General features: G+C 42.4%; 4 protein-coding genes across 4 annotated transcripts; 2 read left to right on the forward strand and 2 right to left on the reverse strand.

The window, feature by feature from the left end:
- The first annotated feature begins 786 nt into the window (after positions 1-786).
- On the forward strand, positions 787-25,197 carry LOC139288958 (rho guanine nucleotide exchange factor 10-like protein). The gene is made up of 27 exons (XM_070910429.1): positions 787-835; positions 3,095-3,358; positions 3,460-3,487; positions 4,216-4,289; positions 5,541-5,780; positions 5,913-6,046; positions 9,615-9,728; positions 10,040-10,148; positions 10,342-10,445; positions 10,969-11,046; positions 11,324-11,503; positions 11,933-12,049; positions 13,338-13,430; positions 14,487-14,657; positions 15,151-15,296; positions 15,570-15,736; positions 16,469-16,584; positions 17,023-17,150; positions 17,276-17,376; positions 18,319-18,440; positions 19,661-19,747; positions 20,233-20,453; positions 20,653-20,810; positions 20,938-21,080; positions 23,160-23,331; positions 23,723-23,839; positions 24,611-25,197. The coding sequence occupies exons 1-27, from the start codon at positions 799-801 to the stop codon at positions 25,195-25,197; spliced, it is 4,008 nt and encodes a 1,335-aa protein (XP_070766530.1). The 5' UTR covers positions 787-798.
- Positions 25,198-28,422: 3,225 nt separating this feature from the next.
- On the forward strand, positions 28,423-43,907 carry LOC139289369 (immunoglobulin superfamily member 21-like). Its single transcript, XM_070910955.1, has 10 exons — positions 28,423-28,486; positions 35,150-35,262; positions 35,908-36,029; positions 36,260-36,378; positions 37,310-37,425; positions 38,453-38,969; positions 40,456-40,556; positions 42,151-42,343; positions 42,425-42,463; positions 43,825-43,907. The coding sequence occupies exons 1-10, from the start codon at positions 28,423-28,425 to the stop codon at positions 43,905-43,907; spliced, it is 1,467 nt and encodes a 488-aa protein (XP_070767056.1).
- A 2,275-nt stretch (positions 43,908-46,182) lies between these two features.
- vps13d (vacuolar protein sorting 13 homolog D) lies at positions 46,183-91,051 on the reverse strand. The gene is made up of 71 exons (XM_070911102.1): positions 90,911-91,051; positions 89,999-90,176; positions 89,156-89,233; positions 87,781-87,971; positions 87,386-87,466; positions 86,698-86,814; positions 86,288-86,392; positions 85,686-85,856; positions 84,548-84,648; positions 84,217-84,385; positions 83,916-84,017; positions 83,514-83,703; positions 83,127-83,306; positions 82,336-82,466; positions 82,151-82,205; positions 81,378-81,557; positions 80,485-80,615; positions 80,269-80,401; positions 79,691-80,155; positions 77,888-79,657; positions 77,605-77,756; positions 75,482-76,537; positions 74,767-74,857; positions 74,533-74,659; positions 74,244-74,424; positions 73,728-73,910; positions 71,160-71,316; positions 70,613-70,829; positions 69,747-69,918; positions 69,303-69,403; positions 68,781-69,005; positions 68,398-68,693; positions 67,844-67,977; positions 67,328-67,483; positions 66,689-66,875; positions 66,364-66,438; positions 66,082-66,282; positions 65,658-65,747; positions 65,241-65,381; positions 65,032-65,157; positions 63,807-63,881; positions 61,904-62,009; positions 60,763-60,915; positions 60,335-60,470; positions 59,429-59,476; positions 58,848-58,998; positions 58,235-58,451; positions 57,900-58,147; positions 57,614-57,805; positions 57,387-57,513; positions 57,103-57,245; positions 56,332-56,462; positions 55,854-56,029; positions 55,460-55,583; positions 55,013-55,258; positions 54,804-54,896; positions 54,083-54,240; positions 53,842-53,950; positions 53,517-53,687; positions 52,806-52,910; positions 52,507-52,656; positions 51,935-52,087; positions 51,629-51,725; positions 51,380-51,528; positions 50,234-50,368; positions 48,895-49,062; positions 48,673-48,805; positions 48,128-48,323; positions 47,664-47,795; positions 47,326-47,566; positions 46,183-47,150 (listed from the first exon to the last, which is right to left on the reverse strand). The coding sequence occupies exons 2-71, from the start codon at positions 90,093-90,095 to the stop codon at positions 47,019-47,021; spliced, it is 13,110 nt and encodes a 4,369-aa protein (XP_070767203.1). The 5' UTR covers positions 90,096-90,176; positions 90,911-91,051; the 3' UTR covers positions 46,183-47,018.
- A 9,808-nt stretch (positions 91,052-100,859) lies between these two features.
- Positions 100,860-105,483, reverse strand: lrrc38a (leucine rich repeat containing 38a). The gene is made up of 2 exons (XM_070911109.1): positions 104,856-105,483; positions 100,860-101,107 (listed from the first exon to the last, which is right to left on the reverse strand). The coding sequence occupies exons 1-2, from the start codon at positions 105,481-105,483 to the stop codon at positions 100,860-100,862; spliced, it is 876 nt and encodes a 291-aa protein (XP_070767210.1).
- Between the last annotated feature and the right edge of the window lie 10,100 nt (positions 105,484-115,583).

The raw sequence follows: 115,583 nt of genomic DNA on the forward strand, positions 1-115,583 counted from the left end.
TATTATTAAAAGGCATGGACTCATGTTTCAGTGGTTTGTCATCTGGCTGAGCAACAGTTTAAGAAAGGACACGTCTGGATTCGCTGTAGAGGAATGTAAAATGCTCATGTTGCCTCTGGCAAAACGCAGCAAAACACGACTATAGCCGCTCGTCCACATGGATAAACACTGCTTTCCCAAACCTCTGCTCTTCATCATACCTGTGTGTCACCATGTGTATGGACAGTATGTGAGTGACTAATGTGACTCCTCCAAAGTTCAGAAATCCTTTGTGATTCTGTTTTGGATACATTACATTATTTGTGTTTTATCATATTAGTGCTTTCTGTGTACATTTCTGTGTGTGTTTATTTAGGTATGCATCTTGGGTATGTTGGTGATGATGTACATGCTGTAACACATGCTGAGGTGTAAAATCTGTTTCAGAGTTTCTATTTAAATCAGTATTTTAGTTGGTTTCGGAATAATTCACTTTTTGCTCTTCTATAGAGCAGAAAGCCATCTGATCATGTGTGTTGTGATGTTTGGTTTGAGGAGGTCAGCTCAGTGTGTATACAGTACAAAGCCTGTGCATTGTTAGCTAGTTAGTGTGCGGTGACTGCAGTGTGCTGTTTACTGTAGAAAATAATGCTGGCTCACATGGATTGACATGTGTCTTCTGTTTTCAGGGGACAGGTCTTGACAGCCAATAATGATAAAATGAATCCTATGAAAACAGGACTGATTTTCTGTTGATCATCTCTGAATAATGAAACATGCGTTCACAGGAGCTGATGTGACCATTGAGAAGGACCCAGCATGACCTCTCCACATCCACTTCTCTGTCACCCTATGGGTGAGTCATTCAGCCTTCATATTGATGATATCATTTAGGTTTATATGTTTGAATTCCTCTCGACATAGCTTCAGTACAGGTCCTGGCCTGTGCTGAAGCCTTGATTAGACCTTGAGCTTCTGGAATATCCTTTACTTCCATTTAACCATCATGACAGATGTTTGATTGACTGCTTACCAGTAGGTCTGCCATTAAGCCAGGTCACAGTCACAGCCAGCTCCTCTACTACTATGAATTGAAGGATTATTCCAACAATTTAGTATTTCACTTCCACAAAGTTGAGAGACTTGTGAAGAGACAGATGTTGGAAGCAGCAGAGGCAGAGATATCCTGACTTTTAGCCTGCCTGCTAAATGCCCACGTTATTCGAAATTCACGGCCACAATTTTTAATGCAGGCTTTCTGTTTTGTAATTGATGGTGATGATGATGATTATGATGATGTGATCAGGCTTATTGTCTCAGAAAACTCCAGAGCCACAGGCTGAGTGGTGCTCAACATGAAAACTGGTTTCATGTGAAATCCCCTTTAATATTAGAAAATGCAGATTCTCAGTTGACGTTTTTAACCTCTTATTGTTTCATAATAGCAGTTCCTCTGCCGTGACATCCTGCAACAAGGGAAGCAAAAAAGGACAGAAAAAGTCCAGTCCAACCTGAACGCATGCAGTCTGTCTCAGGGCCTGTAGGTGAAGCCTGACTCATTAATCCCCTGCTGTTCTCTGGAAAGGACCTACTAGCCTAGCTACCATATGTTGTGTAAGAAGGAGCAAGCCTCTGCAGGCCATATGCTTCTGAGACAACCTTGACACAGATCTACCTGTGAGGCAGAGATGCAGCAGCAGGAGGAGGAGGAGGAGGAGGAGGAGGATTGGCACAGTGAACTCTGGATGCCTCCCAACAGGGCAAAGTGCCGTAAATATACTGCAGTCTAGGAAACTGAAGGTATTCAAGTCCTGTGAGCACTATACTGATGATCAAGAGGAGGTTTCTTCATGACTGATCAGAATATCCACAAGTCCATTTATTGTTGGTGATCCAGTACCATGTTGTGAGGGAGCTGTAGTTTGTTTGTCAGCAGATGTTCTTTAAAAAATTCTACCAATTAGATGTTTAGTGCAGCCTGTATTTAAGGCTGAGAGGTGAAGAAGTCACACAGTGAACCTGGGGCTTTTGGAGGCCCTTGGGGGGTCTGGAGCCATTTGCCCAGTTGGTATTTCAGCCTTGTTGTTGTTTGGGTGTGTAAGTTGTGTTGCAAATGAGGAGTGACAGGTGAAGGGTTAGTGCTTAAAAGCCATATGTTGAGAGTGTAATCTCTCCTACCAACAGCGACTAATCCTCTGTGTCCAGTGGCCGCCGTTTCCCATGATGCTCTGCTCACTGGTCAACAGTCTGGTGGTCTGGCCTCTTACCTCCTAGGTTTTTACTGAGAGGAGTCCAGATACACTGATAAGTTTCAGATCCAATAACAACAAGTCGCACCTTGTAACCACCTGCAGCGTCAGTTTGTTGGAGTGGGAACACCTGCTCAGGCAGGCTAACTGGAAATCTGTGGCAAAGTACAATGCATTTTGTGTTATTACAAGCTGTGATGAATCCATATGTTATGTAAATGCATATTTATTGTATATTCACATATTAATTTGCTGTTTCATTAGCTAAATAAAAAGACCACACATCTCATCTTTATCTTATCTGGATTAGTGGATATTTGTAACCAGTTCTTAGTTCAATTAGCTAGTTCAATTTCTATTGTACCAGCATCACAATCAGCATGTTGACCCAAAGCTTCACATTCTTCCTAAAGGGGGAATTAAACACCACATATCAATTAGTATACCACAGATTTTGCATTGCAAAGTCAGTTTCTTTGTTCTTGTATGCGTTCTTGATGAAGCCAATTAACTTAACGTCCATTAGCGTCCACTCTGAGGTCTGTTTTATGACCCGGATGTCATCTGAAGACAGGGTGTTTGGGGAAAGTTCATTTTCAACAGAGTCTGTTGTCATGACCCTGAGAGGCCATACGGACCTCATCCATTCCTTTCTCAATGAAAAAGGTAAAATTGGAGTCAGTTCTTTTGTGGCATTATTCATCATAGTCCTTATCACGCTAAAATTCTCTGTAAAGCTCATAATGTTCAGGTTTATATGACACTGTAGGGAGAAACTGAAAATGTTGTTTAAAAAAGTACTGTAACTACAGTGAAACAGTAGTATTAGTTGTATTTAGTACTGAATCACTTGCTTCTTTCCTCAGTGTCTATATCTAATGGGGCGCCACACGTAGAGGAAGATGACGATGAAGATGAGCAGGGGGAGAAATTTGAGTTTGATGACGGGGATGACATCAGACCCCCAGACATGAGTTGTGGCTCTTTGATGAAGAGTGAGTGGTCCGCAGACACGGCAGTGTCAAACCTTTACGCCCAGATAAACGCAGCCCAAGAGACAGCAGGGCAGGACATGACCAGTACAGGACAGACGGACCAGAACCCCTCACTGTTCCACCAGGACTGCTCAGGTGAATGTAGCATGTAAAACAATAGGTATGGATGTCTTTAAATTAGGGTTTGTATGCCTGTAGATTGCGGTATAATATTCTTTTTCTTTCTTTTTCACCAGATATGGAGGTCAGGGAGTCACCAGAGGGGTAAGTTATGGTGGTAATGGTTATAGAGGGTCCAACATTTAACAGAGCTCAATAGATTTCATCACAACAAAAGACCAATCTGACAACAGGGCAAAAATCATATGAAGTCTGTCAACATGTGCAATATCTCTGATGTTGTGGATTTAACCACCAGCTTTTACGATCCAATAAACACACGACAGTATTTACACACAGAGTAAAAACTTGAAATAGAAATGATCAGACCTCATACTTCCTCGTAACGTGATAAGATATTTACTGCCTCAGAGGTTGTGAGTGACAAAGGTCCCCGTCTACCCTCTTTTATTGTCAGCAGTCTCTGATTGGTCCCACTGTGTATGTGGGACTGGACAGGCTTCAGCTGAGCATAAAGGTCCATTCTGGCTCCTTGGAAATAATAGTTTGACAAAAAAACAGACAAAGAAGTTCCCTCACAGTCCATTTACTAGCTTTATTCCAGAGCTTTAAACAACGTTGCATGGTCATAAGTGGACCTTCAGCTGAGTCTTTGTTTGTTAACCAGGCTTCAGCCTTTTACCTGTTTAGAAGTTCTGGAGTGTAAATTATCTCCAAAACCACCGCATAGATAAAACATGTCTTGTTAACAGTTTTAAGACTATAGAAGAACCTTTGCCGCTAAGAATCAGCTGACTGCCACTGTCCACATTTGAAACTGATAAATATGAAAAGTTCTTTGAATGACCTTCAGATTGAAATGCTTGTTGCAGATGTTCTACCTCCTCTGATCAGGGAGTGACTGAAGAGGCAGGGAGTTGCTGGAAAGAGAGCAGTATAAATAAAGGTAAGAAATAAGAGGCATGGCAGTATCTGATATGATGCTCTGAACCAGACCCCCGGCTCTGAACCAGGCCTCCGACTTTGAACCAGACCCACGGCTCTGAAGCAGAACTGGTCTGTGTCCATACGCTCACCAAAGTGTGGATGTTTTTCTGTTTGCTTGCATGCGGACAGCCCAGACATCACACCGAGCCAAGGAGTGGCTCAGTGTGGTTTCAGAGCTCACACTGCGATTACACAAAGGTACACAGCCTGCCTGTAGTGGTAGCTTTGGTGGTAGCTAGCTTGTAGCAAAGGTAAGATGCTGCGTTTCAGTGAGTTTCCATCTTTTTATTTGAAAACTGTAAATGAGTTCTCCGTCGAGTTGGAACAGGGAGCCAAAGTCCTGTTTAGACAGTAATGAAAAGCAGCCAGTGTCACCTAGCTGTTAGCATTAGGAGGCGCTAGCTGTCCTCCATGTTACCATCTGAGTGGTAGTTTACAGTGAATCCAGTCATTAGATTGTACATGTACTGTAGTACCTGTGGGACTGCTGAAGTAGTGAGCCTGTGTTCGTGCAGTAAGTCAGGTTTAATTCTATGTGTGCTAGTCTTGACAGGTCACAGTAATGTATGTGTTAAACCTGTTCTTCAGTGACTTCCTGTGAAATTAGTAATCTTCCCTGAAGGCAGTGAACCTTTTATTTGAGAATAAATCAAGTCTGTATAGAAATCACATGCAAGACAGGTACGCTTCCTCTGAGTGAACTGGATGCTCTGCTAAAGACAACCACGCTTGAACTTTTATTGTGGATCTCCAGAAACGCACTCGTACACATTCCTCATATGGGTAAAAGAAAGTGACATGACTCACTGGTCCTTGATCAACATCAGCCACAAGGAACTTAATCTTGTAATATGTTACATATGTTACAATGTTTTGTTTCTTTTTTCTCAAAATAATTCGACTGTATTCACCAAATCTCTGAAATGTTTTTTGATTTTCCATCATAAAACATGATCAGATGAAGATCTGTCACATGGGTCCCCCGCAAACAAACAAATACACCTTCTCCTTCACTTAGCATTTAAAGCACAAGAGCATCTTTCACTGTATTTACTACTATTGAAATCAATGATTGCCAGTGACAGGTGAATGTAAAATACCAGAGCGTGTTTTAGACAACAATCAGCTTGATGTGTATGTGTTTGTTACAATCACTAATATGATCCTTTAACACTGTGGTACCTAAATCCATGGTTTCATTGTTTTGTAGGAAAACCTTGTGTAATGCCAGAGGGCGGCCAGGATGAGTCCGGCGGTGCAGTAACACCGCAGCACTCTGCTGAAGACGAGGTTCCCTCTTCAGTCAGTCCACAGACTGAACATGACTCAGCTGCCGTAGACAGACCAACCAATCAGAGTACGGAGAACTGCAGCCCAGACAGCGTGGTCAGAGACCCAGAGGTGGTCTATGATGATGTACCAGCTGAGAACCTACAGCACCCAGTGGAAGGTGAGTCTCCTTATTAGTTTTCACATTATAGAAAAGTGTCCTGCAGTATCACTGTGGGCTGCACAGACAGAATTAAGTATTAACTGTATTATATGAAACTGCACACTGTGTTTTGTTGGCTTCTATGTGCAGATGTTGACGACATCTATGAGGACATCCAGAGACCTGATCACCGCGGCTCCAACGGCTGGAGCTCTAGTGAGTTTGAGAGTTATGATGAGCTGTCTGACAGTGAGACTGTCCCTCCAGCCCGCAGCAGCAGCAAGGTAACTATATATAATAAATACATTTATATGATTTTATTTTAAATGTGAATAACCTTTAGTATTGGGGACACTGTGTGTGTGCTGCAGCTACATTTTCCTGCCCTCTGTTAGAGGGTGCAGGTGACTGACTATGATGAAGAAACACTGTCCAGGACTTCCAGTTTCAGCAGAACATGTGCAAAGAACATGTGTGATGGGATCTGGAAAAACACAATAACAATAATACAAGAATATTATGTAATAGGATGGGGCGAGCGGTGGAGAAATTGTAAAATACAGATACAATAATCACTACTTGGTGCAAAAGGCAACCTTGAACAAATAATAACCTGGAAATGAACAAAAAATACTGCATATTTATAACACAAGTTGATCCTGAGTGCAGTGTCAGTTCAACACTGTGATCCTGCTCATACAGACCAGGTGCTGATGTGGAATAGTCCAAGTCACGGCAGAAACGGGGGGTTTATACATTTAGATGAATAATTCTTCACAATATTTCTTTGAGCAATGCTTCCTTTCACTCATATTTTCCATTTAGTAGAGTTGGATTTGTGTGTAATTGTTGACTGAACGTTACCATTTACATTACATGTTTGTATCATGTGAGTACGTCAGTCACGTGTTGAGAGATTGATGCCTGTTGTGAAACATGTTGAAGAGGTTTGCGTCATTCCGCACTGGAGAGGATGTGATATTTTTGTCCACATGCAGGACGTCTGCTCTTCCAAGTTATTTTAGTTCCACTTTTTCCACTTAGTTTTACTTTCTGTCGAATTTCAGGATGTTGTAGTTTTATTTCCCTTGGCTCACTGCTTCTCTCTTATTCCTTTGTTGTTCCTGATTTATTTCTATGGGTTGATATTTTAGAAATGTTTGAAGTTTAGTTTTGGTTGAGTTAGTTCAGTTAATACTCACTGGGTATAAATCTGATGATTGAAGCTTAACTGATGCTAAGCTAACTGCCACTAGCTTTGCTAGCTCTGTTGTTGTAAGCGTCAGACAGCCCTCACTGTGAGAACTGTGGGGTTACAGTTCGTGTCGGGGTTCTGTCTTGTGAACCTAATATGCACATTCAGCCTGTTGAATAAGATAACATTACTGTACATTTGCAGAAAACATGGATTAGACTGATATGTGATATGTATGTATGTATGTATGCATATATATAATGAGGTCAGAACAGTTTTTTCAGGTCATTATAATTCATTACAATTCATACATTGTGTTATAGAACAAATGATAAAAATGATGGCAAAAAAATACAAATTAAAAACCAATTTACGAAAAAAAAGTATAAATAAAGAAAAAGATATAAAATAAAGATTTAGAACTAGCTGTGAACACATTTACATATTATCACCTCATTATTATTGTTAGAAAACAGTTTCTTATTTCCAGCAGTTACCAAGCAACGTGATCATTCATGTGGAGTGGTGTTTGTGTCACCTGATGAACGTAAGTCCAATATTCTCTCTCTTTCAGCTCTGTTTTTGGTCTCTACCAACTCTTGAGGGAAATATCTGGCTCTTTAGCTGCTAAATGCTCCACTGTGTTCACCAGCTAGTCTCTAACTGTGTCTGTCTGCTGTTTGCTGCTGAGCAGGTAGTGTACAGTGGCTTTTTACAGCTTTGTCTCTGAAAACGACGCTATGAGAGGGCTGAGAGTGAACCAGAACAGTAGAAATGCAGTCTGTAAAACCAAAACAACAAGCTGAAAGAGGCTAAAAGACTGTGTGTGGCTGAGGGGAGCTACAGAGTTGGTGATAATTTGTCACTATAAGCGACTCCTTTCTTGTTGATATGAGATGTATTAGTGCAGCTTTAGGATCAGTGGACGGCTGATCCAGAACTAATTTTTTAACATTTACACTGTTGAATTTAAAGGTCCTGAATGTTGTGACAAAAACATTTGTCAGTCTGTGGGTATCCACTTCAAAAAGTCCAGAATGGTCCAACCCAGAAATCTTGTTGGTGGGGAAATGCCACAGGTAGTCTATAGTTAATGTACTATGTGAATGAAACCTGGTTTGATGAAAAGAGGAAGTGAATTATTTTTAGCAGTCTCTCGCTCTGTCAGCACTTCTGTCTTCTGTGTCTGTCACCATGTGTTACTCCTGCTGGAGGACTTCCCCCACTCAGCTCATATGTTAGTGTTTTGAAAAGGACACGGTGTAACTGGAGGAATCTTTCAGAAGTTAATCACAAGGAATAATAAGGAGTTGATCGGCTGCTTTTAAATGCAGAGGATGTCTCTCTGAATGTAAGAGAGTCACTGATATTTGAGGTAGGTGTCTTGTCTTCTAAGGCTATAAGTAAATAATGAGTAAATCATAGCAATAACTACAGCTGAGTTATTGAATCACATCAAACTTTGAGTACTGCTGGAATCTGACGTCTGGAAAACTGTTGGAGTCGTGATGAATATATATTTCATTAAATTTGACGTATTTTGATACGTTTTTACTAAGTTCATGTGTGGCTGTGAATTCTTAAGAATAAATACCAACCGCTAGTAGACACATGAAGAGTTCAAAGAGGGGATGCTGCTTTCTTTTCTAAGCTCTTTGTGTGTTTATATTTGATTAGTTTTAATGGGTTTTAACTTGTTTTATTAGTTCAGTTTTAATGGATATGAGTGAGTTTCAGTTTGAGCTAGAATACATACATGGTAGAATTTGGTATCAGCTTCAATTAATTTTGGACCTTGAGGTGTTTATTGCTTATTAAATACAATAAACACATGTTCATTTCAGCCAGGTTTGGTATTGTATTTATAGACTCACTTGCAGCACAGATCCCTTGTATGTTGTACATGGTAATAGTTTACATCTCTGCAGAAGGTTCACTGCTGGTCAACAGCAGATTAGGCGCCAGTATACTTCATCAGAACTGCTTGACCTTTCTGAGGTCGGATAAGGAGGATCTGTGTTCAAACATGTCTGTAACTTTCTCAAACCAACTTCTCCGACAGAATCTGTTCCAGGTCGAGTTGCAAACTGTGTTTGATGGATGTCCAGTTCTTTTTCTGTACAGTTCTTGGTAGGATTTGTGTTCTTGCTGGATTTCGGTGGTTGCCTAGCAGCGTGACTCTAATCATAGACATCCAGTGTTTTAATCCTCAGCTGTTAATGATGCTTCTTTCTGAAAGGACTAAAAGGACTAAAAATCTGTGTATGTTGGTGGGAACAGGTGCCGTGTTTGGGATGTATGTTCTTTGTCACTAATGTGAAGTTCCGTTCCCAGCTTAAAGTCGATTTATCGATCTGTTAACAGGCAACAGCACTGTACTGCATACAGCAGCGAGATCTTTGAAGCATCTGATTGTCATTGAAGTCTCCCGTGATATAAACAATTCAATCATATTTAATATTCCAATATATTGCCACTTCTCCTGTAATTTCACCTCAGGCAAATGTTTGTATTTTCAACAGCTGAGTCCTGAACTGCTTGAAAGTTTAGTGTGAAAGGTTCATGTTCAAACACAGTGATATTTGACTGAACTCCTGGCCTCAGTACATGATGTTGCGTTTGTGTTTCTGCTCTGCTGCCTGCTGTTGGACGGCCAGCTGCCTGCAGATGTGCTGAGGCTGAAGGAGCGTTGTGCCGTCACCAGGAGGGAGTTGGCGGTGCGCCTCAGTACGCCTCATGTTGCCAACATCAGACAGAGCTGTGACACAAAGGTAGGACTGAACTGAATCACTCCTCATATTTCTCTCATGTCCTCCTCCTCCTCCTCCTCCTCCACCTCCTCATTTTCATGGATACAGCTCCTTAAGGGAGGAGGGACTTGTTCTGCTGGCCCTTTAAAGGTGTCGGATCTGAGGAACCGAAATTATCTCAATGGATCAACCAACAGAGTATTGTCATGCAAATGAGGATCGAGTCCCTTAATTAGTTTTTAAAAAGTTTCAAATAGAATTATTAAACGTTTTAACAAATGGTATTCCATCCATATTTCTTTTTCAGATGTTATTATCTTTGTGTTTTCCAGGTGCAGCAGTTGATGAAAGCAGCGAGGAACGGCACCAAGGACGGTTTAGAAAAGACAAAGTTAGCTATGATTCGCAAAGTGTCATTCCTGCAGAGAAAAGACTCCACAGGTACAAAAACTGGAACTGGGATTAACAAGTTCACCGAATATGTTCAGTGTATGGAAAATCAGATTCTTTTTCTCTTTTAGCACCAAGGTGACAGTGAACGCTGTCCCGAGAAAGTGTGTACCAAAGCCACCAGAACACTTTCCTGTGTGTTTCTTTCTCTGTGTGAAGAAAGTGGTTGTGTTTGATGTTGCAGGTGAAGGGAAGGATGATGCAGGTTACCTGGACGTGTCTGTGTGTGAGTTAAAACACCCTCCACCACAACTCTGCCCCATGCCAGAGGGGCTCAGCAGCCAGCAGGTGTGTGTGTGTGTGTGTGTGTGTGTGTGTGTGTGTGTGTGTGTACACTCACGGCCAGGTGCACGTGGCTGTGTATCATAATGACCAGATGATCTTGGACAACCTTTACAGCTTCTCTGCTTCTGTGACATTGATGTATTTTACTTTAAATATGCAATCAGCGTAAATACCATCAGTTCTCCCTCAGTGAGCGGGGCTCTTCCCAACACTTCCTGCAGATGTTTCACATTAAAAGCCTTCCAGCTGCTCAAAGCAGCATAATTCTCCTGTTTACTTTGTAAAACATCTGCAGGAAGTGTTGAATTTCCTAGATGGAAGCTTAACATTGATCAAAACAATGTAAGGCAAAGTAGACGGCACTTTAATTAATTAGTGAATGAAAGCATTATATACTTATCTGAGACACTGTCATTATTTTAATATCAGCTTTTATTTGACATTTTATCGGATGTACAGTGTGTACAGTATCTTGGTATAACCACTATAACTTGGTATAATAAATGTTTCTCTGCGCCTCCTTCAGGTGGTCAGACGTCTCATCCTCAGCTCCATAGTGCAGAGTGAGAGCAGCTACCTGGACTCTCTCAAGAGGATCCTCCAGGTGAGTCTCCTCTCTCCTCAGGTAACTCACTGCATGTCTCTGTGGAAAGATCTTAAGCCAGTGACCAAAGCATCACCAGACAGCATCAGTGATGATGGAGATTTTCTGTGGTTCCTCACGTTGTAACATTTGATATCAGTATTTAGCTGTTAAGAAATGATTACGGACGTCAAAGTGCACAATTTGATCTCTTCATGCACTTCACTGCTCCACCCTGCTGAAAACAACATGAGCACAGATCAGCAGGAGGCCACGCTGACCTCTCTTTGTCTGTCAGGAGTACCAGCAGCCTCTGCTGGAGACACAGAGCTGTATCCTGAATCCCAAGAAGGTGCGTCAGGTCTTTTACCGCCTGCAGGAGATCCATCAGTGCCACTCGATGTTCCAGATCGCCCTGGCGTCCCGCGTGGCCGAGTGGGACCACAGTGAGAAGATCGGAGACCTGTTTGTGGCCTCGGTCAGTCGCACAGACCTTTCCTTCTCAGAAGTATCAGAAGTACAGCAGATAGACATTTTCATTATCCTTGTGATGAGTCATAAAGTCTTTGTTTAACCCAGTGTTCCTCTTTTCTGTCTCACTCTTCATTGAAGGGTTATGAAGTTTAATATATCATGGCTGCAACGTTTCATCAGATCAAAAGATTCTGGATGTCTTGTGCATCATTTTATACACATATTTGTTATCTTTGGACATTTTGGGATCTCCACTAGAGTTGTTAGTCTTTGCTGAGCCTCCAGCAGGTCAGTGGGGTGGAAGAGAAATCACTGTTAAATCAGTGTGCTTAAGAAAAGAATAAACAGTTGACTGTTTTACTGGTGGCTGTGAAAATTATTATACAAATGATTTATCAACCACAGTCCTGATGTCACTCTCCTTCCTCCACAGTTTTCAAAGTCCATGGTGCTGAACGTGTACAGTGACTACATCAACAACTTCACCAACGCCATGACACTCATCAAGAAGGCCTGCATGTCTAAACCTGCTTTCCTGGACTTTCTCAAGGTGCTCACACTTTGTTTTAAAACATGTAGTCCAGCGTTGTCGACACACTGATAAACTAGACGGCTTTCAGTCGAGTTTTTTCAGTCGTCTGTCTGACAGAACTGAAACACACCTCTGTTTTATCCGATGCTTTTATTTTGACTGTTACGCCAGCTGTTTATTACAGTCTGCACTAAACAAACTCTGAATACATTTTAAAAATATAGCCCTCATTTTTGCATTTGATGACCTCAATTTTCTGATCACTGAGTGTAAGATAGTATTAATGTTTACATCAACACTGAAGCTATTAAAGCAATAAAAGCGTCAACAGTGCTTAAGAATATATACAGAGAGTGGACACAACACAAAGTGCCTGCATGACACAAACACACACATAAAGTCAGTCTGATACAGTTTCCACAGATTAAATGAATGTTAGACCTTCTTTCACAGTTCTTGATTAACTGTAATATTAGACAAACTTAAAGCCAAATATACAGTAAAGGAGAGACGTGTGGTGATATTTCAGAATGAAAACACTGGCAGCACAGACTGTAAATGAAATACACTCTACAGAATATCACAGGCAACAATCAGGAAAGCTGTGATAAAGGTTGTTTTTTCTTAATGTAAGATATTCACCTGCTAAACCCACCAAAATAATAATAATATAATAATAAACTTTATTTAGGACCTTTCATACACAAAGTGCCTTATAAATAAAAAAGAGTATACAAGTTAAACAACTATTAAAATAATAACAGTTAAAAAAAAATGAATGATTATATTACAGTGATAATAATTATCATTATCATAAGCACTTTCACCATCATCATCTTAATAAGATTGAGCAGCGGTGAACACAATGAATACTAACAACAGGTTGTAGGTAAATGTTGTTAACAGGAACTGATGTTCTGAGATTCAGAGGCATAGAACTACAGAGATGACTAAATGCTTTAGATGATTAAATATAGACCTACTGTGAACTACGTGTGCACTGTGAGCTGCATTATGTGGACAAAACTAAACAAGGAAGAGTGAAAATTAGTAAAATAAGTCATTTATGAACCACAGTCAGTACAGAAATGACTGAATAAAGTTAGAAACCTGGCTAAGCCAAACTCTCGCTGCTCGTGACAATTAAAAGATAAACGAAACACTGAGATACTGCAGTGGTTACATTTGACTAAAAAGAGCACACGTGCACATCCACGTTAGATCTGAAAATATAATCGAACACACGACATGGTTCCTATCTTAAATGTTACAACACTGACGAGATCTACTGTCCGTGTGATTTCAGAAGAAGCAGGCGTCCAGTCCGGACAGGATCACTCTATACGGCCTGATGGTCAAACCCATCCAACGCTTCCCTCAGTTCATTCTGCTGCTGCAGGTGAGTGACAGACACACCTGTGCGTTCACACTGATTCACATATTATGTTGTAATTCAGCTTCAGGTGGACCTGAGATTGGTGGGACGTCGTCTGTAGTAGCTGTTTGTTGCTTCTCTGGGTTGAACATGAATCATTCTTTTAAGTATAAATGACATATAACCACAGTGTTTCCGTCTTTTAATGACTGAAACATCCCGCAGGTCCTTCATTAAACCAGCCACACATTACATGTATAGACTTATTCATAAACACAGTCCTACATGTGTGTTTCCCTGTAACCCTGAGGCTATTTTGGCGTTGACATTAGCATATTATGGAAATTAAGTCTTTCAGGAAGGTGCTGCGTGGTGTGCGGTCAAGTAGAATATTTGGTTTCATTTCAAGTCCTGAAACTTTGTGTTGGAGTTTCTGACAAGAGGAAGTAAGAGGCAGACAGGAGGTCCACTGCAGTGCATTGTGGGTCCTGGATGGTAAAAATAGCTCTAAATATTCCCCCTCAACACCTGATAATACAAAACAAAGACAAACAGGTGATATATATATATATTACTGCATGTGATTGTTCTCTTATCCTGACACCCTCAAATGGCAGATGTTCATCAGAAACTGTTCTCCAACAAGCAAACAGAGCGTTGATGTGTGATGTCCACATTAGGGACCAGAGGAGCCAGCTGATAACAATGAGTGATCATTTCTAACAGCGAGATGTCGACTACTGGGAGCCTCAATGTGCATCAAAAACATGTGGCACAACTCTTCTCCTTTATTCCACTCTGCTTTATTCAGCATTTGTTTTAGGTTATCTGTCTGAGACTGTTTCTGGTTACTATCCACCGATAACTCTCCATAGATACCATTTAAACAACATTAACGTCATCCTTTTCTTTAAAAGTATTCCTAGTTGATTCAAGACTTTCAACCTTTTTTCAGGGGTTAACACTTGTATCCCAGTGTGCAGGGATGTGAAAGAGACTGACCCTCCATTCTTTGCACTCTCTGTACATTATTATGTTCCCTGTCAGGTGAGTTCACACTCTCTGTTGTTGTTGTATCAGGACATGTTGAAGAACACTCCAAAGTCCCACACTGACCGGCTGCCCCTGCAGCTGGCCCTCACTGAGCTGGAAACGCTGGCCGAGAAACTCAATGAACAGAAGCGTCTGGCTGATCAGGAGGCCGAGATCCAGCAGTTAGCGCACAGCGTGGGGGACCGCAACTTCAACAAGGTGACACATGATGCGTTATAGTGTGCATGCATGAGCTGAGATTGGGATAGTAATTTGATTAAATCACAAGGCGGCTCTTACTAGTCACCATTTCCTCTGGTCATGGAGTTCAGCAGGGTTCATCCTCTGGGGAGCATGAATCTGTCCAGTAAATTTCATCACAATGTGTCAATTAAGTTAACATATTTCTTGTGTTCAGTTGAACTGTTTTGTCTTGATGGTGGCAGAGGCGACCATGAATATCCTGAATTTCATATCAGTCATTAGTCATTGAGATACTTTGTGGTCGAAAGCCTCACATCCAAACTAATCAATGCCTGGGCATCTACATTCATCAGCTCATCTTTGTCTTCATGTTAACTTGTCTGCAGACATTTGTAGATCATCAAGCAGCACTTGTAGTTTGATAAAAACAGCACTGCCATTCAGCAAGAAATCTGCCAGTTTTCCTTGAAGGATTTGCTGTAATCAGTGAACTGCTTTGTGTTTCCAGCTGCTGAACTCGGACCAGAGGAAGCTGATTCAGTGTGAACTGCTGACTGAAATAGTGTATGGTGATAAAGGTCAAGTTCTCAAGTCAAAGCAGCGAAAGGTCTTCCTCCTCAACGACACCCTGATCTGTGCAAATGTCAACCTGAAGTGAGTCTCTGTTGGACCCTGAAGCTCTGTTATTGTTTGGTTTGCCTATCTTAGCCCAAAGACTGGAAACGGGGGGGAACTGCGAGCCCTGCTCCGTCAAAAGTCAAACTCCAAAGCTGTAAAATTACATGTTAAGTATTTTGATTAAAATATAAGAATAAGAAATGAGCTGATGCTGTTTCTGAGAGTTGGATGCTGCCTCTGTGGTTTACCCTGATGAGACAGCTGGAGACAGAGGAACTGCCATGTACTACAGATGTGTTTGTCCACCAGGGGTCCCCCTGACATCAGCAGCCTGGTTCCTGTTGGTCCGAAGTACTCTGTGAAGTGGTGCTGCTCTCTGCTGCAGACTCAGGTGGTGGAGGTGGGACAGGACAGCCTGCAGAGCCGGGACAATGTCATCACAACCCGACGCCACAGCTCCACCTCCAGCACCTCAGGTACATCCACAGCTCGAAATCTCACCTGTCAGCACGCACACACACACACACACACTGTCACGCACACTGACACTCACAGTCGTGTTTCCATCACTTCAGAGGACATTACATTAACTTACATTCATTCCCTGGAGACTTACCCTAACCTTAAACAAAGTCTTCTCCCCACAGCGTGAGTAATACACACACACACACACACACACACATGCACATACACACTCTCACACACAATAAATACAAAGCATACACAATAACTCACAGAGCTCATGCAACAATCATATGTCGGTATGTCTGTGTGTGTATATATATATATAATTCTGTTATGACTAAAAAAAAAAAAGACTGATTGAAAGAATGATTAATAGATTTAAACAGTATTTAATTATAACCAATTAAGCAATTAATACATTTAAAAAGGTAATTATTCATTGGTTAATTAAATTAGCAAGTCAATGATACAATGTACTGTGATTGAATCATGAAATTAATTGTAAAAAGCCATTTCAACTGGTTTACTTGACAAATAGCAAATCATCAGAATTGATATTGACACAGTTTCCTGTCTCTAATAGTGTCCGGACGAATGTTAACTTGTAACACAGTGGAGGACATCAGCGGTCCATCAATGAACAGATTCAGTCAGATTAGATTTGTGTGGTGGTAAATAAAGAACCACTGCTGCAGTGAGCAGATGATGCTGAGGTGTAACGCTGAACGCTCCCTGTGTTCCAGGTAAAGTGTTTCTGGGTCCTCCCAGACTCTACCAGGAGCTGGAGGAGCTGCAGCACGACCTGGCTGTGGTGGAGGAGGTGTCTCTGCTGGTGGGCACGCTCCATGGAACCTACCAGGTAACAACACTTCCTGTTCTCAGTTCACTTCTGCTCCAATCAGAATGCAGCGACTCGTTCACATGACGTGGGACTAACACAGTGTCAGTCAAATCAGTGCTCATCTTAGAACACTTTATTTATTACATTTATTATTATTTTAACTATAGTTTGTGGTTATTCTCTTGTTTGTTCCACTTTTCTCTTTTCTTTCTGCTGTAAAGCATTTTGTAACTTCAGTTTTTAAATTAAAGGTCCCCTCCACACACGTTTTAAGACATAGAAATACTCTACTTTGAAATTTGTGTCCGATTGGTTTTCCATAAAAATGTTTAATCACCTCAATAAAAATCCTTCAAACTTCTGGCTGCTGTACTGCTCAAGACGGGCTGAAAGTTGATGTTAATAAAGCTGAAGACAGTCTAACTGCACCGTCCTTCCTCTCCCCTCTTGTGCCAGAATCTGAACACCACAGTGTCTCAGGACTGGTGTCTGGCTCTGCAGAGGCTCATCCGTCTGAAGGAGGAGGAGATCCAGAACGCCAACAAGTGTCGCCTGCGTCTGTCCGTACCAGGAAAACCTGACAAGTGAGTGTCAGGAGGTTCATAAAGCACAGGTTCAGTCTCAGCTGTAGTCAGGTGTTTCCAGGCATTTGTGTGCAGCCTTGGATTGCAAAGTAGATTTTCATGTCCACTCTATTTTCTGCTCCCAGGTCTGGTCGTCCAGTGAGCATCATGGTGGTCTTCAACACTCCCACCCCCATCAGTAAGATCTCCTGGGTGAACCGGCTCCACCTCGCCAAGATAGCTCAGAGTAAGTTCAGCCCTCACACTTAGATAACATCCAACACTCACTGTTGTTCACATAGAGTGAGACGGAAAATAATCCACTCTTCTTCTTCTTATAAATCCTCCAATTATTCTGTTCACCACCAGACTTTTATTGTGAAAAGTCGCTGTCGCTCCATTTAGACCATAGGACTCTAAAACTATCTCACGTATTCTGTGAGACAGATTTAGTGGCGACAAGATGAACACTGAAGCTGACCAATTTGCATAAAATATAAAATGAAATTGAAGTATGCAGCTCATTTGTGCTGAGCCTCATGTTTGAAGTCAATAAACCACCTGGCTGCTTTCTGTTTCCCTTTTAGTTTTAATAGTCAGTTATATTAGAAAGCGTCTGTGATTCCTGGACCATAAATCAAGATTTTGATGTTAATGCTGTGGTGGGCATTCACATACTGTATGTTCTGTCACCATATTTATAGCACAGCTAAACTCTGGATAACTTCAGCAGTCAATCCATAAAATATATATAAATGCTGTGTACAAAATGTTACTGAGATATGATCTTGTTTTGGGAGGGAAACTGAAAAACAGGGAAATAAACACAGGTAGAATTGAAAACCTGATTAGGTATGTGAAATTTGTCTAATTTACTCGTATACTGATATTATAGTTTAGGAGTTACTGCAATAAACACATTTAAGTGTTCCTCATTATGTGTTTATGTTAAGTAATGAATATCAGCTGATGTATTGTTACCTGAAAACTCACAAATGATAAATGTCAGGACCTGCAACACCTGGCCCTGAGCCCACGGAGCCTTTTCAGTGATCAAACCGTGGTCCAGCTCAGGGTCCAATAAGAGAAGTTATTAAGTTCCTCACATGTAGGACATTAGTTTTGGTAAAACAGAGTGCACTCTTCAAACTAAAAGATGTGAGTGTGCGTGTGTGTTTTGTGTGTTCAGGACAGGAAAACACACCAGGGTGGGAAAGTGCTGAAGAAGATGGGAAGACAAAAGCTCCATTTAGCTGTCCGCTGTTGACCTGCAGACTTCCTGTCTTCTCCTCCAAAACACGCACACTGAAGGTGAGAGCTGCTGGTTATTGATATAAATATATGTATAAATATGAGGCCCAGTCATTAGTTTGCTCAGTGTGTCTGTGGTTTGAATGTGTGGGTTCTGCGGGAACTGATAACAGACATTAGTTTGCAGGTCACAGAGCAGCAGCCATATGTTCTGGTTGTCTATCAGCCAAACATGTCTGTGAAAAACTGATGTTTACATCAGACTGAGGCTGAAGGCAGAGGAGGTTCCAGCATTTCAACATAAAAATAAATTTTAGGGAAACAAACCGTGAAAAAGCATTAGAGGATGATGAAATTGAGGTCATCACAAATGTTGGAAACCCATTTTTATAAATTTTGTTTTCTGACTCTCCAGGACCGGATCATAGTGATGCTGCGAGCTGTGCCCATGTTTTGGAATGGTTCATCAATATATTATTCATCAATAAACAAACAAATGTCTAAATAAATGTTACAATAAATACACAGATACAGTAATTAATATAGAAATACAGAAATAAATAATGAAATGCATACTTGGGCAAATAAATGAACACAGGTATAAACTGTATGTTAGCAGTTTGTATGAATTTTTCCTATAATTCTACAGTGATGTTATTACTGCCTAGAAATAGATACTTAGTTCCTGATTAACTAACACTTTTTACTTATTCATTTAATAATCATTTATTTATTTATTTCAGCTTGTATCTATATTTTATTATATGTTTATTCTTGTATTTATCATTTTGAATATTTATTTATTCATCCATTTATTTCCGCCTTTATCTATGTATTTATTAGTTTATTTATTCATTAAAATATTGATTCATTCCTTTCAGCTATTTTATATTGGTTTTGGTTCTTTTATTTATTAATTCTATTATTCATTTCGACAAGTCATTTTTTTGTCCTCATCATCATTCATTACAGCAGTAGTATATTCAGTATCCTCTGTAACCACATGCTTCTACAATGCCTCTATGGGGGTGTCCTCAGAACATCCCGGATTTGAATCCTTCCTGGGATCACTGTTGCATGTCCTTCTCGTCTCTTTGTCCTGTTTTCCTGGAAACTGTTCTATAATCTGTGCACTCATTTTCACAATGAAAGTAGTGATTGATGGAAAAAGTCTCCCTCTGGTCTCACATGTGAAGCCTCTGACTGTACATGTGTGTAAACGAACTTGTATTTGTGGAAGTCGTGCAGTAAATGAAACACGTGTGTTTCTGTTTGTGTAGCTGGAGGCAGCTCTTCACAGTCCGTCTCAGTCCAGCCTGCTTGGTTTCTGCACAGCCAGTATGTCTTTACCTCAGGGTTACCTCTGGGTGAGTACAGTTAGTGTCAGTATGGTACAGTATGATGATTACCATCAGTTTAGCACAGCTTGCTAGTTTCCTCCCTTTTGTGTTAACAAAGAACAACTATTTTATTGTAAGTAGTACAAGGTATGGCCTCACAGTTTGAGTGAGAATTCTTTTTTTCTTTTTCTTTTTTTTTTTTTACATTTGACCTGTAGTTTGAATTTTGAATAATCAAACTCAAAAAAAACATTCTTTCAGTATATGATCTAAATATTCATCAGATATGTCATAATCCCAGACAGTTCGGCCATCTGCATCTGGAAAACGAAAGTACAAATCATCAAGAGCTTGCTATCTTTTGAAAGTTTTAAAAGTAAATCACATTTAATTCATGATGTCTAATAAACTCCCTTTCTTTTATATGTGTATTTGTGTGTTTTTACATGATAATTGTTGTTAGAACTGTCTCATTATAATTGATTTGCCCTTTTTGTTGCCATGGTCTTCAGGTGGCTGGTGGAGGAGGCAGCTCCACCCATGGCCAAGTGGAGATCTTCTCCCTGAACCGAGCCACCCCTCGCCTGGTCAAGACCGTCCCACTGAGGGTCCCAGTCCTCTGTCTGGAGTATGTGAAGGAGCCGTGTCCCAGCACAGAAGACAAGGAGGCTGAGAAGTCCCCGACTGCAGCCAAGATGGGGAACATCATCTGTGTTGGCCTGCAGGACGGCAGGTCAGTCAGTGTCTCGGTCTGTAGAATCTTCCCCCTGCTTCCAGTCTTTATACTAAGCTCGCCACATCCTGACTCCAGCTCTGAACACACAGACATGAGACTGAGATCCCTCTGAACATCTGAGGAATCGTTTAATACGTCTTCTCTTTCTTTCTATGTGCAGTATTTGACTGTGTAAAGTGTCTCCTTGTCTTCACAGCATCCACGTGTACAGCAGCGTGGACACAGCTGTTCAGTGCCTGCTGACCTTGGTGAACCCTGACAACTGTCCCATCCTCGTCCTCAAACACTCGCTGTCTTTCCTCTTCGCTGGACTGGCCAATGGCAAAGTAGCCATGTACCACAGAAAGACAGGAGGTGAGCGCTCACTGAGAACCAGCACTGACGAGGTGCTGGTTTACATTCACAGCATTTCACTGCAGCAGTAATGTGGAGCAGAGAGTTTTGAGTTGGTGCTAAACCATGGACCCCCCCCCCCCCTCAGAGAGACTGTGGGACGTGGACTCGTGCAGGCTGGTGTCTTTGGGCTCTGAGCCGGTCTGCAGTCTGCTGACAGTTGAAGACTCTATTTGGGCCAGCTGTGCCAACCAGGTCACTGTCATCCAAGGATCCAGCCTCTACACACAGGTACGCCACTTCACCAGCAGCAGGTGGACAGTTCCGTTCAATATGGACAATTAAAAAGGGTTGGACAGTGTTTGTTAATAATTCAGCAGAGGGACACCCGAGTGCTCCAGGCCAGCTAGCTGGATGACCTCTGATTGGCTCATACAGGCAATGTTAGAGGTGTGTCACCTTTGCTGAACAAACCAGCGTTTCACATGTAATCAGGTGAGACTGCAGTGAAGATCTCGTGTACTGCATTGTGTTGGTTTGGAGTCAAATTAACATGCAACACCATGTTCCAGACACTCGCAGCTGCTGGCTCACTGCGCGACACTGCTGTCCTAGTTTTTCCACACAAGCTGAAAATCAACTCAAATAAATCCTAATCATTTTGTTCAGTGAAATATTTCATATCTTCCTGTCGTGATCAACTCAGTGTGTAGTTTTCTTTTTCCAGTACTTTGTCATCACCATGAATGCCACGTTTTATAGTTGCACACAGTCTGTATTATGTTTCCCCTTCTGCCTCCATCTGAGTCGATCACCAGCTGTCAGTTGTAATTCCTCACAGGTCTGTCACTCCGATGGACCTGTGTCGGGCAGCAGGTGTACATGGGAGGTGTGTGTGTGTGTGTGTGTCCGGGGACTCTGACTCTTGTGTGTGTCTCTGGAGCTAACAGGCTGCCAGCTCCCTCTGTCTCTGTGGGGAGTGTGTCATTTTATTCACTCGCTGGTGTGTGTGTGTGTGTGTGTGTGTGTGTGTGTGTGAGTGTTTGCACTTGTCCTTTTGTTGAGCATGAGACCTCTCTACTACTACTAGGCTTCATGAAACTGATGAAATATGAATATGTCCTTAAACAGAAAAGCTGATGAGTGGATGAGTGAAGAAGAAGCACCTGGTGGACTGAGAGAGAACCTGAAACACAGTGTTAGACTTGCACTGACATGTTTGCTTATATAGCATTATTAGTACAGTGGATATGGTGCAGTTTTGATACATATTTAATTCAGATCAATGGGAATCTGGCTGCTAGTTACAGTTGCACAGACCAAAGTGACTGACAGTGACAGTGCTGACCTTGTCTTTGTTGCATTGGCCATGGAAAACCTATATTTTGTAAAGAAATGATCATGCAAAGAATAACTGGATTTGAGCAATCATCGTGCTCAGTACATGTGTTTGCTAATAATCACTTAACGTGCACAATAAAAACCTTTGTCACTGAGTTTTCACTCATTAGCTCTGTCTGCTCTCAAACCCTTAGACACCCACTATCAGAGTCTCTGTGTCTCTCAACATCTCCGCTCTGCGTGGAGTGTGTTGTTTTTCTGTACCACTGAAAGTGAGGACTGTTCAGGCTGCTGCGCCATATTATTCCCTCATTTAGTCAGTCAGTTAAGAGACTGACTCATCCTTCTCTTATCAAGAATAGAACAGGAAGTGGAGCATCAGCATCGCGCCCTCTCACAATTTCAAACAGGGCACACCATGGTCATGTCATACGGTTTATGGAAACCTTTATGAAATGATCAAAGTGATCATTGTGTGTTTTCTCCAGTCAGTAACATGTTCACACTGCTTCCCTACTTCTCTAATGAGCAGTTATCCTACTAGACCAAAAGTAGCCAATCAGGAATGACCTAGTCCAGTTCTCTGATTGGCTGAAGTTGTGGAACACCATAACACTCATGGATGTGTAAAGAGAGCCGGTCAGAGAGCCTCACTGCTAACTTGTCCTTGTGAATCTCCTGCAGCTCAGAAATCATTTCCGTCATTATGAAGGAGACGTCTGTTAACTGCTGACAGCTCAGTTATTACACTCTTTGTGCTTTGAGTCTTCAGTCTGCAGGTTTAATATTTATAACGTCATCCCAGTGTTAAGTCTCTGGGGCCAAGCAGGTGGGGGCCACAGAGAGAAACACTAATGCACATGTGCAGTGGACGGCACCGTGTACAAGCAAATCAGGAAGCAAGAAAACTTTAAGCTTAGTCGCTGGGTGCAATTTCCCCTGAGTTTGTACTGACAGGTGACCCTCTGTCTCTCTCTCTCCTGTCTCTCTCTCTCTCTCCCTGTCTCTCTCTCTCTCTCTGTGCTGCAGAGTTTCGAGGCCCACCCCGATCCAGGCTTCAGTGTTAGCCACATGGTTCGTTCTGGCGGGGGTGTTTGGATGGCCTTCACCCAGGGCTCCTCCATCCACCTGTTTCACACAGAGACCTTGGAACCACTGCAGGAAGTCAACATCTCCACCCGTACCGCCCATCTGACACCAGGCGAGGCCATACAACATGTAGTAGAGAGTCCTGTATTGGACTTGGACATATTCTTATACCTTTATGAACACCATTTGATATCTCAAGGTGATGAGATAATGAGGAATGATGTATAAAGGAGACAACAGTTCATTCAGTCAATGAGGAAGATGAACAGCACCATCTTTGATGTTCCTGCTCAGTTCAATCTGCTTTTGTAACTCTGCACCCGCTGGACGTCGTTATCTCCACCTCATAAATCTGTAAGAAGATTAACTACCATCTGGGGAGTTTCAACAGACTTCCTGCACTGCTCAGTGGGTTCTATGAGGGTCCTGGATCAGGGCTGTGAAACATAGACTGTGTTGGGTTGGTGGTCATGTTAATGGTTGAATGTCTGTTTGTGTTCCAGGTCAGGTTTGTGTCTCAAGCTTGCTGATCTGCCAGGGCCTGCTGTGGGTGGGGACCAGTACAGGCATCATCCTCACCTTCCCTGTACCAACCCTGGAGGGCATCCCCAAGATCACAGGTCAGTACTGAGTCCGGGACCTCTCTGACTCTCCTCCTGACTGCAGCACGTTCTCATTATTCCCTGAAGGTGGTTCATATAATCTCTGCTGCATGAAATTACGACCACATGATGTGTCTGTGCTGACTGAGGCACTAAGACACCCCCAAACAGGGAAGTGAGCCCCAACAGCAGCCAGTTCAAGACAAAGAATCAAAGCAGGAACTATATTTAGTAATGTTTTTTACACATTGAAGCATTTGTAGTTGGGCTTTGAGAGGATCAAAACGTGACATTTTTACTGAAGAACCTGAAGCCAGTTTTCATCACAACCCATGTATTCCTTCTGCTCGTCATAGTGAGCAGTACCATGTTAACACTGGCCTCTAATGAGCCAGTTAGAGGTCATTTATTGATTTATTTATTATTATCTTGACGCTGTATCAAAGCTCCCAAAATCCTGAATCTGTTATCCTGCACGGGGACCTGAATACAGACATGATGAGCACACAACTAGCTGCTATTTTAAAAGCTGCAGTTGAGAATTGTCAGTGTAAAAAGGTTTAGCATGTAATCTCTGTTCAAACTAATAAGCAAAACCAACCAAAAATAACACAGAAGCTTTTTAATAATTCATTCTCTTCCATCTGGCTGTTGTGGCTCTAATATTAGTTTCAAAGACCTGCTAGTTGATCCAATATATTAGGATTTAGATATTTAGCAGTTATCACTTGGCACAGCAACCCCATCCTGTGTATGCATCCTGCTGATCCTGGCATAATGACCCCTCAGGTAAAGGGATGACGTCTCTGAACGCTCACTGTGGTCCGGTGGACTTCCTGGTGTCGACCTCCAGCACTCTGGCCTCCGACTTGCTGAGACGAGATTCCATCCTCAACGGCAGTGAGGAGGGTGTGAACGGAGGAGGTAAAGGTGATGTGGGAAGAAATGAAGGAGGGCAGAGGTTGGAGCAGAGCAGCTACACCCAGGACTCAGACGCTTCTCCACTGAGGGAGGAGAAGCCCAAGCGTCTCCTGCTGCAGTACCACCTCAACTCCACCTGCCAGCTGCCCGGGAAGCTGCTGACAGCTCAGCCCGAACAGGGGAACCCAAGGGCCCCCCCAGACTCCCTGGAGCACAGCCAAGAGGACGGCTCCATCTATGAAGTGAGCGAGGACCCTGATGTGTGGGTGAGGGGGCGGCCCGTGGAGTGGGGGAAGGAGGGGGAAGCCAGGCGCAGTAAAGTCACCTCAACCGCCGTCTTCTCTGGTGGCAGAGGACACCGCCGGATAGGACCGACAGCCTCATCAGAGACCGCCTCAGACTCCACTGAAAACACTCTGCTGGTGTGGCAGCTCCCTTTAACTCTCAGCCAATGACAGGCGAGCATGTTACCTGACTCACCTGACTGGCTCAGTGACTGTGGTTCTGGTCTGGGGACAAGGACACGTCGCCTCTGACAGCCTCGTGTTTCTCTGGTTTCCTCTTCATGTCAGTGGTTTGGTCCTGACGGGTGAACACCATCATGTGAAGGTAACATGTGAAGCCCACCAGTACTTCAGTCAGTAGCTACCTCCACTAACATCATGGAGACACACATTCTTCAGCTCTTCGTCCAGACATTACACTGTATCAACTTCTCACATAGTTTGCATTTTTGACCATCACACCATACTCTCAGGGCTGGACTTACTGGACTTATTCTGACCCAGAAACATGCCGTGTGTTTATCCAACAGCCTGCACTCGTAGTGAGCGTCTCCTTATTTCACATGCATTTAAAGGAATTCTGCAACATTTTTTTTCCACACTTTTTGTGAGAGTGAGATGAGAATCATCCTCATGTCAGTAAGTGTGTTCAGTACAGATCTCGAGTCAGTTACGTGCTGGAACTATTTCTTGTTGAACAGCAGCTGGCGCAGTGACCGCAGCTTCCTGAGACCAAAACCTGCACTATAACCAGAGGCCAAGTGCTGGACGGATGGATACACTGCCGTTGGTCAGAAAATAGTTCCAGCATGTAACTCCCCCTAAAACATCCAGTAGTTGTTTTCACATTTCAGTTTGTGTCCAAGTTAAACAAACAGATACAGCATGTTATTCTGTCAGCTTTAGAGCATGTTGGCAGGTGTGTTTTGAACTTTAAACAGAGCCAGGCTAGCTGTTCCCCCCTGCTTCCAGTCTTTATGCTAAGCTAGGCTAAATGTAAAACATTAGCTTCCTGTACAAACTGCGTGTGGGGTGACTGGAGGACGAGATGTGTTCCTGCTCTGCTGCCGTCCAGCAGTCAAACTTTTCACCTTGTTGGAGTTGAAACTTTAAAACTTTGATGAACACCTCCTGCAGCACTGACCCGGGGTCTGTGATTCCTAACAACAGTGCTGTGAATTGACCACTCATCACTTTTGCTGCAATGAACAAACACTTCAGTGTTAAACCAGCTAACTCTGTAAAGGTTTACATCACAATAATGGAATGATCTGAATTCATACCAATTATTTAAAGAATCTACGTGAACTCAGTTGTTATAGAACGAATGTTCAGTGTAAATGTTTAATCTATTATAGTGATTAACAGTCATTACAGTATTGATGTGCATGTAAATGTACTTAATTTCCGCACCTTAACTCTTTACATAATCATGTGCTTTGTAATACAAAACAATAATGGTACGTACAGTGATGTTTGAAATGCTTTCTCTTCTGCTGCTGCTGCTGTTTGTCCCACTTTAGGATCATTGTGAACAAATCTGAGACTCCAAAAAAAGTCAAAATATCTTAAATATTAATACAATTAATAAAACGTTCTAAGGTTATCAGAATAAAGTTGTAATTTTAAAGGGAAGTCATGATTAAGTTGAGATTTTAGTCGTTAAAAAACAACTTTATTTTTAAGAACATTATGACTTCATTCTCTTAATGGAAACAGTGACCTTTACGCTCCGTTGTAGAAAACAGACCAAAAGCACCAAATATATCTGTATTTTGAAATTTATTTATTTTCTTATCAAATTACGTAATATTATAATTTTAACAAGAGTTCTCTTACTCTTGTTTGTTTACAAATTGTACTATTACTACATTCTGTAAGTACATGGTACATTTTCTTCACAGGTTTTTGTGTAAATGACTTTGACATTTTGTCAAGTTGTTTTTTTTGTTCTTCTACTGGACAGGTTGTGAACAAATTGCCATATTTAGATAAATTCCTCATTTTCATCTGTGTTGCTTCACCTTCATGGCAGAAATGTGGCAGCCATGTTGGATGCAGCTGGTCTCAGTGTTTACACCAGCACCTTTAAATAAAATAAAATGAAAGCTATTGAAAGGGAGTTTTCTGACAGCATCAGTTTTTTGCGCCACAACATAATGTGTAGTTTTCCGCCTCACAAAAAAACATCTCCTGGAGTTCATGACACCACTGTCAGTAATGTATTCAACATTAAGCGTATGAATTGTGTGCAACCTCAAACTGCAAAGACAGGAAACACATTTGATTGATTGACATTTGTGTTTCAATGGGCCTCAATGGACTGAACGTACAAACATGCACAGTATTCAAAGTAGCGGCCATTTCTGTCTGCCGCAGGTTCTCTGCTGATACGGAAGCATTACATAGCTGTATGTCATTATGTATGGGGCGCCGATTGTAAGGTGGCACGCTGAAGTTAACAGCAACATTTTGCCACATTTAGCTCCAAACGTTTAAAAGAATGTTTTTTTAAAGTCACCAGATTTACAGCAATATTTGTGAACTTTGTCTTATTTGCTTTTCTTGTAAAACAAAATCTAACTGTTAAACATCTGTTGACAGATGAGTGGATGTGATATATTAACGAGGGTTAATCAGTGCAGTAAATTCTTGTCTTTTCAAGTTGGAAAAATGTAAGAATTTACATGGGCGTTGAGGCTGTTAAGATTGATAAAACAGTTGTTTACCCCACATATTGTAGGCAGACCACTGTTGTCTTGCTATTATTTTGTGCTTATTTATAGACTCGACACAGCCTACGTATGACTGTCAATATTGTAGTTGTTGTCAATAATGTTGAAGGACGGGGTTTAATATTAACTATTATTAATTAAGAATTTCAAGTCTTTTTCTATAAATTCTATCTCATGTCAGAAAATAAGTTGATATCCATTTTCTTTCAAATTGAGTGACAAAAAAAACATTTTCATTTTCCGATTTTTGTTTCAGAATAGGAAATTGCTTGAGACAAAGGACGCAGATTTGACCAGAGACTGTATATAGAAATATAATAATATATAATTATATACAGTCTATGGATCTGACTCACACACGGAATGAAACAAACTAAAAGAGAAACAAAGAAGGGAAGAGAGAGAGGAGGAGTGATAAAACAGAGAGAGAAGTAGAGATGGAGAGACAAAGAGACCGAGCTGAAGAGAGAGAGAGAGATAAAAGTACAGTTAGAGAGAGAGAGAGAGAGCGCTGTAATCCTCCCGACTATAACCCAGCAGCAGAGAGAGGCAGCCTCAGTGAAGGATGGGAGATGAAACGTCCTCCACTCTGACGACAGATGGAGCCTCGGTCGGTGTGAACGGTGTGATCGGTCTGAGCGGCAGCGGCAGCAGCAGCAGGATGACTGCTCCTCTCCCCCTCTGCTGCCTTCTCCTCTCTGCTCTCAACCTCAGCCTCACAGCTGGTAAGTCTTCTCCAGGACACTTCTGTGCTGAGCGAACATCACATTACTTTGTCTGTTTGTTTGATATAGTTGATGTCTGCAGAGGGATGATCACTGACTAGGTTTTTATTCACCATTCTAACACTGGTTATAATGGACACCCTGACTGGGTCCCTGTCAGTGCACTGAGAATATTTCTACTATATTAGAAATGTGATTTTGATAGATACTCGTGTTTTAACCTGCTTTATTGTGTCTTGATTCCAGACACAGACACTCTGTATTCTGGCTCTATTCTTAAAACAATTTGAAACTGTCTGTTTGAGACGGGTTGAAATGTTTGTTGTTAGTGGACGGGAAGATTTGTTTCTCTTGTTGTAGAAAGTAATGTTTTATGTTTTTAGACTCTTCCATGTATCTTTTGGAGTGAGGTCTGTAATGTGTTCACTGGTGGTTTATAGCTGGAAGCTGAGCTCATTGTCACCACTGTGATGAACTTAATCACGCTTGACTGAGAGCAACTCATTACTTATACTGGCATTGCATATTTTGTTTGTCACAAATCATCTTGATCATTTCTGACATTTGGAAAAGTAGTTTGACAAAAGAAGTTAATCTTAACTCAAAAGGTACTTTTTCCAGGCCTTTCAAGCACATCTAATGGTCTTCATTAGCAAATGGAGTTTGCTCAGTTGTCATCACCTGACCCAACTATAGGAACTTTGGTCACATGACAAGTGATACGTTGTGGAGGTTGTACAGAAGGTCACGTGACAGCAGCTGACAGACGTTATGCGGTTGACAGATGATTTTTATATATTTGTCCAAACGTCCATTCAGGACCAAAATCACCTCCCCTCACCTGAAAATTTGAGTTGTGTCACAGTGAACATCATGTCTGGTTGTATTGTTGCCATAGTTACTGTATGTCGTAGTTGTGTGGCGGTGGATACCTTTTAAAACTGCATTACTACAAATACAAAAGTGTGACCAGTTGAAACAGACATGGTGCACTCTGATGGATTATGAAGCCAGTCTCCTTAAGTAGATCTTCATATGAGAGTTTAACGCAGGGCTGGATTACTATACCTGCCCTGCGGCCCCGACCTCCAGGGGCCACAACAGCTCCAGGTTCACTTAACACATTTAAAATTTTCCTTGCTTTACGTGCTCACTGGGGTCACATTCCTAAGTAATGAATCAAATGACCTTAAAGTGACTGAAGATGCAGGTTCGACTCAGAACGCCCACCATTTGTTTAACCATGATCATGATCCATAACTCTAACGCCAACCTAACCTTAACTTAAGTCTTATAACACAAAGCACATTTAACCACAGTTTATCTACTATAACTACCATCTCGTGCACCGGTATTATAGAAAGAAATGTTTTTTTAAATGGTGTCATTAGAGGGGTTTTGCAGAATCATTCAATATCCACCTTCTGTTTGGATATAGGGTTGCAGTTAAGTGGGTGGGGGAGGGGGTCAGGACCCTTGATGACGTCAATGGAAACCAGTTGCTACCTGTAAGCTAAGAAAACAGCAAAAAAACTGAAAACATTTGATGTGCTTTGTAAAGTATACATGAACATACATTAATACTGCTGTGTTACTGACAGTCAGCTGTTTAAGACAACAGAGAACTGATCTAAAGCAAAAGAAAAAAATACATTTGGTATGAAAGTGAGTTCAGATGTTTATGCAGCCTCAGAGATCTCATAAGTTACCTAATGCTGTTTGGAGATTGTTCCTCTCGGGGATAAAAAGCCCATTGTCTGACTCTGACCCATATTGCTCAAGGTAATCTGTACTTTAAAATGATTAAATGCTTGTGGCGGTGCAAACCTCAAAGTGCATGGATGTTAATCCCAAAGCAGAATTCACAGATTTTCTGTCTATGATCTTGGGAGCCTCTGTCTAGATTTTGGATTATGAATGAAGCCACAGAGCCGAGGCAGCCTGGAGCTGATAGTCTGATGGTATCACAGTAAACACAGGATCCAGGGGAAGTTCTCAGCATGCAGCCTGTCCAGCCTTTTACAGCTACAATAAACAACAGAAGAGGAAGAAAACAAATAAGAAAAAATATATATTATGAATAGAACTTTGCTGTTGTCATTACAGCGAGGCCTCCAGAGGGCCCTTTTGATTTAATTTCACTAACTGAGGTTTTAACTGATTAATCTTCATTAAGCCACATTATTTGCTCCAGTTCATTTTCAGTTGGGGATGTTTTCCTCCCTTCTAAATACATAATGACTCTTTTGACGTCCCCATGCGTTCTGAATGAAAGTGTTTTGTTTCTGAGCCGTGTTAAAACCTTTCTTTTCACTTAATCTTATGTGTGATGTGTTATGTGTATCAGAACTTTGCTTGTTTCAAAGCTTGTGGGTTGCTCTCCACATTTCATTTTCACTGAATCTTTTCACTAGAAAAAACATTTTGGGAAATTCACTTATTTGCTGTCTTTTTGAAAGTCAGATGTTGAGACGGATATCAACCTGGTTAGCCTAGCTTCACATAAAGACTGGAAGCAGTGGGAAACAGCTAGCCTGCAGAGTAGGAGCCTTGTCATCTCTGTGAGGTTGCCAGGTTTGGTGCCATTATGTCTGTTCGGAGACCAAAACTCAAACCACTACAGCGACAGACACTGTGTCAGAGTGCTGATGTGCTGCTCAGCTGTATGAACTGTTAATAGTTCCAGATCATAAATCCCTCAAAGACCACAAACAGCCACATGAGAGTCGCGGCTCTGTGGAGGGCCATGATCTGTCTGTCTGTCTTTGTGTCTGCCTAACACTTAGACTAAAATATCTCAACAACTATTTGATGGATTGTCATGAATGTGGTTTGGGCCATCATGTTCCCAGAGGATGAGGTGATTCCCTCACTTTTCCTCTGGGCCACATATATGGTTTTGAGTGAAAGTGGATGAATTGCTATGAAATGTGGTTCAGACACACATGTTCCCCTCAGGATGTGATGATCCTCTGACTTTTCATCTAGTGCCATCATCATGTCAAAAATGTAACTTGGTATTTAGGATTAAATACTCAAAACTACATGACATTCCCACCAGCCTCGGCTGTACTTTGTATTTAGTGCTTATTAGCATTTAGCTCAAAGCACTTCACAGAGCCACTAGCCTGCCTGTAGACTCTTAGTCTGGTTAGATTTCTGTCTGTGTGCAGATTAAACTGATACAACATGCTCATCAGTGAGCTTTGGACGTGTTGGTAGAGAGAGAGCCAGGCTAGCTGGTTCCCCCTGCTTCCTGTCTTTATGCTAAGCTAGGCTAACCACGTCCTGACTCCAGTGAAATACATTCAATCATTTTTATAATAATTTGAATATTTTCTTTTCTATTATTACCGAGCTTATTGCTATCTGACTCTATATTTACTTTAGCTAAATATGTCAGCTGCACTGTTTGTCTGGTCAGTGAGGTTTGCAGAATGTTCTGTCTTTTTTTGTTATTTTCTCTGGAAAAGAGTTCCTGATGTTCAGAGGATGAAAGGAGCTCTCTTTTTGGCCTGAAATTGGGCAGCTTGTTAGCCAGATGACAGATGTGGTTGCCCTGAATATAGAACTGAGCTCTGCAATCAAAGACGGGTATTAACATGAGGTGAACCTCCCGTATTTCCCATTCAAAGCAGCTTTTGTTTTGCTCGACGTCCACCATTTCCAATGCACAGTGTGGCAGCACCAGTTGAACTGTTCTTGTAGTCTTTCAACTTGCTGCTGATGTGTTTGAGAGTGGAGTCTTTTATCTGACAGCAGACGCTCTGCCTTCTATACTGGGAGAAATTTACAAAGAGGAGAGCGACTTGGCTGGATGAGCCAGCTTTATCTCCTCCTGCAAAGACAGCACATGGAATATCAAGCACTTTACAGTGCACAGCCTCTGTAGAGGCTAAGCTGTTGAATTGTCCTTTCTGTTTGTCACATTAGGGCAAAAGCAGCCACAGTCCACAGCCAAACACTGGGCTGAGCACTGATATCACTCCCCAATATCTCATCTCACAAAACTTAATCTCATTCTAAAACATGCTTTCCCTCAGTTAAATGATTGGTGTTTACAGAGCACATTATGAATCAGTTATCACGTGTGAGTTCTGATTTTATTTTAACCATTTCAGTTATTCTGATATGTGTTAATCTCTCTGCCACATTGTTTGTGTGTGTGGAGAGACCGGAGCTTGGCGAATGGCTGGCTCTTTGGATGAAAAGCTGGAGGGAGGATTAAGAGGAAAAACATGGGAAAAATAATCTGTAGGCAGGCTGACGTCAGGCAGTACAGGCGGGTGTTGGAGGTGAGGCTGGCTGTGATGACAGAGGGCACCGGAGCTCCTCCCGGCACCGCTAGGCTGCTGCTCTGCAAGGTGCCTTTGGTCCCAGTCCATGTGTCACAAGGCAGCCATCCAGATCCTGGACATCAGTTCTCACACACACACACACACACACACACACACACACACTGTAGACTACATCAGGTCGGGGCTTTGTTTCATTTGTTTCAGTCCCTTACACATGACAGCACATGTGAAATGTGACAGCTTCAATGTCACATGTGAAATGTCCAAAAGACACCTATATGTGAATAAATCACATGTGATTTAATGATACTGTATGTGCCTGTATCACGTGATTATTTTCCACATGTGACTGTATGTCATTTTATCACATTTGAAACCCCTTTGACATCACATGTGTAATTACAATTTAAATTATGTTTTCACAATGTGAACAAACTATCTAACCATTTGCATGTGCCAATAAAATGTGAATTTATCTCAAAAACAAGTAAAATCAAATGTCTCTCTGTAAATGTAAAATTAGTTTTCCACAAAACGCTTCTTCCATGTGATGTGAAATTCATGTCTGTACATGTGTAATAAATCACATGTACCTGTATACTGTGATCTTTATGTAATAAACATGTGAAAAGTGTTTATTACGTCATACATTCATGCAGCTGAAGTTTGCATTAACCCATTTAATCCCAGCGTTCACAGCAACATAAAACTGTCGGCCTGGTGTAAATACTGCTGCCCTGGGGATTAGTGTATAGAAGCAGTGAGCTGTGTGAGATGTGTGACGGGGGTCAGCTTGTAGTTCACTGTGTAGTCCACTCGCAGGGCAGCTGCAGCGATTAACACGTTTTGATGCTGAGCTGCTAATCTAACACACAAGAAGCAGAGTGTCATAAAGAAACGCAGCGGCTGCTGTACATTCATTTAATCCCATCCTCTCCGAGGGATCCAATCCATATTAAATATTCAAGTGTCAGGAAAGAAATCTGGAGCACGGTACCAAAAACTCTGAACCAAAAAGTACTGCTGCTGCAAACACAGCAAACAATGTTTTTATTTGTTGAAAGTTTTGATCAGTTCATCATTGTACGACTACATAGATAAAAGATGACATTGAATTGGACCTTTAAAACTCAGTTTTTCCTCTTTTTTTTGCTTCCCTTTAAGTATCTTTCCGGTTGTCAAAGTGGTCTTATTCCCCCCTGACAGACAGAATCATTTATATTCTGTATCATGTTGCAGCTCTTCCTTGAAACTATGTGAGGTTTACACTGAATTAAACATTCAAGGTTTTACGGCTGCCCCGTTCCATCAAATGGAAATATTCTAAATGTCTTGAGCATCTTTTTTAAACACATCTCACCAAAATTCAGTTTAAAAGATTTGGGAAACTTCATGACATTAACTAAAGAGTTAAAGTGTAGATGAATATGTCCAATCGGGAATATCTGTCCTTCTTTATATACAGTCTATGGTCTGTCACATACAAGTCCTCCAGCAGACGTGTCCTGTGCAGTCTGCTGCTGTAAACCTCTGGATGTTTCCAGCTCATGCAGCTGCTCTCTTTGTAATGCTTCTCCTCTCTGTTCTGCCTCTGACCTTTCTCACTGTCCCCCTTTGCCTCGAGGTTTGTCTCTGTGTCACATATTCAGCATGAAAACTGCTTCTCCTTCGCTTCAGGTCGCAGGAAAGTTGCCATTAGCAACGCTACATATAGCAGTGCCTGTGTAAAGCAGTACAGTCATTCTTGCTTTTTCTATGTCAATATTAAGATGGTACATACATAATATAAGGGGGGTGGACACAATAACATGAACACCTGTACATTCCAGTGTAACAGTCCTTAATGTTGATCAGTTCAACCACCTGTCACCTTTCATGACCTGAACCATAGGAACCTCTTGAGGCTTTCGTACGAGCTTCTTCCTTGTGGTTCCACTGTATTTCACTAACTGGGATGTTTCAGATATACACAATTGAAAAGGTAACAGCAGCACTGACTACACTATGAATTAGAACTACAACTGTGTAGCTGGTAGTGGGACAGACAGTGTCTTTTCGTACACCTTTATGTCGGCTCCAGGTCACCGCCGGCACTTGGTAGTTTTTCAGTTCTCTGTCAAACACACTGTGATCCTTTATTTTTGGATTTAGTATCAGCTCCTAAGCAGAGCCTAAATTTAGTTCCAGGAACTCATCTCCACATGTGGAAACAAAAACACAACATGTGACAATGATATGCTACGTTTGGTTAAGCAGTAACATCTGTATGTATTCTGTGTCAATGCAACATCACAGATCTCTGTAGGAGCCATACAGAGAATTGTAACGTAATTTCCAAACCTCTCCGTTCTTCTCTCTTTGGCAGGTTATTTAACCGTTTCCATTGAGCCTCTTCCTCCTGTTGTCATTGGCGACACAGTCACTCTCAAGTGCAACTTCCAAACAGACGGAAACCTCCGAGAGATTGTGTGGTTTCGGGTGAGCACACAGGTGAACTTAATGCAGCAGTTTGTCTGTCTCAGTGTGTCTGTGTGAAACAATTTGTGTTGAACAAGTTATTTGAAGACATCGACTTTTCTGACATTTTCATAGACCAAAAGATTAATTAACTAATCAAATAAATGATCTGCATGTTAATCGTTGCAGCCATAATTAGCACTTATTAAATGAGCTGTATACAACTGCTGTCTTGCACTTTCAACAGCAGCCAATTACTACTAAGAGCCTAGAGAAGCTATTTTCATGTGCATGACATCATCCCAATGTAAAGCCTATAGGACTGGCAGTAGACATGTTGGGCCACTCAGTGCAGAAACAAACCAGAGAGAGAGAAAACTTTTTACCTACTCCTCGGTAAGGTAATTTTATTTGAATCAATCGATCAGTTTTCATAATAGATCCATACTCTAGACATAAAGTACAGCTGAGTCTGATGTCAGTGCTTTTTTTTTAGGTATTTATTCATTAAGCAAAATATTGAACAAAGTCAAGTTTTGACCTGATGATGGAGCTAGATGAAAAGTCAGAGGATGATTGACTGATGACTGACTGGCTGACAGTCCATCCCTACAGGGCCATGTTGCCAGTGAATAATGAATACATCAATGTACTTTCCCCTTTCAGGTGATTGAAGGAGGCAGTGCCAAGCAGAAGATTTTCACCTATGATGCCATGTACAACACCAGCTACTCCCACATGGAGGACAACCGCAAACGGGAGGACCTGGTCTACCAGTCTACTGTGCGGTAAGACAGGCTACCACTACTGGACAAGTTGTCTAATGTGCTAAGAATTCATATCAAGACAGAGACGTTCGGGGGGACGTTCTCAGCTGTAGTATGCTTTCTTTAGACAGAGGGGGAGTCATGGGTTAGGGTGAATTTAAGGTTCTATTTCTAATCTGAAGAACCTGAGATGTTATGAAAGATATAATTAAAAAACATCCTGTAATCTTCGTAACTGTGTATTTGAACAGGCTTCCTGAGGTCCAGATGGAGGATGACGGTCTATATGAGTGCCATGTGGGGATCTATGACAGGAGCTCCAGGGACAAAGTGATTCTAGCCTCCGGCAGCATCATCCTCACTGTCATAGGTACGTTTTAATTTCTGAGGTTGTCTCATGAATTTTAAAGACTGTGTCTTCAGAGGGAAAGTCAGAGGATCACCAGACTCATTAGGATTTATCCTGTGGGCACTGTGGATATCTGTAACACATTTCATGGCAATCCATTCAAATACTTTTCACTATATATTTCACTATAGCCAAAACATTCAGGAAAAGTCAGGAAAAGTCAGAGGGTCACGAAAGTACGCAGGACGGATCTTCTTAAGTTGCATGAACCACATTTCATGGCAATCCATCCAGTTGTTAAGATAACAACACAGGCATGGCTTAAAACACACCCACCAACACCTCTGAAGCTCACTGATCAACACGTTGTGTCTTGATGGTTTAACCCGTACATGGACAGAAACTTAGAAGTTGAGTGCAGCTTCCTGAAGTCTTGTCTTCACAGTAAGGTTGTCAGGTTTGGTTCCATCGTGTCTGTAAAACCTAAACTCACCAACTGTATCTGGCAACCTGCGCTGTAGCCGGAGTCACTGAACAGAAGTGCTGGATGGATGGATATACAAAATAGTTCCAGCACGTAACTCCGCTAAAACCACAAATTAATGTTTTGCAGATTAAACAAACGAAGATACAGCATGTTAATCAGGGAGTTTTAGACGTGTTGGTATTTTTGAACTTTGGACAGAGCCAGGCTAGCTGTTTCCCCCTGTTTCCAGTCTTTATGCTAAGCTAGGCTAACCACAGCCTGACTTTGGTTCAGGACGTAACACACAAACACGAGACTGAGATCCATCTGAACATCTGACTCTCTGAAAGAAAGCAAGCACACCAGCACGCTGACACAATATACAGATTTTTTCATTACTAGATAAATACCTCATAACTTTTCTTCTATGAATGGAAAGCCCTTCCATGTTTGAGTGCCTTCGTCTTCTTTGTGTTTTCTCTGCAGTACCTCCCAAGTCTATCTCTGTGGTGGCAGCCAATAGCCCGGCTCCTTTCAGCCGCTACGAGGCCCAGAACTTCACTCTGGTTTGCATTGTTACAGGAGCAAAGCCAGCTCCCATGGTGAGATGGAGCCCTTTTTACTCTTGATCTCTCTTCGAGGACTCGGTCTCCATAATCGATTTTGCGTCACTGCTTTGTGTGCTATGAAGGAAAGCTTCATGATTCATCCGTCCATTTATGATTGTGGAAAACAAATCCTGATGGAGTGAAAGAGGATGCTGGTACTTTCACTGCAGAATGAAATTGGGAGCACTGCTGGATTTGAAATGTTTAAAACAATGCCCCCCCACCCGCTCGATGCTGCAGCTACAGCTTTGGTCTGTAGCCTCTGTGACCTCTTTAGAAAATGTATTTGGGGATTGATCTCAGGGGATTAGAAGACAGCTGCATATGTGATAGAGTCAAAGTCCAGTGAAGAGTGGCTTCACATAACATATCAGCGAGACAAAGAGGAGCAGTAATACATGACACCATCACCTTGATAGAACACCACCTTATTTAATTTTCTATTTTCCATTTTCTGTGTTTATCTATTGAACTGGACGTCCTGTTCAACAGCTGTATTTGTTTAGTCAAGGTCACCTCTGCCTCGCACTGGGTTATTATAGTGATGATGGCAGACACCAATCTCTCTGGTCACATGACCATGTACTCTGAGCAATAAACAAGATAAACACAGCAGTTTCCAGCTGTAAGCTTCCCACTGACACACACACACACACACACACACACACACACACACACATATCTATAAATACAGCAGTATGTACAGCAAGAGTACAGCTGTAATATTAGAGATAACATCACTGTTCACAACAACATTTGCTTTCAATTACCTTGAAGTGGGCCAGAGGTTGTGTAGAAACACGCAATGTAATATCCACTTATAATGTAATACTGATGTTATGCACATGATATAGTCACCTTTTACAAATATGGTTGGTGGGAACGGCACCAAGGTTTTGTGTTTGCAACAGTGGCTCCGATCATAACTGATGTTCTGTGGAGAGGAAGAGGGTCAAGGTTATGATTAGAAATGCTCCCCCTGTTCCTGTTCAGCTCACCTGCTTTTTTCCCAACCTCTCAGGTGTACTTCAAGCGGGATGGTGAGCTTATTGATGTGGTGCCAAGTACCCAGTCTTCCCCCTCTGAGGGAGACCAAAGCAAGGGTCCAGGTCAAGACAAGAGCGGGGGCAGGAGCCAGGCGGGGCTCTGGAGCTCCCAGGTTCTCAGCAGTCGAGACCTTGATGACACCAAACTCCAGAAGTCCCTGTCCCTGCTGGAACAAGAGGGGAAGCTTGCTCGGTTGGGCCAAGATGGCCCCGATGACCCCGAACAAGAGCAAGTGTCTAAGTCTGACCCAGAGCTAACCACCGAGGTGATCCCCGAGACGGTGGTGAGCCGAGAGTTTCCCCGCTGGGTCCAGAGCAGCGACCCGCTCTACTACTTCCAGCACCGGCAGCAGGCGGCAGGTGACGGCACCATGGAGGTGAGAGCCATGCTGACCTGGAGCCTCAACCCCCAGCTGGACAACGAGGCCCTTTTCAGCTGTGAGGTCAACCACCCAGCTCTGTCCATGCCCATGCAGGCCGAGGTCACCCTGGGTGAGTCACGCACCAACACACTGTGGCTGAGCTAACAGGCAGGACACCGAGTCCTCTCTGAGTCAAGTCACTCAGATCATCTGGTTATAATTCAATTCAATTAAATAAAATTTACAAGAGCAGGTCTAGACCGTACTCTTTATATTATTATTACAGAGACCCAACAGTTCCCACCATGAGCATCCGATTTAAGGTCCAATTTAAATGAATAGAGAAGAGAACCATTGATACCAGATCCTTTAACTTGCTCATGTGTATGAGTGCAGACCTGGTACTTACTACTTACAACCTGACAAAAGTACTGTGACAAAGCTTACTTTAACGCAGTGGTAGTGACAGGCACATTTTCCCATCATGCCTTGCTGTTGCTCACACACACCCATTGCTCCCCATAAGCTTTACATGCTGGTGATACCTGCTCCCATATGTACTCTCTGCTGTCAACACTTCCTGTACATGCCGAACAGTACGGGAGACCCTTGTCTGCGAGCTTGTACTGTAAGACGATAATCAGTTCAGTTCTCTTAAGCAAAGGGAGAAAGGGGCACTTGTAAATCAATGTGCTTCTTTAGTCTCTCACCTATATTCAGCTTTGGCGAACCAAAACTAAATAAAGACTTGTAGCAAGCCAACCTAGAAGCCAAGTTAGAATTGATTGATTTGAAAACTTAAATCATATCCATTTCTGATAAATGTACAACACAATTACATGTTGGTAGAACGCAATTATCACAGTGAGTAAATTAAAACACTTGTGATTACATAAGTCATCAGATAAATGTAGCCTACAACTGAACATATTAAAAGGATATTGAAACACATCCTGTTAGCGCGCCTTGCACTCCTGCGGCCCAAAAGATGCACTAAACTCTAAACTTATATATAAAAGGTTGGACTGTGGATTTCCCAAAGCGACATAAAAGACTCAACTTCCTGGCATTAATTTCGGGATGTACCACTCCGGGAAGATTGTCTGAGTGTCTGATTGGAGAAGGGAGGGAAAGGGGCGGGGCTTATGTTAGGGTTCACATCAAAAATGACAATAAAGTTGCAGAATATATATGGTAAATACTGAAGTCAGACGCGCCCCCAGGAGTCCTGGCACAGTTAAGAGCTAATGAGATGAATAATGAGAGCCGTTGAGATTCAAACTTCAACACAACCACATTTGTTGGAGGACAAATTCAGCGCTATGAAGAATGAACGGGAACACGTCACTGAATTCATTCATTCAAAGTGAACTGAGAACAATAAACAGAAAGTGGGTCATCCTGAGCCATCAGCACAGTTTGTACTGCTTCACTTCAGCTGGTTTGTTCAGTGAAAAGGAGGCGGACATGTTGTCTGAGCAGGTGGGTACGTCCAATGGGGAGTCTACGTTTAGGTAACATATACTATATGACTTCATTATTATTCAGACATGTGACAGTTGAGTGTTGTCTTACTGTACAACAACAGTCCAACGTGGTATTTTACTTTCTACCAGCTGCTCCCAGAGGACCCAAGCTGTCCATGACTCCCAGTAAGGCCAAGGTGGGGGACACGGTGCGAATCACCGTCCAGGGCTTCCAGCTGGGACCTTCTGCAGTGAGTTTCCAACACAGTGGCTCTTTGAACAAGAAAACAGTGTCACCAGTGGGACATGGACATGGACAGAATAAAATAGGCCACTTTTCAAAGTGTACCACAAGTTTGAATTGAGTTCCTTCCTTCCAGGCAGCAATTGGTTTCAGTTCCTTTCTGTCCACTTTGAACATCAACTTGCAGAGACTTGAGTTTGTCATGTGATACAGCGAAGACGTTGAAATAAGGGACAATGTTAAAACTCTCCTGGCTCTTCAAGGGAAAGGGGATGTGAGGTGTTATTTGGCTTTATAATAAAATGGGTGAGTGCAGTTGTTTTTACGTAATCAAGCATGAGACACTCATCTGTACCTGTCACCTTAGTACATGTCACAGGATAATAACGTGTTTGTTTCTGTGTCACACTGACACCGAACACATCTTAAGGCTCATTCTTCACTTCTATAGTGTTTTTCTATTAACCTTGAGAGGTGAGCAGATGTGATGTTATTCACAGAGAGTAAACAGAGAGAGCAGAGTGGTGCAGCAGCCTGCAGCACAGCTCCTGGAGGAGGAGGAGGAGGAGGAGGAGGAGGAGGAGGAGGGAGTTTGCCCAAGGACACTTTAGATGGATTAACACTGTTATGATAATGATGCTGCTCCACAACACATTTAGATGTAAATACATCTGTTTCCAAAACCTGGAATATTCCTGACATTCCAGTCCTGGTGATGAAAAGCTCTTACTGTCTCTGGTTCCTGGTTTTTCGTGGTCCCTGTTCATAAACATGAGGCAGGCATTTGGTGTGTTACTCCTCTGACAAACCTCGTCACCAGCCTGCTGCTGAATCTCAAATAACATGGATTTTCAGCAATGTGTGCATGATATCAACGCACATTCGATTCCTGTATATTCATGAGGTTAACTTGTCACCCAACTGTCACACTTGCACGTCTTCCTGAGCCCTGACTGAGTCGTATATATCTGAACACACAGACAACACACTGCTGCATTCAGCAGAACTGAACTTTGCAGTGACATCATTATCTCAGCCTCTCAAGAAAAAACTATATGAAAAGACGCTCCACATAACTTCAGATATTGCCTGACAGTAATTCAATTCAGTAGTTTTCCTCATTGTTGAAGTAATCCAGGTGACTGTAGTCTCGTGGTTACAGTGCTAACAGGAACAGCTAGCAGCTAAAGCAGCCTCACTGATGCAGATTTGGCCTGAGTGTAAACAAATATGGGACTGACTTCAGACTTAAGTATTTCCCACATTTTTGATTCCAGACACCGTCTGCCTGTTAGTTTGAGAGTCAGTTTGCAGAGCTCTGCTCCTGCTGAGGGCCCACATGCCTCAGGCTACCAGGCTCCCGCCTGAGAGCCTCAGGCTGCAGTTCATCATTTCTGCTCCTGGCTCCTAAGCGTGCTCTACAGGTGGGGCATCAACCTTTATGCTGATGAAACATAAAAATCATGAGCATCATTTTCTCATTTCATGGATATGCTTCTGGTACAAAATCAGCTGTTTCTCAACTCCAATTCAGTGTTACAGGTCAGGGATGGAGAGGTCAGTGTTTTTACACCTGTGTGTGTGTGTGTGTTTGTCCACAGAGCGAGGTCTTCCCTGAGCCCATTTACACCTGGACCAGGGTCGGCGGGCGTCTGCTGGACGGCAGCGAGGAGCATGATGGAAGGGAGCTCATCCTGGAGAGAGTTCCTGCTGAACTCAACGGGTCCATGTTCCGCTGCACGGCCCAGAATCCTCTGGGCTCCACAGACACCCACACCCGCCTCATCGTGTTCGGTCAGTCGGTTTGTGTGTTGCCTGTCTGTCATTTGTTAAGTGCGCTCACAGTAAATCTCTTTTATTTGTGTGTTTTTACAGACAACCCAAGACTGAAGAAAGGAAAGGAACATTTTATTGGTAGGTCATTCAGGTCCTGTTACAACTGTTACTATGGTAACATCCCATTCATGTAAAAAAACAGTAGTATAAACACACGAGTCTGGTCTCCTGCCACTGTCAACACGTGTTAATAATAATAATAGAAACTTTGTTTGTACACCACTAACAAATGGAGCCCTGAAGTGTTCAAGGCCAGTATCAGCTGCTAGAGACTTCCCCTGCTTCAACTCATATCACTAATCAGTCGACAGACTGGACATGAATCTCTCCTTGAAGCTGGAAAAAATATGCTTCATTGAAGAAATGTCAAGGTCAAAGTCAAAGGTACAGAACCGTGTCCATAGCAACTTATGGTTCTGCAGTAAGAAACATCCAAGAGAGCTTCAAACCATGTTGCCATGCAGCTTGTGATGAACTTTGTAGAACTGGAACTGTAGATTCAGTTCAGCTCTGTGTTTCTAACTGTCTGCAGTCTCCACAGCAGTGAGGCTGATGGCTGCAGCAGTGAAAAGGATGAAAAACATTTCTAACTAACATCCATAACATAAACCACATGTATGGTCGACTTATTCGATCTTTTCCTCTCTAATACAACTTGACAGTAGGGAAATATTACAGCGTCACTCCTCTGCAGGCAGCGATGTGTTTTACATGAAGCAACTATACAAAAGTCAGTTATCAGTCAGTATCTCAGCTGGGATGGAGATTAAAGGAGAGCCTTTTCTCTTTTTGACTGTTACCAACGTGATTGTCAGTCTCAGTGTCTGAACAGTCAAATCCTGACAAAGAAACAGCAGCAGATGCCAGACTTTGGGACTTTGACAAACTTTTAAGCATCAGAAATGATGTTAGGAGTGTGTGTGTGTGTGTGTGTGTGTGTGTGTGTGTGTGTGTCACACCTGTGACATTTCCATTACACCTTAGTGAAAATGTACTGGGCCATCCTAATGGTCACACAAACCCATTGCAGATTGGGCCATCATGTGTCCGGCCTGTTCTTGGAAGAGATTTGATTGGCTGCTCAGAAACACTTAACGTTAACCACTAACTGTAAGAACAATAAAGGTGTTAAAGCTCAGCCTCAAGATGAACAGATTAACAAAGTTTCTGTTTCTTTTCAATGTTTCTTTTGTTTTGAACACACTGAACACAGCATCTTTATAAATTATGATAATTAATTATTTCAATCACGAAATAAATAATTCTATAAAAATCAAACAATCCTGGTAAAAATGTGTTGATAGAAATATAGAATATAGATTTATCCTTTAATGGGAAGTTGTTACAGGAAGCTGAAACAGTTCTGTTAACACGTCACTGTCATGGTGTCATTTGTAATATATGAATGAATGAATGAAAAATGTCTTTTTTGTGTACAGCCATCAGCGCGGCGGTCCGTCAGCACTGCCTCACATTCACCTCCATGTTGGTGCTGCTGAGCTTCACCTGCGAGCTGACGTGACCCGAGGCTCTGCTACTCCTCCACACACCACCATCACCCACGTCTACCTGCTCTTTAATGACCCCCCACCCCCGGCAGAAGCTCAACCTCCACCCAGCTACAACACTCAGTGCTGCTGGAAGATTAAAGGTGCACCCTGGGACAGAGGACAGATACTGATGCAGCACCAGGTCCTGACGCTGGGCCGTCACACTGTGAGCTTTGCTGAAGGGTTCCTCTCCTCGGACTGCTTATGAGGATGTAAGAGGCTCTGACTGCATCATACTGAGGGTCACCTATACATGTCTGCAGGGTTCACACTAGATCCCAGGGAATAATGGCATTAATAGTCCTGATAGGCCAGTGTGCACAGCCAGCTCTCATGCTGACCCCAGACCAGAGAAGATTTAATCCCCTTATGGGACGCTGCAAGGGGCACTGTTACACAGACATAAGGGCATTTCTCGACTTCACTCCAATTGCACAAAAAATGGATGTTATCATGAATCTCTGGAGGGCCGATGGAGCCACATGAAAGTGGTGGAAGGGCCCCGAGACCCCCATAAGGGCTGCTCACACCAAAACCTGCCAGACCCATCAGGCATGGATCCGTCAGGGCCGTTATTCTGTGGGATCTGGTGAAGGAGTTTTCAGGTTATTTGAGTTCTCAGAGATCAATCAACACACCTGGAGAAGAACATTAGGTTTTGTTTCCTTGCAGCTGCTCACCTCCAGAGTGACTGAGCTGGTTTGCTTTGGTTTCATCTTTGCTCCCCTTCCACAGGGTCTCTGCAGACCTCATCAAAAACTATTATTTCTGAAGATGCTTCTTCACTCTGTCCTCAGGGGTCACAATACCGTCTACAGATAGTGAAGCGGGATCAGGATCACCCCCCCCACCCCTCTCTGTCACTGACACAGTGTTTCCTTGTTTAAATGATGGAGCGCTGCTTTGGGAAGCTAAGGATATTTTACTGGAAATGATTAAAAGCTTCTAATTATCTTCAGCTGTTTATTCTGTGTAGAATTTATATAAACTAAGAGTCTACATCCATTAGCAGTCTTTATTTATTATTTTATTTTCCAGATTTGAAAATGGTCATGTTTCTCTACTGAAGACTTTCAGTCCTGTTTCTGTCGAGCTAAATATTCTTTCTTGTAGTGTTAGCTGTGAAAGAAACACAACCTGGTTGTTAGATTAACTCACACTGCCTTTAAACAAACTCATTGAATATAGAAATGAATATTCTACAGTGTTTTTTAGGCTAACAAGGTAACGATATGGTTACTTCATAAACAAAAAATGTTTTGCTGCTTAACGTTTAATGTTAGCATTAAGTTGGATCACACAATTTTCTTCCGAACCTTGCTAATGTCAAAATGCTAATGTTAGCTACAAACATGTTGATAACAGACTGAGGATAATGTTGTATCAGCCCAGTAACACCTGAACATTTCACACTGTGGGTCTTACATTTTTATTTCACTACATCACACTAAAACTAATAATCTAATGTTACCTGAAGGTCCCCAGACGTGGGTGCTGTGATGCCTTGAGCTAAATGCTAACAGTGTGCTAACATGCCCACAGTGACAATCCTAACATGCTGATGTTTAGCTGTTCACCATCTTAGTTTAGTCAAGCATGTTAGCATGTTTGCCCATTAGCATTAAGCACAAAGTACAGCTGGGGCTAATGAGAATGTCTTCATTAGATGAAGATGAAGGGTGCCCCACCAGTTGAGATCTAGCATTATGAGTCGATCGAGGAATGACTGCAGGTCGATCACAAAATGATTGGAAAATGAATGTATCTATGATCACTGATAATTGATGATCTATTGCTGTCAGGGCTAAAAACAATCTTGCAGAAAATATTAAGGATTATGACTTTGACGTTGAGATGAAATAAAAAAATCCCTTTTAACCTTTTTAGATCACATTCCTGTTCATATTGTGCATATATCTAACAATATATGCCCCCCAACCAATTTCAACCAATAATATCATGACATCATCAATCAATCTTTCAGCGGTACAGAGCTAAGATTCATTAGTTAGCTAGCTAGCAACAGCATGGCATGTCAGTTATGTCCCGCCTGCCTATCCTGTTTCACTCAGAAATCTCAAAATGCCGTTTCTTCTCGACTTTAAACATGATTTTGAACCTCAGGATTTATTGTAGTGAAAATCATCATGACCCAAACAAGTGAGTGTCTGCAGTGACAGAATATATGGAATAGTGCATATCTGTGTTGGTTCAGTTTTGAAATAACAGGTCGCACACGGTGAGCGCTGCAGTTGTGGAGCTTTATTTGAAGCAGTGTCCATGTGAAGGTTATTTTACAGGCCTGTCCTGAACTCCACTCCTTCTCTCTAACACACAAATCAAATTCAGCTCATGAAAATCTCATCTGACACCAAACCAAAACCCAAAGCTCTGACAATCCACACAGTTTAGAGTGAAATCTGGTGACAAGGATGTCTACGCGGTCCGTTAGAGGAGGACTCTGGTTAGAAACGACACCGGGCTCATTAAAAAAAGGGTTGATGAATAAAAGTAGAGACACGTCAGACGTGGAGGTGTGTGATTGTAAAAGGCAGAGAGACAGGCAGCTCCAGTGTGTGTGAGGCAGGGGGGCTGCAGGACCCTCCCCTCCCAGTGTCAGTGCAATAACCCCCCCAACTCTAACTAATAGTCTCTTATACACAAAATAGAGTTGTAAAGGCAGTTTGTTACATTTCACATTATATCAGCTTATGTTGTTATTCTCCATACTTCATAATTAATACAGTATGTACACTGTTTATAGTCTTGGTATGTAGCTCTATTTACATTCTGTCTATTCACAAACATAAAGAACTCCTGCTGCCATCAGCAGGCAGATAAACTCAGAGAACCAGTGTGTTCCTACATATACAAACTAACACTGCCTTGCATATGTGTTATACGTCATGTACATGTATGTGCTTTGTCAAACATCAGGTCATGTGACTACACCAAGTGCACAGGTGTCCGACTCTTCCTTTTACCGCACTCTGTCAAACACTTTAAAATATTGAGGCCTACAAAAATTAATAAAAAGGACTGAAGAAAAGTCAGTAATCCTCTGAAAGTGATCAGTGATGTGATCAGGACTCGAGCAGTAGGTAGTCCTCATTCTCACTGGCAGGCAGCATGAGCTGCTGCTCGTAGTACAGACTCTTGGCATAGTTGATTTCTTGAGAGATTTTGATGGCGAGACTCTCACTCTTCACATGGACCTGCAGAGAGGATTCAAACACGATTAACAACAGCGTGGAAACTAATGCTGGGATCAATCAATCAATTGGACAGACAGACTGACGAGGGGCGTTGGGAATAAAAATAAGCATCATTAACGTGTACAATATGCTCCAAGACATCCACAGTTTCACAGGGGTCAGATGAGGGTCTCACCATGGGTTTCTGGTGGGAGGGGCCAGGAATGGCCACACCGCTGCTGGTGCTCTCAGCCTTCTTGGTGAGCTGCACATACACCTTCCCATGATCCTTGGAGACCAGGCAGTGGTAGAGGTCGTCGTACTTGACCTCCAGGAAGATGGCCTCGCGGTCCACATAGTCCCCCGGCTTCAGGAAGTAGACCACTTTGGAGGAGATGAGGACGCAGTAGCTGTCGATGGGCTCCACAGCGATGAAGCTGGTGTGAGAAACACAGTGGAGCGTCAGAGTGATAAAGCTGCAGGTAGTCAGAGTATTAGACACATACACACGCATGGTGTGGAAATGAGACTCACAACTCAGAGTGGATGTTGTCCGTGAGGCGGAAGAGCTGCTCCTGACCGTCAGCCTGAGTGGCCGAGTGTCGAGGCAGCAGACCCTGAGGACCCTTACAGCAGCGAGGCTTCCTGACCCGCTGCACACCGAGCCTGAACACACACACACACACACACACACACACACACACACAGACACAGACACACACACACACACACAGGACACACTTCCTGTTTAAGCACCAGTCAGGACTTCATAGTACATTAAAGTACTACTGACACTTTTATCATTTATAAGCAGTATATAAACACGTAGTAAACGGTTAATAACAGACTATAAGCAGATCTTAGCGTAACTACAACTCCCTGTTTAAACAGATAATGAATGACAATATGGTAAAACACCGCTGCAATAATATAAAATTTCATTTCTCATCATAATTTTTTCAGAAACTCACATAATACAGGTAATAGACTGAACCCACCTGTGGTTACTGAGACTAGCCATGTCACGGACCGTCTGTGCCGTCTCTGAGGCAAAGTCCAGAGCTCCAGCCACCGGTTTGGTCACAGTGCCGACCAGACCTTTACCCAGGCCCGAGAAGAAGCCGCTGACTCCGCCCTTCGTCTTCACCCCCTCCACTGTGGAGGTGATGATGCTCGTCATGCCTCCAATGATGCCTGTGGGGCAGAAAGACTGGGGTCACTGAGGTGTCCAGCTGTTCACTCATAGAAACTGTGGACACACTGTTTGAACTGTGGCAGGCAGATCTGGAGCATCTGATTAATCCCTGAACACTGACACAATCTAATACAATTATTTTTATTAAAATGATTTGACCACTAGATGCTAACAGCTAATTCTGCACTCTGAGCTAACATGGATTACAGTATCAGTTCGTAAAAAACAAGTAGCCGGAACTCCCCCAAAATCAGATTTCCCTTAGTGCTAGTTCAGACCCCCATTAAATGACTCTTCTGCTGACTGCGGTGACTGTAACTGTAACACAGAGGGGTTTCCAGGTGGTACCATGAGCCAGTCCATGGATCCCTGCGACCAGGTGCTCTCCACTGGTGGCTCCGTGGTATCTGATGTACTCGCGCTCACTCTGGTGGCGGTTGTCCATGGTCTTCCCCAGCCCGTCAGAGAGAGTCCCTGCAAACTGACACACAGAGCGCAGGAGGGTGTGTACATTCAGCAGGTGGACACATTAACAGGAACACCTGAACAAGATGATAAACAGGGGTGTACCTTGGCAGCAGAGTTGGACACACCGTGGGTCACATTGCGTATGAGGCCGCCCACGTTGCCGTATTTGATGAGCTCCGACATGCCCTCTGTGACGTCATTCAGGAGGCCCATGGGGTTTCCAAGGAAGTCCACAGAGCCCAGGATCTGAGCTGCCTGGCTCATCAGCTCCTACAGACAGGAAACACCATAGTCATGATCTGACACAAACCACATCACATGACACACCTGCATCTGTCCATGTAGCAGCTCATGGGTGGTGAAGATGAATCATATTTTGCAAAAATATCATTAAAAATATGCAGCCATCATTCCATCTCATAACTGCTGATAAAAAAAGTGCTGTCACTGTTCAGGGCCTGAAATGTTGCCATGGTTAGACCAGAGATAAAATCCACTGTCCACGCTGGATGGAGGACAGAGATGTCTGGCACTGAGGGGGACAGACATAAGGGAAATACATTTAAATGTTTCCTGAATTACTTCCACATTTTTCTACAGGACTTGACTACAATATTATCAGTATGACCAAGAACAGGTTGATGGGGAGGGTGATGTTTTTCTAACTGGAGGTTGTAAAATACAGTATGAAGACAGATCCAATACCATGGTGCACCCAGATTAACTGCTCAGTGATAAGACTGAATATACCACCTAATGATTTAGGACTTGGCAGTAAAACCTTTCGTAATCTATGAATGTGTCCAGCTTGTGAAAGAATGACTTAGGGAATGGTAGAGACTCGCATAATCAGGATAATTTGGGAAGAGAAAACAGAATTCAATAAAAGTGACCAACATGCAAAGTCTGGTTTAATCGCAGCTATTAAAGGAAAAATTAGGAGTAGTTTGTTTCTTAAAGCTGGGTTGTAAACTGTAACATTCATTTTTTCTTAATTTTTTTCTTAATACAGATCAATAAAAATGTCTGCAAAGGACTCAACATTTAAAGAAGTCTGTGCCCCTTACCACCTGCAAAACAAATGGGTTAGTTGAGAGGATGAATTGGACCATACAGAAGTATAATGTCCATTTCCACTTTGTATATGCCTGTCTTTAAGTAATGAACATTGTCTTCAGGGATGTACAGTAACTGGTGTAACTGTTCAGACGTTGTCATGGTGCTTGAATCCTTTTACTCCTGAGCAACCGTGCAGCTCCTCTTGAAGGAGGACTGAAATCATTTTTTCTAATGAGTGTCGTTATTAGTTGTTATCTAAGTTTGAACTGTAAGGCCAGCTAGGCAGTGTGTGTGTGTGTGTGTGTGTGTGTGTGTGTGTGTGTGTGTGTGTGTGTGTGTGTGTGTGTGTGTGTGTGTGTGTGTGTGTGTGTGTCCAGGGTACCTCTCTGAAGTGCTTGAGGATGTCGTTGATGATGATCTCCTGAGTCTCATAGGGGTGCACTCTGGTGAACGGGTACATGTTAATGACAGCGTCCTCAAAGCGAACCAGAGGAAAGCCCAGGGTGCCTTTCAGAGCCTGTTGAGATAAAAACATCCATATGAAGAACAGGCAGAGCCACTGCAGGATTTTTATGTAAGTGACATTGCTAGTGCAAATGCTGAGAGCTTGAACCACCTCCTGACTGTTCTAAATGTTAAATACAGGCGTCAGTTCCAGGTGCATTTGTGTCTTTGGATCTTTATTTTCTGTAAAATTAAAGTTATTCATGTGGAAAATGCCTCACATGACTTCACTGCAGAGGTTTTAAACGCCGCTGACTCCTTGAATCTATTCCAACATCATATGAGTTGTCACATGTCAGCCTAACTTTTAATTATTACTAAAAAATTATTGTAAATTCTGTTCAAAATTAAAATATCTACATATACTTTATATACAGTATATTAAATATTAATCTTATGAATACTTCTGCACTCACAAATTTCGAGTCCTACTAAAGGAAGGACAGTTGTTTTAGGGGAAGTTGCATGCTGGAACTATTTCTTGCCAAACAACAGTTTACCCATCTGCCCAGAACTTCTGTGCAGTGTCTCCCGTCATGGTGCAGGTTGCCAGATACAGTCAGTGAGCACAGGTTTTGGTCTCAGTGCAGGAAACTAAACCAAACCTGACAACCTCACTGTGACGACAAGACTTGACAGGAAGCTGCACTCAGTCACACAACCCAGCTGCTGTTCACCAAGTTTTTTTTTTTTTTTTTACATTACAACTGAGATACAACATGTTAATCAGCGAGCTTTAGAAGTGTTGGTAGGTGTATTTTACAACTTTGGACAGAGCCAGGCTAGCTGTTTCCCCATGCTTCCAGTCTTTATGCTAAGCTAGGCTAACCACGTCCTGACTCAAGCTATGTACTGAACACATAAACATGAGACTGAGATCCATCTGAACATCGCACTCTCAGAAAGAAGATGAAAGTAACCCCCCTCTACTTGTGAAGCCTTTCCTGTCTAATAGGAAAGAAAGGGCGACATATTGCTCTCTATCAAAGGTGACGTTGCTCTGCGTCAGACCCTGTTGTGTTACCTTGAGATCAGGAGGCAGCTTGTGAGAGGTGAAGACGCTCAGTTTGACCTGAGGGAGGCTGATCTTCAGGTTCTCAAAGTAGTAACGTTTGGGAGGTCCTGCGTCCTCGTTGGGCCTCTCATGGATGTTTTCATCCAACTTCTCCAGCTCTGTATTCATCACAATTAGGAGTTATTTTTTGTACTTTTAGGCAAAAACAACGTGTTTCACACAAATATTAAGAATGATGACATTCAACTTAAGACCCACCAGCTTCTGTCTGTCCGTATCCAAAGAAGCTGAGCAGCTTGAGCAGCAGTTTCTCCTCGATAATGACGGTGAAGCGTCGGGCCGTCACCATCAGGTGCTGTGAACACATTGCGGTCACATCATTAATCACTTGACTCTTGCATCACTCTGACGCGCCAGAAACGTCTGGTTTCTGACGGGAACCAGATACCAGGAATTATCTGGTGCTCAACTAAGACTCTCGACTTTGTAACCCTAACTTTTGTTTTCTGCAGCACGGAGTGACTTAATGTAACACGGCAGTGATTCAGTGTGTGTGACTCTCACCTTGAAGAGATCCGTGAGCATGAGGCTGCTGGGAACCTTGACCGAGTTGATCTGCAGGGCCGGGCCACTCTCGTTAACGCTGTCGTCACATACAGAGCTGGGAGTCACACACAGCATCACAGGCTGGGTGGTGCCCAGCAGCTGGTTGTCCACCTGACGACCACAACATGACAGACCAAGGGTTCACACAGCAGTCTCCACTAACACTGGACCTACAGCTCAGTGTTGACTGGATGTAACAGGTAGGTACATTATAAGCATAAAAGAGGTCCACATGAGTATTAAACTGTATATTCACAGTGTACCTGGACTGCAATTATGTGGTATCACTGGCAATAACACTATGTGTCATCTCCACATTGTCATTTCATTTGATCTGAATGAGTAGTAGTTCAGTAAGAAGACATGAGTCGGCATTGTGGTGGATGTGCTGATGAACTGAGAGTCTTTCTGACGCTGTTCTTCAGTGGTTTCAATCTCAGCCATGTCATTTCACTGTCCTCTAATGACTAAGAAATGCAGTGTGTGTGTTTATATGATTTTGTATACAATGGTGTATTTAGAATATTCACCTGGATGTTCTGAATGCTGAGCTCCAGCACCTCGTTGGCAGCAGTGCGGATGAAGTGGACGTCGATACCGGACAGTGTAGTGAACACGAGCTCCTCAGGAACCTTGTTGACCAGAGACACACCTAGACCTTCCTCCAAGTTCACCAACACCTGTGAGTGAACGCAAATATTACTGTGGATCTTCAGCTCTGGGTACCACACACACACATAGACAAGGTTCTATAAACATAACAAATAAAATAAGGAACAGTTTTTGAGTCATGAATGTCAGTGCTTGGATGAAATAAAGTTAGTGGTACCTCCAGCTCCTGCTCAGGCTCTCTCTTCTTCACATCCTCTTTGCTCCTGTCCTGCTCTGTGCTGGGTGAGCTCCGGATCATTCTCCTCTGGTTGAAGTCACTGATCTACAAACAAACAGACAGACACTCTAAGTGATTTGCAGTGTATGAACACAGCAGTAGCAGAGAAAATCCAAAGAAATAAAGTCAAATCAGACTGTGTATTATATAAATGATGGGCTAAGAAATGTGGACACAACTGTAATCATTCTATTATAATCTCTAAATGACATTTTCCGAAATATTCAAAATCACATCATAAAAAGTCAGTTTATTGCCTTGTATACGAAACTAAAATAAAAATATTTAATGGCACAGAAAACTAAACGGGTGTTATTTTGTGCTAGTGTCGTTGCCACCAGCTCTTATAAATGTCATCAGTTGCTGTTAATTGTTTCCATGTTGATTGTTGACTTGAAGATATTTTTATCATCTTTATTTCCTGGTTCAGACACTGAGTTTCATCACAGAGATAAAAACGTCCCAAACACACTGTGGAGCAGCGTGGGTGTCTCTATGAGGTGTGACTGACATTAGGCTAATCAGTGTTGAGAGAAGGATGATGAAGGATGATGAAGGATGTTCAGAGTGCATCTCAGCAGAGCCAGACACAAAACAAACTGGACTTGAAAGATTATTATTCCTTTTGAGTTCTACTGGTTTTGTTCTCACCTGCAGGACACGTGTGGGTCCATCTGGCAGCACCTGGACTGATAGCACCCCAGAACCAGGTCTCATCTTCTGGTTGATGAACTGCTGCTCGGGGCCAGGCTCCAGCAGCCCAGAGTCTGGCCCCAGCACCACCTCTGCCCCATCATACAGACCTGTCACACTGCCTTTCACCTGACGGGTACAAGTCACACATATATAGAAATACAACTGAGGAAAATCAAGAAACTGTGTGGGTTAGGGTCCAGGACTCTGAACTCCACAGCAGTGTACAGAGGAGGTCCTCAAACTCCACATCTATCCGGTCTTAGGTGATAGGTGTACCCACCTGTACTACCAGCCGGGGAAGGCCACAGGTCAGCATGCCTGAGCTGAAGTACCACGTCTGGGTGGTGCTGCGGCGAGAGTCCGGCCTCCTCAGCATCAACGGCTCAAAACTGGAGAGACGAACATGTACAGAGAGAGATCTCTTAATCTTCCAGGACAGATTTTACAGTCCAGCATCCGACTGTAAAGGACTCCTGCTGTGTTGAGCTTACAGACACACGATGGCTGCACACTGTACAAACCTGTTGTCACTGACAGCTGCCAGCCCGGCGATGTCCAGCACCAAAGAAGAGTCCAGCGGACGAGGCTGGGCCGGCTTGCTCTGCGGCGGAGACGAGCCTTCGTGACACAGCATGCCAGTCCCGGTCATCCTCCACAGCTGGGAGCGCTTCCCCGGCTCCTGCACCACAACCACAGAACACGTCACTACGCATTCATTATGGACTGTTAGTTGGACACTGCAACTAACAACTAACGTTTTCATTATTTCATTTTCAGAATCATTTTCTCCATAAGATTATTTCTTCAATAATCACTTCATCTTTTATGAAATGGCAAAAAATGGTGATTCAATTGTCAGTCAGTGTTTCCAAGAGTCCAAGGTGACTTCGTCAGACAGTTTACATATTATATCTTTATATGATTGCAAGCTGAATGGCTGAATACTGTTGGTCAGACAAAGCAACACATGCTCACATTGGAGAAACTTCAACCAGAGAACATTCATGACATTCGAGCTTGACTGAATGAATCAATTATGAAAACTGCTGTCGGTTAATTTTCTGGCAATCGACTGAAAATCAAATGCTCAACTCAGCTCTACCTTTGTCCCTCCTCTCCTCTACAGTCGCACTGGTTATATTAATATTAAAGTTTAAACAGCCCGTGCTTTTTATCTTCTGGCACACACTTGGATCAAAGTCTGTCTATTCATTCAGGGTCATCTTAAACTAAAAGCAGTACCTTCTTTTTCAGGATGACCCTTTGAGTCTTGGTGTCCACATCGAGAACCAGTTCAGCACAGCTCACCAGACGCTTCTTCCCAACAGGTCTCCTCTCAACATTCCTGTGCCGACAGAAAGACACTGCTTACCTTCATGACTGTGACTTTTATATTCCAGAAAGCTTAATGATATCAAATGATTGTCAGTTAGTCGTTAGGGTTAGGTCACTGCTCCGTACTGTGAGAAGGTGTGCGTGGCTGCGATGTAGATGAAGTTCTCGTAGTAGAGCTTGTTGTATTCTCTGAAGAAGTTCATGTCAGCTGTGACTTCTGAGGATCCAGCTCCCTTCACAGTCAGCGTGAGGTAGGGGGACAGCGTGGGCTCGTCGCAGGCGTAGTCCAGCAATGAGCCCGCCTTCACCTCAGTGTGCAGCCGGATGTCGGCCACACCATGCTGCCAGAATTGGATAGGCACCTGAAGGGGTTCAAACAGTGGAGTCTATTCAGTTTATTCTATTTGGCCATTTGAGTGTGGAATGATTCATCACGTCCGGACTACAGAGAGTTTATGGAAAGAGAACTGGGGAGTCCAGTAAGTGTTTCGAGCACAGTAATTATGTAGTAATTCGTATTAGTAATAGGTCATGCCACTGGAGCTGTGGAAACAGTGGCTTACCTCAGAGATGTTGTCGATGCGGAAGGGTGGAGGAAGCTGGTCCGTGTCAGTGAAGGAGATCTGGTAGGTGGCTCCCTTCAGGGTGATCTCTGTCCGCAGGAAGAAACATTTCCCCATTGTGTCCCTGTTCAAAACAAGATCCACTTACAACCTGCCAAATTCTTCACTTCACGTCAGACCTGAATCGGTGGAATCTGTTTTCGGTACAGCGTGGAAGATCTATCTATCTATCTGTACAATAAGTTAAGTTAGGATAGAATATATGAAAATTAGTCATCAGTATATTCTCCAATTCAAATGCATTGTAATTTGTAACATGGATGTAAACAGATGCCATAGTTTGAGTAAATGACATGTGTTGGTGCTGCAGAGTGCGTATGTACATGCAACTCACCTCATGTTAACGTGAAAGGACTTGGGTTTGTTGACCTCGAAGCCTCCAGACCAGGTGCAGTCGGGGGTGTCCATGAGGCGAACACACAGTAGCTGGTCGTAGTCGTTGCGGGGCCAGTGGAAGACGACGCTGGAGCCTGGCAGGGTGGAGATGTAGCCCTCGGGGTTGGCCGTACCCTGGGACACATTATTCATTAATAAGCACAGCAGCAAACTTTCTGATTGATCAACAAAGGTGTAAATATAACTATATAACTATATAAATATTATATAGTTAATGGCTGGATTCCATTTAAGTTTCAGCTCCAGGACCCTGTTATTGAGTATGCTATATGCAGAACCATCATTCATTTCAGCAACAACATGGAACAGAGGATTTCTTTTCTTTATCAGACAGATCACTGCATTGTTGCGATCACTGTATAAGACGTCCTACCAGAAAGGTATGTGAACAGTAAATTTTTGAGTTAATTGCTCACCTTTCCTCTTGCAAACTCTCTCTGAGCAAAGGCCAGTTTGTGTGTCGAGCGGTTGTCCAGCAGGTAACGCGGCGCAAAGGTCACTATGTGAGTGTCCCTGTAGCGTCCTTTTCCTTTCCGCACACTGATGCCTGTGTTGATCAGACAGTGACAGTGACTATTGAGAAGGTGATAGCAGCAACAGAAACATTTTAGGTATAATGTCCTACAGTCAACAATTAGAGAAGAAATGTCAAGATGTCTGTTGAAAAATGCAGATCTTTGCAATGAAAGGAGTGCTGAGAGATTGTCTATGTGCCAATAACTGACCACCCAAGAAAAAGGACGATAGATTCTGTGCAAAAAAAATTATTAATAATGGCCAAGCAGACCTTCCACTCAAAGCATAGAAAGAAAGGAGAAAGTACTACTGGAGTCTCGATTAAAGGCAAAAGAAAGATTAGATTAAATCACAGGAGAGATATGAAATTCAAATATTCTAGCCAGGTTGCATCTAAGTTCAAGGTTCAGCTTTACTGTCATTATACAGTACAGGGTTGCAAACAGAAATGCACTTTTCTTCTTCTTACTTAGTGTCTGCAGGAAAATGAACATAACTGTACAATGCTGAAGACAAAGCAAGCTTACAGGTTGTGCCATAATGTGTAAACCAGTGTTTCTTTCGCCAACACCAGTTCAATAAAGGGATCGTCCCTGATCGCAATCCTGTGGATGGTCCCAGGATTCAGTAAGTGCTTTCCATTTGTGCTGATGGTGAATGTACCAACTTGCCTATGTTGTAGATGAGGCCGGGCCTGTTCCCGTGCTGGATGACCTTCACTGCCCTGACTCCACTCCCTCCGTCCAAGGAGAAGCCCTGACACCAGCCTGGAACTCCATCTGGGTGGATCCCTTTCCCGATACGCATAGTACACCTGGGATCAAGACAGATGGAGAAAGAAGGAATGTAAGGACGGATGTCGTCTGGGTAGAACATTGCTCACTACAAGACATTATGTGTAGTCCAGATGCCGGTCCTCAGGACTACAGAAAGGCCTGGTCTCTGACACACTTACATAGCAGGCTGCTCCTTGTCAGTGTAGCAGAATAGTAATGGACTGAGGCTTCGAGCCAACTCGTGCTCCTCAAACTGTCCCGCTGCGTCGGCTTTGCCGTTGTCCTGACGGAAAATTAACGGCAGGCCTGAGGAGAAAAATGGCTTTAGAAAATGATAACAAGAAGCTTGTTCTTAATCAGTGACTGTTTGTACGACTGTAGTTGTTAACAACAAAGAAAACGTTACCAGTCTTGTTGATGAGCCAGTAGGGAGCAGAGATCAGGATCTTCAGCGCTCCCTGTGCTCGCAGGATGATGCGGATGGTGAGGCAAAGCAGCTGTTTGTTGGTGTCGTACAGCCTCATGCGTACGACATAGTTCTGAGTCCCAGGGGGGATCAGCAGCTCTTTGCACACAGGGAAGCTCTCCAGCAGGACTCCTGGAGGACACACACATGAATACCAGAAGTCAGAACAAGGACCGTGTTGAGGAAATAAACAGCAGCCAGTGAGTGACTGTCCTGAAGGCCTGACCTAGCTCCATGTTCTGCGAGGTGTCGGCAGCGTGAAGCACGGCCTCTTTCCCCGGCTTGAGGGAGCCTTGGATGGACGTTCCTTTGATGTAGAAGTTGAGGTCGCAGGGCAGCAGGTTGGCCAGCACCATGGTGGGCAGCAGGTAGATGGTGTGGCCTGGCTGTCGATAGATCTGCTTCGCACTGCCAGAAACCGTCTTGGCAGGCTGCTGGTCTGGGTAGTTCTCCTTTTTGATGACCACACTAAACCTGTGTGAAGCAGAGAAATTAGCTGAATTGAACCAGATGTGAGGAAGACAAGAACCGAGAACAAGATGTCCGACAGGCTGCATTTACCTGAAGTTACGCTTGAGGTTGTCGTCAAAGTCTGCTGACTGACACTCCCTCTTACTGCTGCTGATTTCTCCCGGCCGCTCCACGCTGGTCCAGTGGATGGGAACCTTACAGAAGAACAAACCTAGGCCTTTGGGCCGAGCCTGCAGCCGCCAGGATGTCAGGTGGAGGGGGACCGCCAAGGCCTGGCTAGGCAGGATGGGAGGCAACACCACTGGTTCTGTCAACACAGGGACACCGTCGGCTTCATTAACATGACATAAAAATAAAATACAAAGATAAAAATAAAATAAAAAATAAATAAATAAAAGAATTCAGATAAAGAAAGATAAAATAAAATATATAAAATAAAACAAGATCAAATTAAATAAAATATAATTAAACTTAATAAAATCCGATATAATATACATTTAATTTCATAGAATTGCATTTAATGAATAAGAAATGAAATAAAACACAATAAAAAACACTTAAGAAATATAAAATGAGATAAAATAACATAAATAAATCTTAATTAAATTAAATTGTTAAAATAAAATAAACCATCAGACTTGTCTTGGTTTATATGTTTATTGAATTTAGTGAAAGGACTGAACAAAATGGAACAGTGTCTTACTGTCGGGGGCGGAGGGACTGTCGAGTCTGACCTCCATAGGAACATCCAGTCGGTTCTTCACCATGAGGGCCGAGCGGACAGTGATCACCTTCCTGGCGCTGCCCTCCATCGTGATAGAGAAGACCACTCTGACTGGAGGAAGTGCTGAGAACTGAGGGGCCCAAAACAACTTAAATTCACACTTTTGTTACGTTTAAATGTGAAGTTTTGTTGACAGGAAGTCTAGAAAACTGTAGAAGCAGCGGGAACTGATTTCTTACTCATGACTCTGTATTTCATACTAATCAATGATAATCAGATCATTCCCTCTCACCTCAGTGTATTTTACATATTATATATGTGTTTATGCTGGCCACTATCTGAAAAATGGCTTTCACCTGAAAATGTTTGGTATATTTACTTTCATGTTCTTTCATTTTTTTCTCATTGGAGAAGAAAAAACAAGTTGTTTCTCCATTTTTAATCCATCCCATTATTTAGTTTCCTGGTGTATAATGAGCATTACAGCAGCTACAGTGACTATAGACGGTTCTACATGCTTACTTTCATTGGCTGCTCACTGATTTAGAAACCACACTTACATAAACATGTGGGTGGATGATGTTGGTTCTGCTAATGGGACTGCCAACCTGTGGAAGAGTAAAAGACAAAAACAAAGGTTTAAAACTGCCACAAGGAGTTTTTAACTGGTGATGAAACAGTCTCAATTTAACACTTATGCCTCTATATGATCTACATGAGCAAACGAGACCATCAGTGAGATGATTGGCTGTGTCCATATAGTAATTCTTAATGCCTGTCACCAGGTCTGATTCCCTGAGAGATCAGACGAGACAATTTACAGCACGCAGACCAGATAAAGTTTTACAGTGACTATGTTAGCCAGTTCAACGAAAGCAGGGGGAGATTTTTCTTTAGAGAATTTTATTTCTCACATTATATTTTGTGATTACGGCTGATACTGGGGCGGGATCAGCAAAGAGAAAAGGAAAATAACTGACCGAAGAACAAAAAAAGATGAAAGGGACAGTGATAGAGCACTAGCGAAGTCAACCTTCATCTTCGGTCATTCAACAGATGAAAAGGGTTACAGATTTGAAAGGATTCAAAACCAATCCTAAATTGGTCCTCATCCTCCTAGACAGGTATGTAATATGTCCATTTTATTTATGAAATACATGGCAAGACGTGGTTTTACATCAATATATGAATTTACATTGCAGGCTAAAACAACGCTAGCTAACGCTTTAGGTAATGTTAGTTGAATGTTGAATATTTTTGTTGTTGCAAAGTAGACATGCAGAGTCTAACTCAAGGGTTGTGTTGCGTCTTTCTTTCACTTGCTTTGGAAACAAATGCATGTTAGTCCACGGGGGGGCTGCCGAAACCTACACTAAATGAGAGTTCCTTGTAGTTGCTTTAACATCAAAATCCAGGTAAATTTGTTAGAAACCCTAAACATTAAACAGTTTTTGACTTGTGCTCACAGTATTGGAAGAGTTGTTTCTGTCCGGAGCTGCGTAACGGAAGAACACGCCCACTTTGTCCACAGACACTGGCTTGACTTGCTCCCATCCACACACCCGAACCAGCAGCTGGTGCAGCTTCAGCTCATGAGTGTGTCTGCAGAGGAGGAGGCAGCAAGAGATCAGAGATACACAATCAGCACCATTCATCCCTCCATCAAATACAGACAAATAAAAGACAAATGTGACCGGATGAAATCTCACATCATGAAGTAACAGTGTGAAGATTCCACATTCCTCTTATAAGCAAAGCAGAGAGACGTCTATTCATAACAACCATTCCAATTGATTCTGAGTTAAATGTTCTCAAACAAGTAAGAATGATGCCAAACCAGTCAACAGCGTCATAAACACTAAATAGGTGCTGTGAATGTGAATCAGAGCTGTACCGGTGGCGGAGTTTCTCGCGAGCTTCAAACTCAAAGGGAATCTCCTCCCCAGGCAGCACCTCTCTCCACTGGCTGACGTTGTGAGTGTCATCAGTTCCTGTACCGTGGACATCTGAGATGGAGTCTGCACTGCTGCTGTGGGACAGCGCCACCCTGTTGGGAACATGTGAATAACTTTACCTGGAGACATTTACCTAAGATGATTTTCTACACTGAAGTTAAAACTGTCTGCAGTTGTCTAAAGTTAAAACTTTCATTGAACGTCCTCGACACATCTTCATAACGAAAACTATTATTCTCAGTGCTTTAACAGTAGAACTGAAAATGTTGGTGCTCAAGGTGGCGCTAAAGGAAAGGACATGGGACATGAGCATTGGGAGCATGAACATGTTATGACTGTCCATCAAGAGACATTTGGTTCAGTTTCTTGTCAGTCTGGACAGCTGCTGTTGAGACATCTGTAAGTGTTGGACATTCATCGCATGGTTACCAACATACGTATCAGCATGCAGCACTGATCAAGTGATCTATGTTGGACATACGGATGATTTTAATGTTGGTGTTCTCATTGCTAATGAGCTGCACCGACAAATCAGACGTGCAACATTAATCAGGACCAAATGAGAGGTTCATAAATAGCTTATCCTTCAGTACTGTCATACCAAATTCTCTGCAAATCAATAATAGGTGGTGTTGTCACACACTTTCCTATAATTACCGTAACAATAATATTTTAGCTCCAGGTTACTTCATATAACTTTAATGATACCACATTATGTATGCAGGTATCAACCAAATGTGATGCAAATCAGACGTTAAGTGTCATTAAGACACTAAAGTACATTTTTCATATGTCACAGACTTTGGTATGCACATGTAGTATGTCCCCCAGTACTGTCACACCAACTGTAGAGAAATACCTCCTTTTTTATTTTTATTTTTATTGTTTTTAATATACAACATTACTGGACTTCCCAGGGTCTCATGCTGCCATCTTGTGTTCTACACCTACCTGGCTTCCTCATTGGCTGAAGTCAGTACACCTTCAGTTTAGATGCTGGTATTCTAGTGGTCTAATTATCCCTTCAAATCTGCCAAACATGTTGTATCTGTTTGTAGTGCATGTTATGTTTTCACCTACCTTGTGGGGGTCGTAGTCAGAGTGGCAAACCACATGGTGCATCCTGTGTGATTGCGGAGAGCGTACGGCACAAATGGCTGCCTCCTCTTGGACAGCTTGACTTCTGCTGGAAACAGAAATGAAAAGCCAATCAGAGAGAGAAGACAAGTTTTACATTTTTCACTTTTACATTATTCAGTTTATGCAGTTCTAACTGTCAAGCACTTGATTTCTTCTTGGGTTCAGACCTAAAAAGCAGTTGAGGCAAAGTTGCCTTGTAGTTCTTTCCTTTAAAGGGGCACTCCACCAGTTCTACCCAAAAAGATCTGCTCAGTAGTCACAGGGACAGCTAGCTGTGATGTATCTTCTGTGGCTCTGGAGACTCTGACACAATAATATATGTGTCATTGATCTAAGCTCAGAGATAACAAACAGAAAACTAAACAGAAGGTCTACATAATGACCTGGGGGAGTGAAAAGACGCTTTAGATGCATTATGCAGAGTTTCTGCAGCCTGACGCATACCATACCCCACACATTATAGACATCACTGAAGTGCCCCTTTAAAAAAGGCAACTTGTTTAGAAATGAAATGACTTTTTTTGTAAATGTGCAATTATAACAGTCTAACAGTTATAATTAGCTTGCCGTGGTCTATTGTTCCACACGTGAACATAGCAATTTGTAGGTCAAACATTTTTGTTTTTTCCTAGAGGTTACTGAAAGCAGCATCTTGCTCTATACTTGCCATCACACTGTATTATTACTGTTCATATCATACATGAGTAAATCTTATTGAACAAAAATAACAAATAGACACAAATGTAAGCAGACTGCCGTTATTAAACAAATGCATCAACTCTTTGGCCAACTTACCACAGAGCACAGAAAGACAGCAGTTTAGTCCAGTAGTTATTAATGTCCTGTGGTCCAGACTGACCCTTTAGTTTAGTTTTAGGTAAAACTTTAATTCTTCCAAATGTATTCATGAACTCAAAGTAGTATAAAAACTACTGGACACAAAGAAAACTGCCCCAACAGTGCAATCAGATGATAAGTGTGACAGACGACAATCAAATGTACTAAAGCACACAACTCCATTACATCCTACACAATGAGCAACTGTCTACACACATGAAGGCTACTGTGCCACAATGATTTTCAAAGTGGATTCATGCAGTGGGAAGCTAACAACAAACAAGTCATGCTGTTCAGGCAAAACACAAAACAAGAAGAAACTTAAACTGGTCAGAAGGGGCCATAACCATAGTGGAATCTAATGAGACTGATTTTAAATCCTGTAGTCATCACGACTGAAACCAGCAACACCTCTGAATATACAGTCAGGCATCATTCAGTTGTGAAGCAGGTTTAACTGAACCGCAGCCAAAAGCAGCAGACAGGATTCCTGCTATGATCCCTCCTTCAGCATCTTTCTTTCCCAGCAGAGTGTCTTCAGCTGGGCCTGATGCAGCTGGTTCATAACATTTAAACTGTTCATAAACTATGACTAGAGCAGCACTATGTTTATACAAGTTGAATGTGTTTCTTTGACTTGGTTCTGTTGCTTGTGTAAAGTAGAGATGACGGGAAACGAGGGAGAATGATGGCCAACAAAGGTCCCAGCGGGGTTAGGGTCCATGGGACTTTGTGGGTCATGAGCGGCGTCTCATCTCCTAAGCCACGAGGCTGCCCCCTGTACATTGGCACTAATACTGATATCAGTTGTGATTTATACTGTGGTCGTTTTTGAACAGTTTGCTAGCAGGAAACATTTGACCCTCTCTACAAACCTATATTTCCTCACAGCACAGCAAGAAATCTAAGCACCCATGAGGAACAATTCATGATGACTGAATGAGAGATTTGATACTGAGTGTGCTGCTGAAGGAGACCGTCTGGGCGACTAAACTCTGAACTGTACCTCTGGAGTGAATCTGCTGCTCGAGGCAGGTCAAGCTGGCTGTGCTCCTAGTTCTAAGGTGAGCAAGAGGAGCACCTGACAGCAGAGAGAGACAGTTACTACAGAGACACATGCAGAGGGAACACACAAGAGGGTTAGAGGTTCATCATCCTCATTCTGTACTCTGTGTTGGCAAACAGCACTTCTCTGCAGATCAATACTTGTATGAATAGTGCAATTCATGCTTCACTTCCATTCATTTCCTATTCAACTGAAGGACCAGAAGAACTTGGCTGATGAGTGGCAGGCTGCGTGGTTAATTTGATTGATCCATGCTACTTATGTCATTAGCACTTCTTAGCTAATATTAAAATAAACACAACATTATTAAAGTCTGGAGAAAAGCAACTAAAACTTCCTGTTCTGCTACAACTCTTCAGAATGAAGCAACCCATCAACCAAGTTTCTCACAGGACGAACAACCAAAGTCACCAACCAAAGTCCTACCATCAATGTTTGTCTTATTGTCAGCAAATCCCATGAAAATATCACAACCAACAACACTTAGACTTCCTGTCTGTGGCTCTCAGCTCTGAGCCCATTGGTTCCTACTGAAGATGTAAGTCTTTTAAAAAGACCTTACAAATGTATAGTTTCATGTTTAAAAAGGCTGATGCCATAGTGAGTATTTAGGGAAGCAGGACAGTGGCTGTGGGATTGAGTCAAAATAAACTACAGTGTGTGTGTTCATGGTAATGAAGGAACATGTCACCCAGTGAAACAGTGTGGCTCACTGATGTGTTTTAATAGTTTCTTAACAACAATGGAGCTCTATGGCACAGAGGAATATATATATATCAGGCTGTGATACACACACAATACTTGTTAGTAGATACATTCACTGTTGGTCTGAGTCTGAACATGAGACTTGTTGACAAGAAGAAAAATGTAGAATATCAGTAGACTCATAATTTACTGGCAACAGTGTATTTTAATGTCACATCGTACTTTCTTCAATGTGTATTCAACACAGATTGTGTTGCCATGTTAGCATGTTAGTTCTGACTATCACTAGCATCTTCAACTGTAAAGATAAAATCTACTAGCACAAAGATAAGAGACCACCTAAGCTTAAATATCTGAAACAGTCACCTGGTTTTTCTTTTCATGTCTTTTCTTTCTTTTTTGAAGAAGTTTTTCACTACCCTGTGATTTGTTTGTGGTACTGTGTGTAGCTGGAACTCACTCTGTCCAAAGCTGGGTGGGTCGACTGAGGAGCCCATCCAGGGCAGGGGGGGTGGAGACTGGGGGATCTGTTCCTCCTTGTTACAGTAGTCAGCTATCCAGGAGCTCTTGGTGGTGTTGTATTGTTCTGGAAGGACCAGATTCAAATACGTTCAACATGTCTGGCTTGTTTGTTAATGTGCAGAGAGATATCTTCCAGTCTCTACTCACCCAACAGGACAGAGGTGATGTTGACGTCCAGTCTCTGCTTGGCTCGAATCCCCATCTTGAGACGTGGAGGGTGGAGACGACCGGCGGCCTGCTGCTGCCAGGACAGGAAGCAGGGCCAGGGCTCGATGAAGGGCTCCCAGCCTGAGACACACACACACACACACACACACACACACACACACACGAGAGAAAGAGAAATCAGCCATCACTATGCCATTTAAACTGATCAAAACTCTATGAGAGTGACACTCAGATTAAATGAATAGACACATTGTTTGAGGTTTTGATAGATCTGAACAAACATGGAGCTGAACTCCCTTTGTGGTCAAAAAGATGTTTTCCACAAAGATTGACTGAACAATGTACAACATTTAAACATGAAATAAATGCTGTAATGCTGAAAGTAAATGTTACTACCTGACAACTCTCTGTTGTAGTAGTCTCCAGACAGGGTGAAGCTGGCGTTGCCTTCCTGGGTGGAACCGATGCGCTGCAGCACGTAAAGTCCTGCAATAACAAACATCACAACCAGGCTGAAATACACGATTTTCATCCTCAACTTCCTGCATGTGCAATTATTTATATTTATTGAAGCACTGCTGGTTGTGTTGGTCACTGAGTTTTCTTAAAAATATACATTTACAGTCCTTAATATCTGATTCTGGAGTATTTACTCCACTAACATACAAGAAGTGATTTCAGTTGTCTTTTTTTGAGATCATTTCTGGGCAATGTGTCTTTATTTGATAGAGAGAGTAGAGAATCAAGCAGGAAATGTGGAGACAGAGAGAGAGGGGGACAACAATTGTCAGTTTAAGATAAATAATTTAAGGAGACTTACTGGAGAAGGTCAGCTCAGCCAATGGTATGTCACAGTCCAGACAGTCATCAATGAAACAGATGCAGACACTCTCAGCCTTCACCTCTACTCCAGACAGAGGAGCTGAGTGGCTGCTGGAGCCGGAGTCCGCCCTGGCTCTGGGATGGCCCGCCATGTTCTCAGCGTTCTCAAGCAGCCACGTGGCAGCCTGGTCCAGCTGGCCTGATGGACGCATTATTCTGTCTTTATATAGGTTTCCATTAACTAACGCACAAGGCTTTGTAAGTTTTCCTGCCAGGTTACCTTTACAGTGGATCAGGGCTCTTTTGCAGTCCTCTTTCCTGAAGCCAAGGTCTTGTAAACGGGTCAGCTGACCCTCTGTGGAGACAAAACACAACATCATTAACAGCTCCTCCAAAGGAAGCCGTGGAATAAACAGCATGCCATCTCTGTTACTAAACAGTAGCCTTCTCAACTTGAAGCAAAATTACATGAGTAAACAATTCAAGACTACTATATGTTGATGTTCTTTATACACTGATGATAATTGTGCGATTTTATTCTTTTTGGGATGGGAAAGCTCCAGAAAGAAGACTAATAATGACTCTACACGCTGGTCTGTATATACCTATGAGGGCCTCAGTCTTCTGCCTGAAGCTGTCTTTGGGTGTAGCAGCAGGCTCAGTGCTGGATGCAGTGGTGGTGTCAGAGTCAGAGGGCAGTGGAGCGCTGGCAGTAGGGATGGACCTGGCGATGGCCAAGAAGAGCTGGATGTCGTTGTAGGACAGACGGATGTCCAGAGCAGGAAACTGAATCTGCCAGAGAGTCACACAGTTAAAGGGGCAGCGCTCCCAGTTTACCTGTCAAAGTCACTTCACCAGTACTGTGCAGTTACGAGTCACCCTGAGAGGACTGTTCTATGATGTCTTCTGTGGTGAGAGACATCACTTATAAGAGAAAGCCTGTGCTACAGAGTTTGAGAGGGCATTTTCCAGGCAGGGAGACTCTAATGACATGATATCTGTGTCAAAGGGGGAGCATGCTCATTTATATGCTATTCCTTTGTTTCTGCAATGACTCCACTTCCCCACAGTGACAGTTACATGTCCATCCATCCATCAGCTATATTCGCTTATCCTTTGACTAGGCGCTGATCCCAGCTGACGAACCCCCTTTCTGTGAGGCGAGAGTGCTAACCATTGCACCCCCGAGCCGCCCCCCAGTTACATGTTGCATATCTGATTTTGGTTGAGTGCCAACTCCTGACCTCCAGCAGTGGTGGGATGTCCTCCACATTGAAGGCGTCCAGTAGACCTGAGCTGCTTTGGTATGTGGGGCTCCCACACAGCTCCACCTGGACATTGACCGGGTCGATGATGGACAGTGCTGTCTCCTGCTCACTGCCCAGCCGACATGAGAACACCTGGGGGTGAGGAGAGACCTCTGAATCAAAGTTAAGAAAATGATGTTCTGGATATTGGGCTAGTAGCTAGTAGCACTCCTGCACTGATGAAGTGTACTGTGTTGGCCATTAAGAGTAGGAGGAGGAGTGGGAGTTGTAGGGCAGTGCTGGTAGCAGTTTTAGCAGCAGCAATAGTCTCACAATTAGTACTTAAAGTTGTTTCCGGGGTAGCAACAACAGTATTTACAATTGCAGTAAAAGTACAAGTAGTACTAGAGCCATAATAATAGTCTCTTTAATAGTAGGATTATTTGGTTAAAAGATTAGCAGTGTCTCAGCAGTAATGTTGGACAATGGTGCTATGACAGCAGGAGGTGTCACCTCTATTCCTGCGAGGCTGCCAGAGAAGGGTCTGTCCAGCAGACGGGGTTTGTAGGTGAGGACGGTGGTGCCTTTCAGAATGATGGCGTTGGTATCCAGACAGGACGAGTCCTCCACAACCACAAACTCTGTGCCTGAAGACCAAATAACAATACAACATTTAAAAAGGCAAATTCAGTAAAATACAGGCCAGGTCATTTAAGGTTAACATTTAGGAGCTGCTACAAAGAACTTATAACTTGAAGGGTCTTTCTGGTATTTTTAAACCTGGGCCCTAGTTCTACAAATTTTGTCTAAATGACACCTTGCGGGCAACTGCACCTGTGAAAAGTTTGTCCACTAAAGAGCTTGTTTTGTGCCAGTGACAGGCTCAGATTGTTATTCTTAGTGTCTGACAACATTATGGAAAGGATCCCTACCCAGATATACCTTTTTGTTTAAGAGTAAGATCCTTTTTGTTTAACCAGAAACACTGTTGTCTTCCTGCAACAACTCACCTCTCGTGAGACATCTGTTTCTGGTTAAACAAAAAGGAGCCATCATTGCTCTCTGACCTGTGACGTTGATCTTGACCTCCAGGCAGCGGTCCTGGGTGACCGGCACCGTGGACCTCTTGGTGACCACACCACTTTTGACCGTCTTTGGCATGACGGCCCCAGTGGTGCTGGTGGTGGTGATGCCCGAGTCAGTGCTGGTGTTACTGGGCCAGCGCTGACGAGGCTCGGTGCCGCCCGACGCCTTCTCCATGGGCACACGCAGGAAGTCTCGCACCAGCTGGAGCCAGTCGAAGATGAGAAAGACCCTCAGGTTGTTGAGGACCACGGTGAAGCAGGAGGAGTCACGTGTGGATCTGCAGGAAGGTGGAGCACAACTCTTTACTATCTGACAATACATGAAATGTCATATTTGGAGGGCTTGGAAAATGTTCCAGTGATACCTGTAATGCAGCTCCAGCTGCAGTGATGCCCGGTTAGTGCCTGTTTTGGAGGGCTGGAGGATGCAGTCAAAAACATTGGGCCTCCCCCCGTCAGCTCCACCAGTACTTTTATTTAGCCCGGTGTACCGAGTGTCATATGCCAGCAGGGAGTGAGACACCAAGTTGACAGACTTGGATCCATTGGAGAAACTCTCAAAGAGCAGCTTGGATTTCATGAAGTCAAACCTTTGCAGAGAAATACAAACATGAAATTAAAATGGCAAACTTCACTGTAGTTAAATGTTTATACTTTACAACTCTCAACTATGACACGACACATTGAATCAATGATTCAATCTATAGCTATTTATATCCATTTTACTGCTGGACTCTGGACTTCTGTAAGAAAAGTAAACTGTGGTTATTTTTCACAATTATTTGTGAGACTTTAGATACTTTCCATAGCACATCATATGTATACCTATGTATAGATCTAAAAATAATGCATTTTTATTGGGCAGTAAGAAGACAGAAACGGCCCACCTTGCTAAGGAGCGTTTGGGGCTGTCCAAGAGCTCCAGACTGACATCCATCATGTCCACCAGGAATGACAAGTTGGTGTAGACATCTCCACTTAACACCGTCTGAAGGGAGACACAAGAGCAATCCATAAACTAGGACATGAGGGACAGTGTGGAAATGAGAAAAAACGGACAATTACATAATAAAATGACACATTAAACAATCATTAAAAGAGATGGAAGTCGAAAATACCCAACACGTTTATTAAATATACACAAATTAACAGGCAAGAACACAATTGTAATTCTCCTGCAAATAAAAAAAAAATCTAAATTTGACAGACAATGAACAGTGTTCTGTAAGTCATTCACATGATAATCAGGCCTAATCCATATCTAGAGGTTATTATTATTCACTGCAGTAAACTGTTGGTTAGTCAGAGTGTACATGTGACTGCTTTCTCACATAGCTGCTGGGGTCCTGCAGGTTGTAGGGTCGCAGGAAATCTTCTACAGGCTCTCCCAGGTTGTTCTCCAGCAGCCCTCTGATCAGCTGGTAGTGCTCCAGGTCCAGAGAGCAGTGTACTGACGACAGGCTGCCGTGGATGGACATGTCTGGCACTGCATGGCTCAGCTCCCTGACATCAGTGAACACAAGCATGAGTGTGGTCCTATACCCCGGGACACTGGGTACATTCATGCCCACTGCTTTCTTACAAAACAACAGCTAAAACCAGACCCAGTCCCCTTCTGAACAGCTGTTCTCCATAAGCTATTCCCAACAAGAACATTAAAACAAGAGGCACTTTTCATAACGCTAGTAAGCCTGATGTACTACAGTTCGGTGCCAAGGAGTGGAAGCCTGAAGTCAGTGGTCTTAAAAAGACACGTAGCGAGCCAAAGACACCACAGCTGCTGAACTAGACCAGAGCCAGTAAATACTGGACTTGTATCTGACAGGTGGTAAGAAAGAGGACTCTATTTCTGCTGCATGTATAAGACAACTGTTGGACAATGCGTAAGCCAATGGTTGAACAAAAAGTCACATTGTTTATTTAGAAAAATATTTGTCTTTGGATTATATCAGAGGGTGTCAACAGTTACAGAGTTACAGAGGCTCATTTATACTCGTTTGATCCACACAGGATCAAGAGTGGCCTGCTCTATGGTTGGATGAAAGTACTGATGGCCGGTGCTATTTGCCTACTGTTGTACAGTATGAAGTGTAAGTATAATGTGTCTTTCATCTTATAAAACAGATTGGTCAGACAGTCCCCAACAGGATTTCATTGTAAAAAGGTCTGAACTAATAAAATAAAAAGCAGGACTTACTTGTCCAGGTTGCGTTCTACTTTAAGCTTGAGGCGGCAGCAGTCTTTTAGCAGGTTGTCTCCGGTGCGACGGACAGAGTACGAAGGAAAGATGAGGTCTGAGGACTCGGGAGGTTTACCACCGCTGTCCCAGGGCTGACAGGGCAGGCGCTCTGCAGCAAAGATATCCACCTCCTGCAGGTCCAGGGCAATGCAGTCCAACAGGCACACATGCTCGTCTAATGGGGAAAAAAAACACAACAGCTATTTCAAAGTATGACTTTTTATTAGAGAGAGAAAAGAACAAAGGTGATAGAAGACAACAGGCCACAACAAAGGTTCTGTCTTTTTCTAGAACTTAAAAGAAAATCAGTCCAGACTGCACTTAGTCTTGAGTCTTTCAAGGTGACTCTGAGCTGAAAAAAGAACACAATTTAACTGCAACATAGTGGATTCAAAGAGATCTTCAAAGCCTCTTATCATTACTGAGGTCTCAGCTCTACCTCCTACATACAGTACCATATAGGTGGAGTGCATGACTTTCTTTCAAACTACGCAGCAATGCTAACCTAAGCTGTGAGGGCCATCCTCTTCAGGGGCCCTCCCTGTGTCTGGGGCCTGTGGTCTACCAAGGGTGAACCCTGTGGAGGAGGAGGAGGAGCTAGAGGGGGATGGTCTAGGCTTCTCCTGCTCACTACTTCTCTCCGCTGCACTCCGGACCCGCTCCTTTGTCAAGAGAAAAGAAAGAGAAGAGAGTTACATTAAGTCCAGTTAGCAATATAGTACATTCACACAAAAGCAGATGATTACTTTTTAAAGAATCCAAACACAACATTATTTACAAAGGGGGTCTGATATGGTTTTAATAAATACTACTGATTCAGTTTCCATGCTTTGTTTTACTATTGGAACGACGTTACCAATCATTTTCCACTTCCACTGCAGGACAGTGCAAACACTTGGGCTGGGAGATGTAGATGTGTAAATGACCAAGTAAGACAACAGTTGTTCCTGTCAATGTTCCTGTTGTTTGATAAAAGTGATTCCCCTTTAAAAATTATAAATGGCTCAAAGACATTGTGCCATTATCCCCTGAGCCAGAAAAAACAATTAAACACAGCTGGGTCAAACAGTGGGAAAACACATCATTCTCAATGATGAAAACAACACACCAACTTTTACAGCAAGTTCTCTGATCAGTGTATATAGTTCATGACTTAAGGGTGTTCAGGGATTTGTCTTTTGATCCAGTCGCTATTTTCATTTTAAAAACGATGGACTTTTAAAACTGTAAACATCATGCACCAGGAGTAATACTACTTTAAAAGATATGACGAAGTATCATAGCATCATGATACAGGTACTTGGTTATCTTGCGCCTTTCCCCTTTACCATGGGAATGAGTAAGGACTGCCCCTCATCTCCCATTTTATCATCCCATTACTGAGCCGTTGGTTGTATGGTTTATAGAGTCAGTTGTCACGACAACTTTCGTAGAATAAATTCGTCATAACAACATTTATAATCTTCTTCACCTTTTAAAGTGGTTTATGAAGGGTATCTGGGGATCTTAGAAATGTATTTAACGCCATTCTAAAAAGCGTGTTTTCAAAAGCCTTGGCATCTGAAACATCAAATAGTCCTTTAACCCAAACACAAGGATCACGGAGCTTGGAAAGTTGGTGTATTCCTTTAAACAATACATGCAACACATGTTTTAGCAGAAAGCTCATTTCAGTTCATCACATAACCAACTGCAAACAGACAAACTGCACACCAGGGCTGGAAAATATTTCATTACAACTAAAGCAATGTGACACAAATCATTTGACACTGTATCCCCAGAGGTTCACAAATACAGGAGGATTATTAATCTACAACCCAAACTAGACGATGTGACACAGTTCAGAACTGCTTTCAAGTGCAGTTAAGAGTGACACCTGCCGTCTGTAGTGTGTTATTATAAATAGTTTCTGGAACTGTGAAACTTTGAAACTAAAACTGTGATATTGCGACAACCCTTTTCCACACCAAAGCAATAGCATGCCAGTGTACCTTGTAATGGGATGGATCCTTGTATGAATGTGCATGCAGTATAAAATTCTTCACAAAAAACACAAGATGCATATGAAAGACCAATACAACATGTACTACTTCCAAAATACACTTATCAGCCAATCTAATGATAGCTGAACAGGCCCTGTTCTTCACACCTGACCTCACACCTTGATTTGATTGTTGATGATTAGACATGTGGATTTTCTTATAAACTGGTTTAAAATGTTTTGGAAAATGTGGGCACAGCCTTCAGCCCACCTTTCTGCACATATCCTTCTCCCTCATTGAAAAACACAAGATGTCTCCTGCTTCACTGAAAAGTCCATTCTGAGTGTTTGTGACCTGGAGGCGTCAAGTTTCCAGATCACACTTTTGTAGGTTACATATTAAGCTTTGACTGGCTCAAAACTAGTTGTGTGAATGTCACAAAATCGTCAGTCTTAAGCTGAGAATTTAAGGTGAGAGAAACGTTCCTGCTGAAAGTGAAAACAAATCAATCCTTTAACTGTGTTCGGAGGACCGAGATAGCTGGATGACATTTAACAGGATAATTTCTTTAAATCGTATAAACCTGGATTAGTTAAGCCACGTTTGAATGACGGGGCCCTGGACTTAACCTAAATCTCCTCATCTGATGCTAGGTAGGAGAGCTAACAGGCATAATACCCTAAATGTCGCACTTTAAAAAACTACATTTAAACAAAGACACTTAGAGACGTTGACAAGATTAAGTTATAGAATAATACTTTACATTCTCCAGTTAATCATCAGGCAACGCTGTATTCATTCAGCATTTCAGATCAGATTCAGATGATGAGGCTAGTTACTAAAATTATAAGATGATGAGAAATCAGGGAGCCAGGCTGGTGTGTTGGTAGTATCACAAATCAAGTGGCTTGAGGTAATCCTGAAGTCTTAAATCTCGGGTAATACCATTAAATGCATAAATGAATACAGTGAAATTAGAAAAAAGGAGAGGAAGAGGAGGGATGGTCGGGGAGCACTACATGGGTGGATGAACGGGCAGCGTGACTCACCAGAGAAGGGAAAAAGGCATGTGCCATGGTGAGTTTCTCTACCTTGTCTCGGAGGGAAAAAGTTCCATGAGCCCCAGCTGGCAGGAAACAGTTCTGCACCCTCAGCTGGCCGAGGTTGGCTACAATGACCCTTGGGGACCGCGAGCTCTCTGGGATGAGAATAACCGGGGCGCCAGCCTCAATGTCCAGCAGAATCCGGGATGCCCGCTGAGGATGATCTCGCACCTGCAGGGAGAGACAGGAGACAAGAGATAGAGAGACAGGGAGACAGGGAGACAGGAGACAGACAGCAGAGAGGAGGAGGACAGGAGAAAGAGAGACAGACAGCAGAGAGGAGGAGGACAAGAGGAAGGGAAGAAAGGGACAAGAGAAGGGTCGATAAAGAAAAGAGAAAAATTCAGTTTAGACAAGTTGAGCAGGAGGGAGAAATATTATTCTGACATCAGAAATATTACTGGATAATATCCAGTGTATAAGACCTGCGTGCTTGTTATATGAATCAACCTATAGAAATGATCTTTTTTACAGTATGTGACTGTATCATGATAAAGTACTCACAGCCTGGCCCTCCATGGCAGCCCTCTGCCTGCCCAGGACATCCTGTAGCTGGGTGAAATGCTGAATGAAGGCCACCACCTCGGCCTGGAAGCGCTGGGTGTGGACGTACTGTACAGACGCCATCTGCAAAGACACCTTGATGTCACATTCCCGCTCCAGGTAAGGATCAGGCAGGCCGTACCTGAAAGGACCAGAATACAAAGGTGACTAAAAAAACACAAATTCATCAGAGTTCTTCTTCAGTATCATGCATTCAGTAAATGTCTGTTGGAACATTTATGATATGTACTTATGAATGTTGAAAATAAGAGCCTCCCCTCCTCGAGTGGTGAAGCGCTCTCGGTAGAGATCACCGTGTGGGGTAAGGTCACTCAGGGACAAACTTCCTAAACTGCCTTGTAATGCCAGGTCGCCATCTGTAATATCAGACATAATGTGATAACATCACATTACTTTCAACCCAGTTACATAAGAGCACATAATGTTGTAGGGGTTGTTTCATCTATGAAGTTTCCATACACACCCAACATTTCCAGATGAGCAGATAACTTAGATACACTCGCTCTGGCAAGCTCATTAAGTTTCTTGTTCAGCACAAGGGACAGAGCATGAACCTACGAACAAAACATGGACAGGTTTAGTCACCAAGCATTCACGTTCAGAAGCTTCATCAAGATCAACAGAGAGAGAAGTTGTTAGCCACCATCCAATAATAATCAGCTGTAAATTATGAAGGATGTCTCTGCAAAACAAAGCAGCTACAGTAATAAAGACAGCAGGACTGTGTAGCACTACAATTCATACCCTGGTTTCACGGTTAAAGTGCAGTGTAGCACATAAGTCCAGCCCAACAGTGGACCATACTGCAAATCAGAACCAGATATTTTTTAAATGCTGCTTGGTGTGGGATAAGTCACACACTGGAATGCAGCTAACAACTATTAGTCAATATATATAAAATATATTAATCTGTTCTATGTTTCACAAATCAATCCAAATGTTTTGAGATATTTCACTCAGAAGCAGTGAACCTGTCTATCTGCTGCTGTGCTACAGGAAATCTCAGAGGATCACCAGGGATCAGCATTAATCCTCTGGGGACCATGAACCATGAACTATGTGGTGGATGGACAGACGAACAGACAGACTGACGCTAACATCCCTGGAGCACTGCAGCTAGGTTACAGTATCATTTGTTCCTACCGTACATGAAAATTTAACCAGGTCCAGCGACCCACCTTTAGGTCCACTCTAGTGTTGACGGGCTCTGTTGTCTCTTCCTCACTCATGTCTGGCTCAAACAGAGGGTGTCCCGGCACCGGTTGAGGTGACATGGGGTTCACCCTCACTGCATGATTATTGGCTGTGGAGCCAATACCAAAGAAGTCCAGGATAACCACCCAGGTCTGTAGTGTGATCAAAACGTCCAGGCAGTTAAAGTCAACATCCACACTTCGTCCCACACTGCCATAGCGTGTTTTGAACTCTGGGTGGTTCTGGTCCACCAGCAGCACATTGATATGAACTAATGAGTCGTCAAAGTCTGGGGGTGGCTCAGGGGAGGGTGTATGGTGGGTAGGAGAGGGAGGTGGAGTGCTGGGACAGTCTGGGTCCCTCTTGGATTTGCGACTGCTAGCTGAGGGGGTACTGGGATGCCTCTGATAGAGCTGGAAGACATTCTGGGCCTCCTCCATGTGGGCAGGCAGTGAGCGGGGCATGTCTGGGTACAAGGCATTGGATGCTGATGGACAGCTTTGGGAAAGGTACTCCTTTGGACTGAACGTGGAGGGCTTGGGAGCTCCGCGAGACACCATCAAATGTTTGTACTTAGACTCAGGGTTCTGCTCCAGGAGGTCCTCCATTAGCAGTGAGCGCAGAGCCAGCTGGACTGCCAGTAGGTGAGGGTGGTCTTTGGTAAAGACTCCCTCCAGATCTTGGAAACGCAGACTGACCAAACCCTGGGAGCCCTGGGTCAGGTCGGCACTGAGCTGGACCTGCAGTTCTGCCACGTGCAAGGTGACCTTCAGCTGAGTGAATGAGGGAGAGTGAAGGGTGGGTTTGTGAGACTGTAGAGGCAAAGGAGAGGAAAGCGACGAGTGGGAGAAGCTGATATGGGGAGGGTCCCTTGCAAACAGCCCTCCCTGGGGGTCAGGAAAGCGGTGAGGTCTGGTGGAGGAAGGAGTTGGTGGTGGGGGTGTGGGCGGTTGGCTGGGTGTGACACGTTGCTCCTCAATCAGGGACAAATTGTCCAGTGTCTGGAGGACTTGTTCATACACAGGCTTGCACAGGAACACCTATCACCAAATATTGATACAATTAGTAACCAGTCAGTGACCCCACATCAAACATTTCATGTTAAGGCCCTGCACACCCATCGAGACTTATTCTGGCTGATCAGACCTCAGCTCAAGTTGAAGGTGGAGCTGTGCTGGAATTACATGAGGACACCCAACTCCATGCACTAATAAGAATAATAAAGGTGTAATGTGTCTAACACTAATTACCAGTGTGAGTTTACCATGGGGGTGTAGGACCTTTCAAAACTTTGATCAAAAATTTGTTGTGGTAAAAGAAAGGCTGCTACATCTTAAGTTAGTTTGACTTGTAATGTAATCTACTGTAACTACTTTGTCTGGGGTCTTTTTCTATTTCAAATAAAGGGAGAACCTGGCCTTTATCTGTAATGGGCTTATATTAGAGACAGGTTGTTACTCCAAATTTACCCCAGTATATTTTAGGAAGAAGACTCCTGTTTTGTGGTTAATACAAACTCAACACTTCCTGTCTTGATTAATTCGATAATAAATAAGAACGTACATGTCCACAGTATTATTATACAACAGTCTTGTCATATTCACAGTGTGCTGCCCTGAATATCTCTTTTTAACAGAGGTACAGTTTTCACTTACTAAGTCACTCCAGTTGTTCTACTTAGTAGTTAACGGGAATGACGTCAACACTTCCTGAACTGATAATATTAAAAACCTTCCAGTGGCACAGTGGAAATGATCTCTTTACTGCCTTTGTATAACGCCTGCAGGAAGGGTCTTTAATAGAGTAATTCAATAGTGATGGAAAGAAAAGCAAAGTAGAGGAAGCTGGAATTAATGAGTGAAAGTGTATTTCTGTTAAATGGAGAGCAGCAGAGTGGTGAGTATGACATGACTCTGTTGTTGTATTGTATAGTACCATTATAGTAAAGCTGATCCCCTCTCTGTATTTCCTTTTTTACACAGCCTTTATTTGGAACTGGTCTTTGTTCAAGTTGGCCACAATATAAATACTGCTAGTATTTGAGACATGGCCATTATTTGAATACCAGCTTTAATTTGAGAATTGACAGTATTGATGTAGTGTTTACCTGGACAGGGTTGACGAATTTGCCCTCGACTCTCAGTAACCCTGTGCTCTTGCAGGGCTCCTCTGTGGTGAGGAAGGTGAACTGGGTGTCTTCGTCAATGGGAACTTTCTCCAGGGTGAACTGTATAGTGGTGTCTTTCAATATATGGAAGGCTGATGAAGAGAATAAATCATGTAATCTTGTGTCACAAGCTGCACATAAAATGTCCGCTTGCATTATTTGCATTACCAAATTAATCTAGCATTTAGAATAAAAATATCCTTAAATTGTGTAACAGTCTCACCTTTTCCGCGGCTGAGGGAATCAAAGAAGTCCTGACGTGTGAACTGTGGTCCATCCTGATTGATGCTCCCGTTGTGGGATGGCGACATGCTGCCAACGTTATCTCCTCTGGGTGCCCTCTTCAAAACCAAATGACTCATGTTGAGTGAATACAGTCGAATATCCTTCACCAAAACCTGCAACCTCCCTCCTTCAGAGTCTTGCCCAGTAACAAAATTCTGAATCGTTATGCTCCCCAGATGACCAACCAATAGCTCAGGGTGTCCAGGTTTACGGGGAATGGACACAACTGGCGATTCTATGCTGATATTAAGGGTCAGCTTCACCAAAAATGTGTCTAGGGTGGATTCAGGTTCTTCCATGGGAAGATCCTCCTCATCCTCAAAAGGATAAGCCCAGCACTGACTCTGAGTTCGACTTCTCCGTGAGGGAGTCTCAAAGAGTGAAACCATTCCGCTGTACTCTGCCGTCTTGGTGGCCAGAACGGTTGACACTTTGGTGGCAGCACTTTTCAGCATGGAACGGAAATTGTCTTCTACCTCATTGGCAGACAGACTGAGCTCCTTCAGGAACTTGGCTGAGTGGTTATAGTGCAAGGACGCCATTTGAAGTTGCAAGGAACACTCCCCTTGGGATTTCTCCATTAGGCGGAAATTTAAAGCTTCTGAGGGAGAATCTCCTGTGTCAGCAAGGAATGTTAATCCACCGAGAGTTGAGGAGCTGTCCTCAACACTGCCAATGCTGACCACAAACTGGCTGCGGCCTCCTTCCTGGGTGAGGTCCACCAACTGCATGGACCCAAGTGAACCATTGATGTCCAACCGACTGCCCATGGACACATTGACCTTGGTGCCAGTGATGCTGGCAGTGGCAATCTTCAACCCTTTCTTCTCAGCACCCAGGACAGTGCCAGTGGACACAGTACGAAGGAGGAGCAGGTTAAGGCGGTGGATCTCCACAGTCAGCTCTTTGTTCTGGTCATAGGTGGCCTGATATGTCCCCTCCCCTTCCTCACTGTAAGGCTGTGTTGTATGTTGTTGCGCTGATGATGTCCAGGAGCTTTCTTCTTTGGGGAAGGACTTTTGGAGGAACTTAAGTAGCTCTACCATGGTCTCAGGGTTAAGAATGATGTCCAAGTTATTGACTTGCATGCTGGTCACCTGAAGGGAGCTGTCTAAGTTCATGGAGGGGCAGTCTGAGCTCACAAACTGGTACTCAAGCTTAATCAGGGCCTCCTGGTCTTTGAGAAAGGAACTGAAGGGGGAGAGTCTATCCATGGGCATACCAGAGGATGCCTCGGTATGGTGGTCCTGATGCTGGGGAGATCTGCCATCAGACAACACAGGGGACGAAGGCTGGCTCTCTAGGAGGCTGCCCGTGGGTATGTCAAAACTGAGATGCTTATGAGAAGCCACAAGGAGGTCGAAGTCTGAACCATAGGTCTGTAAGGTGTCCACCAGCAGAAGACCATGGACAGTCAGAGAGACTTCAGCATCGTAAGGCCGCTTGACAAAATGAGCATTTGTGCCAAACACCTTGAGAACAGATATGTAGCGGCCATCACTCTCTACACCAAGCTGCATATAGTTAATGTTGAATTCAGCTAATAGTAGACGGGATTCCACCAGAACTTCCCGTGTGTGCTGCTCTAAAGTCATCACGCTCTGGGTCAGGTTCCTGGCTGAACCCTGCAGCTTCCAGGAGCTGTCCTCCCTCTGAAAGATCTTGTCATGGCGGAGGGTAAGAGGGTCAGGAGACCTTATATTTGGGCCTCTCTCTTGGCTTTTGTCCCCTTCAGATGGACTGCTTAGCCTAGCCAGACAACTCCTGAGGGCGGTCATCTTCTCAAGGTTGATATGGACCTTGAGGTCTGGTAGGGTTCCTGACAGCACGGCCCCAGGGAGCTGGGGGTCTGATGTGTAGCGCAGTCTCTGCTCAAGCTGCAGCAGCACATTGAACTTCTCCACCACATGAGTAGGCCCTACCTCGCTCTCTTGAAGATGTTTCCAGTTGTCCTTACAGCGGCCAACCATTATCTGCAGGTCCTTAAAGGACAAGGAGTATTTTTCATAAAGCTTTCTGCTGTAGGCCTGTGTACTTTCAGGGGATCTGAGGCTGGGAAGTTCACTGCTTTTGAGCTGTTCTTTCAAAGGCATGTCTAATTCAGGTGGTGGAGACTCTGGAGGGGTGGCAAGGGGTGTCTGGTACTCATCATCACTCATGTCCTCCCTTTCAGGTTGAGTAGCTTTTGAGCTGGCCTTAGTGTCATCTTCAAAGAAAATGAATAACAATAGGTATGGGCACAGTTACTCATTAGGCAAAAGAATGAAGATATTTGGCTATATCCTTTTTATTTATTGGTAAAATGGTTGATTGTTTTACCTTGAGAGTTTGTGAGGAGAATTCTACCTAAATCAACAACAACTAACATCGGGTCCTCTGACTGGAAGTCATCAGGGAAAATGACCTGGGGGGCACAGATGTCCAATTTCATGGTCCAACGCTTACTGTTCTCCTACAAAGCGAACACATCAGTGATATTTAGAAACGATTTAGCTGCCAATTATTTCATGTCAGCTTCCAGTGAATCTCTCTTACAATAAACTCTCCCACGAGTAGCTGATCAATGGTCTGTCGGATCTCTGCCTTGGTCTGCATCTTCAGCTTGTTGTACTGCCTCCTGGCAGCCTCTGCCACTCTCAGCTCCAGCTCTGACTGATAGCCAAAACCTGGGTATCAAAGAAATGTGTTTAAAATACAAGAATATGCTGGTATTCAAAAATATCTGAAGTAAATGATGAATTATACTAGCATTATGTTCTTTAAAGTGGTGCTAAAAGACTTTACGGACTTCTATACTTCTAGAATCAGAGAGGACACTGTTGGCACACATACATGTAGTTATGTAGTTAATATTTAATGGTTGTCGTAGTAGTTAACATTTGTTAACTGTTTTATCAAATGTAGTGTCTTGTTGCTATTCTATTAAATAAAAGTTTTACAGGATATAAATGTGGGCTCCTCAACCTGTTGTCATAGGGGTCAGTGCTATAACTGCCATCGGTATGTAATGTAATGTCAACAAGTGGCTTTAATAACATGATCTCTATAGTATGGGTGCGTCCAAAATCTTTCCAGTGTTTCATGTGTGAGTGAAATTAGCTTATAGTGAAGGCTTAAAATGAAAAGCGACTCTGCTAACATCAGATGAACACTTTAGTGAAATATATTAAGCTTCAAGAGAAACAAGCAGAGGCGCTAATGAAGTCAGGAAAGGCCATATACTGAACTGAGCCAGCTGTTCAAACCATCATCTAATTAAGTTGATCATGATGCACTCAATGTGTCAGGATCTGTCTGATTCAGCTCAGCAGGTGACATTGATCGATTGATCACATTGCATGTTCACTTTGAGGTAATTAGAGCAGTAGCAACGCCAGTCTGTCTGTTCCAGACTGATGTTTACACACCAAAGTAGTTTCAGTACTTACCTGAGGTATGAACTCTTCCCTTATAGAAGAACTCAGTCACTTTTTTGATTGCTTGTGGGTTGTAGATGATGTTCAGTGGACTCGTGTTCACTTCCAGTCTTCTCTCAAACTTACACCTCACAGGGTTACGCTCATAAATCATCTCAAACACTGGTGATGAAGAGCACTCTGCATTGCATTCTGACAACACAAACACAAAACAAACATGGTGTCTATTAAAGACAAACTTCTCAAACTTGTGCATTGTTATTTACATTAACATAACATTATTATAAACATTTTGGATGGACTGAACATACTGATGATTAGGATTGCAATGATGATCAGCCTTTACACACAGTATTACTACTATTACACACAGAGCAACACTGGGTAACAGCATGGCACCCTCTAAACTTTTACCAGCCTCATCTAGTTACACGACAGTAAGGTGTAGTGATGAAACAGCATTAAAATAATGTTGAGTATTTTTTACTTTTTAAAAATGAAAAGGTAGGAAAAATCAGGAACGACAAGCACATAAATAAAGAAGCAGTTTCATGTTGAGTGAACTTCCCACATCATTATAAACACCCCTCGCAGCAGAGCAGAAATATTGATAGACCAAACTAAAAATAATAATCTCCTCTGCAAAGTTTATTCAAACTATGGCCCATAAAAACAGTTAAGTACACTTTTGAACATATCTGAGGTAGTAACAAGGTCAGAGAAAATATTATTTAATATAGTTTAAATTGAGAAAATAGTATTAAATCAATTCTTAAAAATCTTACCAGAGGTACTGCTGGACTGGCCGGCCGGCTGGTTAATGGCAACAACAACTTTGTCCTACAACAAGTTGCAAATGTTAAAAACATGACCAGCGTGATACAGCATACAGCAGAAAATAATATCAATATCATGTACTTGAGGAGCAGAGATCATGACCCCCTGTCCACTTCTGTCCATCACTGCTTACCGTTTTGGGAGACACCAGGACAGGGAAGATGGTGCCCTGAGTAGTCAAGTCTCTCAAGAACAAACCACCCAGCTTAACAGACAACAGGGAGGACTCAGAGCGAGGGAGAGACTCCACACTCACCTTCACCCCTGTGGAAACAAGGTCACAGTGAATTAAATCAAGGCAGCAGAACACGTGTTACTGTAACAACTGTCTGTTTGACTGTCTGTCTGTCGGTGAGACAAACACACCCTGAACAAGAGAGTGACGATAATATACGACTCTCTAGCCCTTCATTTGTTTTTCACCTGTAAAATCTCTTGGGCTATGATTATTTTCTAATTAATTATCTTTAAAATCAATTGATTATTGTTTTGATTATTGATTATTGTTCTAAATAGACTAAATGCAGTTTACTGTGATAGAAAACAGAAAGAGCAGCAAATCTTCACATTTGAAAAGCTGGAACCTGAGAATGGCTGACATTTTTCCTTGATAAAAGATTAATCGAAATAGTTGATGACATATACAATTGTCTGAGATTTTCCTGAACAGATGTAACAAGGTTATTATTATTCTTTTGGCATCTGTGGTCATATTAGAACAATGCTGCAAAACTCAATTAGTAGGACGACTACATGGAAATATTGGATTTACAGGATGAACTTTGTTTTGTATTATCCATTGTTTGGGTAATACATAATACTTGGGACTAGAAATGCCCAACTCTACCGATCACACATTGATAAAACTTTACCGTTACACTCTCAAACCAAACCAAACCCTGAAACAACGCTGCTTCTGTGTACCTGAAAACTCCAACTGGATGACCCCACTGTCGTGCAGCGTGTCCCCCCTCCTGTCCTGGTGGAAGAGCGTGACTGCGCCCTTCTCCAGTAAGAACTCCAGCCGGGCAAACAGGTGATCCCGCCTGGTGAACGTGTTGAGAGTGTGAGAGTCCTCCAAAGGGTCGAACAAGTCCTCTGTCTCTGCTGGAGAAGCATTATATCATCGGGGTCAGCACATATTATATAATGTCTTTGTCACTACAGGAATAAGATTTCAACCAATGCTACAGAAAACCAGGTGATATAAAACACAAAAGCCTAGCATATTATACAGGAGAACTCAGGAATAATTTATTGCAACAGAATATGTAATTATCTTGTGACAGCAGACAGGAGTGAGTCTCCCACCTAGAATATCCCAGGTGGACGGACTTGGCAGGAGCTCTTCAGGCCTGTCTGGGTCCTGGGAATCTCCATACCAGCCTCCCCAGCCCGGGAACCAAGACTGCAGGTACTGGATCATCCCTGAGCTCCCGCTCTTGGGGATGGATGTGGTGGGTGAACAGGACTGGGGGTCACTGCTGGGCTCTCGCACATTCTGGAAGAGGAGACAGAGGAAGACCACAAGCTGAAACTACAACAAAGACACATTTAGTAGATCGGAGACAGTTTGATGATTGATTGTGAGAGTGTAGTTAACAGGAGTTTAACATGAGGCAGAAGGCATTTCTCTTCCCACAAAGACCATTGATGAGTTTGATTTTTCACTTTATACAGCACTGAACACCAGTATGAATCCTCTAAGCGTACCTCTGCGATCTCTTCCTGCTTTCGAAACCAGTCGTGGACAATTTCTTGGAGACTCTGCAGCTCCTCTAACGTCTGCTCCTCTTCCACTCGCTCCAGCTCACTCTGGGTGACAAAGACAAACGCAAACATCAGCTCGGTGATGTGCGTTCAAAAAGGACATCATCTAAAAATACCACACTGGGTTACCTAAGAAACTGAAGAACGCTGGGTGCATATTCATGTAGTTGCAATGTACAACAGACACTATGGTTGGATAGCTTCAGAATTGATTATTTGTTGATACATCATGTTAGTATAGTACCTCCTCCTCAGGACTCAGTGGGACCCCTTTGAGCCTTCTGAAGTAGAGGCTGGTGTAGGTCTGGGCATCTCGTGCCCGCTGCAGGGCAAAGTCCCAGCTGCCTCGCCGCCGCTGCTCCCTGATGTCACTCAGGTTGGCCTGGATGGCAAACATCCACCACTGCCGGCAGCTACAGGGAAAAAAACAACGTTACAGGCTTCAATCTGGTTTATTACACAAGCAATATGTGTAGTGAAATGCAATGCGGCCAGTCTGAATCACTTTTTTGTGTCCAAATAAGTTTGCAAATGTAAGAAAGCCAACTGCTCCCACTATACAACTATAAACTTACTTCCCAGAAATGGGGACTTTGGGTCTCCACTTTCGGTAAAGCATCTCTCTCTCCCGGCGGTCCAGCTCTTTAAGGAACGCCATGATCTGCTGGTACTGGACCTAAGAGACAACGCACACACACACACACACACACACACACACACTGCTCGGTAAACTTATCAGTAGGCATCTGCCAGGTAAAAGACAGGAGGTGGTTTAGAGTAACATGTGCTGTAAAGAGCAGGAAGTGGATACAACCACACAGTCAGACTAATTTGTGAAAAGACCTTCTAGTTAATGTTACCTTGTCCTATCCTGTTCTGTTCTGTCTTGTTTTATTTGTCCTTATTTTCTCTGTTATCTATTTGTTGATGTCCCACACATAAAAATAAAGGCTGGTAAAAAAAACATAACAGTTCACATGGTAAATTCAGTATAATGTAGATCTCCACATCACTTCCGTCAGTACAACAGAGTCACACTCTCCACACTTTCTCTTTCTTTTTAATGCTAATACTGTTTTCATTCACTGATTAATTCCAATTATGCTCTGCAGAGTTACTGGTCTTGATAGGGGACAAAACGTTAGGATGTACAGTCCTCGTTCTGTGCAGCGTAAAGTTCAGCTGACGCTAATAAGAGGCTTCAACACAAAACAAGTGTGTCCATGGAGGCACAAAGAACTTTGGAAGATCCCTATTTGATTTGTAGAAAGTTGACTGTTGTCTCATATTAGCTTTTGGTCTGACAAGTCTGATTATATGGCAATTACAAATAAAAGTATAAATATACTGAAAATGTGTATAGTTTTAGTTTTGAACATGGCTGCTGAAACCCATAACATGAGCGTGTGAATAAAGAAACCACTGTATCTGAGAAAGAATTATAACTTGACTAAATAATGAAGACAACCCTATTAATAATGTGCTGACTTTGTAAAACAAACACAATACAAATACAGCATGGTAAAATGGTTTAAAGTATTCAAAAGTAAAGTATATGTTTGGAGATGGAAAATCAGAAAACATGAAGAGATGATTTGTCTTTTCTTTTGACCAATGAGGAGTTCAGCGTACTGTCTTGAAACACTCGGAGATATTACGTGTTAATGTAACTGCCACTGTTAGTAAAGAAGTGCGTCAAGTGTTCACACAGACCTGGGACAGGCGTAAGGACATGGGCTCCAGCTGAACCTGGCCTTCAATCCGTGGGGTGTTTCTGGACCTCAGAGGCTCCTTGGAGGCGTTTCTTCTAAGCAACACGGAGGCACACACTGGTTCAAAGATGTACTGATGCTCACGGCTCTGCATACACTGGGTCATCGCCTCCTGTACAGTTACAAAACAAACATGTGGGGCTTTACCTCTTCAGCTAGAGAGAATCTGTCCAGACAGTGCATTTACAACATCACATTACATAATTCAAGAGACTTTCTAATTGGCAGGTTCCACAGTACAAGCAGCTTGTATTTGGTGTTTCTTAATATCATTCATTACTGAAAATCACCCTGTAAGGTATAGTTAGGCATTAAAGTCATTTCCTTCAGACAGGTGGCCCCCTATCTGTTTAATGTCCCTGGCAGAACGACAGCGAGTCACATCTCACCCTAAGCACAAACAACAAATCACTATCAGCAGCAGCAGGAATGTCTGTATGCTGCTGTTTGTTCAGTTTGGTATAATTCAGGATAAAAGTCTAAAGAAAAAGTGAAATGGGAAACTCGGGGAGGGAGCTGGCTCCTATCTGCTGGAGGTCTGACCTGGATCTGATTTGCGGGAAGCTTTCCCAGCATCTCACACTCTGTATCCCAGTAGACGCTGAAGTCTTCTATCTCCAGCTGTTTTTGTCGGAGGAGCTTCTGGACCTGCAAAGCCAAAGAAAACCCCCATTAAGCTCAAATGCAAAGACCCATGGTAGTCCAGAATCACCTGAGGCAGCCGAATACAATATAAAGACCTCATAACTACAACATACGGATCTCATAAATATGAGATACTAACTATTAGTCTGGTGAATGGTCCCTCTAAGTACTGACCTACTGCATTGTATCTGTTTGTATGTACAAACATGTAGTTTGGGTTAAAACATGAACTACAGTAACAGTGTTCATATGAATATCACTAATCTTGTCACGTTGTTAGTTTAAAATCCCTTCGAGCGAACACTTACCGACTCTTTGGAGGGGTTCTGAGCAGAAACGTTGTTGATGCAAACCCCAAAGGAAAATGGTTTCTCTGGGTTGGAGAAGTCATCCTCAAATCTAAGATGCACATCTTGGATATTCAGCTACACAAACAAGAAAAGTGAGTTCAGTCTGTGACTCAGAGTTTAACAGCAACAACACCTGGTTACTTTGTGCAGTGGAAATTCTCTGTTCTCTCAGGTGCTCATATGAACACTGAAACAGGTTCTGCTGGCTGTCATCATTCCTCCTGTTCATACTGGATATTAAGAGATTCTGTCCTAAAGTGACGGAGGACAAAATCCAGAATATAGTCCAAAATTCAGTCGTCTGAATTAAGCAGACGTCTTCCACAGTCAGTCTTTTTAGTGCAAACTTTGGAAGATACTCACTTTAGTATTCTGACTCAGACAGCTGAAGCCTAAGAGCTTCAGGTTAACTTTAGAACCCATTTTTTTTTGACAACTGTCAAAAAACACTCTCATTCTCTTAATGTCCATTATTAAACAGGAGGAATGATTTCAGTAGGCTATTGCACTGTAGCCTACCCTCATTGATATAAACATGGTGACATGGAAACTAACTCACTAAATAAACTACTCATTTGAACTTACATAGAATATGTGTGTTGTTCATGATATAGTGTCAGCTCTAGTATCTCATGTTGTGTCTTACCTCGATGTTTTCCACAATCCTGGTGACCACTGAGGCAGTGGCAGAGTACCAGTAAGACTCTCCTCTCTGTTCACACTCGCTCTGCAGGAGCACAAACCATCATAAATATATAAGAATATAAGTTAGACACGATAAATAAGTGAAGGAAGCCGAGCATTCAGACTTCCTGCTGCTACGAGAAGCAGTGTGATACCAGCACTGCCTTTGTCTCACCACCAGAGAATAATAGTTCAGGGACATAACCTCAGTTGTGTTGGTGTGAGCTGAAGAAGTAACTTACAGGTATGTTGCACATGACTACAAGTCTGTAGCTGCTCTGTCCCTGTGAGGCTGTAATGCTTACGAGAGAACGGGAAGCTAAATCCACAGAAAATCTGCAGTGTTGATGCACCTACTTTGAATTTGTCTTCGAGAGCTTTGAGGAGGCGTTTCTTACGAGCTCTCTCCTCCTCCCGCTCCTTCTCTCCATCATACTCCTGCTGCTGGGCGGGGCCGATGATCAGGTTGAGCTGGGACATGGAGATGACCCATGGGTCACTGTGAGGCCGGTAGAAAGGGATCTGGAGGGTAATCTTTCCAATGAAGCCTGGAGAAAAACAACATGATGCACGGATCACACTGCGGCATGAAGCTGAAGAAATAACAACTAATATCAAACTGTGAATTTAGATTCTAACTAGATTTAGAGAAGTGAAATAAGAGGCTTCTGCAGATGTTATAGATAATCTCTTTTAATCGTGTGCTGTGTGTGTTGTATTGACATTTAAACTGTCCATTGAGTTATCAGCTGTTATGGCTTTTGTGTTAAACCATACTCATGGACATTCACTGCTAGTTAGAGTGCTGACAATGGTTATAAATTGTATTGTTAAAAGGGGCACTCCACCTGTTTTACACCGACGTAATGAGGAGGATTACTGAGCCTGTCGAAACAGTTCAATGTCTCCTGTCACTCAGGATGGAACTTTTCACAGTTTAAATCAACATATATATACGTATATATACACGTATGTATATATATATACACGTGTATATATGCATATATATATACACATATACATATATACATACATACATATATATATATATACACGTGTATAGCACTGATGTAGTTGATGTTTTGCAGATCAAAGCACTTCTCAAACCTCCCTCAGAGGCATTTCATATCAGCAGTGAAAGCAGGCAGGCATGAAGAACGCTGCTCCTCCGTCATTACATCAGAGCACAGAGCATCACCAGACGGGAAAATCCTGATTCAGTTTGTTATGATGGATGCATACAATGCACTGACACTTCTACCTTCAGACACGATGTAAAACACAGTTAATGTACTGTGTCAACAAGCTGCTAGGTTGATGGTGGAGGATTAAACTATATCAACTGTGCAAACAGCACCAGCCACACTGAAACAGTGGGACTAATTAAAATAATGACCTTTGTGGAATTTCCATGTACCTGCCATATTGACTACAGACATCATGGCCCCTTACACAGTTACATATAATGTTATTTTACATTAATAAAGTTTTAGTACATAACTGAGGTCCAGCTGCTTCCAGAAAAAACACAAATCACATGAACTTAAACTCGTGCACAGTGATCTGAGGGAAAACACATAAACTAATCAGAGAGGGTTGATGAGTTCAGACTCACACAGTAAATGTGCCTAAATCTGCACATTTACGAGCAGTCCCTTATTCCACTTTGGTTAGAGTTTGTTTTAGTTAGTTGCGTTTAAACTTTGTGAGGTCATCAGTCGGTGAGTCTCACCTGCTTTGACTTCAAATGGCAGGTCAAACTCTCGGAGGGCATCTTTCCTCAGAGGGAGGTTCTCCAGCTCCACTGCACCTGCGGGGCCACAGGAACCAGACACGCAATGTATTGTGTTATACTGACAAGTGTTTCTATTTTGTTTGTCCACCCCACTTACATGCAAGTAAGCTACAGAATCAACACATTTCTGAAACAGTTTCAACACAAACTGAACATTATAACCTTCATGAAGGGGGATTTATTACAGCGCTGTTGTTTTACACTGACTTAATTTTAATTAGGTGAACATAATAAACTGGAGTGCCTGATGTGATACTTTACTTTGAGGAATATAAACATGTTTCTCTACAAAAAACACACAGCAGTGCCAAGATGGAGAAGTGGCGCCACTCTCGCTCATGTCGATTCCGAATAGTTTGCCATTGTTTGCTTGTGCCGCTGTCTTTCTACCAACATAAGGCACTACAGTACATATGACAGTATGTCACTGTGTGTACTACTGGGAAAGCTCTCAGAAAAGCTATACAATATACAGCATGTAGTGTAGTCCATCCAACACTTTCATAGTGCGGGTCGTAGAGAACATTGCAGCCTTAAGTCTCACATCCAAGTGTTCACATACAGTATTCAAAACAATTTGCATAGACTTGAAATTTAGTAAAGAGTAAGAGTAAAGAAATCTCCCACTGAGATATAATAAAGTTTAGACTTTTCAAATTGACCTGCACTTTCAACTAAAATCAAGTCATTACCACCTCATAACAACAAAAGCAGACATCATTTTACTTAAAGTGTCGAGTCTATGCAAGCTAAGGAAAAGACAGATGCATGTGTAATTACCTTTCAGAAGGGCGATGGAGAGCTGATCCGTGTTCAGGTTGCTGACATATTTTCCCAGGTATGTGTTTAGCACCCAGGCAACAAGGCCCTCCAACATTCTGGTGGCTCAGGGATGATGAGAGCCACTTAAAAACACGACCCTCTGGGTTGTAGTCCTCACAGGGGAGGTGTTCAATGTCTGATAAACACAGGACACCGAGTTTATTCACCTACTGAGATAGAGTGGTTTCATAATGGCAGTAATTTGCTAAGTTGATCAAAACTCTGTCCTCATTGGGCAAAATACACTCTGTTCTCTTGTAGCAGAGCTATCATTCGCCAAATTCCATTCTAAAATCGAGCATTTAAAAAAACGACTTTGTTCATAGCCACATGTAAGTGCATGTTTCAGTATGACTTTAAGATGTTTCAAGAACTGTTGGTCTGTCGATGTATTCGGCATTCATGGCATAAGACATCTGCCAAATAAAACCTCCAGTTTACACTTCTCATCACCGCTTTTGTGTGATATTAACACTGGGAGTATTCCCATGCCTAATACTGCCTGAGGCTCCAGTCCAGTTCTGTCATAACATTAAGCATGGTCACGCTATTCTACACAGTCTGTGTGACGTTTTTTAATGATATTGAATGTTCAGGGATAACGTTATGTATACACTGGTATTCTTACTTTTATGAGCTTAAGAGTCAGAGACAGAGTTACAGCAGCGACAGAGTCTAATCATAGTCGATGGATTATCACAGGCTGCCTTCACTTATCCGACGTTGGCAGAGTGACAGTAACTTTAAGATAACTTACTCCACTAAAGTTAGCTGTTAGCACAGCAGCATCATAACACGACCTGACTAACATTACAGCGACCATGAGCTCAGCGTTAATGTAGTATACCGACAGCAATGTTACTGACTCACCGCCAAACACGACAGATGTAGCTCTTCGTGGACTTATCGACCCAGCTTTGTTGAGTCCATGTCGGTGCCAGCCTAATGCCGCTGTCAGTAGGTGGTCATGTCTTGTCAAAACCACTAAGGACAGGACTACAGGGACAGTTAGTGTTACACAAACTGCACACCGCGGACTGTCAGCCAGTGCTTCGACATTAGCAACACTACAACAAAGTGGAAATGACAACAGACTTATTAAAAAAGCTTTCACCATCAGCAGACAGCACAAAACTCAGCGTGGCTGTGGTGACGGACGGGGCAAGGTTGCGATCCAACTTAGCTAGCCACTTAGCTAAAACTAGCATGCGAAGGTTGAGTGCTCACAGTCAAAATCAGACAGCAGGCGGTACACCAGACTCAACAGCGACACTAACCGCGCTTGTTTTCATAGAAAACACAGTGAATCCTCCCAGAATAAAAGGCTGGCTGCTGTATTTCAACACTTCAGAGATGTGTGTCGCCGCATCGTAAATAAACACACTTCCTACTGGCGTTGAACTTCCAACACATACTTCCGATCACGTGACGAAAACAAACCATTCCTCTCGTGTTCAGTTCAGTCAAACCGGGAAAAAATGTACACTTTATCCATGAACTGCGAATCAAAATGTTCTATTGTTAACTTGTTAACCAATTAGAAGCTGCACTGCTACAGAACTGTACCAGCGGATCACTCTAATGTAATTTATTATTGATAATTACAAAACTTAAACTAGGGTTATGTAGTATTTTGTTGAGATACTGAGAACGCATTTTCCTAGCGTATTTATCATTAGGTGAAAGCCATTGCAAACAGTACTTTCAACTGGGAAGTCATCGGCTGAATGATCTCACTCAAAGACAAAACGACAAAAGAAGGAGACTTAAACGCAACACGAGAACTTCCGGCACAAGTTGTCGTTTCCTCCGCAGGGGGCGCTGTTGTACTGAGATGATACGTGGGATGTAAAATACAAAAACTTCCAAAATACTAGAATAATGGCCCACAAGTACACTGAAGCTGCTTAATTTCATTCAGTAAAAAGAAAAACAAATACTTAAAGGCTCATTTCTGAGATTTCTGGAGGTGAATATTTATATGACCCAGTACAAGTTGTATGAAATAATAGTATATAAGAAGGTAATATGGGTAGATGAAGGTGGCTGTGAAAAGTTTCAGTGTGCGTTCAGTAACCCATAAGAGGAAAAAATATCTAAAATAAGAAATATCTTTCTGGTATTTCCAGTGTTTGATGAAATATGTATTACTCCATTTGTCAAAGGACTTTTTGTTGGATGTCATTCCATCTTTCTTTCCACGTGTTGGACTGTCTCTCCTCTGTCGTTGCCAATAAAGAAAATTTAAATAAAAATAGATAATAGATAAAGCAGATGTTACAGCTGGGCTGTATTTTTGTAGTGTGGGACAGTTGTCTCCTGTTTATGTTGTTTGACCTTATAGTTATAACAACATTGATGCTGACCTCTCTGCCAAGTCTCTCTCGAAGAAGGTACCCGAAGCAACACACGCACCAACACAGACACAGGCAGCTCTGTGTTTTTTGAGCTAAATGCTAACATCACTACGCTAACATGCTCACAATGACAATGTTAACATGGGTATGATTAGTTGTTAGCCTATAATGTTTACCATGTTTGCCAGTTTTGGGTGTTAGCATGCTAACATTTGCTAAGTAGCACTAAACATGTATATAGCAGAGGCTGATGGGAACGTCATCTGTTATCTATTGTATTTGGTCATAAACCAAACAGATAGATCATTCAGTAAAGCAGATTTTAAAAAGTAATGTCACAGATTAAAAAGAAACAACACTTATTATACACAACACAATTTATATGATGTTTTAACTTTTCACATTCAGGACGGAGCTACATGCTGTGAACAGTAGTTAGTATTCAAAATTGTAGTATTTCTGTAATTTCAATTCGTCATAGCTCTGTAAAGTGCTGACAGTATCTTGATGTTCGAACTCCATCACTACACTATGACTGCTGTTTCTGATGAAACAATGTTTTTAAAGCTGCATGTGTAATTACTGGCCTGGCTTCATCTCTGCAGTTTATCAACTCTGCTAAATGCAGTGAGAACACTAATCCATCCAGACCACACATGTAATCTGTCCAACCACAGTCAGCTGGGAGGGACATGAGCTCTGCTGTCTGATACCCCCACCACCATTAATCTTACAAATGCACGTTAACCAGCGGGGAATCACCAGGGCCCTTTAATAAAATATTACTTTTAATATGTATTCATGTTCTATGAAACATTTACCATCTACCACTGCCATGATAATAAAAAAGGCTCAGTTTCTCATAATAATCCAAAACATGTTCTTGTTTTAACAAGGTATTTTTCACATGTGCAAAATTGTGCCAAAGCTGGTGCGTGTTGTTTTTAATGAAATCCCTTTTTAAGTTTCTGTTTTTGCTGTTGAAGTGTGAAACTTTGCCCTTTGCCACTACATGTTGCACACAAAGAGCATAATAAAAACATGAGAATCACACTCCGGCGATCCCCCCACCCCTCCATCAGTAGTCCCGACAGATGTGAATCCTCAACTACACTACTGCTGACATTAATAAACCCCCAAGCCCATTGGCTGGCTCTTATGTCACCTCCTCACATAATCCAGGGCAGGCCCACAGTGGAAGGGGGGGCCATCTGTTCCACCTCACAGATCCACTATCAGACATCCACATCTGGATGAGCCATCACATCACATCATCCCACCCACACACACACACACACCAGCACCTGAAAGGATTCACTTTCATTCTAAATCACACACACACACTCGGGAGGAAACAGCAGACGGTGACACATGCAGGGTAACCCAACACAGGTCAGTTATCCACCACATTAGTCTGATATCAGTGTTATGACATCCAATTATATGAGCTACATTTCAAGCTCATAAAGCTTTTTTTTTTTAGAAATACAACTAACATGCCAGCAACCACCAGATAGATAGATAGATAGATAGATAGATAGATAGATAGATAGATAGATAGATAGATAGATGGATAGATAGATAGATTCACATGTCACGCCCAGCAGTTTGAAGCCCAGAGACATTAAATGTTCGTGTCTTACAGGCACTCCTCCTTAGTACTTGTACTTGGTAACCATGGTGACAATAAGAATTAATGGGATGTAGGGGAAAATCCTAATTTCCTCCTCCTGTCCTCATCACATCCTTCCAGTTGGGCACAAAGGATGAAGAGTGAGGATAAAAATGCTTCGTCTCCCCTCCGCTCACACTGTGTTCTCCTGTGCTGTGCACTGGAGTGTGCTGCTCAGTCTGACATGGCGCTCTACTTTTACCATTAGCTTTGTTAGTGTGCTGTTTCCAGAGGCTACAGTTTCACATGGCAGCACACATGACGCTGCTGTTCGCTGTTCATGACACACTCGCATAAAGACACAATCTTGGTTAAAGCAATCTGTTAAACAGGTACATGTTCTTCTTTTTCTTCAGAGGGTTAATATGTGCACCGGATTGATACCATATATATTTTGTAAATTCACCAGCGGTTCCGAGGATAGTCCCTCCCTCGTCCTGGGAGAACTTTACTGCAAAACATCTTTAAGAAGTGCTGAAATGCTGAGTTTCATTAACAGCATTACAGCACAGCAAAGCTGGAGTGAATGAGATGTTTAGATGGATCTCAGTCTCATGTCTGTGTGTTCAGTACAGAGCTGGAATCAGGATGTGGTTAGCCTAGCTTAGCATAAAGACTGGAAGCAGGTGGACACAGCTGGCCTGGCTCTGTCTAAAGTTCAAAGTTCCCTAATTAACACGCTGTATCTGGTTTGTTTAATCCTCACACAAACAGAAATGTAAAGGTGACAGTTTGTGTGTTTAGGGGGGGCTACGCGCTGGAACTATTTCTTGATGAACAACAGTGTATCCATCCGCCCAGGACTTCTGTGCTACTGTGCAAGGTGGACCAAGGTGGAAACGCTTTAAATTGGTTTTCATCCTACATATTGCACAGAAAGTTTAGCCATGGTGACTTTGTCTCTTCCCTGGCTTGTATGTATGTGGTGTTTCACAAGGCTTGATACTTGGTCCAATTTAATTCAGTTTATAAATGCTACCCTTTGGTCATATCATCTGTCATGTCAAAGTCTTCCCTAAACCAGGCGATGTGGATACAGGACAGTAGTGAATTAGTAAAAGAAATGGTAAATGATCTCACTTATATAGCTCAAGGACATTTCAATGAATAGTGAATTAGTAGTGAAGTGGTACTCACAGAGGGTGTTTTTTCCAGCAAATAATGAATGTTTTCTAGCTGTTCCTCAAAAATCCATCAAAAATGCAGTTCATTAACTACATGGCCATTATTGATAGTGATGAAGGGATATGTTCCCCAATGCAGCTGTATGACTCATCCATGTGTTTTACAACAGTGAAGCTCTGCGGCACAGAGACATGAGCTATATCAGACAATACTTGTTACCAGATGCTTGAGTGGACAACAGGTGCACATGATGATCTGGAGAACTCCAGTCTGTCTCCTCTCCTGTGCTGCGATGGTGTTTAGTCCAGTCTGATGACTGCAAACACAGTCATGATGACATGTCACAGAGCTGCAGCTCATTGTGTGGCCTCCAACTGTCACCTGTGGTTATTCCACCCTAACAACATTAAATTACACGTCTACATTCTGCTTGTCACACGTGGAGCAGCCAACACTACGAACCTTAACTGTTACTGTTAAGACACTGGCAGGTTATTGGTCACATTAAAGATAATAGACTGATGAAGCCATGTTTTGCATAATTGCAACAACTATTTAATTTGGTTGGTCCTATTAAAACTACGATCCTGAGTACATACAAATATTTATAAGAACATAATGACACATTTTATAAATTACCAAAAAAAACAGTAATACGCTTTAGATCACAGTGAAAAACAGCAATATATATAAACAGCACACCAACCCGGGTTCATCTGGACACCAGGAGGAATTGAGACCCCACACTTGAGCAATGTAATCTTAAAATAAAAAAGAAATGTGTTACAGTGCCACATATTGTTGGATTTGCTTTTTTGGTTGGTGTCCCAAATCTGGTCTTTTGGGTCTTGAGGGTCTGTGGTTCCAAAGAATGATGTGACTCCAAAAAACAGAGACCAGTTCACAAAAGTGGGCTTTGCATATGTTGTAAAAATGAGAAAGAAAAGTGTAGATAAAGCATTTTACTGTAATTGCACAGTTGGCAAGCTGTGAACCACAACAGGTTTGCCTTTATTATATCGGCCCATATGGCAGACATGGATCAAGACTTCCTCCTAGTACCTCGTTTCTAAACAATAGTAATATGGTAAAATCAAAAACAATAGAATAAATGATAATAAAGCAGAGTTATTCACTCAGTTAAAAACGTAATTCAAATTCTAAAACACTGAGATTTAAAAGCTTTAAGCCTTAGAGAACACCGTGTTGTTGTCTTACTTCTGAATAGAACTGGGAGTTTGATTGATTTATATGTTATGAAAGAGCAGGATAATAGTCTACTGTGGTAATCCACGTCCACCACGATGACATGAAAGGCAAATGCAAGGCAAAGCAAAATCCTAACCCTTTTACCAATCACTGGATGAAGGATATATGTTTAACCTTTACTCCCAACAAGCTCTACTGTAAACCTCAGCATATTCTACTGGAGTGTCTCTTACCTTTTATTTATGGTCATCATGCTGATAGTACAAGATACATGAATACATTGTTTTTGAAGCTTCATTCACAGCAAAGAAGTTTTCATGCACCTACAACATGACGGTCCTCAGTTTGATCAGTATAAAATATCAAGTGAAGGGTAAATTGGACTGTGCATACCAACCATATCGATCTCTGTTACACTATAAAGCAGCAGAGCCTGCACATGTGTTGCATTAGTTACCAATATCAGTACTGTACTAGGAGCTGTCATGCATGTCGTGGTAGGGTTCAGTCCACACGTCTGGGGTCATTTGGATTCAGCCTTTATCTGTTTTGTAATTCATGTTCCTGCTGGGTGCCATTGTTTTGTCATTACAGCACTGCATGTTGTTTGTACTCCGTAATGATTTTGAGTCAGTAAAAATGAGAATCCTAAATCAAAACCTGGACAATTAAATGAGAAACTCTCAGCTGAAGGGGAGAGAGGAAATGTGTTTTTGTCAGAGAACAACAGGACAGCATCCTCAGAGCTGGCAGGGACGCCAGTGTTTTACTCACAGAGTTTTGTCAGACAGAACAAAATGGACTTACAACATTCACAGTTCAAAGCAAAATATCTTTATTACATCTTTTCTGTTGCTCTGTCACCCACACACACACTGAAATGTCCTGACAATCCTGGTTCGTCCTCAGTAATCACAACACATAAAGCCCTTTCAAATTGGAGATTACAAATCGAGTTGGCACCCAAGTAACTGCACACTCAGACTTATAGTGTGTCCACAGAGAAACAGAGAGTCTGACAACCGTTCATAACCCCTGTACAGACCAGCACTGATACTTACAGAGTACCACTGCTCTTAAATCACTGCTCTCTTAATGAGGTTCATGCCTCCATTTCCTTTGAGAGGGAAGACAGTTTAAGTTGGCAATGAGAAAGAAGGGCGTACAGATGAGACGAGGCAGAAATTCACAAACAGTGTTGCAAAAGAAAGCGAACTGAACATCTTTGTCAATGTACATATTCTGAGGGGAAATAGAGAGACAACAGAGAGAGCGACTGTCCGGTGTTTCATAAAGACAACATACAAAATATCAACATCCATGGAGATGTGTCCATATACTGTTAAAAGGGTAAATAATCATGCTCATCATAGATACAAAACAGTCTAGAATATGATGCTTCTTGCCATGAATACCAAATGAAAAATATGGATGTGGTGTCTTTGTGATGTCAGCCACAGCTTTTTGATGAGACCCTCAAGCTTTTGTTCCTGCATAATGTTGCACTTTTATCAAATCTCTAACAAGTCATTGAGAGCGGGGCCAATGTTAGAAACACTGAGGTCATGAGTCAAAGTCAGTCCTCAGAACTTCTCTCTCTATGATTAGTACCAGATTACACAGTTCTTTGAAATTTCGTGGGACATTATTGGGAAATTATGAACATGTAAAATAAACATTTACATGTAGTTTGAAAGCTTTCTCGACACTGCCAGGAATACATTTCTGTTGAAGAAATACTGGAGTCAGCCTGAAAGATGCTCACCATGAAAAGGTTGCTAAAACCCCAAATTCACTGAAAGAATCACCGTGTTCTCAGCGTCTTCAGTGTCCACTGTGGTCCTGATGGAGAGCACACAATCTATTGAGAGAAACAATACTGACTTTTGTTTTGTTTACATGATGTGGATGAGATGATTTCAGTTGTGGATTCCCATCAGATTTGTTGAAGCCAACATATAGTAACTATTAGTCATCTTAAGGCACTTCTTGCTTCAGCTTTTTCGGCCATGGTGGCAGCTGCTTCGCTCCAACCAACATATGTTAGGCCATCTCTAAGTGGCATTTCTTCACATATAACGAAACAATAACCAGACAGCTACAATATAATTAAAGTTGTGTATGTAGCATTAGTTAGTATTATGGTTTGATTAATGCTAGTTCAGTGTATCCTTATTCTGTGTATCTTCAGTGTGCTATGTTCTGGGATGCCCCCTGGACTCAGTGGAGGTGTTGGGAGAAAGGCGGATGATGGCTAAGCTATCATCCCTGAGGGGGAACAGGTCCCACCCCAGGCAGGACGCTCTGGCAGCACTGGGCAGCTCCTTCAGTAACAGGCTGCTTCACCCTTGGTGTGTGAAGGAGAGCTACCGCAGGTCTTTCCTCCCGGCTACTGTCAGGCTTTACAATCAGACCTGCTCCCAGTAGACCACACACACACTGGAATGGACAATTCACGTATCTCTGAATGTAACAATGGTGCAATACCCACACCTCTATGTGCGATCCAGTATAATCCCTTTACCTTTATTTTTTTCTTTCTGTGAATTTGTAAATTTGTAAATTTGTAAACTACAGTTGTTTTTTAGTTTTAGTAGCTTTTTTATAACAATCTTTATTGTTTTTATGTATTATATCTTGATTTTCTACTTATGTCTCTATTGCACTATCCTGTATGCTGCTGGAACAATGCAAATTTCCCCGCTGAGGGATCAATAAAGGATTATGTTATCTTATCTCATCTTATCTTATCATCAAGTGACTTGCAGAACATCAGATCAACTATGATTTGACAGGAAACAAAGCAATAATGTGCATGGGAATTTGCGTTCTACACTATATGGCCTAAAGTTTTTGACACCCCTGTCCACATACTTTATTTTTGGTCTGGGTCTTCTCCTGGTTTGGGCCCCTTTGTTCCAATAAAAGGGAAATCTTAATGCTACAACAGCCAGTGATATTTTAGACACTATTTTAGAGTTCTCTTAAATTTGTGTCAACAGTTTGTGTTTGTCTCTTTCCTGTTTCAACATGACAATGTCCCCATGTACAAAGCAGCTCCATAAATGCTTTCCCCTGTTTGGTGAGAAAGAACTTAACTGGTCTGCACAGATTCATGACCTCAACCACATCCAACACCTTTGGGATGAACTGGAACGTCGACTGTGAGCCAGACCCGATCAGTGAGTGTTGGACCTCACTGATGCTCTGATGTCTGAATGGGAGCAAATCCCTGCAGCAGCTTCCAAAATCATAATCTCATTTGTCGGATATGATATCATAATTTAGAAATGTGTCCATGTCCAAGCTCCCAGAGAGCTTTTAGAAAACCCAGTGAGAGCATGAACGTGTTGCTTTTGGGCAAAGCAGGTGAGATGGGCATGAAGATGCAGTTGAAACTTTATTTGGGTTTATCAAGATTAGGGGCAACAGAGGGATCTTTGCCTGTTCTCCAATGGAGAGTATAAATAAACCTGTTAATAAAACAAATATTAGTGTTTCTGTTACTTGTGAAAACTACAGCATGTAAAATGGTAAAGTTAGACACTCACACTGTATAAAGTACAGTTGCCTTCAGCAGGATTGACTTTAATGCAAACCGGTACATGTAGGCTCTGTGGGTAAGGCTCTGTGAGGAGGAAAGGTCCAAATTCTCTGCTACTGTCAGCTGTAGTGGAAATACCATTGCTCATTTCCAAATTCTGACAACTTGACTTTCAACAACCAAGATGAGGCTGAGCAAGGCACTTATCAACCAGCTGCACCAGTGGACCCTCTCAGTAGAGGTCTTACACCTCTGAAAACCAGAGGACCCGACACAAACCAGGTCTTTGTAGTTTACTGCACTCTGACTTACAACGTCAACCATTTTCTATGATTTCTTTACAATTTGTTACAATTACTTTCCACTTGTTATCCACTTACATATTCCTTTGTGCATTGGCACGTTCTTTGTTAAATTCATGAGAAAGTCCCACTGTGACCCCTTCCTACATGCACCACAGCTAACACCTGTTGGAGACACGATTTGTATTTCCCTTGCAGTGCTTGGTGATCAAACACAAGTTTGTCCCTTCATCTTCATCCAGAATACATTTACCCAATCTTTTTCAGGAACTAGTAATTGCTGTGCCATGCTACAGATCTTCTGCACTGACCAGTGGCTCTACAGTCAGTTCTATACGTAGTAGTAGAAATTGCTACATTCAGTGAATGCAATACCTGTTCACAGTGATTCAAGCCTATCTGATGTTTCCCAAAACAGTCCTTGATTCTTATGATAGCTTAAGTGTGATCTTGAAGCTTTCTGCTTGTGGCTTTTCCACCCTCCCCACCACCGATCTGTCCTTGCTCTCATGTTTTGTAGAGCTTTCTCCGGGATACCAACAGGACCTCTGAGAGTTTTGTATGAAACACTTGTGTTTTATTTAATCCATTTCCCCTTTTCCTTCCCCTATCAGTCGTTCCCTTCCTCCTCGTCTCCTTTGCTGCCTTTGCTGAGGCGCTGGAAGCAGTGGACTGTAGAGGCGAGGAAGAAGCTGGCCACGATGGCCGCCACTGAGACGGAGATGCCGGAGAAGATGACGATGAGGTAGTCAGTGAGGGTAAGGGTACCACGGCACTCCCGGAAACTGTCTTCAGAGAGTAAACTGAGGGGAACACGACGCCCGTCCAGAGGCAGGGAGCACTCTATCCCCTCCATACCTGGAAAGAGAGAAAACAACCAGTGAACCAGCTGGCAGACAACTGAGACCCTGGACTGTCAAAGACATGTTTGTATCAATAGCCTGCCTCAGAGCTCATTACCAAATGCATTTCATACCACATAACTGCAACGTCCATGGTTCGATTTCTGGGCAGGGAACCTTGCATGTTGCATGTTCTGTTTCCATGTTTCCTGTTTCTCTCTACTGGCTGACAAAAAGCTAATAAGCTTTGTGCAACAAATCAAACTGGGTCCTGACTGGCTATTACATGATATGATGCCTGGAGTAACTAATGACAAGTCTTTCATTTGATCCACTGAATAGACAGGAACAAAGTCTTCTGTGCCAAAGAAAAAAACAGCTTAGACAATTTAGCTTAAGCTGTAATTGCTCTTTTCCCAGTTCTGCAATACAGACACACCATCCTCTAAATTACAGATTCCTAAAATGAACACAGGTAATTTCAAAACAACAGCAAAGCCTTGATCATACTCCAGACAGCTGTTGTGTTTACAACTTGTTTCCACTACCCCCAAGTGGCCAAAAAAAAATCAATGAATGCCAATTTAAGGACTTGTGTTATTTGATATTGTGCTTTAATGGTGCATATTCCCAAATAAATCTTCAGTTTAATTAGCACAAAGCAGTTGACACACAGTAAGCATAGAGCTCTCAGGGCCCCTGGGGCAATTGTGTGCTTTTCCCAGTTGGCAATCCAGCAATGGTGGCACCTCCATAGCTGCTGTAGTCATGAAGCATAGTTACACTTTTTGAGGAGGAGCGTGTTACTGCTGGCGTTACCATCAGCATATCTATGTAGACTACCTGTGTGGGCTTCATTGCTAAGCAGTAACCCTCTAATGCACCAATAGAAATCCAGCTTTACACAACATTTATGCTGCAGGCCAGAGTATATCCACATATTAGGAACCACAGAAGATATTATCATTATGTAACTATTTCAACCCAAAGGCTTAACATCAAAAATAGAAATGAACTCTTCACCAAAACATCACTTTTTAATTTTAGATGTGTGTTCGTTATAGTCTCTGCAAGCCACGGTTGTTTTACTATTGTTGCACTGTAACACGTTCAAACATTTTGTCCACTGTGTAGAGAGGCACTTCCATTTTATCCCGATTCCTCTGTAGCACTGCTGTACCCAAGAGTCACTACACATCATTGTCAAGTGTGTATGTGCATGTTTGTGTGTGTGTGTGAGTCACTGTAAGACCAGAAGGGGTTTTCCACATGAAAAGGGACTCAGTGACCTCATCGCTTGGTGATATTCCAGTCACGTGGCACTACAACAGACAGCCAGACTCATGCTCACACAGACATGCAGGAGGTAGACACACACACACACACACTGCACATTCATAGACAGGGACACAAATAGGACAACATAAACAGAATCAGAAATAGAAGCAGACATTAGTTAATGAGCACAACCACGGAAATATATCCATAATGATATGTGAACAAAGACACACATGAGCCCGAGAACACACAGATATGCATTAATATGGGCACCACGTGAACATGGACAAAACACTCACAGACAGACATGCACAAAAGTGTGTGTTCACAAACACGTTCACAGGTGTACACATGCAGAAATACGTGTTTAACAGAATGCGCACATTCAGGTGGACACAAATGCACACGTGCATATTTTGCAGGATTACATGAACAAAGATATGTGTGCACATATACAAGTCGACAGGGACACAAAATGGCAACACAGAGACAGAGAGACACACAGAGACACATACTGCATGTATACACACAGGTGCACACACACGCCATTCTGAATATAACCACTGATACAAAATGACAGCAAGACAACGTCCTCTGAAAGTGTGTGTGTGTGTGAGTTGTAGCTGTGTATAGAGTGTCTTCTTGCTGTGAGGAAGGAGTCTAGACACGGGGAGCTGGTGTCAGTGTTGTGGTGTCACGGCATCAGATGTGCTATAGTACTGAATAAGGCCGGATGTTGGCTCACCTTTGACCCGGCCGATGCACGCAGCAGGGGATTATGTTTACAGAATGTAGGTTGCCTTGTAATTCGCTAACTCATTCTTATTTAAAACTCAAGAATCACGACGGCCCAGTTAGAAACCAACAGGGCGTCTCACTTCCACTGTTATACTGTGCCACTGTATTGAAATGAGTCACTGTTATTTAAGTGACCTAAAAGTCAAATGTTGCCATGACGAGTTACTATGTTCAACTTTGAAACCAAATTCAATCGTAGGCTTGTAGATTGTTGACTCTAACACCTTCATTATGTTGTTAATATGGAAATGTTGAAAGGCTTTATTGTACTCAAAGTGTCAAGATAATGTATGTATATTTAAGAGTTAGCATGGTTGCTGCCAGTGGTTGCTACCAAGTAACTCGGCACATTTACTGACACATTTACTGTCGTACTTATGTACAGTTTTCAGGTACTTAACTGTGTATTTAAATATCATGCTAATTTATACTAGTATATGAAATATTTAAAAGTTCTTACTCAAAATTTGGCTCAGTTGTGCAGCTGAGCTGGTTTTGGTCTGTGTTTCTGTGTGTCTAAAACTGGTCACAACATCAACGTTATCGTCCAGTTTGGACAGAAACAGGAGTAACCATCTCCCCCATATACAACCTCCTGTTACCATGTGACTGATGTTCATACGTAGGTCACGTCATGACAAAAGAGCAAACAAAGCTGATGAAGGCTGAGATACAGTTGAAAGTTCCAATTAAAGCTACTAAGTTGAAGTAATTTGATTGTTTTCCAGCTGGTTTCTTTATGTCTAAAAACCGAACATATGCGAAATATCATGACATTGTGCCTGTGTGGTTTCTGCCACGTGGCAGTGCACTCATACTTGATCGTTTGTAAATGGGAAGTCCATCTATTGCACATCTAGTAGAACCTTAAAGATGAACTGTTAGGGGGTTGATGAGTTTAATACACACAGTATGTGTCAGTATTTGGAGAGCTCCATAGTGTTTCAGTTGTTTGGTTTGGTAATACAGTGTGAGTTAATTGTGACATACCACTTGCAGAGACTGTGAGCAATATTAATTAATATATATATATATACATATATATTGTATTCATTCCGTTAACTAGTGAAGACTGAGACCTTTTAATTTCTCAATACAGAGAAAATAAGAGCATTGGCTCTATTTGTTGTCAGTGTTTTGTATTTTGGCCTCAACTGGGAAGAATTACACATTTCAATATATTTCTATGTAATGCAGGAGGTTTAATCCTGCGTTAATCTTAATGTAAATTAAGTCTATCTTTACCTCAGCACTACTGAGGTAAATCTGGTTCACTCTGCATTTGCAAACTGCACTGATGTCTGTGTAAATGCTTTTAGTATTGTGTAACAATGGCATTGTCTCATCCACTTTGTCTGCCTGTCCTGATTCTGATGACACCAGAAAATGTCAACTCTAGCACCACATAAACAAGATGTAACTGTCTTCTAATTCACTACTATTTTCAGACCAACAAATAGTGCGACAGAGGTGGTGTTTTGTGGAACTCTGAGTACAAAGATGGAGACCTGCTCTCTTTGTTTTTGTGTTGATGTGTTTCTGTCAATTCATTGGATTTCTTTTGTTCTGATTGCAATTGATCAATCAAATGTTACGAGTAAATGTGTCTCAGGGACAGTATTGAATTTTCTCTGCTCTGGCATGGGACAAAGACTGCACGTCCATACTTTAAGCAGCTTATGTCTTACCCTTTGGGAGCTTGTGACGGTTCTCTGTCAGCCATACAAATAGTTTGGCAAAGTGGCAGTTGCAGAGCCAGGGGTTGCCCTCCAGACGCAGCATCCGGAGGGAGGGCAAGGATTCCAGGACGCTGATGTCCAGCTCTGTGAGACCATTCCTCTCCAGCTCCAGCTCCCTCAAAGAAGTCAAGCCCCTGAAAGCGTCCCTGCCTACCATGTTTAGGTAGGGGTTGTTCCCTAGTCGCAGTTTGATCAGACTTCTAGACTCCCCAAATGTCCCAGAGGGGATCTCGGTCAGGTTGTTGCTCCCAAGGTCCAAGAAGACTAATCTAGAAGAGGTGCTCAGGGTCCCTGGCTCCAGCTGGGAGAGAGAGTTATTCCTCAGGTCCAGGTAGACCAGGTCGCTGTAGAGGACCAGGAAGTCGGATGGGATCCAGGGAATCCAGTTGTTGGAGAGCAGGAGACGGCGAACGTCCAGAGGGATGGAGTCCGGGACTCTGGTTAGACCTTGGCCGGTGCAGTCCACAGTATGGTGGTCTGGACACAAACAGCTGGATGGACAGTTGTGGCCTCGCGTAAGCAAGGTGGAGGAGATCAAGGCAAGGAAAGGCTGCAGCCAGTTAATGCATGGTAACATTGTCGAGGGGGCGGCAGCATTAATCAGGAGACGGGGGGTGAGGGGGTCTCGACAGGGGGTGAAAGGGGAGGTCAGGGAGATGGACGGATAGACAGGTTAAGATCACAGGAGGGGAAGGGGAAGGAAAGGTCAGACGATGTCGGTTCAGCGTGGCTCCGGCATCCTTATGTGCTCTCTGCACTGCAAAGCCAGAACAACCCAAAAAGCCATGGAGGAGCGAGGGAGCGCTGTATTCCAGGAGATCATGTAACAAGCAGTCTGGATCAAATAGAAGCCTGCTGGCTTTGAGGGAAGAGAGGGGAGGAGCAAGAGAGAGAGCGTGCAGGAGAGCGGGGAGGAGGGGAGGAGGGGGGATGTGAAAGGGGAGAGGATTAACACGGAGGTAAATAGAGGCTAACGAACCAGAGGCGAGGGGGGTTTGTGGGGTAACGTGTGTGTGTGTGTGTGTGGTAGTAGCAGGGACAGCCCTCCACGCCTCATTAGTCAGCTACTGAAGTAAACCAAGTGTCGTCAGTCGCATCAGTCGAGCAGAACCATAGCCTCACTGTCTGTGTAGTTTGATGTAGGAGCTCCGTCTTCACACAGACAGACCTGAAGTGAAGACGAGGATGCCATCACCATCTCTGACTCACATGTGACGCTGTGAAATACAGCCAACAGCAGCATCCCACGTAGTCTGGAATCACCACAGTTTCCCTCCTTCACTCCCCTTGCTCTTTTTTCACCTTTGCCTCACTTGCTGGATGGAGATGGAAAAGAGGTAGTTTCTCAGCCTGTCTCCATGACAACGGTTCCGAAACATTTACCAGGAGCAGGATGTGCAGACGCAGCGTGGAAGTGTCCCTTTGGAGGTGAAGCCATCACTCGGCTGATTCCCATTCACACTCCAAACAACAGGGGCTGATCATAAACAGCTGATGCAAACCAACAATGTCAAAATATACAGTTCTGCTCAGAGTGTTAAATTCAACTTGTTTACAGACCTCTGTACGTATAAGAGCATCACCAACTGAATTTTTGAGGCAGGTGCCAAGATCCTTATTTAAGAATAATAAAATAATCTGATAAGGAGACAAATCGACTGATACACGTTCTTTTAACACAAACACAAACAGGCCTGTGATCATTTGATCACAATCGCACTACAGTAACGCCGCAGTTATAAAAAAATGTTTTTATTTACTTTATCTGTTCATTCTCTCCATTTTTCTCTTCTTCCAGCAGGAGGAAACATCTGCATGGGGACATAAGCCTTGGTTCATATTTTTTAATGAACATCAAATTATATCTTTATCTGTATAAACTTAGTCTAGGCTTTACTCTGAATATTTTAACTGCAATAAACTCATAACTGGTGTAGGTATAACTATAGATAATTTCCTCAGTCAAATTGTTTTTAATAAATATATCTGTATATATGTCAATATATCTACAGTATATATGTATATATATGATAAACACTATTGAATTCTGTCACTTTTCTCCCTGATATTGCCACTTTTTTGGTAATAAGCGGTTTCCTGCATTCTGCCACACATCTTTGTGGACATGTATTTGAAACGTAAACTTGTGCTCTTGGGTTAATTGAAATAAAATGTATACATTCCAATGAAGCTATTTCATCTAGTTATTCACAGCAATTTGGTTTGAATGTGCATGTCAGTGTCGTCAGTGTAGAATCAATGGATTACTAATCCTAAATCCCTAAATCTTCTGTTTGCCAGCAACGTCAGGTCAGAAAAAAATGAAATATTACATGAATATCCCTCTAGTCTCACTAAATCATCGAGTCTCTGCTCTGAGAAAAAGACGTAAATGCACAAAGTGCTCCCGCTCTGATCTCTATCATGTAAGAAAAGTAGGTCACACATTAGGAAGAGGCAGGGCAGCACAGCATGGTTACTGCACCAAGATGACCTGCACTGAAGTCAATCCAATGATTCATTTAATGGCCTGGCTGCAGCAGGCCCTCAGGACCAGCGCCGGCCTGTGTGGTGATTTTGCGGTAAGTCCTAAAGAGACCTAAAAGATGGTTAACACGTTAATTACAAATACAACTGCTGTAAAAGGCTGAAAACATGAGGCACCCAGGGTTGTTGGTCTGGCCGGGGATCACCCACTGCTGGCCTGGGGGGCACCGGCTCTGTCGGACAGGCATTGGATGCAGCCATTGAACGTTGCTCTTCCCGTGGACATACCTCTTTAAGGCGTGCGATGAGCTCTTTCATTTCGTCCAGCGTCAGGTTTGTCCATCTGTTCATGAGGAGGTGCGTGTTTGTGAGATTTCATCATTAGCATAATCAACGCTCCTGCTCTGGTCTGTTTGTTTCATTGGCAAAAATGTTCCTAAAGAGTGAAAAGAAGATCATCACACCGTGGAGATTCAAGTCCTGCTGAACTTCATTCAGATTAAGGCGTGATTTCAGGTCTAATTAGTCTATACATGACTCGTATAACAAGTCCGAACGACTCATGAATTTCATTTTTCAAAATTTCAAAATTTGATCTACACAAAATTGGTAATCCCACGACTTCTCTTCTCTTCACTTGCCACAAAAGAACAAATCTGTTTGTACGACTGGTTCTTGCATGAGGCTCAATGTCTTCAATCCCTCCTCTGACACCAGATCCCCTTCTACAAAGTGCAAAATATTTACTGGGATTGTTATTAAATGCTGATATTCCAGGGCCAAAAGGTCTCTAAATGGTTGTGCAAAGTAATAACAAAAGGAATGGTAACTTGAGGAGTGTGTTTGTGGTATGTTTCCATGAACGTCAGTGTCCCCACACCACCACACTCCTGCCAGGAACAGAGACAGGACAAGGCCAGCAGCAGCGTGACTCACACTCTGCATACCAGTCACTCTCCATGTTCCTCATACATACCTGACATACCTCATTACAGGTGTAGATTTCTGTAGACGGTTAGTCCCCCTCGGTTTTACAAATATGTGAAGCTGCTTCTCCAATCATTTCTGCTTTCCTTGCTCACATTTTATGGTTTGTTTGGTCACTGAGTCTGTCTGCTGTTTGAATCTCATTTCACCACCTTTGAATACATTCTGTCAACAAGTTCAACTGCCATCTTTCATATTGTGAACAGTGTGTCCAATGTCCATTATGATGTACAATGTCCATAAATCTAACTTTCACTGTATTTTCTCTTTATGGAACACCAAAAAATAAACTTGATCTTGAAGACGACCTTGTCCCTCTGGAGGACTTTGGTTCCAGAGCTGCTGCTGCTGCTGCTGCTGTGTGTAGAGGTGAGGCCAGCTATGTCTTCTCTACACCCCTCCACCACCTGGACTAGTTCCGGTTCATTCCCTACCTGAAGCCTGTGTCAAGAACCTGTGTTCTCTGCCCCAACCTGTCATCTGACACAACTTATGGCAAAAAGACCATCATTTCTCAGAGCCATAATTCAGTTAACTCTAAACACACAGACATCATAAACACCTTTATACAATCTGTAGAATCACTCTTCACAGTGGTGTCAGGATATCTGATGTCCATCAAGGATAGACATTCATAAATCTGTTTAGAAATCCTACAAAAGAGGTGCTTCTTATTTCAGATGTTGACTCATCAGATTCAGATATTTTCTTCTGTATCAAAAGTAATCAGGTGATTGTTGAGTTGATTGGAGGTGTAGATAGTTTTAAGTCGGAAAGGTTCACTCCAAATATCTTCTCATCAGTTTTCATCATCAGTTGAACAGCGTGGGATGAAGACTGATGTTCCACAGGTGTTATTTCACCCATAATCAGACATGAACAGCTTTTTACTTTGACAGGAAACTGAAGTTAGGGATCATCTCAAAATTGCACGCAAATGGGCCAAATGAGCATTTTGGATTTTTGTCACTTGCTTTCTTGGTTCTTTTCATGTACACTTCAAAATAACTTTGTTTTCTTTCGGACCTCCTCCCATTTCATGCATGGTCTCCTTTAAAAATATTTTTTGCCTAATTAGCTTTGGCCATTTTCTTGTCAATAGCTTTCTCACTTCTTATCAAAGACACTTCAAACCAAATGTTTCTCCTCTGGGCTTCCTCTCATTAGAAACACAACCTCCAGTTATTAAAGAAAACCATGCGACATGGCCTGATGCAATTGCACTAATGCATTACAATCCCGCTCTCTTTCCTATTTATAGATATATGTATGACAATAATCTAAAACAAATCATTCTAAAGTAGAAACTAAAGCAGACTAGACACGCCCACCAGTTTAAGTCCAGATGCAGATAGAGATGGTGGCATTGCACCACAGTATCGTCAGTCCGGGAGAAGTTTTTGTGCCATAGTAATATTCACAACAGCTTTGTATTAGGAGAGACTTATTATCTTAGCACAGAACCAATCCTTTATCTCTGCATAAATGATGTGGCTGTCGTGTGTTATATTGCCACAGTGTGTATTCTTATGTGGACCTCAGGAAGAAGAGCTGCTGTGACACACACACACGCACACACACACACACACACACACACACACACATGCACACACACACGCACACACACACACACACACACACACACACACACACACACACACATGCACACACACACGCACGCACACACACACACACACACACACACACATGCACACACATACCAATAGTTGTGTGTATGTGTTGTCATGGCGATCCCATCGACATGGCATCAGAGTTTGGTCGTGTCCCATTCTGCTTAAAGAGCTCAATGAATAGTCACCTCGGTTATTCATTGGTTATCATGCTTTTATAAATAATTCACATTCTAGGTGTTGACCTCTGACCCCATGAAGTCAGACAGATCAGTCACATGTTGGATTTGAATAAAATCTGTGTTGTTTTATGTCATCAATCTTCACTCATTTTATTTAGTAGTTATGACGCTGTTGTGAACTCTTCCTGTAACACTGGGTGACCCTATAGTCTACATGTTTATATAATCCATCATAAATATTGTATGCAACAATTTACATCAAATAAAGTCCTTATTATTCTGAAAAATAAAATGTGCAGTACGTCCATGTGAAGCTAATGAGAGAAACAGAAACTTTGAGAGGCTGATGAATGGAAGTAGTACAAAAACACATTTAAACATATTGTTTTACTCTTGCTGTATTGGCTGTCAGATTGGCTTCATTAATTAATTAAAAGAGCTGATGGAACTGAGAATATATAGACGGAGGACAAAAATATAAAACGTACCATGAGTATAGTCTGTATTATTTGTGTCTAAATGAAATTGGCAGTTACAGTTAGAGATAAGATTATATATATATATATATAGATATATGTAATATCTATACACTGTGTATTTCTTTAGTTCTTCCAGTTCCAGGCCTCTAAAAGCTTAACAGACTCTTTGCTTCCCTCTTGTGTCCACAGCTTGCATCACAGAGTGATGACCACAGTGTCAGGGATACCTTACACGTACATGTTCAGTAAATCAGTGATCTATTATATATCAATATATAAGTATATAGTGTGGAACAGAATATGCCATCTTGTGTTGTGGGGTATTAAAGAGGGCCTTAAAGAATGATTATCATGATGGGAGATCTTTGAGAGGTTTGTCTGATAATAATCTGCTCATAATCCAAGCACTAGTCACTGAAGTCACTTCATGTGTGAATGAAATGCTGCGTTTGCTTCACATCACCATTGATTGTTTTTTTTCTTTTTATTGAAGACAGTTGCTACAAAACTCAGTTTGTTGTGTTTTCTTTTCTTTCTTTACTTTTCATTTTCTTGTTTTTTACAAAATAAACCAATAACAGTATTACAAATAATTCAAATTGATACATCATTCACAGGTATACCATCAAATATACATTTATACAGAAAAACATAAAATAGAAAAAGAAAAGTCCAGGTGAGATCACAGTGGTAAGGGCTGAGAAGAGAGGCGTTTGGCTGTGGGTGACCCCTCTAACATCGACCCCCATGTCCCATGTGCTTTAGACCAAAAAGGGTCCAGGAAACATCTTTAAATCTCCTATCTACACAGAGTAGAAATGCTTTCAGGGCCACCCGGGTCAGGCAGAAAGGAAGATTGTGTGGTAAAGGGAACAGGTGCTGCATGAAGCTGAAATGATGGATTCTGACAGTTCATTTTCACTGTTATTATCCAGGTGATCTCATTATTGGCCAATGTCGACTCAACAACAACCTTCAGAATGTAAAACAGCTGATATACTGTGTGTGATGTTGCGGTCATCAGTTTGATTTCAGTTCTGTTGTTCACTGATGGTGGACATCGTGTCTTTCAGGAATAGTTCAACATTTTGTGAAATACACTATTCTCTTTCTTTCACAGAGTGAGATGAGACAGATATCAATCAATAAAAAAAGATCCATCTACCAACACCTCTGAAGGTCACTGATTAACACGTTGTATCTGTGTTTTAGTTAATTGCCGGATCTATTTCTTGATGAACAGTCAAACGCAGTGACTTTGTGCAGCTTCCAACAGTCTTATTGTCGCACTGGGGTCGCCAGGTTCAATACTCGAGCCCAGATACTGGAGTCACTGGGACCAATACCAGTTTGATATCAATGATGTATCTTAATATATATATTTATATGCTTCCTGGTAGACGTATGTAATGTGGACACTTTCTAAATGACCACAAAGCTATCTTTGGCATGCCTGTACTTGAATGTGTCGCAACAATCTGTCATATTTATCAGCTGGGCTTCATGTTGTACCGCCGTATCTGCACAGAAACCAAAACCAAAACCATGAGCTAATCGACCACATCTGGAAACCTCAACTCTAATCGACCGAGACACTGCGCAGAGGAACTGGACAGATGGACAAATTGATGTTCATCAAGAAATAGTTTCAGCACGTTACTGAACATTCGTGTTAATTAGTGTACTTTAGAGGCCAGGCTAGCTGTTTCCCCCTGCTTCCAGTCTTTATGCTAAGCTAGGCTAAACATGTCCTGACTCCAGCTCTGTACTGAACACAGAGACACGAGGTTGAGATCCATCTGAACATCTCACTCCCAGAAAGAAAGACAATGAGTACGTTTCTCACTGTGCTCCTTTAGAGCCAGCCAGCGTGTGTAGGATGAAAAATGAAAACCTTCTGCCAGAAACATTTCAGCTCCATGTGAGACTGAGACGCTGCCACAGTGCAGTTCAAACATGGACCAGCATATGGACGAAGCACGGCGCACACACACTGAAACAATTACAAAACAATTAAATGTTCTCTTTAAACTGTACATGGAGAAGTCATATTAGAGTGAGGTCATTTCTGTTCTCTGTGTTAGTGAATGACCCCATATACCGAGATGAGACAGTTGGTGCTGACAGCAGAGAGTCTGTGGTTCACGCGGTCATTTCATTATAAAAAAACACATAACATCAGGTGGAAGGAATATAACACTGGTATGAGTGAATGTGCCTTGCAGTATCACCTCTCACTGCCACAGAGTTAACAGATAGATTTTGTGATTTCAGTAGCCACAGAATATAATAATAATCTTCAGAGTAATCCAGCTGATTACTGTGAAAATCTTCCACATGAAAAAACTTCAAAAATATTCACTTTGCTTTCTTGATTGTTCCAAAATTAATATGTCATTTTGGAATGAAATCTTTAATTTTTTTTATGTTGGTGCAACCCACTTTAGCCCGTTTTGATGGGAGACATTCATCCAGGCTGAAACAAGCATTGCATGCCTCAAAAAGTTACTGAGGGCCCCGTTCACACTTCGAAACCTCGATGTTCAGCTACTCTTACACAATAAGAAGGTTCAGGCTGATTTATTTATCATTTATTCAGATGGAAAAGCATAAATATTATAGTCCTGGCCACTAATCTGTCATGATTTTATGCTCACGTAGGCTTTGAATCATTTAAAAGCTCAAGAACTGGAACGATACTGTGTTTTTCTCTAAAGAACTACATTTCCCAACAGAAACACATCAAATAATGTCAGTTTTGAACAGTAGCAGCTATTACACAGTCTGAATATGCTGCCTGGGCCCAATGTGTCAAAACACTGAAATGTGCATCCCATGCATATGTACAGTACAGTGCAGTGTCTTTGTGCGTCTGTAAAACATTTAGGACCATTGTTACAATAATGCCACACATAGTATGACAAAATAATGCAGACTGGTATTTAAAAACCGGACCCAACAACATTTATTAAATATCAAAGGAAAAAGGAGGATGTGAAAAAAATTAATTTGTTGGAAGAGCTTCAGAATGAGAGACGTGGAAGCACCTTTTTTACACTGCAGTCGTTAAAAATATCCCAACAAGTTGTGTGACTGCAGGACGTCTGACACAGAGCACAGGGCACAGCCTCAGTGTTGTGTAGAGACGAGCCACCAAACGTAGAGAATACGTTCACACATAAACATGCACCAGTAAATATTGTAGAAGTAAAGCAGTTCAGTGCATTTCTTCACACTCCAGCTCTTGAACTCATTGTGCACCTGAATGTGACAAGAGGGAAGAGGGAGGTCAAAGTGCAGCTTCCCACTTGCCTGGTTAGTAATCCAGCCTTTAAGTTCAGACCTGCACTGCATTTCAAGTGAGAGTTTGCTTTTTGTTGTTGTACCTCAAAAAATGTGATTTAGCGAGCAGATGATAAAGAAGAACTAACCCATAAAGGATGGAAGGAAAATATTCATTCCCTCTTGATCTTAAAACATCAACTTTCAGCTGGGAGGAAGTCTTTGCCTCATACCAATCGAGGACATTGTGACCATTTACAAACCAGTTCAATGGGTTTCAGGTATAGGGACTCATGTACAGGACATTAACAGTGAGAGGGTAAACCTGTGCTGTGTGCTGGTACAGTGGAAGGAGGAGGTTTAACATCCCAAATGTCCCAATACCAAAAAAAGAATCACTCAGACATCACATGAGCCACGGTGAGAATTCACTTGTCTGTACTGTGAAGTATAAATTATTGGCATAACTGCATAACGTTTATAAAAAGCACACTTTTATCAAAATTCACATTTTTAAAAACCAACAAAATAGAGTTCTGAGAGTGTACTGTTTCTGTGAAGTCTAAAAATTCATGTTCCCTTTAGAACCCCCACCCAGAGTGGTTTCTGAAACCGCCTGTTGGTGCAATACAGCTGGATCATTTTCAGCCATGAAGAGGTCATGCACATGGAGAGATAACCAGGGCAGAGTCGGAGGGCCCATATTCCATGGTGTTAACATGGAGCCCAGGACCTGAACATCCTACAAAACACCTGAGAGGATAAACACTCTTTCTAAGGGAAGTCGTGAAGACGACAGCATCAGCATAATCCAGCCTGTGTTTACAGCTGGCTGTCAATTATGACTCTTGTCTATCAGAAGCAAAGGTGGAAGTAGAATAACATTGTTATGGTGCCACAAACCTTAACCAGAACCATAGCACCACCACCCCTGAACAACCCTGCACAATGGTCTTAAGTACAACAGACCACAACCAGCTGTGTGGATACGTTCATAAGTGCATACATGAACCATTTAGGTTGGGGCAGCAATGCTCTTTGGAGTTGCTCTTTACATTGATGACATTTAGTTTTAACTCACTGCTGATGTTGTCAAACTCAACTTTATGGAAGCGCATTAAATTCACCAAAGAAAAAAAATGGAGACATTATCTGGTATGAAACTGGAGCACAGATATGTCTCTTTTTTACTTTTACTTACTTTTTGAATGAGAAAAGATAATTATGTCATAGTTATGAGATCAAATTTATACTTTACTTTTTTACTTTATTTTCAAGTTTTTTGTAATTACAGGATCCAGATCATGTAATTATGAGACCAGTGGTCTATTTTATCAAACAGCCCTGGGTTGTGGGGTTTGAGGGTTGTTGTGGTGGTCCCAGGGGCACACAAAGCTTTAGCTAAATGCTAAAGACTATGCCTTGTTGTTGTTGAGTGCAATAAATATGTTATCTGTCCTCAAGGCTTGTCTTTTATCAGCATAATCTGACACCTAACAAATGGGGGATGAGACTCATGAGCATTAGATACAGATCTTGTAATTATGAGATGCTTTGGTGAATGTAAAGCATGACTGTGTTAAGTTCTAACAGGGTACACTTTAGCTGGGAGGGAACTAAAGCATGTTT

This window comes from Enoplosus armatus, chromosome 8 (assembly GCF_043641665.1).
Source record: "Enoplosus armatus isolate fEnoArm2 chromosome 8, fEnoArm2.hap1, whole genome shotgun sequence".
NCBI lineage: Eukaryota > Metazoa > Chordata > Actinopteri > Centrarchiformes > Enoplosidae > Enoplosus > Enoplosus armatus.

What these genes read in the sequence shown, in the direction of transcription:
- LOC139288958 (XM_070910429.1), top strand. Translation starts at nt 799, where the DNA reads ATGACCTCTCCACATCCACTTCTCTGTCACCCTATGG. An exon ending in AGAGAGCAGTATAAATAAAG is followed by an intron (nt 4,290 to 5,540) that starts GTAAGAAATAAG and finishes ATTGTTTTGTAG; the next exon opens with GAAAACCTTGTGTAATGCCA. An exon ending in CCAAAACACGCACACTGAAG is followed by an intron (nt 18,441 to 19,660) that starts GTGAGAGCTGCT and finishes CTGTTTGTGTAG; the next exon opens with CTGGAGGCAGCTCTTCACAG.
- LOC139289369 (XM_070910955.1), top strand. Translation starts at nt 28,423, where the DNA reads ATGACTGCTCCTCTCCCCCTCTGCTGCCTTCTCCTCTCTGCTCTCAAC. An exon ending in CACCCGCCTCATCGTGTTCG is followed by an intron (nt 42,344 to 42,424) that starts GTCAGTCGGTTT and finishes GTGTTTTTACAG; the next exon opens with ACAACCCAAGACTGAAGAAA. An exon ending in AGGAAAGGAACATTTTATTG is followed by an intron (nt 42,464 to 43,824) that starts GTAGGTCATTCA and finishes TTTTGTGTACAG; the next exon opens with CCATCAGCGCGGCGGTCCGT.
- vps13d (XM_070911102.1), bottom strand. Translation starts at nt 90,095, where the DNA reads ATGTTGGAGGGCCTTGTTGCCTGGGTGCTAAACACATACCTGGGAAAA. An exon ending in CGCGAGAAACTCCGCCACCG is followed by an intron (nt 60,471 to 60,762) that starts GTACAGCTCTGA and finishes CCTCCTCTGCAG; the next exon opens with ACACACTCATGAGCTGAAGC. An exon ending in GCATCGACAACATCTCTGAG is followed by an intron (nt 55,259 to 55,459) that starts GTAAGCCACTGT and finishes GAACCCCTTCAG; the next exon opens with GTGCCTATCCAATTCTGGCA.
- lrrc38a (XM_070911109.1), bottom strand. Translation starts at nt 105,483, where the DNA reads ATGTTACCATGCATTAACTGGCTGCAGCCTTTCCTTGCCTTGATCTCC. An exon ending in CCGTCACAAGCTCCCAAAGG is followed by an intron (nt 101,108 to 104,855) that starts GTAAGACATAAG and finishes CTCTCTTTCCAG; the next exon opens with GTATGGAGGGGATAGAGTGC.